Source organism: Chiloscyllium punctatum, chromosome 5 (assembly GCF_047496795.1).
Source record: "Chiloscyllium punctatum isolate Juve2018m chromosome 5, sChiPun1.3, whole genome shotgun sequence".
Classification (NCBI taxonomy): domain Eukaryota; kingdom Metazoa; phylum Chordata; class Chondrichthyes; order Orectolobiformes; family Hemiscylliidae; genus Chiloscyllium; species Chiloscyllium punctatum.
In genome coordinates, this window is record NC_092743.1 from 143,674,744 (window position 1) to 143,818,922 (window position 144,179).

At 42.8% G+C, this 144,179-nt stretch overlaps 1 protein-coding gene across 1 annotated transcript; it reads right to left on the reverse strand.

Moving 5' to 3' along the window:
* Positions 1 to 15,126: 15,126 nt before the first annotated feature.
* On the reverse strand, positions 15,127 to 92,745 carry rab2a (RAB2A, member RAS oncogene family). The gene is made up of 8 exons (XM_072571579.1): positions 92,582 to 92,745; positions 66,772 to 66,843; positions 64,391 to 64,458; positions 57,001 to 57,083; positions 51,433 to 51,525; positions 50,197 to 50,308; positions 23,556 to 23,624; positions 15,127 to 16,277 (listed from the first exon to the last, which is right to left on the reverse strand). The coding sequence occupies exons 1-8, from the start codon at positions 92,625 to 92,627 to the stop codon at positions 16,182 to 16,184; spliced, it is 639 nt and encodes a 212-aa protein (XP_072427680.1). The 5' UTR covers positions 92,628 to 92,745; the 3' UTR covers positions 15,127 to 16,181.
* Between the last annotated feature and the right edge of the window lie 51,434 nt (positions 92,746 to 144,179).

The window sequence follows — 144,179 nt, forward strand, 5'->3', positions numbered from 1 at the left end:
TTATCAGGATGCGATGAGTCTTTGATGATGTTGGCAGCCTTACTGTGGCGGTGAACTGTGTAAACGGAGTCCATGGTTGGAAAATCAGCTTTCGTGACGGTCTGGGCTGTGCACACCACCTTCTGTAGTTTCTTACAGTCCTGGGCAGAGCAGTTGTCATACCAGGTCATTATGCACCTGGACAGCATGCTCTCAATGGTGTATCTTTAGAAGCTGGTGAGAGTCCTTATGGACCACCCACATTTCCTGAGCCACCTGAGGAAGAGGAGGTGCTGCTGTGCCTGCTTGACTGTTGCATCTACGTGGGAAATCCAGGACAAGCTGGACTCTGAGGAAGTTGACGCTTTCCACCTTCTCAAGCTCAGTCCTGTTGACGTAGATGGGGGAAGTGTTCTCCTCCTTTCTTTCTGAAGGCAATGATCAGTTCTTTAGTTTTGCTGACGTTGCGGGAAATGTTGTTCTCACTGCACCATGTCACCAAGCCCTCGATCTCCTTTCTGTATTTTGACTCGTCGTTGTTAGGTATCCGTTCCACTGCAGTGTCGTCAGCAAACTTTTCGATGGTGTTCATTTAGAATTTGGCAACAGTCGTGGGTATAGAGAGTACAGTATGGGGATGAGGATACATCTTTGGGGAGCTCCAGAGTTGAATGTTATTGGGGAGGAGGTGCAGTTGTACATCTTCACTGATGGCCGTCTGTGGGTAGAAAGCGGAGGATCCAGTTGCAGAGGATGGAGCTGAGACCAAGGTCAGAGTTTTAAGGTCAGTCTGGAGGGATCATGGTGTAGAGGTAGAGCTGTAGTCAATGAGTAGACGTCTGACGTGGGTGTCCTTGCTGTCCAGATGTTCCAGGCACGAGTGCAGGGCTACAGATATGGCATCTGCTGTGGACCTTTTATGTCAGTCGGCACACTAAGGGATCAAGGCAGGCTGGGAGACTGGAGTTGATGTGGACCATGACCAACCTCTTGTACACTTCATGATCGAGGTCAGAGCCATTGGACGGTGGGTATTAAGGCACATTTCATGTGCTTTCTTAGATACAGGAATGATGGGCACCTTGAAGCAGGTGGGGACTTTGGTTTGTAGGAGAGAGAGGTTGAAGATTTCGGTGAATACCACTGCCAGTTGGCCCGCACAGGAGCTGAGAATACCATCCAGGCCCTGTTTCCTTGGGTCAACTCCCAGGAAGACCAATCTGCAGCAGTGACCAAGGGAACAGGTGTCAACAAGTCACTGGCATTCTGCTCAAACTGAGCATAGAAAGCATTGAGTGCATCAGGGAGGGATGTGTCTGCTTCATTTTGTATCCCATATTGAAGAAATGTAAGGCAAAGCTGTGTATTGTTACCTCATACACACATACTAACTCTGCTAGTACACCTACCTTCCGCCAAGGCTCATGGTCTACAAGTCTGGCGCATGCAGGATCATTCCCCAATGGCTCCCCTCCTCCAGTACTAATTCTTCCTGCAGTCTGCACTTCCTACTCACTCAGGCCATACCACCTTTCTTATCTGAAAACTCCATGACAGACTATAATCCCTCATTACTGGACTAAGGCCTGCTTCCCTTAAACGTTCAGGCACATTCATTTAGTTGAAGTATGTTTTCCAGGAAAGTTGCTGTCCTGTCATAGATGTAACGCTACAGCAATATCCCCATTCCTTGATTGTTTTGTACTAGCAAAAATCACAAGCTGCCCAGCTTCTTTCCTGAACTGAAAGGTGATGGAAGCATTTAAAAGGTAAAGGTAGAAATCCAGTGAGCATCCAAGTAAATACAAAGAAAATCAGCAGTTATACATTGTCATTTCACTCATTGTAAATAATTTGGAAAGTACAGAGCATAGCAATATTTACTGAGCAGTCAGTAGATGCAAAACTGAGGCATTATGATACACTCAGATGGAAGGGTATAAGTGGTTTTGCAACAATTTGATATGAAAATAATTTAATTACCAATGTGGACATTATAGAATTCTATAATGGGATAAAAGTGAACAAAAAAAGGGCATGACAAAGACATTCCAAAGAATGATTAGCAATATTGGAGAGAAGATGGCTGAGTGGTATTATCACTGGACTTTTAATCCAGAGACAGGTCATGTCCCAGGCACTCATGCAAATCCTGCCACTTCTGATGGTGGAATTTGAATTCCGGAGAAAAAAAAAACAGTGACTACAGAATTCCATGACGACCATCGTCACTTGTCAGAAAAGCCCATCTGCTTTACTAATATCCTTTAGGTTCAGAAACTGCCATCTTTCCAGGTGATAGAGGGCAGAGGTTCAGAAAGTGTATCAAAGGAATGAGAGGCGTTGCTGCACTGCAGCTTATGAGGGCATATACTGTTGCCACCACATGCTGATGCCAGAGGAAATCAGTACTGAAAGTAATGGATGAGGAGCCAGTCAAGTCTGTACCCAAGTCCTGGATGCTGGAGCTGCAGCTATAAGAGAAATCTTAACGACTAGATACCTTTTTTAAGTGAGGATCAATTTAATTCAATGATCTATTATTTTAACAATTAACAATATGGACCTTGTATTCCAGTTACCTGGTGTATCCTCTTACGTTTTAAAAAGAGGAGCATTACCTTAGTAAATTTTCAGTCCTTTTCAAAACTTTCAGATCCAAAGATGATATGAAGGTGCCAGTGTTGGACTGGGGTGGACAAAGTTAAAAACCACACAACACCAGATTATAGTCCAACAGGTTTATTTGGAAGTATAAGCTTTTGAGCACTTCTTCATCAGGTAACTGTGGAACAGGATCATAAGACAGAATTTATAGCAAAAAGATTAATGTCATTTAACTGAAGCAATATATTGAACAAACCTAGATTGCTGTTAAGTCTTTCATTTTTAGAATGGGTTGCAGGTTTCCCTCAATCCCATGCCTATTTTCTGCAATAGCCTACCATAGGGAACCTTATCAAATACCTTACTAAAATTCATATACACCACATGAACCACTTCACCCTCATCCACCTGTTTAGTTACCTTCTCAAAGAACTCAGTAAGTTTGAGGCACAACCCTCCCCTTCAAAACTTTTTTTTTCCCTTTTCTAGATGATTATAAATCTTGTCCCTTATAATCCTTTCCTAATGAAGGGCTTATGCCTGAAACATTGATTCTCCTGCCCCTCGGATACTGCCTTAGCTGCTGCTTTTCCAGCACAACACTCTCTACTCTAATTCTTTCCAAAGCTTTACCCACAACCAAAGTAAGGCTCACTGGTCTATAATTACCAGGGTTGTCTCTACTCCCCTTCTTGAGCAAGGGGACATTTGCTATCCGCCAGTCTTCTGGCGCTATTCCTGTCAACAGTGATGACAAACATTAAAGCCAAAGGTTCTGCAATCTCCTCCCTGGCTTCCCAGAGAATCCTAGGATAAATCCCATCCAGCCCAGGGGACCTATCTATTTTCACACCTCCTTGTGAACCTCAATCCTGTCTAGTTAATTGCCTGTATCTCAATATTGTCCTCGACAATGTTGTCTTTTTCCTAAACGAATACTGTTGAAAAATATTCATTTAGTGCCTCTCCTGTCTCTTTGGACTCCACACACACAACTTTGCACTACTGTCCTTTAATGGCCTTAAATCTTACCCTAGTTATTCTTCTATTCCTGACATACCTATAGAAAGCTTTAGGCTTTTCTTGATCCTACCTGCCAAAGACTTATGTCCCCTCCCGGCTCTTAGCTCCCTCTTTTGGTCTTTCCTGGCTAACTTTCAACTCTTAAATGCTGAATCATCTGAATCTCTTGTCAAGAGGAAGAAATTTCTTTAGTAAACCACAGCTCACTTGCTTGACCACTTCCTTCCTGCCTGACAGGTATATACTTATTCAAGGAATAGCTACTGCACGACCTTGATAAGAAAGCAAAAGTACAGCACAGAACAGGCCCTTTGGCTCACGATGTTGTGCCGATGTTTAATCCTAATGTAAAATATAGTAACTTAACCTATGCACCCCTCAACTCACTGCTATCCATGTGCATGTCCAGCAATCGCTTAAATGTCCCCAATGACTCTGCTTCCACCACCACAGCTGGCAACACATTCCATGCATTCACAACTCTCTGCGTAAAGAACCTACCTCTGACGTCTCCTTTATACCTTCCTCCTAATATCTTCAAACGATGACTCTTCGTACCAGTCAATCCTGCCCTGGGGAAAATTCTCTAGCTATTGACCATCTATTCCACTCATTATTTTGTACATCTCGATCAGGTCTCTCTTCCTTCTTCTCTCCAGAGAGAAAAGTCTGAGCTAATTCAACCTTTCGTCATAAGGCAAGAACTCCAGTCCAGGCAGCATCCTGATAAACCTTCTTTGCACCCTCTCCAAAGCCTCTATCTTTCCTACAGTAGGGCGACCAGAACTGGACACAATATTCCAAGTGTGGTCTCACCAGGGACTGGTAGAGCTGCAACAAAACCTCGCAGCTCTTAACTCGATCCCCCTGTTAATGAAAGCCAAAATACCATATGCCTTAACAACCCTATCCACTTTGGTGGCAACTTTGAGGGATGTACTTGCACGGCCAGATCCCTCTATTCTTCCAAACTGCCAAGAATCCTGTCTTTAATCCTAGATGCAGCATTTGAATCCAATCTTCCAAAATGCATCACTTCACTTTATCCAGTTGAATTCCATCTGCCATTTCTCAACCCAGCTCTGCATTCTAACAATGTTGTGCTGCAGCAGCCCTCTATTATTGACGGCACCTCCAACCTTTGTGTCATCTGCAAATTTACTAACTCACCCCTCAACCTCATCCAAGTCATTTATAAACACTAGAAAGAGCAGAGGCCCAAGAATAGAGCCCTGCGGGACCCCACTCAACACTGACCTCCAGGCAGAATACTTTCCATCTACAACCACTCTCTGCCTTCTGTCAGCCAGCCAATTCTGAATCCAGATAACCAAATCCCCCTGTATCCCATACTTCCTGACTTTATGAGCGAGCCTACCATGGGGAACCTTATCAAATGCCTTGCTGAAGTCCATATACACCACATCTACTGCTCGACCGTTGTCGACCTGTCTTGACACCTCTTCAAAGAACTCACTAAGGTTTGTGAGGCATGACCTGCCCCTCACAAAGCTATGCTGACTACCTTTTATTTGGCAAAGCATAGTGTAATAGTGTAAATCCGATCCCTCAACTCTTTCCAAAAAACTTTGCTGACCACAGACATTAGACTGACTGGTCTGTAATTGCCAGGGATTTCCCTATTACCCTTCTCGAAAAGAGGAACAACATTCGCCTCCTTCCAATCCTCAGGTACGACTCTCATGGAGAGGAAGGAGGCAAATATCCTCACCAGTGGCTTAGCAACCTCCTTTCTCGCTTCCCAGAGCAGCCTAGGATAAATCAGGTCTGGCCCTGGGGACTTAGCAATCTTAACGTTTTCCAAAATTTCCAGCACATCAACTTCATCAATCTTGATCTGGTCAAGACTGTATCGCAGCTTCTCTAAGTTTTCATTTACAGGTTCCCTTTCCTTGGTGAAAACCAAAGCCAAAAAAAACAACTCAGAGGGCTTCCCCTATCTGCTGAGACTCCACGCACAAGTTCCCTCCGCTATCCCTGATCGGCCCTACCTTCTCCCTGATCGTTCTTATTCCTCACGTATGTGTAAAATGCCGTTGGGTTCTCCCAAACCTTCTTGCTAAGTCTTTTTCATGCCAGCTCCTGGCTCTCCTCAGTCCATTTTCTGAGCTCCTTTCTAGCAAGCCTGTAATCTTATAAAGCTGTGCTAGATTCTTGCTTCCTCCACCATACGTAAGCTGTCTTCTTCATTTTGACAAGAAGTTCTTCTGTTCTGGTCATCCAAGGTTCCTTATTCTTACCCGTCTCGAGGAACAAATTCATGCATCACTCGCAACTGCTCCTTAAATAGTCTCCACATGTCTGCTGTGCTCTCTGTGGAACAATTGCTCCCAGTCCATACTTAGAGGAGAAAGTGAGGACTGCAGATGCTGGAGATCAGAGCTGAAAATGTGTTGCTGGAAAAGCGCAGCAGGTCAGGCAACATCCCAGGAGCAGGAGAATCGACGTTTCGGGCATAATTCCTGAAGAAAGGCTTAGGCCCGAAACGTCGATTCTCCTGTTCCTTGGATTGTGCCTGACATGCTGTGCTTTTCCAGCAACACATTTTCACCCCAGTCTGTACTTCCCAACTCCTGCCTGATAGCCTCATAATTTCCTTTTCTCAGCTTAAATATCTTCTCTTGGTAACTGCTCCTTTCCCACTCCAAGGCTATGCTAAATGTGAGGCAGTTGTGATCACTTTCACCAGAAAGTGTTCTCCCACCACGAGGTCTGACACCTGTCCTGGCTCATTGCCGAGCACCAAATCCAAATTGGCCTCTCCCCTCATCGGTCTGTCTACATACTGAGTAAGGAAACCCTCCTGATCACTTGACAAAAACAGCTCCATCCAAACCATCTGCACTAAGGAGGTTCCAGTCTATAATCAGGAAAGTTGAAATCACCCATAACAACAATCCTGCTACATCTGCATTTTTCCAGAATCTGCACGCCTATGGGATCTTCAATCTTTCTACTGCTATTAGGGGGTCTGTAGAAAACCCCCAATGCAGTGGCTGTTCCCAACTTCCACCCATACTTAGTAGACAAACCTTCCTCAACAACCTTCGTTTCTGTAGCTGTGATGCACTCTGATTAACAATGCTACACCCCTTCTTTTTCCACCCTTCCCTGCTCTTTTTAAATGTTCTAAACCCTGGAACATCAAGCAACCATTGCTCCCCGTGGAACCCACGTCTCCATTATGGCCAAACATCGTAGCCCCATGTACTGATCCATGCTCCAAGTTCATCACTCTTATTTCGGACACTCGTTGCGTTAAAGCAGACACACTTTAACCGATCCCTTTGCTACATCACATGAGAAACCTTCCTGAGATTCAATACATCCTGTCACTGTCCTGTCTGCAACTGACCCCCTCTCAGGCGTGTGGCTCTGATTCCCAACCCCTGCCAAACTATTTTAAACCCTCCCGAATCACACTTGCAAATCACCCACCCAGGACATTTGTACCCCTCCAGTTCAGGTGCAACCCGTCCTTAGTGTACAGGTCCCACCTTCCCCAGAAGGTATCCCAATGGGTCTAGGTATCTGAAGCCCTCCCTCCTGCACCAGCCTTACAGCCATGTGTTAAGCTGCATTTGCTGACTGTTCCTCACCTCACTGTCTCGTGGCACCGGTAGCAAACCTGAGATCACTACTCTACTCACCCTGCTCTTCAGCTTCCAACCTAACTCTCTGCAGTCACTTTTCAGATCCTCAATCCCTTTCCTGACTATATCATTGGTGCCAATATGTATTACTCTATTTTTGGCTGCTCACCTTCCTCCTTCAGAATCTTGTAAATGTGATCAGCGACATCCTGGAGCCTGGCATCGGGGAGGTAACATACCTTCTGGGAGTCCCATTCCTGACCACAAAATCTCCTGTCAATCAGTCTAACTATTCTCCCTCCTTTCCTTCTGAGGCACAGTATCAGGCTCAGTGCCAGAGACCCGACAACCATAACCTTCCCCTATTAGGCTGTCCCCACCAGCAGTATCCAAAACGGTATCCTTATTGCTGAGGGAAACGGCCACAGGGGATCTCTGCACTGACCATCTGTTCCCTTTCCTCCCCCTGACGGTAACCCAGCTGTCCTTTTCCTATGTCTGGGGAGTGACCACCTCCCTGTACATCCTCTCAATTTTCTCCTCAGCCTCCCGGATGACCTGTAGTTCATCCAGCTCCAGTTCCCTAACTGTTTGAGGAACTGGAGTTGGGTGCACTTCCTGCAGATGAAGTCGGCAGAGACATGTGAAGTGTCTCTCACCTGCCACGTTCTGCAGGAGGAACATGCAACTGCCCTAACATCCATATCCTGCTACTCTGAAAGCCCGCACAGAACAAAAGAGAAGAGAAACCTGAAAACTTACCTAGTTTACAGGCTTTTAGTAAAGTTAGAGGAAGTGGGAGGGAGGGCCTACAGTGTAGGGTCTCCGTTTAGCTGTCACAGACTTAAAACCTTCCTAGAAGTCCTTCGCTCGTCCCTCACCCCTCTCGGCAAATGGAGGCCCTGACGCTTGCAGTAAGTGTTTTAAATGGTTACGCTCACCTTCCCAGAGCCCTTCACTACTCCACCACACCTCTCAGCAAAATAAAGCTCTTTTCAATTGCGCCCATCCCTTCAGTTTCCTTCCCCAGCCTCCATCCTAAACCTTGCCTAATCGCATCACAATTGCCTTTCCCTCAGCTATACCGAATCCCTTTCTATCACTAAAGTAGACATAACCAAATTGTGGTCACTATCAACCAAGTACTCAGCTACCTCCAAATCTAATACCTGGCCTGGTTCATTACCCAGTACCAAATCCAGTATGGCATTGCACCTGTCCTTCGTGGAGAAGTTTATGAAGAAAAACACCTTTGACCACAAGTCCATCAGGAAGTGGTCAGCACGTTGTGTCCTTGAGACCCTTCGGGAAAAGGAGAGGGCGGATCCTATCGAGCGGTTCCCTGAACAGACTGTCAAAGCCATTTGGCAGAATGCCTCATCGCCAGAACTTTCCAACAAGCACCAAGACATGGCTTGGCTGGTGGTGAGAAGGGCTCTGCCTGCGAGATCCTTTATGCACGCCCAGACGCTCAGCTGCACTGCACGCTGTCGTTGAAGCAGCTACTGGGGGAGGAGACTGTCACACACCTCCTTCTGGAATGTGCCTACGCAGAAGTAGTCTGGAGAGGAATGCAGTGGTGTTTGTCGAGGTTCGTCCCGAGCAGCGTGACGCGGAACTGTGCTCTACGGCCTGTTCCCCGGGACGCACACAGAGACGAACATCAACTGTGTCTGGAGACTCATCAACTCGGTGAAGGACTCTCTCTGGGTGGTCCGAAACTTGTTGATCTTCCAGCTGCAGGAGTTGACCCCGACTGAGTGTTGCAGACTGGCACATTCTAAGGTCCAGGACTACGTGTTGAGGGACACGCTGAAGCTTGGGGCAGCTGCCGCCAAGGAGAGATGGGGAAAGACCACCATGTAACGTCTGCCTACCTAAAGAAGAACAGGGGGCCCATGCAGTCATGTGGGCTCTGCTGACGCCTCAGCTAAAAATGTAATCGTACAGACCTGGAAATAGGAATGATTACGGTTTTCAGTATGCAAACAAATGGAATGTTTACATATGTATGGCATGTCCAGTTGTACAGATCAAAAGTATATTTTTGAAATAAAAATGCCTCTTGTTGGCCTGTCTATATACTGCGTCAGGAAACCCTCCTGCACACAATGGACAAAAACAACCCATCTAAAGTACTTAATTATAGTGTCTCCAGTCAATATTTGCAAAGTTAAAATCCCCCATAACAACTACCCTGTTACACTCACTCCTATCCAAAATCACCTTTGCAATCCTTTCCTCTACATCTTAAACTATTCAGAGGCATACAGAAAACTTGGTGTCTTCTTTCCAGTTTCTAGCCTTAACCAATACAACCTCAGTAGATGAGTCCTCAAATGCCCTTTCCGCCACTGTAATACTGTCTGACTCTGGATGTAGGTTTGCTTGCTGAGCTGGAAGGTTTGTTTTCAGATGTTTTGGCACCGTACTAGGTAATGGCTTCGGTGAGCCTCCAGGTGAAGCTTCATCCAGAGGCTCACTGAAGATGTTATTTAGTAGGGTGATGAAACTCCTGAAAATGAACCTTCCAGCTCAGTGAGCAAACCTACATCCAGAACCCCAACCTGAGCTACAAATCTTCTCAAAACTCACTAACTGTCCTTGGCTAACAATGTCACATCTCCCCTCCTCTTTTACCACCTTCCCTGGTCTTACTGAAACATCTAAGTCCCTCAACAGCCACTCCTGTCCCTGCTCTATCCATGTCTCCAAAATGGCCACAAATTCAAAGTCCCAGGTATCAAATCATGCTGCAAGTTCACCCATCTTATTCCAGATACTCCTGGTGTTGAAGTAGACACTTCAAACTACCTTGTTGCCTGCCAGTACATTCCTGCACTCCTAAAACATTTATGACCTTCCTACACTCAACCTCCTGTACACTGGAGCTACAATTCAGGTTCCCATCCCCCTGCCAAATCAGTTAAATGCTTGAGAAATTTTATCAACCATAAAGGAATATTTTGAAGATACAAAGTGGATGAGGAACTTGTAAATGTAGCATACTTGGATTTCCAGAAGACATTTTGTATGATGCCATACTGAAAGTTACTAAGCAAATTAAGAGCTAATGGTATAGGGGCTACCATTTCAAACTGAGAATTAGTTAATGTAAAAGAAAGGCCAGGTTTTTAGGTTTGCAAGCTGAAACTAGGAGTGCCATAGGTATCAGTTTTGGGGTTGCAACTATTTACAAATATATCAATGACTTGGAAGAAGAGACCAAATAACGTTAGCCAAACGTGGTGATGAGAAAGCTAAAGGAGTAGAGTGAGCTGTCAAAAGACAGACAGACAGTCTATAAAAGGACTTGGTTGATAAAGTATGTGAGAAAATAGGAATATCCACTTTGGCAAGAAGATAGTAGTAATTTAAAATGGAGAAAGATGACATTCATTTAGAAATACTTTGCACCCAACTCCACTTTTTAGAATTTTGTTCCTTTTAGCACATAATTTAGGTCATCACTTCATTGCAGGACTGAGTGGATTACATAATTGAAAACATCATCTTTTAGATGACATGAAATAAATCCTGACCTGAAGAAAATTTTGATTCCTAGCCAATCCTCCAGTAACCAAGATACACAATGCAGATTATCTGACAATCTTCAATTTGTTCACGTGGCGCCTCACTGTCCACCTTGATTACTGCATTTAGCTACATAAGCAGTGATACCTGTTACAAGTGGGGATGGTGGCGTTTGGTGGAGGTTGGTAATTTCTGAAGGAAGCAGAGTGCCCAGTCATCTCAATGGCTTTAGCTAACATTCAGTGAGGAATGGGTCACTTAATGAATTTCACTGTCTGCTCCATTCCCAACTCCAACAAGAATTGTGAAGTCATAAACTGAACTACACAAGACTCAGTAACAAGTGAAGGCAGAGGCTCAGTATTTTTTTGATAAGTAGCTTCTCTTGTGATCCCATTAATCCACAAGTCAGGAGTATAATCCTGACCACTCACCTGGATAGGTTCAGCTGTAAAATACTACTTGGATAATGGTTAGTAGTTAACTTTATTGGTACATCTGTGACTAACTTAAAATATTCCTTCCATCACTTTGGCTGGAACAAGCAGAGTTTAAAGGATGCACTACAGATACTCCCCTGGTTGCTTTGACAACAGCTCCTACCTCTTCAATAGCAACCAGCAGAACAGAGACAGTAACTGCTACTCTGCCCTGACTTAGGGCATCCTTGTTGCAAAATCACCAAATATCAATATTCTTCCAATCCCATGTTAACGGTGTGGGAGGGAGCACAATCACACAGGGCTTGAAGTGGTTTAAGAATAGAGCTCATCACTAAATCAAAGACAAGTAGCAATGGCTTGATTGATAGCACTCTTGCTTCTGAAGCAGAAGATTCTGGGTTCACATCCCACTCCAGGATATCAGATCAGAAATCAAGGCCATCACTTTGTGGGAGGGCTGTCTTTCAGATCAGACATTAAACCTAAGCCTGGTCTTCTCTCTCTGGCAAGTCTAGAAGTTTCTGTGGCAATATTCTGAGTAAAAGGGGAATTATCCCAGGTACCTTCACAAATATTTATCCCCCAAAGTTACAAAAAACCTCAGGTTATTTGGTCATTGTCTCATTGCAAATTGTGCAAAATTGTTGAGATATCTCTGATCTTAGTTTAAGGGAGCTGACAGTTGGTTGAATGCCAACCCAGTAAACAAAACCTAGAATTGAAAGCTGGTTTTACTTAGTTATCATAAAACCATTTTGTAAAGCTCATTTGGTTCATGAATGTTTCCTTAGAGCAAGAAATCTGCCCCCATCCTTAGCTGATTTGGCACACATCTCCAGATCTATAGCAAAATGATTGACTAATAATTGCTCACTCCAATGGTTGAACAAAATACAGTTCAATGGAATTTGGGAAAAAAAAGAGACATCACTGGGGTATCTTGAAAGAATTATTTACAAAAATCATTGAGATATTTTCCCCACCTCCTGATTTGTTATTTCATGTTGGTTTACAAAAAAGTGCATAAGTATTTTAGGATCAACTTTATTTCACATGATTACACATATACAAATCCTTTACTTATTTCAAATGCACCAGCTGCGTAGTTTGTCTGACAGGTGAAAACCCATTATGGTCAAATCACTGAACTAAGCTATGGAAAAATACACATTGGTCATGTACGTGTGCCCAAAGTGAAGTATGCACACAAACACACATTTATGGAGGTTGAGGAAAAGGTTGACAGAAGTGTATGGTGCAACCGTAACATGAAAGCTTAGAAAAACTGCAAACAAGGATGGTCAAATTCACATAACTAATGAGTGAACACCCTCTAAATTTCAACATTTGAGTGTATCATTACAAGTAAAACTTGAGTCAATAACTAAAAAGTGTTGAAATAGTGCTGTAACAACCATTTTTGATCAGTGGAAAGTCAATAATATACCTTATGCAATTTTGAAAATACTTCCAAGTAAATTTGAAAGACTACTTGAAAGATAATTACTTATTTCTATTTAAAAATGGTGAGCCAAAGCTAGAATGTGTTGGCACGGAAATGGTTGAGACCAGGATCTTACTCATTTAATATACACAGTTACAATGGAAAGAGCATAGGGTAGTCTAGAATTGAGAAAATGGATCGAAAGACTGCTACATCTCAACAAAAATTAGACTGATTATAATTTCCTGGAATAAGAATTTTACAGAAGGAAACCTTCAGCCCACTGTCGTGCTCTGATTTTCAGAGAGCTATCCAATTACAGTAGTTCAGGGAAATATGGAAAGTAAGAGCCAGACCACGTCGTAAGACCATAAGATACATGAGCAGAATCAGCAATTTTCAATATTATTGAATGCCTTGCTGAAATTGCTAGATTTACAGTGTGCGAGGTTTGGACCACAGTTCTTCAGTAATATGACTGGCGCATGGTCAGAACTCAGCCTTTGTGCTATCCGGTGTTTAGTTGTTTTTTGATAGCAAGTGAAATAAATCAAACTGGCAAAGATTAGTATCCACGGTGGTGGAATGGTTTTGGTGCTGATTTGCGTGCCTCCTCCATCATAGAGGATGCTTTTTTTGGGTTAGTTATTTAATTGTCCACCACCATTCAAACTGCAAAGGTAACGTTTGAAGCCAGTTTACTACTGCAGACTTTCATACAATAAGGGCTTGGCATCACATGGAATTATTTCCCAAGACTGAACTTTATGTACAATTAACACAATCCACTAAACAGTGATAATTGAGCACTTTCAAAGATACACATGATCTTTAATTCAATAATATGACTAAAGACGACAGTGTGAGAAGTATGCAATGCATTACTTCCAAATCATTTCACCCTTAACCACATAGCCCAGTTTTCCAGGTATTACCCCAGGTGGTGATTTATATGAATTTAAGAAAACTACTGTTCAACACTTAAAAATCTACAATTTCGCACCTGACCTGAATCCTATATATATTGTATTTTATAACCCTCAGTTTACAAAGTTTAACTCAAAGCAGAACTACATTTGGCTTCCTGAGACACCAATGTCTCAATAACTATCAGATAGAAAACTCAAAATCCATAAATAGATTGCAAATTAGTTACAGCTTCTCTCAACATGAACTTTGGGTAATGGCAATTATGAATATGAACAGTTTTTAATAAGTTACAACAATGTGAACTCTTACTTGTACAGAATATTACAAGTGGTTAATGACAGCAAATGTTAACAAGATACTCCACCAAAAGTTCACGACACGGAACCCCAGCCTTCCTGTACCAGCAATAGATTACTAGACAACTGGAAATCTTTTAGGGGTTACTTTTCTACAGCTAGTCACACCACGAGGTGACATCACTTTGAAAACAAAACATTTCACAATTTGTAAAATGGAACAAAAATGGTACCTATTATAATAATTGGAGTGTGGGACAGAAAGAATTACTTTGCTTCCAGAAGGAAGCATTTCCACAAGGAGCAGACCAGAAATTAAATATGATTGGATTTGGCTGTACTATCCCTATCATTTCAATACTGGAACACTGAGGAAGTCACAATTAAAGTTTAGTGAATAATACTTTTTGAGAGCAAAGGATAGACACCTTGTATCTACTCAGCACACTCCCAAAATCAAGCAGAATTCAAGATTTCTTCTTTGCTTTTCTCCATGTTACAAAACAAAATTATTTCAGCATTAATTTACAGTTTAAAAACTTGCATGGTGAGAGGACATTGAAGCAGCTCTTATGGATGTAAGATTTTGCGAAGTCTCAGAAACATCTGAAATTCCATGATGTTTTAACAGAACAAAATGCATTAGATGCTAAAATATTTACCTTTTTATACTGATTTGTAGTGTGGTTAAAAAAAAACAAACCATCGCATAATATTTTAATGATCCTACTCGAAAATGTTAGCAGCCTTTGGCTACATTCACTTACCTGCATTTGAATAAGTGACAGATGTGAACACCATAGCAGGCAAAAGGCCTTAACTGAACAGCACCCTAGGGCAATATTACATGCCGACAATCTTAGTAAGGTTGTCAGCAGTTCTGGAACTGCTTTTCTTATTTCAAATTGAAAACAGAATCATGCAGATGCTGTTGTAAGGAGTGACATTCTAACTAGAGATCAGTGTCGTTGAATATGTTCTTATTGGCAACCATATCATTGTAATTTTACCTCATTCACTTCAATATACTGCTTCCTTTCTGCTTATTTATCTTAAACCAGCTTTGCTGATTAGCCAAGTACTTTCCAGTAGAATTAAAAAATTGTCCAAAATTAAAGCCATATTTGATTGTATGAAAAAAATGAGAAGCTCATTTAATGCTTAAGACCACCAATCAATTTAAATAGTCTTGGCTTATAAACAATACCTTATTGACTGTGTATAGATTTGGGTTCACAGAACTATAGCCTGTTCAGTTTGTCAGGTTGTTTCATTTTGGCAGGTTTATTAAGTTTATCACCCCTGTACAATAAACAAATCTTCACTGAAAACAGAATAGACTACAATGAAAGAAATGCTTTACACCACTTTTACATCTAATTTTAAAGCTAGTGTTTAAATTTACTAATCAAAGAAATACATGCAGATAAAAATGTATTGTGTAATGAGAAAAAAATCTACTTTTTTTAAATGCACCATCCCAAACATAAAACAAAAGAACTTTCTTTCAGCTGCCATTTGTTTTAATCTTAAGCTATTCTTTAAGGCAAACCACTGATCCATTTCTGTTGGGGTGCTCTAAAGAAGCAAAATAGACAATTTGGCATTAAAACAGATGATATGAAATTTCTAACAATGTACATTTACCAGGAGTTACATTTGCGTGTTACGGTGGTAGCATGGGAAGGGAAAGCATGTAGTATTGAGACCAAAAGTCAAACCATCTCAAACTCAGAATAGACAAAGCTTTAGTCTAGAACAATACTGGCATTTTAAGCTGAAGTAGTTTAGAAGACACTGATGGTCTGCTTAACTATAAAGGGCTTTCAGCTTGGCCAACATACGCCCCAAGCTTCTATTTGAACTATATATACACAAAGTGGATGATAAATACAGAATTAAAACAGTCCTCTAGCAATTCTCCACAGCATTTGAAATTTGACAGCTTTTACAGTTTGATGTTATGAAACAGTAACAGGAATAGGAATTTTAACCCACACAATTAAAATATTCAGATGTGATTTGTAGTGTTTAATACAATTCATTTTGTAGTCAAGGGCAAAGTAGGCAAAAGAACAACCAGAAAAAAAAACTGTAAATAGGTAAGAGTACAATTTTCAAATCCTGTCTAAGCAAATATTAGCTTTCTGCTGAGAACAGTATGTACGACAAGTTTTACAAGGTTTATGAAGGACTTCCCAGATATCTCCTATTATATAAACCATATATTAATGGCTTCATGTTTTGGACTGGTGTAGGAGAGGGTGAAAGGTAATAGGCCCAAATCAAGCAGATAGATAACTGAGCAATCTCAACAGCAACCTCCACCAGCCTGTTGCCCTCCATGGCTGCCTGAATGTGACGCATTGGTAGCAGCGTGCTGCGGCCCAATTTTGATTCCATTTGCCTTGAAGAGAGAGAAAATAAAGTTACAAAGTGGCATACATGGAATGGATTCAGCACATGGAAATTGTCAGTAGAATTTTGCAATCACCAAAGCATTTTCATCCTAGTAAATACCAAACTACTGCTGAACTTAAGCATATTTTAGAAGTCCATTAATTCTGCCTAAGAAAATGATCTAGATCACAACCAGGTCTTCAACATAACACTGAATGGATTCACCACAAAATGAATTCCTCAAGTTTACCACGGTTACTCATTTAGAATGAGTTCATTTCCCATTTGTCACTTGCAAAATAAGCTGGCATTATTTAATGAATTTGGTAGAGACAAACCAAGTCTTACATTTTCTTTGTTTCATCAAAAACTGGTTCAAAGCTCAATTTGTAGCTTGAGTATTTGCCTCCCCATGGTGACAGCATTAATTATGGGACATTGCAAGAAACAGATAATTAACCATTTGAAAAAGATAATTACATCTTAAAGTTTTGGACATACCCAATTTGATATGTTGGCTACCTGGGAAAGAACCTTAAGCAATCACCTGGCAAAGTAATTTAATTATATTCCACATTTCATATGGTCCATTCTAGTTTTGTTTACAGTAAAAAGGATCAATTAAGAGAGGGGTGTGGAAGGAAACTTTTAAAATACTGACATGCTAAAGATTAACCCCACAAGTCAATGACATGCATGAACAGAGTGCTCTTATTGTTAAAGTTCCAGACTACAGAAGACAATGTTAAGGTCAATAACAGTTAGGAAGAGAAAAGAAATTTATTCAGCATACAGCCTAAGTTTAGTCACTTACTCTAGGTTAGTTTTTCATCATGGGAGTTGTGTTCTCCAACTTTTCTACTTAATTCTAAACTTTAGTTTGACGGAACTAGGACAATTTACATAAATTTGACATTTTAGATGACTCAGACATCTGTGAGAACAAGCAGAATTTCCTTACATGTTTTTGCTAACTTGAATTTCAAAATAATCTTAACACTGCATTCATTCATGCAGCAGCAATAAATGCAACTGAACAAGTCATATAAACACAATGGCCACAACAGGTCAGAGGCTGGGAATGCTGCAATTAGTAACCCAACTCCTGGCTCCCTACAGCCTGCCCACCATCTACAAGGCACAAGTCAGGACAGTGATGGAATACTCCCCACTTGGCTGGACACGTGCAGCTTCAACACAAGCAGTTTGACACCAACCAGGGCAAAGGTGCCCACTTGATTAGTACCACATCCCTTTCACTCCCTCCACTACCAATTCCCAGCACTGTGTCCGACTATCCGAATTTCCAGTGCATCTTGCAAAGATCCTCAAACAGCACCTTCCAAACCTATGACCACTTCCACCCAGAAGGACAAGGGCAGCAAATATATGGGAATGCCACCACCTCTAAGTTCCCCTCAAAGCCACTCACCATCCAGACTTGGAAATACATTACCATCCCTTCACTTGTCGCTGGGTCAATATCCTGAAGTTCCTTCCTGAAAGGCATTGTGGATCTACCTATAGCACATTGACTGCTGTGATTCAAGAAGGCAGCTCACCACCACCTTAAGGGCAACTAGGAGATGGACAATAAATGTTGGCCCAGCCAGTTATGCTCATGTCCCACAAATGAAAAAAAAAACAATTTTAATCAAATTGTAATTAATATACAAATACTACTCCTGCTAGGGCCCAAAGCTCCACAGAAATATCACTTTGGTCTATGACCAACCCTTCTGCCAAATACAGCAACATTTAGATGGTAATGTGATGGTGTATGATGCATTTGGGCAAGTGATAGAAGCTCGTGCTCAACATAAATATCTTACAAAACCCCACTTCCAATTTTGCAAACAACCCCATTTCCAGTTTTACTACTTACAGGCTGCATGATTTTGCTCTTAATAGCTTCAACCTTCAAGATGACTTCAAACTAAAGGACTGTACAATGAGTAAATGGATATATAACTATACTATCCAGAGTGGAGCAAAATCTCAGATTTCTAAGGCTGCAAATGTGATTTGTCTTTACAACTCTTAGCAGAGGGGAAAAAATGGAGAGACAATACTGGCAGACAATGAGATCTGAAGTTGCCACTTGATATCTCCTGCTAATAAGGTGAATTAGTTCAGGTACTTCTTTGTTGTTTCCTGGTCAATTTGCCAAATGACAGTGTTCAGGTTCAAGTGTGGAATATGCCTACAGCAGAATTTTACATTGTCATGAGTATTTTTTTGGAGACACAGTTAGAAAACGAAAGTCATTTCAAAAATATACATATTAATTATGTACATGGATACAGCAAAAAACACATGAAATTATAAACCAATTTGCATATACAGAATGTAAAATTCAGCCTCTATGGTCATCTGAAAATAAATAATCCAGCTTCAGTTATCCACAAAATATAACTCTCAATCACATAATTGCATGAACAGTTTTATATCCCTAATAAATGACCAGACAGCTTTTGAAAAATGAAAAACAACCTACAATAGTCATTATATAACTCATGCTGAACAGGTGCTCCACATAAATAATTCCCTATTGTGTAAGTGAGCAGAATATAAAAAATGCTGATTCTCCAGGCACCAATTCTTTTGCCAGTTTGAATCAACTGTACATGCCAAGAGTACGAGTGTTCTATGTCATCAATAATCTCAACACTCCCCAAAGACATGGCAGTCTGCCAAGAACCCACACGCGTTGCACAGAGGACTTTCATTCATCAAACACAGACTTATCTCAACACTTACCAGTTTAAGTGGTTACACCTTAAACCTACTTTTTTTGTAGAAGTCATGGTTAACACTATAAAGTTTGCTTCGAAGAAAAGCACACTATGATAAATCTCAGGTTTTTCTAATGCTTGGCAGTCCGTCCATTTTTACATTAGCCTTGGGGTTTCTGGCAGCAGTTTTGTATTGACACCAGATGATGTGGTTTAAGTTCACTATAACTCCTTATTGAATACATGCCCCATGGCTCACTAGTTTCACCCATCTGAAGCAGAGTCTTGGCACTCAGCCAGGTAACAAATAATGAGGGCTAATGGCTACCAACAACAAATCCTGAAGCATCAGCAAGCAAAGATGGCAACTTATAAAATATCTCAAAACATGTTTTCTTTAAAATTGTACAGAATGTCACTGACATTGCATAATTATAATAAGATATTGTTAACAAAATAAACATCCTTTGTTAGGATCCAAAATAATGCACTTCCTTTGCAATCTATTATTTTAGAATTAATTTTATATAGTAAATCCCAAAAATGCAATTCTGCAAAAAATGTGCGCTTCACTCAATTTTGTTTGTCAGGGTCAGGGGGCACAAGCTCTGACCACCATGGAACTTGGACAGAGTTATGACAGCTGTATCCCTGCGAACAGAACCCTGCTCTCTCAATTCTCACTGAAGGGTTGCAACAATTTTCAAACCTTAATGAGGTCACAGTGAGAAAAGTTTGGAAATTCGATTTGAACTGTTTTAATCAAGTCAATAGAAGCAGCTTTCCAACTGAAGCTGTCACAATGTTATCTTGATTTTGTTCCAACAGAAAGGGCAAATGCAGAATGTCTTCAAGAATTACAACAAACTTACTAAAATCAAAGGATCATTCTACTTATTGAATAGAAACAGCCAACAAGGTAATAATAGGTAGAACAACTTTGTGATATAACCTCCCCATAGGTATGGAACCTATTTTACTTGAATTCTAGAGATCCATCCCTCTTGCAGTCACATTCCACACAAACTATAAATTCAGCTTCTGCTTTACAATAAGGGATACTGCATTCCTGTAACTAGAACTAACCAAGTGTAAAAGCAGCTTTATGGCTACTGAAGGGTTGATGCAGATATTACGATGGAATCCCCAACTTGAAGCTTAAATAACGTTCAGATTTAAAAACAGCAATGGACAAAATTTGTTCAAAACAGTTAAATGCTACTTCAAGTATAACAGATTTAATTACAACTTCCACTAAGAACTGAAAGAGCATCACCCATAAACATTAGAAATGGTGTGTATTTAGTTCTTGGCAATGACTGCATTCTATTACAACTACTGCTGTATATAGGAAATATATTTAACAATTCTTCAGAATGTGTATTTGAATCAAGTTTATAAAATATGACAGAATTAAGGCAAGGAAAAAGCATTGCTTTTTATTATTTGGAGAAATGAAATTCTCATCAAAAATTACCCATAATGATTTGTCACAGTTATTTGGAATGACTGATTAGGTCATTCTGTTCTGTTGGGGCAGCATGGTGCCTCAGTGGTTCTCACTGCTGCCACACAGCACCAGGGTCCCAGGTTCGATTCCAACCGCGGGCAACTGTGGTGTTTGCATACTCTCCCAGTGTCTGTGTGGGTTTCCTCCCACAATCCAAAGATGTGCAGGTTAGGTGAATTGGACATGCTAAATTGCCCATAATGTTCAGGGACGTGTAGGTTAGGTTCATTAGCCTGGGGTAAATATTGGGAGGGAGAACGGATCATGGTGGGTTACTCTTTGGAGGGTCAGTGTGGACTTGTTGGGCTGAAGGACCTGGCTCCACACTGTAGGGATTCTAGGTCAGATAATACATCTACTTCAAACTGAAGACAGAAGTGGTCATAGATCACAGACTTTAATTAGCCAGTATCAACTAAGAAAGGTGGAATACCAAACTAGCAAGAATCAAATTGTGTTGCATCCTGCTTGTGTTACCAGATTGATTTTAGAGTTGCAGAATATGTAAAATTCACATCTTTCTTCAAATCCAATATCAAAAAGGGGGAAAAAAAAAGTTATCCAGAGATAATCCCACCATCTATGTGCCTGCCCTTAACCAGACTCAAGCCTAAAGATAATTCAAAGCTCATGGCTGTAGCTTGCTCAGGGGAAGATCATGGCACCCACAATAACGGTCTAGACACTTTGCCCACACAAAAAAAAAGTTTATCTCAGGTAGGTGACAAGATGGCCTTCAGGAAAGAGGAATATAATCCTATTAATGATGCACTGACATTTCCCATCTTTTAGCATGCGCTTCAAGTGAAAGGCAACATTGTTTAAATTGCATTATTACTGTCCAATTAACATCCACTTTCCCATTTACACTGATAAATACTTAGGTCAACACACCCCTTCATGTGTCAGATCTTGCCTACTCAGTGCAGAAACTACTGAATGATTCGACCAGATTATACATCTGGATCTAATTGACAACTTAACTGTCAAAGAAACCAGACCATGGCTTTATGTCACCAACTCAAATTTATAGCATTATTAAATCAATAAATTTGTACAATGCTGCTGCTTTAGGAACAGTAGCCTGTTCTTCATGGCAAAACATTTAATCTTCAATATACAAAACACCTTATTCACCTGACACTAAAGCTAACTTGAACCAACCATTTTGATACGGCTCCAGCTTTAGCCTTGTGTTTGTTTGGTCAGATCACCCTCTAGTGTTGGATCAGGAGATTACTCCAAGCAGGATGCATTTCTAATGTAAAATTAAAACTTCAACTGGATAGTGCCCAACTGATGCCCTCTTTTTTAGAATGTTTGGGATAGCTGACAAGTATTCACATACACTGGTGTTCCCAAAATAGGGCATACCCCTAAGGCAGCAGTCATCTGGTAATTTTTTAAACCTCTGATCCAAATGGACTCAGGAGATTATCCATCAAATTTAACTACAAAAGCAATTTGAACATGAGAATTTACTAAATCAGAGAATAAAGGAAGAGCTAAAAACTTCTTGTGGTGCAACAGCAATGCCCCAACAGCTGAACGAGGAGACCTGAGTGCAAGTCCTGGTGCTCCAGACTTGTGTAATAACATCACTTATAGGTTGATTAGAAAGCATTTATGAGGAGATACCAGCAACTTCCAACTTACATACCCAAGAGAATGCAAAGGGATGCAAAGGAGTTCAGCTCAGATTTTAATCATATCCAGTTGGGCCATCCAATCATAACAGATCATCTGACTTGTACTGGTGTTAAAGAATGAATGGCGTAATGGGTATAAAGAGATGGACCAAAGGAAATTTTTTTTTTATTACTGGCCCTGTAGATATCATGTTGGAGGGAAGGTGACAAAGGTTTCTCCTAGAACCAAGAGCAGCAAAATTTTAAATGCAAAAGTACAGTGGCTCAGTGGTCAGCACTGCTGCCTCACAACACCAAGGACCCAGGTTCAATTCTAGCCGCGGGAGACAGTGTGTAGAGTTTGCACATTCTCCCCGAGTCTGCAAGGGTTTCCTCTGGGTGCTCGGTTTTCCTCCCTCAGGCCAAAGACAAGCAGGTTAGGTGGATTGGCCATGGGAAATGCAGGGATAGGGTGGGGTGACAGCCTGAGTAGAATGTTCTTTGGAGAGCCAGTGTGGACTTGTTGGGCTGAATCTAGGGATTCTATGAATTCTAATGATACCAAGACTTCTTAAAAATGAAACTTGCTGATGCAGATAATGCATTATAGCAGCTATTTGGAGAAAGGTGTCTCTGGGCAGGGAGCAAACAGAAAAAAAAAGTAGTGAAAACCAAATGCATCTTTGTAAATACTTGCATTTTCCCTTTCTCTTTCAAAAGAAAGAGCACCAAGCAAAATAAGTTTTAAAAAAAAAATCACAAGTTATCTTTACAGGATTTTGATCAACCAATTCCTGCTGGTTGTAATAATTTCACAAGAATGAACCAATGATATGCCAATGAAGCCAAGGTAGTTCTTTATATAAAGAAAGAGAGCAGAATCATTCCTTCTGGGTTTATTTTCAAGAATAGGAAGGGTTGGGAGGGATATGGGCCAGGTGCTGGCAGGTGGGACTAGATTGGGTTGGGATATCTGGTCGACATGGACAGGTTGGACCGAAGGGTCTTTTTCCATGCTGTACATCTATGACTCTAGTTATGGAAATTCAAAACCAAACAAGTCCAAACATAGACTACTGCACAGAGTTACTATTTCTTCCTGTTAATCCACAAAACGTCATCATTGGTTGCTTTTATTCCTTGGTTCCCCCCTCCCACCTCAACCTATGATGTTGAATTTCCTTTAAATGTGAGTAATACGTTTTGAGAAAGAATCAATTTTGACTTGAAGGAAAAATTGAGATTTCTACAATGAAGTTGTAAGATATTGAAATAGCTTTCCTCACTAATACAGATTTTCCTTTGACTGACATCAAGTCACCTACAGATTTGAGAATCATACATATTAAAACAACAATGTGGAGTGATGTCAGTTTGAAATTGATGACAAAATTAAGCAAAATCATTTTTACCTCATTATTTATGTCAAAGACTCCTTCCTGTATTTTCTCATATATCTCCCTCGCTGTGTTAATAAATGCCTGAAATTAAAAAAGTACAATTGTTAAAAAATTTCAACAATTCTTATTTCCATTAGTAACTTCATACATAATCAAAGCACTGAGAAACTATATACTGGGAAAGAGTGGTGCAGTAAATTGTTACACTATCATTTCACCTTTGGGAGCAGAATTTGAATCCAGCTTCAATGGTCTTTCCCCATACTATAAGTGACCATATCAAAATTAATTGGAATAATCCAGCTCCAGTGGGCATGATTCCAGGACAAAAAAAAATGCTCCTATTTCAGCCCAAGCTAGCAGCATAAATGTTGTTTCAGCAAAGCACAAGGATGGCTGGGGTTAGAGATCCCAACAATCTCAAATTAGATCTTAAAATTTAAGAATTGTATGCTCAAGTACCATATTACAGCAGAATCTACAGAAGCGTGACTATCCAACCTTTCAATCTGATTAATTTAACCAAAGTATAAGGACTAAAAAAAACCTGACAAGGCATTTCTCCTTGTGGTTAGGGTTAAATAAATCTCAGCATCACATGCACATAAGGTACATACCCATTTGTAGTTACACTTTAGAATGTGGAATAATATAAACACATCAGAACAGATTGGGTTTCAAACATAGGCTAAGGACTTGGGCCTATCGCAGCTGACTAACTCTGAACTAGCACTAATGGAGTTTTAATGTATAAATGGGTAGCTGGAAAGGGCAGGGTCGGAAATGGGAACACAGGCTAGCGTAAGAATAGGAAATTCATTCAAAGGAAAAGCTAGGCTACGAAAGAAAGCTTAAAAAACTAACATTAGAATGATTTGGAGATGCCAGGTGTTGGACTGGGGTGTACAAAGTTAAAAATCACAACACCAGGTTATAGTCCAACAGGTTTAATTGGAAGCACTAGCTTTCGGAGTGACACTCCATCAGGTGGTTGAAGCAGCCTGAAGGAGCAGTGCTCCGAAAGCTAGTGCTTCCAATTAAACCTGTTGGACTATAACCTGGTGTTGTGTGATTTTTTAACTTTAAACATTAGAATGAGAATTCTAAAATTAGTATGAACCAGACAGAGTCTAGGAGGTAAATTTCATGGAGATCAACTGTGAAAATGACAGGAGACATAAACTAGAGACACGGTAAAAACAATGACTGCAGATGCTGAAAATCAAATACTGGATTAGTGGTGCTGGAAGAGCACAGCAGTTCAGGCAGCATCCAACGAGCAGCGAAATCAACGTTTCGGGCAAAAGCCCTTCATCTTTATTCCTGATGAAGGGCTTTTGCCCGAAACGTTGATTTCGCTGCTCGTTGGATGCTGCCTGAACTGCTGTGCTCTTCCAGCACCACTAATCCAGTATAAACTAGAGACACACCTAGTCAAGTTCGGCAGAGTGACCTGGTGAAACAAAGGGAGGGTGAGAAGTAGCGAAGACAGTTAAATTGATGGTCCTGATCTATAGCCATTATAAAAAAACAGTAAGGGATATCCCTATTGTAAGATACTGGGAAAACGTGGGAATACAATTATTGAAAAATCCCTATAAAAATGCAGTTTAGAGAAGAGATAGATGAATCAGGTACAGACAGTGAACAAGACAGAAGGCAGAGATAATGAACATACTCGTTTAGGTTTGCAGCAGGTCAAGGAGAAAAAAAAATGGGGATGGCAGAGTGTGGGGGGGGTCATGTTACACAGCAATTGGAATTACAGCAGGAGTGTGTATATCGCTGATGGCAAATATCAACAAGCTCCACCATACAGGGTACAAAGATCCTGCTGCTGGGGAGCAATGGTTTTAAAAAAACTCAATCCTGTTCTCCTTCCTTAGAAAACAGGAAGAAAGGAAGTAAAGAAGAAAGACCATTTTTCAATAGGAGAAATAAAATTAAGGATAATTTGCAGAGTAAGAGAAACAGCAAAAGGAAGATACATCGTACAGTTCTGCTCCTCCATTGAGGAAACGGGATGAGAGAAAAGAGAGTTAAAATACAGAGATGAAGAACTGCAGTGGAACAAGTGCATTTGGAGTTGAAGGGAAGACAAATCCTGTTGTAAAAGAATGGAGATCAATTTATGGGAGGGGCTAAAAAAAAGTTTAAAGTTTTATTCTAATCATCTTGGTCAGTTGGCAAGAGAAGGGCAGAGCCAGAATATGCCATCAGGCAAAGTAGTCCTGTTCAATTTAAGATGTACATCCAGGAAGAAACTCAGGAGAAGTTGGCAGCACTCAGAGCAAGTGGCCCAGTACAGGCTAAGGCGGGGATAGGATAAATGGTCTGAATTACAAAACTGATAGGTGTTTGAACCTTGATTGGTAAGCCCATTATTCCACCTGCAGCAATGGCACCGGATATTACTGTGTTTATTTTCAAGACAACTTCCTATTGCAATAAAAAAGGGCCGAACAAAACAATTGCAATTTCTAATGAACAGAACGTATGCAATTTTATGCTTGCCTTTGCCTGCAGCAATAAAACTGTTTATTTGTTAGTGCATTATAGAGTTCAGCCATTACTGTTGGAACCTCAGGATATTAGTAAAGGCTATGTGAATAATCAAAAAAAGTGTATATTTAAAAATCTCAAGAATTTACCTCAAATCTCGTTTGTAGGGTACTCTGGGGAATGATATGCTTTCAAATGTGTTTGGGCTCTGAATAAGTGAATTTGGCTTCCAGCCAGTGCTAAACTTAATACTTCCATATTTCAACTAATGCTTCTCTGTAAAAGAGAACCTATGTTTTGAATAATATATACTTTACCCCAATGACTTTACAAATTACACTAATTGGAAATTACAGTTTCAAGTTCCATATTCTTCTACACAGATTGAGTTCCACGTAGGGGTCTGCAAGTCACTTATTCACATGGCAATTCAAACATTATGCTGAAAGTCCCCAGACTCCGTTTTGATAAGTTTATGTACACAACCACTTAACTACCAGTGTGTATGACAGAACCTGTGACATGAGTTCTTACATTATTATACATTTCAATTAGGCATATGCCTGACATGTTTAAGAAACTGCTCACTGCCAGAGGCAAAACAGGAGTTACTAGAGTCGGGTATAATATACAGATGTTCAGCCAAATTTGGATTAAAGGATCAAATTTATGGCATTAAAAACTTATGAATACATGCAGTCCTTTAATCATTTCCCAGTAGCTCCACAACTGCTTCAATTTAGTTTCATTAATTACTAGCAGACACTTTTGACACCTGATGGTCAACTTTTCATATTTAAAATCTAAAATAATCAGACTTATGTTATTCTCTCAAGTGAGCAAGCACGACCATAATGGCATAGGGATTATACTGTGTTCTGGCTCACATTTACTGGAATGAACGTTATGATTTAATTGGGTCACATAAGTTGAGAGCTCACTATGTATAGAGGCAGCTTTGTCCCCTAAATTATAAGGCTCATTAAATGTCCAACTTTGTTGGTTGCAAAGTACTTTGGCATATAGATTATGAACCATACTAGCTAAATGGGAATATGAATATGCCAGTAAACCCATACGGCCTGCCTTTCAATATGATCATGGGTGATCTAGCACCAATACAGTTTTCCTACTCACCCCATAAAAACCAGGAGGTCACTTAACCAGAAATCTGTCAATGTCTACCTTAATTATACTCAGACTGAACTTGAACATCACTCTGCAGTAGAGAATTCCAATGGTTCACAACACCCCAAATAAAAATGATTTCTCCTCAGAACACAAGTTGCATTCGCCTAAGCTTTAAATTGTGCATCCAGGTTCTAGATCACTCAACTGGGGAATTACTTTACTTGCAACTACCCTATCACAAAGTGGCCATCTTTCATTCTCCGAGACTCTACAGAATGTGGGCCATGTTTGCCCAATCTCTCCTCTCAGTCCCACCATCCCAGGAACAAGTCTGGTGAACTTCTGCTGCACTCCCTTCATTGAAGTCTCTTTATCTTATCAAATATTAAAATTGCAAACAGTACTCCAGTACCATCTAGCCAAACTTCTATACAGTTGAAGCAGAAACTTTACTATCCCGGTACTGAAACTCTGAAAACACACCCTAACAGAGTCTTCCTAATACCTTGCTGCATCTGCACATTAGCCTGGAGTGATTTATTGACAAGAAAATATATAATTCTTTGAAAGTTGCATTAGAGACACAGGCTGGTTAAGGTATTTTAGCATGCTTGCCTCCATTACTCAGACTGAATAAAGGACTTGGATGTAATGTTGCAGTTGTACAGGACGTTGGTGAAGCCACTTTTTGAATAGTGTGTATAGTTCTGGTCACCCTGCTAGAGGATGGATATAATTAAAATTGAAGAGGGTGCAGAAAAGATTTATCAGGATGTTGCTGGAGGGTTTGAGTTACAGGAGAGGCTGAATAGCAAAAAATCTTTTCCCTGGAGCAGAGGCTGAAGAGATGATCTTGTAGAGGTTTTAAATAAAAATCACAAGGGGTATAGATTAGGGAAAAGATTTTTTGCTATTCACTTGAGTAGGGCAGTTCAGAAGTGGAGGCGAGAGGAGAAAGTTCTAAGGGACCATATGGGCAACTTTTTGCAGTGGGTAATTTCTACGTGGAATGAACTGGCAGAGGAAGTGGTAGATAGAACATTTAAAAATGTTGAGGTGCCGGTGTTGGACTGGGATGGAAAAAAAGTTAAAAGTCACAACACCAGGTTCTAGTCCAACAGGTTTATTTGGAAGTGCTAGCTTTCAGAGCACTGCTTCTTCATCAGGTAGCTGTGGAGCAGGACCATAAGACAGAATTTATAGCAAAAGATTACATGCAACTCAAATGATATATTGAGCAAACCTAGAGTGAACAAAGAACAAAGAATAAATACAGCCCAGGAACAGGTCCTTCAGCCCTCCAAGCCTGTGCCAGTCCAAATCTACTGTCTAAACCTGCCGCCCAATTCTGAAGCATCTGTATCCCTGTGCTCCCTACCTACTCTTGCATCTGCCCAGATGCATCTTAAATTAATCTTCAGAAATAGAACCAGTCTGATTCAAGTTTGGAATACACCCAGATTGTAACCTCACACCTTTAAATATACTGTCTGAGCTAAAAGGAATCAGATGTATAGCACGGAAACAGACCCTTTGGCCCAACTTGTCCATGCCAACCAATTATCCTAACCTAATCTAGTCCCATTTGCCAGCATTTGGCCCATAACCCTTGGGCTACAAACCTCATTCCTGATGAAGGGTTTATGTCCAAAACATCGACACTCTTACTGCTTCAATGCTGCCCAACCGGCTGTGCTTTTCCAGCACCACATTCTTCGACTCTGCTTTCTTTACAGATGCTGCCAGAGCTGTATTCCTCCAGTAATTTCTGCTTTTGTTTCGGATTTCCAGCAGAGTCAGATGTATACTATGGAAACAGACCCTTCGGTCCAACTTGCCCATGCTGACCAGATATCCCAACCTATCTGCAGTTCAACCAGTTTGTCCAGTTTGATGACACACTGGGCCAGGTGCGACTTGAATCCAAACTCTTACAGGGCACAGACACTATCAGTATGCTACATGACCCTAAGCCAACATTTACTGTCCATCCCTAATTGCTTGAGGATCAATGAGCTGCTTCAGCCGCTACAGCCATGTGGCAAAATTACACTCAGTACTGTTCGGAAGGGAATTTCAGGATTTGACCCAGTGAGTGAAAGGACAGTTCTAACGGCATATGCATCTGGTGCCTTGATCTTCTGGTTTGTCAGCAAGGATTTAGAGGGAGCCTTGCTGCAGTATATCTTACAGATCGTACACATCATTCACTGGTGAAAATGTTTAAGCTGGTGTATTTTTTTGGACGGACTAAAGTTTGAGCATTGTTGAAACTATACTCAAAGCAAGTAGGAATGTTACATCACACTCCTGACTTGCACCTTGCAAATGGGATTTGCAGAGTCTGGCTGAGGTACTCACTGTAGAATTCCCAGTCTCTGACCAGCTCTGGTCACAGTGTAACATGCTGCCTGCCCAGGTATGTTTCTGCTCAACAGTAACCAAGATGATGATGAGGGTGGGACATAACAATGGTAATGCCAGTGAACATCAAGAAGAGATGGTCAGATTGTCTTGTTGGAGGCAGTTATTGCCTGGTACCCATGCAGCACAAAATGCAAACATTGTTCATTAGCCCACGTTTGAACATTTGTCCAGTTCTTGCTAATTACAGACAAAGACTGTTTCAGTATTTGCAAAGTTGTGAATGGAACTGAATGGCACTACAACCACTGAATATTCCAACTTCAAGGTGGTCACTGAAAGCAGCTGAAGATTAGATTAGATTAGATTAGATTACTTACAGTGTGGAAACAGGCCCTTCAGCCCAACAAGTCCACACCGCCCCGCCGAAGCGCAACCCACCCATACCCCTACATCTACATCTACCCCTTACCTAACACTACGGGCAATTTAGCATGGCCAATTCACCTGACCTGCACATCTTTGGACTGTGGGAGGAAACCGGAGCACCCGGAGGAAACCCACGCAGACACGGGGAGAATGTGCAAACTCCACACAGAGAGTCGCCTGAGGCGGGAATTGAACCCGGGTCTCTGGCGCTGTGAGGCAGCAGTGCTAACCACTGTGCCACCGTGCCGCCCAAGATGGTTAGCTCCAGGACACTAACTTGACAAACTTCTACAAAATGTGCTGTGGCTGAGATGATCAGCTATGAGAAACCTTCACTATCTTTGTGCTAGGTATGATTCCAACCAGTAAAGGATTCTACTTCCACCTAGCCATGGTTGCAAGATCTCCTGGCTGTCTATAGGACACCACTTCTGCCTTTTAACATGTAAATCTTGTGTTGTAGCTTCAGCAGGTAGCCAACTCATTGTAGGTATATAAATATCACCATTCTAAAATATATTTGGTGTTGCACCTACCATTCTTTCCCATACTGACTTTGACAGTAATGGATGAGGGAGGAATATGGAGCATGCCATTACAGATTATGGCTGAATGCAGTTCTATTGCTCGTGTCCACAATACCTCACTGATGAACTGTTACATGCATTCTGAATCTAACCTATTTATCATGGTGGTAATTAACACAATGGAGAGCATCTTCAGTGCAAAAATGGGACTGTGTCTCCACAAGGGCATATACAACTTACAAACGATGGATTTGATGAGCATGACTATGCCAAGCTGCTGCATGAAAAACTGTCAAGAAATTTAATGGATCACTTTGCTGGTGCCTTAGAGGTGCCTTTGCTGTTTCCTGGACCAAGTAGTTAATTTGGTTTTATTAGTCATAGAGATGTACAGCATGTAAACAGACCCTTCAGTCCAACCCGTCCATGCCAACCAGATATCCCAACTCAATCTAGTCCCACCTGCCAGCACCCGGCCCATATCCCTCCAAACCGTTCCTAGTCATATACCCATCTAAATGCCTCTTAAACATTGCAATTGTACCAGCCTCCACCACATCCTCTGGCAGCTCATTCCATACACATACCACCCTCTGTGAAAACATTGCCCCTTAGGTCTCTTTTGTATCTTTCCCCTCTCACCCTAAATCTATGCCCTCTAGTTCTGGACTCCCCCACCCCAGGGAAAAGACTGTATTTATCCTATCCATGCTCCTCAATTTTGTAAACATCTATAAGGTCACCCCTCAGCCTCTGATGCTCCAGGGAAAACAGCCCCAGCCTGTTCAGCCCCTCCCTGTAGCTCAGATCCTCCAACCCTGGCAACATCTTTGTAAATCTTTTCTGAACCCTTTCAAGTTTCACAACATCTTTCCGATAGGAAGGAGACCAGAATTGCACGCAATATTCCAACAGTGGCCTAACCAATGTCCTGTACAGCCGCAACATGACCTCCCTACTGCTGTACTCAATACTCTGACCAATAAAGGAAAGCATACCAAACGCCTTCTTCACTATCCTATCTACCTGCGACTCCACTTTCAAGGAGCTATGAACCTGCACTCCAAGGTCCCTTTGTTCAGCAACACTCCCTAGGACCTAGATGATAAGTTGTTTCTGTTATCCAACCAAAGTGGATAACTTCTCCACATTAAACTCCATCTACCACATTCCTGCCCATTCATCCGACCTATCCACATCCACTTGTAAATTTATTTCTTCATCACAACTTACTTTCCCACCTATTTAATGTCATCTGCAAATTTGACAGTAGTATGTTTTAACCCCACATCCAAGTCATTAACAAGATAGTAAATGTGGGGCCCGATGACCAAACCCTATGGCATTCCACGAGTTACACTTTGCCAACCAGAAACCCATTTATCCTGATATTTCTACTTGGTCCTTTAGCCAATCCATTATCTACGCTAATACATTTCCCCATACACCATGTGCTCTTACGTTATGTAAGAATCTTATATGTGACACCCTAACAGCTGCCTTCTGCATACTACATCTACAGGATCCTCAACAGCTATTGTACTTGTTACATCTTCCGAAAACTCTCGCAAGTTAGTCAAACATGATTTACTATTCATAAACCATGCTGACTGATGGACTGTATTTTGACTTTCCAAATGTCCTGTTATTACTTCCTTAACAGAGTCTAACAATTTGCAACTAAGCATATTAAACTGATTGGTCTGTCATTTCCTACTCTTTATTCCCTGCTCTTTTTCAATAAGGGCATCATATTAACATTTTTCCAATCCACTGGAACCTTTTCTACATCCAGAGAATTTTGGAATATACTTGTGCCAATAGTCGGTACTTTTTTTCTTAGTGGCTATGAGTTTTAAGTTCCCCTTTCTATTACTCTGTTACCTGTTACTATGGGGATTGTACTGGTCTCCACCATGAAAACTGAAGTAAAACTAGTTTACTGACTCTGCCATCTGTGTTCCACACTAAATCCACAGTCTCATTGTCCAAGCGAACAACATTCACTTCAGTTACTCTTCCCTTTTTATATACTTGCAGAAGCTTTGCTGTTTATATATTTTGCACTGTTTTTAGTAATTTACCATTGCTTTTCTAGGACTTTAGTAACCTTTTGATCTTCAGAAATTTCCCAATATGCCAGTCTGTTACTTACTTTATTTGTTAATTTGGTCTTTGCAATATATCAACATCCTTGCTTAGCCATGGATGAGCGTTTCCCCCTTTTGCTGAATGGAATATATTTTAGCTGGCAGCAATTCCGTACCTCAGCAAACAGGTACCACTGCTCATCAACTGTCCTAGTCTTCAGTTTTCTCACCCAGTCCATTAAGGAAAGATCTATCCTCATACTTATGTAATTACCTTTAACTCCAGACTCCCACTAATGTGGGACTCCAGTTTCTTGCCTTCAAACTTAAATTGAAATTCTCTCATACGATGATCACTCTCCCCCACAGGATCTTTTACTATGCACTCATTAATTAATTCCTTTAAAGAAAGACTGTAATGCTAAACTTTGAACTTTATTTTCTAAGAAGATTTTAGATCTTGATACTTTTGTACTGAAGATGTGCCAGAAAATGTTGACTTTGTACACTCCATTGTACACTCACACCCCTGTACTTGAGTACTTGACAATAAATCTAATTCTCATTACATAATATCAAATCAGAATAGCGTGCTCTTGATTTGTTCCACAATGTGGAACAAATGGAATATTCAGTATGTTTGAACTAGACATCTCCTCCAGTAGTTATTAGGAGTTCAGACTGAGAAAACTTTCCAGCTTATTACAGGATATACAAGATGGAGATGGTCACTTCAGTGACTTTATCACTGAAATTTTATTGCTATAAGCCGGAATAGATTTTGAGAGCAAAGCTTTTGGAACCAGAGACCAAAATATGGTTGGTAACTTGGGACAGAAACCATAAACACAAAACATAGATCTAGAACAGATGCTAAGAAACATTCTTCAAGGTAAAAGCTAGATAAAACACAAAAATTAAAATTGCGAAAGCACAGCAAGAGGAAGTACCACAAGTTATAATAATGAAACAGAGGATCTAAAGGTCCTTGGTATTGCTTTGTTTCAGGATCTACTTTCTAAAATATCAACCTGGCTGGCCCATACAGAAAAATTGCTGTTCTTCAGCAATGCAAGACTCAATTACAAGACATTTGAACATTCAATTCATTTATTTTTAAACAGCTCATTTTGGACTGAATTTTAAATATCTCAAAAAAAGTAGTTGCAAAGTAATGCAAAACTGCATTTTATTTAACATTACAAAGTTTTGCCACAAGAACAATCATTTTCAATATAAGAGTAAACAAAATCTTGCCTCATTAGGATCAAACACTGGTAGGAACACATCTGGATTATTGTGTGCAGTCCTGGCCTTCACCACTAACAAGTATATACTTCCTTAGTGTGGGGAGTGCAGTAGAGACTCACCAGATTGATTCTTGGGATGGGAGGACCATTCTCAGATTGGAGATTGAGGAGAACGGGCCTACATTCAAGTTTGGACGAATGAGGGGCAATCTTAGAAAGCTATAAAATTCTCAGAGTTAATCCATAAACGATCTCTTCCCAAGCTGCAGCTGTTTAGACACGACCCTCTCTCCCTCGTAGCCCTACACACTGATGAAAAGAAAAACACCAATTCGACTGGGACAACACATCTATCCTGGGACAGGCTAAGCAAAGACATGCCAGAGAATTCAGAGAGGCCTGGCACTCCAACCACAACGCCATAAACAAACATAGATCTAGAAAACGAACAGGAAATGACATCACCACAAAGCCCAGGAACCCCATCCAGGAGAAAGATGTAAATAGAAAGCAGAAGACAACAGCTTCGCTTCACCTGGAGGTCGCCACTGATGATTTACCGAGCCAGGTAATGAAATGTCTGGATATCAAATCTACAGCTCAGCGAGCAAACCTACACCCTAAACCTCAAACTGAGCTACAAACCTTCACAAACCTTGCAGAGGTTTCGAACTAGAGAAGACAATTTCACAAACGTCAAGCCATTATTAGGGGCGGCATGGTGGGTCAGTGGTTACCACTGTTGCCTCTCAGCACCAGGGTCCCAGGTTAGATTCCAGCCTCAGGCAACTATCTGTGTGGAGTTTGCACATTCTGTATCTGCGTTGGTTTCCTCTGGGTGCTCCGGTATCCTCGCTCAGTCCAAAGATATGCAGGTCAGGTGAATTGACCATTCTAAATTGCCCATAGATTAGGTGTGTTAGTTAGGGAAAGGACCCTGGGTGGGTTACTCTTCGGAGGATCGGTGTGGACTTGTTGTGCCAAAGGGCCTGTTTCCACACTGTAGGGAATCTAATCTAATCTAAAAAATTATTAGGACAGAGATGTGGAGGAGCTTCTTCAGAGTCTGGCAAATCTTTCGAACTCTCTAGCCCAGAGGGCTGCCATTACACTCAGTCCAAGACAGACTAATGGATCTCGAGTTACAAATTCCATCAAGGTCTATGGAGAAAGAGCAGGAGATGGCATTGAAATCAATGCTCGGCCAAGATTAGAATGAAGCAGGCTTGGGTGACTAAATAGTATTCTCCTACTTCCTGTTACAGGAGCATTTCTAACAGATTCAAGGGAAGATGTTTAGTCGGCTTTGGTACAATAGTCTATAGGGACAAAGCTAGACACACCCTAGATTTGTATAATGGGATCTTATCTGCACCCTTCAGCTTCAGTTATATTCCAAATTATTGATAATTATGCTGCAACTCATCAGGGCACCTGGGACCTTTGTGAGCAACGGAACCAACACTTGAGCCCTTTACTGAAGGGCAAGGATAGAAACAAACACAGGCAGAGAAGAAAATAGAATTAATTTGGCTAAATTAGAATAGAGAAATCATAAAAGACTGGATTAAAAAGGTAATTAGCAAAGACAAAAGAACACAATTTGCACATACCACATAAAACAATTAAGTATCTGCAGAGTGTGACCTCAATTCAAACTATTGCCTTTCAAGATGACAACTCATTACCACCTTACAAGGCAATAAGAATAGATGATAAATGCTGGCCTAGCCAATAACACACGTGAAAGAATAAATAAAAATGTCTAGTCGTCATTAAAAAGGACCTTGTGCATGACATACCAATGCTAAGTTTGTGGTAATTTCATTTTACATGCACTCTGCAATGCAGGAATCTCTTCGAAACACTTGGACAAACTGAAGATGCCATTTTTGCATGGTTCATAGAAAATCAACAGCTGTGTGCTGACTATTTATGACAAAAATTGCTAATAGGATACATGTTTGATTGCTAATTGCACCAGAAAATTCTGACTCATATGGTGGTGCCCTAGTTTAAATAAACTTTTGTTTTACAGGTAGTGAAAAATACTGCCCTCCGCTGGCAAGATGAAAACATTCAAATGGTATACACAATTAAACAGTCTAATAATGAGTTCAGAGTCCATTTAGAAATGGAGGCTGTAGAGCTTTAAACTTAACAAATGGCTATTTTAATTCATAAATACCATGTCATTTTTTAAAACAGAATATAACATTCCTAAAGTGTATTAAAATTTTGATCATTTGTTTTCAGCTATAACTTGCCAGAGAGGTCAAGTAACTTCTAAACACTGATACTCAAATTTCAATTACAAGTTCTATAATAAGGGGGAGGCAGGTGTTGCAAGATAATCAACCTTTCAAGGCAGAAACAATGGAATCTATGCTTTCATATTATACGGATCTTAAGTGGGTTTAGCTAATGTCAATCATTTTCCTCCAACCACTCATCTTAACTCAGTGACCTACTCTCTTCCCACCACATTGGAATTAGAATCAAAGCTATTCAGTGGCAGTAGTCAAAGGAAGGGAAAAGGAAAAGGAGTGAGAGGAAGAAAGTAAAAGAAAATGTGAGCTTAAAAGAATGGAATAAAATTGTCTAAGAAAGGAAAAAAAAACAAACTAAAAGCTAGTTTTTTTTCAATCCTTTACATATGGGAAGTGGAGGGAAAATACAAAGTGACCTTTGAGTTGCATTAGATTATTGTAATGTACAAAATAAGGTTGTAAAGAGATGACAGTGGCGTGCTGCACCTGTAGTATTTTGTCCCATAAGGCAGTCATGTCCCCTACGGTAGGTAATGATGCAAAGATGACTCAGGCAGGTGAAAATGGCATCAAGGTCTATGGAGAAAGTGCAGGAGATGGCATTGAAAGCAATGCTCGGCCAAGATTAGAATGAAGCAGGCTTGGGTGACTAAATAGTATTCTCCTACTTCCTGTTACAGGAGCATTCCTAACAGATTCAAGGGAAGATATTTAGTCGGCTTTGGTACAATAGTCTATAGGGACAAAGCTAGACACACCCTGGATTTGTGTAATGGGATCTGATCTGCACCCTTCAGCTTCAGTTGTATTCCAAATTATTGATAATTATGCTGCAACTTATCAGGGCACCTGCTGCTATCCAACAGAATGAAGGGAAGTCTATGAATGCATGATATAGGAGGCACTGAGGTAGGGGAGCAAAGATGGCAGAGATAGGAGGAGAGAACTATAAATAAATCTGTTAAGGGAGAAATAAATACTGTCTTTTCAAGCTGGGAACTCTGAAAGCTGTATTACCTCCTAGTAGTAGGGAAGCAATAGAATTTTGCCTGGCAAGGAGTGACATCGCATTCTGGAAACGTTAAGATTGAGGGGGCAAGTATCCATTTACAACAGGGTAAACCTGCTTAATTTAAAACCAGCAACACAAAAGATTTATCCCCTGCAGTAGTAAACTATAAATAGTTCCTGGCCATTTGACTCTAAGTAAAAAAAATTAACAAATTTCTTAAAGTATAACAGAATTAACTAAGCACTTCATACAATATTTTGCTTTAACCTATCTTTTAGCTTTCCTTCTACATTACTGGCCCGATAAAACCCCCAATTAAACTTTACAAAACAACACATTTCAAAAACCAGGCAGCTTTAGATGCTAAGTCTTCAGATCTTCCAGTCTCTTTTCTCCCTGGTTAGGGATATCTGCATTACAGGTTACTGATTGAAAAAGGACATTCAGAGAAATATTTTTTCAAGCAGTCTCTTACATGCTAGGACATGGCAGATCTCCTCTAAACTGTTCAATTTTCCCCAGTCTTATACTCCAGAGCATTAGATTGTATCATTGGCTTTTAAGATTGACAACATACTCGATTCAATCTTGATTGGGATTTGATATGTTGCTTTGGGTATAATTTAAACTGATTGGCCAAATTTGAATTTATTTTCATCTCCAAGCAATGAACTAATAAAGTGGTTTGACCAAGTGTTACACTTACCATTTTTGAGTACACTGTGCTGAGTCCGGTAGTTCTGCTGCTTTTAACTCAAAGGTATACCCACATCTTCATAACAGTCCACACAGAACTAGAAATGAGGACCTACTGACAGAGTTCGAGGAGCTAGGATTCCAAATTAAGCAATTCCTGTTTCATAATCTGATCAATTTATAAATTTGCATAGGATCAACACGGTTGAATGAATAGCTGAAAAGATACTGCACTGGTACTGAAGAAACACTAGCTGATAAGACCATAAGACATAGGAGTGGAAGGAAGGCCATTCGGCCCATCGAGTCCACTCCGCCATTCGATCATGGCTGCTGGGCACTTCAACTCTACTTACCCGCATTCTCCCCGTAGCCCTTAATTCCCCGAGAATTAACCTAGCTGGGATTGGTGTCCTGGTGAACAAGCAACTAGATGTGGAAGGAGGTAGGTGAAAGGTTCAGGTGGAAAGTTGGGTCAGTACAACTTGGGTGGTACAGATGAGCAGTTTAACAACAGCAAGATTTTACATTTCATCCTGAACATTAAAAACCCCTGAACGTCCTTCTCTAAATCATCAAATCAAAAATTTTACACCAAGTTACAAATGGTGGTATGACAGCAAATGACCAAAACAGTCGAAGTAATGTGCATATTCAAGCAAGAGGAGCAGGGGAGTTTAGGAAGAGAATGCCAAAGCTTAAGGCTTATCAATTGAAAAGGTGGTCAACAATGGTGCAGCAACAAATTAGATACATTCATCACATCACATTAAGTATAAACAGATGGTTGAGGCTCTCAAATTATAGCAATGTGAAAGAAACTGCAAACAGTCCAATTCAATTTCGGACATAGGCTGGGGAGAGGAATGGATCTGATGACTGAAGAGCTGAAGACAAGGGCTCGGAAGTCTTTTTAATATTTAATTTGAGAAAACCACTGCCCATCCAAGATGGGATATTCAGGAAGGCACAAAGGCTGTAACATCAATACAATAATGAATAAAGTTACATCAATGAAGAATAAATAGAAGATGCACCCTTAATCCCAGTTCTGTCTTCTATAACTCAACCAATCCTCTAGCCATGTGAGCACTAAATGGCACAAATATATCATAATGAGGTTGATCGACAGGTATTTGACATGATTGCTTGGTGACCAGTGTTAGGAATAAACATTCCCAGGGTTTTTATCATTTTAAAATAACACACAAAATGGAACACAAGGTCAGAAATCAGGACTTCTGGCTGCAAATAATACACTTTCGAGATCACATGTGGATTACTGCTTGTGTCACAATCAACCTAGTGAACCTTCTCTGGATTGCCTCCATCATTACATCTTTCCTTAGACAAGGAGACCAAAATGTTCAGTCTTCCAAATCTGGTCCGACTGCTACCTTGTATAGTTTTAGCAAGGCTTCCATAATCTAAATACTCCATTCCTTTTGGAATGGAAACCAACATTCTACATGCCTTCCCTATAACCTGCTGAACTTGGATGCTAGCCTTTTGTGATTCATGCACAAGAATCCCCAAGTGCTTCTGCGCTGCTGGTTGCTGCAGTTTTTCTCCATTTAACTAATATTCAGATTATGTATTCTTTCTGCCAAAGCACATAACTTCATGTTTTCTCAAAATTTTCCATCTGGGAAGATTTTGCCCACACATGTAACTTGCCTGCATCCCTCTGTAGAGCGTCATGCTCAGGACCTGCCTCCCCACGTAGATTTGTGTCACCCAAAAACTTGGCCATTGTATGTCCACTTTTCTCAAAGTTATTAACGTATATTACAAGTGTGACTCAACCCTGATCCCTGTGGCACGCTAATTTCAGGATGCCATCTTGAAAATGTACCATTTATCATAGTTGTGCCTTCCATCAATCAGCCAATCCTCTGGCCATGCTACCCCAACACCATGGACGCTTAAGTAGCCCAACCTGTGGTATCTTATCAAAAGCCTTCCAAAAATCGAAACATATTACACAGATTGCTGCTTCTCCTTTATCTACTTGCTATTACCTCAAAAAGCCACAAATTTATCAGCCATGATTTTTCCTTCATGAAGGTGGTAAAAACAATGACTGCAGATGCTGGAAACCAGATTCTGGATTAGTGGTGCTGGAAGAGCACAAAAGTTCAGGCAACATGCAAGGAGTAGTGAGCCAGTCTTACTCGGCTTGATTATAATGCTCTGGTATTAAACCCTTTCAAACAGACTAACATTGCAGATGTTAACTGGCCTAAAATCGGTCTCCATTTTTGAATGATGCCAAAATATTCAATTTTTCCACTTACATGTGAAGCTCAGTTTATTTTAATACATGCACAGGATGAAAGTGCCACTTGCTAGGCCAGCCTTTACTATCCAAAGGACATCAGGGAACCAGACGGGTATTTCCAATAATCGGTAGTAGTTTGATGGTCATGCGTGTCTTTGGGGGTGGCATGGTGGCTCAGTGGTTAGCACAGCTGCCTCACAGCAATTTTGTTGAAAAATTAAATTCAAACTCCACTATCTGTCATGGCTGGATTTTAGATTACCTTCCATCCAATGTGAAAACAGGCCCTTCAGCCCAACAAGTCCACAATGACCCTCCAAAGATTAACCCACCTAGACCTATTTCCCTGTGACTAACACACCTAACTACGGGCAATTTAGCATGGCCAATTCACCTGATCTGCACATCTTTGGACTGTGGGAGGAAACCCACGCAGACATGGAGAGAATGTGCAAACTCCACAGTCACCAGAGGCTGGTATCGAACCAGGGTCTCTGGTGCTGTGAGGCAGCAGTCCTAACCAGAGCCACTATGCCACCTCAGTTCCCAGAACATTGTGGTTCTCTGGATTAATAGGCCAGCAAGAACACCACTAGGTTATCCTCTCCCCAAACTCATCTTTACTGGATACAGCTTGGAGCAGCTGCAGCAGCAGGCAGGGACAAAGGAACCAGGAAAGAAGCTGCAGGAACACAATCTTCCGTGTAGCTCCTGTTGATGGCACAACTTCAAAAGGTGAGGGGGGGGGGCCCTCCAGATTAGTGAGTACTGGGCACCAAGCAATTACTGGTTAACACTTGCTTATTCTACAGATTTAAAGCAACGGTAACTGTCAGAGGGTTAGATAGGGTGGACAGGGAGAGCTTTTTCCAAGTATGGTGATGGCGAGCACAAGGGGCATAGCTTTAAATTGAGGGGTGATAGATATAGGACAGATGTCAGAGGGAGTTTCTTTACTCAGTAGTATGGGCATGGAATGCCTTGCCTGCAACGGTAGTAGATTCGCCAACTTTAAGTACATTGAAGTAATCATTAGACAAGCATATGGACTTACATGAAATAGTGTAGGTTAGATGGACTTCAGGTTGGTATGACAGGTCGGCACAACAATCGAGAGCCAAAGGGCCTGTACTGCGCTGTAATGTTCTATGTTCCAGTTAATTTTTTCATAACCTTAGTGACAAAGTAGGAAGTCTAACAAAATAATTCTAGTCGAAGGCTTTAATAGTAAGTTTGGGAGATGTCAGGAGAGGCCAGTGAAATGGAATGTGCAGCTGGTCACACGTAGGGAGTCCTGGATGCTGCCAGTGTCCCAGATGACCACTCATGCAGGAAGTGCTTCCAGCTGCAGAAGCAGTGGTTAGAGACACTGTGGCACAATCACAAAAGCTAGGAGTGGAGGGTGGATCCACGTCCCCAACAGTACCCTTCCACCGACACGCTTATTCATTTGACCAAACTGGTCCTCACCCTTAATTTCTCCTTTGAATCCTCCCACTTCCTCCAGACCAAAGGGGTAGCCAAGGGCACACGTATGTGCCCCAGGTATGCCTGTCTCTTTGTTGGTGACGTAGAACAGACCATCTTCTGCAATTACACAGGCACCACTCCCCACCTCTTCCTCCGCTACATTGGCACCACCTCATGCTCCCATGAGGTTGAGCAATTCATTAACTTCAACACATTCCACCCTGACCTTACATTTACCTGGACCATCTCTAACACCTCCCTCCCCTTCCTGGACCCCTCCATCTCCATTAATGACAACCGACTTGACACTGACATTTTTTACAAACCTGACTCCCACAGCTACCTGGATTACACCTCTTCCCACCCTACCTCTTGCAAAAATGCCATCCTGTATTCCCAAATTCTCCACCTCCGCCGTACCTGCTCCCAGGAGGACCAATTCCACCATAGGACACACCAGATGGCCTCCTTCTTTAGAGACCGCAATTTCCCTTCCCACATGGTTAAAGATGCCTTCCAATGCATCGCGTCCACATCCCGCACCTCTGCCCTCAGACCCCACCCCCTCCAACCGTAACAAGGACAGAACGCCCCAGGTGCTCACCTTCCACCCTACCAACCTTCGCATAAACCAAATTATCCGCCGACATTTCTGCCACCTCCAAAAAGACCCCACCACCCGGGATATATTTCCCTCCCCACCCCTTTCCGCCTTCCGCAAAGACAGTTCTCTTCGTGACTACGTGGTCAGGTCCAAGCCCCCTACAACCCACCCTCCCATCCTGGCACCTTCCCCTGCCACCGCAGGAACTGCAAAACCTGCGCCCACACCTCCTTCCACATCCAAAGTTTTACCTGCACATCCACTACTATCATTTATTGCATCCGTTGCTCCCGATGCGGTCTCCTCTACATTGGGGAGATTGGACGCCTCCTAGCAGAGCGCTTCAGGGAACATCTCTGGGACACCCACACCAATCAACCACACTGCCCTGTGGCCCAATATTTCAACTCCCCCTCCCACTCTGCCGAGGACATGGAGGCCCTGGGCCTCCTTCACCGCCGCTCCCTCACCACCAGACGCCTGGAGGAAGAACGCCTCATCTTCCGCCTCGGAACACTTCAACCCCAGAGCATCAATGTGGACTTCACTGGTTTCCTCAATTCCCCTACCCCCACCTCACCCTAGTTCCAAACTTCCAGCTCAGCACTGTCCCCATGACTTGTCCTACCTGCCCATCCTCTTTTCCACCTATCCACTCCACCCTCCTCCCTGACCTATCACCTTCATCCCCTCTCTTCCCCCCACCCCCCCCCCCCCACTCACCTATTGTACTCCATGCTACTTTCTCCCCACCCCCCACTAGCTTATCTCTCCACGCTTCAGGCTCTCTGCCTTTATTCCTGATGAAGGGCTTTTGCCCAAAACGCCGATTTTGCTGCTCCTCGGATGCTGCCTGAACTGCTGTGCTCTTCCAGCACCACTAATCCAAAATTTGGTATCCAGCATCTGCAGTCATTGTTTTTACCTTGAGAGGGGTGGTCACATCACAGCTGAAGGGACTAAAGGACAGATGAGAATGGGTGACCACCAGACAGTCCAGAAAGAGCAGGCAGGTAGCGCAGGAGTACCAAGGTCCCACTCACTAAATGACATGCCATTTTGGAAACTGAGGAGGGTACTGGTACCTCAGAACACAGTCAGAGCCAAGGTTCTGACAAGTGGCTTGACTGTAGGGGATATGGGAGGAAAAAGGAACAGCAAAGTGAGGAATGAGGTCTCCCATTAATAAATTAGGGAGCTAGTCAGTAGATTAAGAAACAGGACCTCAGTGGTCATAACACTGGGAGTAATCCAGAGGTTATGATAGAGTGTTTAGAAATAGGAAAGTAGGACAGATGAACATGTGGCTAAAAAGTTGGTACAACATGTCGAAATGGGAAGGTCTGCACCTGGGTCATACTGGGACCAACATTCTGCAGGTCGGATTTGCTGGTGCGGTTGGGAGAAGTTTAAACTTGTCTGGCAGAGGAGGAAGACAGAATAAATCAATGAAACAGGGACAGCAAAGGAAGCAAGTCACTGCGTGTTCAGCAATGTTGCACATCAAGAGAGTAGGACAAGGCTGGATGGTTTTTACTTTAATGCTACGAGTGTAGTAGGGAAGACTAAACAGTTAATGGCATGGATTAACTTGTGGAACTATGATATCATTGCCAACACAAACATGGTCAAAGGGCTGACTGGATTGGAAATTCAATATTTCACACCAAAAGATCTTTAGCAAGACAGAGGAGTGTGTAAAAAAAAAAGTGGTGTAGCACTATTAAAATAGTCAGTTACTGTGATAAGGAGAGATGATATCACAGAATGGTCCTCAAATGAGGCTTTGTGGGTAGAACCCAAGAATGGTAAGGGGGCAGGAGTACATTATACGCCTCCCAAAGAGTCAGCAGCAATTACAGACAGTTCACAGAAGTGTTTAGGAGTAATTATCAGGTAATTACAAGAGGAGATTTCAGCTCCAAAAGAAATTGGGATACTCCATGTTAAGGGTTTAGATGGGACAGATTTCTTCAACTGTATCTAGGGAAGTTTTTTTTAAAAATCTATTGATACACAAAAGGCCCAAGAAGGGATAGTGCAATTCTGGAGAAAGCAGCTAGAAAGGGCAGCAGTGGTTAGCACTGCTGCCTCAGCACCAGGGTCCCAGGTTCGATTCCAGCCTCGGGTGACTGTGTGGAGTTTGTACACTCTCCCGGTGTCTGCGTGGGTTTCCTCTGGGTGCTCCGGTTTCCTCCCACAATCCAAAGATGTGCAGGTCAGGTGAATTGGCCACGCTAAATTGTCCACAGTGCTAGGTGCATTAGACAGTGTGAAATGGGTCTGGGTGGGTTACTCTTCATAGGGTCAATGTAGACTGGTTGGGCCAAAAGGGCCTGTTTGTTTAAGGAGGAAATTGGAGGGAAAGCTAGAACACGGGAAGTCAAGAACAACAACTGTATCAATGAGGCAGAAAACTCAAAGGGATCATGCTGTAAGGTTGAGTGAAAAAGGAGTTGATGGGAAGGGTGAGGGCAGTAACAAATTAAAAATACTATACATGAATGCACAAAGCATTAGAAATAAGATGGATGAGCTTGAGGGTCTTTTGGAAATTGGCAGATACAATATTGTGGGGATAACTGAGACATGGCTTCAAGTGGACAGGGCCTGGGAAATGAATATTCAAGGCTATTGTAAGGACAGATTGACGGGCAGAGGGGATGGGGTGGCCATGTTGGTAAGGGATGATATTCAGTCCCTTGCGCAGGGGGGATGTGGAATCAGGGAATGTAGAATCAGTATGGATAGAGCTGAGAAATACTAAGGGTAAAAAGACCCTCTTGGGAGTTATCTACAGGCCCCAAACAGTAGTCTGGATGTCAGATTTAAGTTAAATCACGAGCTGAAATTGGCCTGTCACAAAGATGTTACTACAGTTGTTATGGGGGATTTCAACGTGCAGGTAGACTGGGAGAATCAGGATGGTATTGGACCTCAAGAAAGAGACTTTGTGGAGTGCCTCAGAGATAGATTCTTAGAACAGCTGGTGCTGGAGCCGACCAGGGAGAAGGCAATTCTGGATCTGGTATTGTGCAATGAACCTGAATTGGTCAGGGACCTCGAAGTGAAGCAGCCAATGGGAAGTAGTGACCATAATACAATAAGCTTCAATTTGCAATTTGAGAAGGGAGAGGGTACAATCAGAAGTGACAATATTTCTGTTGAATAAAGGGAACTATGGAGCTATGATGGAGGAGCTGGCCAAAGTTCAATGCTGCAATACCTTAGCAGGGATGACAGCGGAGGAACAATGGTGGATATTTCTGTGTATAATGCAGAAGTTGCAGGATCAGTTCATTCCAAAAAGGAAGAAAGATCCCAGGAGGAAGCATGGGTGGCCTTGGCTGATGAGAGAAGTTAAGAAACATAAAAAAGTTGAGAAAAAGTATAACATAGCAAAGATAAGTGGGAAAACAGAGGACTGGGAAGCTTTTAAAGAACAGAGGATTACTAGGAAGGAAATACACAAAAAATGAGTTACGAAGGTAAACTGGCCAATAATATAAAGGAGGATAGTAAAAGCTTTTTTAGGTATGTAAAAGGCAAAAAAAATGGTTAAGACTAAAATTGGACCCTTGAAGACAGAAACAGGGGAGAACAAAGAAATGGCAGAAGAATTGAATTGGTACTTCAGATCTGTGTTCACTGGGGAAGACACAAGCAATCTCCCCGAGGTAACAATGGCTGAAGGACCTGAACTGAAGGGAATTTATATTTGCCAGGAATTGATGTTAGAGAGACTGTTAGGTCTGAAGGTGGATAAGTCCCCAGGGCTTGATGGTCTACACCCCAGGGTACTGAAGGAGGCGGCTAGAGAAATCGTGGATGCGTTGGTGATTATTTTCCAGAGTTCGATAGATTCGGGATCAGTTCCCGCAGATTGGAGGGTGGCTAATATTGTACCACTTTTTAAGAAAGATGGGAGAGAGAAAACAGGAAATTATAGACCAGTTAGTCTGACCTCACTGGTGGGAAAGATGCTGGAGTCTATTATAAAGGATGAAATTACAACACATCTGGATAGTAGTAACAGGATAGGTCAGAGTCAGCATGGATTTATGAAGGGGAAATCATGCTTGACTAACCTTCTGGAATTTTGAAGATGGACGAGGGAGATCCAGTAGATGTAGTGTATCTGGGCTTTCAGAAAGCTTTTGATAAAGTCCCACATAGGACGTTAGTGAGCAAAATTATGGCGCAGGGTATTGGGGGAAAAGTACTAACTTGGATTGAAAGTTGGTTGGCTGATAGGAAACAAAGTAGTGATAAACAACTCCATTTCGGAATGGCAGGCAGTGACCAGCGGGGTACCGCAGGGATCAGTGCTGGGACAGCAGCTTTTTATAATATATGTTAATGATATAGAAGATGGTATTAGTAATAACATTAGCAAATTTGCTGATGACACTAAGCTGGGTGGCAGGGTGAAATGTGAGGAGGATGTTAGGAGATTACAGGGTGATCTGGACAAGTTAGGCAAGTGGTCAGATGCATGGCAGATGCTTAATGTGGATAAATATATGGTTATGCACTTGGGTGGCAAGAACAGGAAGGCAGATTACTACCTAAATGGAATCAATTTAGGTAAAGGGGCAGTACAGAGAGATCTGGGTGTTCTTGTACACCAGTCAATGAAGGTAAGCATGCAGGTACAGCAGGTAGTTCATACCAAGAGGGATTGAGTATAGAAGCAAAGAGGTTCTTCTGCAGCTGTACAGGGCCCTGGTGAGACCACACCTGGAGTACCGAGTGCAGATCTGGTAATCTCACTACACGAAGAATGTGATAGCCCTGGAAGAGGTACAGGAGGTGGTTCACCAGGATGTTGTCTGGAATGGAGCAATCGAGCGATAAGGAGACACTGGACAGGCTGGTTTCCTTTAGAGTAGAGAAAACTGAGAGGGTGACAAGATAGAGGCACAAGATTGAGGGATATAGACAGGGTGAAGAGAGACCAGCTGTTCCCCTTTGTTGAGAGGTCAATCATGAGAGGGCATAGAACAAACAGCAGTGAAAATAACAGCACAGGAACAGGCTCTTCAGCCTTCTACACCTGCACCAAACCAGATCCTCAGTCTTAACCTGTCGCCTATTTCTAAGGAACTGTATCCCTCTGCTCCCTGCCCATCTAAATTGTATGTAGACAGATACATAAATGATGCATAGTTTTGCGGTAAGGGGCAGGCGATTCAGAGGGGATATGGGGAAAGAGCTGTTTCCCCTCAGCAGGAGATGGGAATTTGGAATGCACGACAGGCCAGAAAATTTACAATTGTAAAAAAACAAACTGGATTAGCACTTGAAGTATCAACATTCAATGATATGGGAGAAGAGCAGGAAATTGGGATTAGTACACTTTTAGTGGTAGTTATTGTTGCTGCAGATGTGATGGGCAAAATGGCCTTTTCTGTGCTGTATGACTCCTCTATGACTACAAATCTTACACAGTGCTCAGATGGTACACTTCTGGGGCAATAACTCAGCACTTCATAGCCTTGAATCAGCAGAGCTCAAGATTTAATGGATATTTACACAAACCTTTATATATGTTCAGAATTCTTGTGAACACTCGGATGAATTAAACTGCCAAAAGCATGATTGGGTTGAACAGATTTCACTAGTCTACTTATTTCTCTCCGCAGGTGCTGCCAGGCCTGAGCTTTTCCAGCAATTTCTGTTTGTCACTTACCTGCTTGTTAGTGTAAGTGCCACTACATAAATGTCAGAAAGGATCACATACAATCACATTTAAATCTTCAACCCTTCCCTTGTTTCCAATTTAAGAATCTAAATTTTAGATTTGCACTCATGCTGAAATAGTGACAAATTAATAAAAATGCTAGATCCTCCTATCTAATTATTGGATATATCAATCCTTTTCAGAGAGTTTTTAAAATAATTGAGACAAATATTATTGTTCAGCCAACTTGTGTTATCAGGGTCACTACCACCAAGTGTAAGGAGGCAGTCCCATTTTGTAGAATATTTTTATTTCTGAATTTTCAATCAATTTTCCTTGGGTTGCCTCCAAAATAATGAAAGAATTAAGGGGGGGGGGCCAGGCTCTGCTGTAAATTCTCAACACTTGACTTCACTGATCCTTCAACTACCTGTCACTGAAATCTTGAAGATTTATTTCAATATTTCCAATTTTTTATATCTCCAATTCTTTTCTGACCTCTCAACTTGCCATTCTTTGCTTTATAATTAGTAAATCAGTGCCTCATTCTTGTTTTAGCTCTCAAACAAACACTGGCCACACATCCTTTTGTAACATTACAAGCTAACTTGCTATTTAGTGGAATACCTAACTTAGAGTTCGTTACAATTTGTGTACTGACGGCACGGTGGCACAGTGGTTAACACTGCTGCCTCACAGCACCAGAGATCCGGGTTCAATTCCCGCCTCAGGCGACTAACTGTGTGGAGTTTGCACGTTCTCCCCGTGTCTGCGTGGGTTTCCTCCGGGAGCTCCGGTTTCCTCCCACAGTCCAAAGATGTGCAGGTCAGGTGAATTGGCCATGCTAAATTACCCGTAGTGTTAGGTAGGGGTATGGGTGGGTTGCGCTTTGGCGGGGCGGGGTGAACTTGTTGGGCCGAAGGGCCTGTTTCCACACTAAGTAATCTAATCTAATCTGACAGTTCTGCTTAAGAGGATATAACTAGAGGGTAGGTGGAAAATCATATATATGGCTCAGATGTTGCCTCTTAATTGCTTCCTAAGTCTAATTGCTATTCTGGTATGAAGCAACAAAATTTATTTTTCTTTTCTCAGTGTAAAGTTTTAACCTTTGTACCATAATGCCATTGCACTTTAAATTTAATCCCATACCAAGTAATGGGTGTTCATTGCAGTACCCTTAATCTGCCCCAACATTTTCTATGAGGTTTACACCTTTCCCTGTGGTCAGTTAGCTCAGTTGGTTGGATGGCTGGCTTGTGGTGCCAAATGCCTGGGTTCAATTCCCACACTGACCGAAGTTACCATGAAGGACTCTATTTCTCAATCGCTTGCCCTGCCTGAAGCATGGTGGCTTTCAGGTTAAACCACCAGATGTCTCTCTATAATGTGTGCGCAGTCTTATGGCTCTCTAGGACGATAGCAACTTTCCACCTTGCCCCACAGAATGAAGTCTGAACAGCTGTCATTGCAGAAACATAAATGCCTCAACAGAAGACAGATGGTATTAAGAAATTTGATATCTGTATTCCCCAATACATGCATTTTAATTATCAATATTTACATACCTGAATGAGAGAAATTTAACACATTCTGAAACAGCATATTTATTGCACATCCCTTCATATGCACCCCTCTTCCCAGTGTTAAGATCAAATTGCATTGGAAAAATAATTGATATACTGTACTGGACATGAGCTAAAATCACAACCTCACTGCTGGCACAGGTAAGGGCATAAGGATACAAAGTAAAGCAATCCATACTCGAAAGGCCAGAGAAGTCTTGATATTTTCAAACTCAAAACCTTGCACTGTGTTGTATTCAGTTTTCCACAACAATTTGAATTATTTTCTTCTTTGTAAACATTGGCAATGATAACAGCCTAGCAGCCACTGATAATACATAATGTTCATCATACATTGCAATTAATCTGACATTCAATACAAGAGTAATTATAGTTGACTGAAGACTTTGCAGACATTATGGATGTATTCTTCGTCTGACCTTCAAAGTTAGTGGATGAATAATGTTCAAAATTTTTCATAAAAATGAAAAGTCAACTCAAGTTGACTAGATGAGCACTTTTGCATTAGCTTACTCTTCATCCAAAAGTGCCCTTCCTAGGGTAAGAGGATTGAAACTAAGTATTTTGATGATTAAACAGTTCAAACCAAAAATCACATGAAAACCAAGCCACTGGATAAGGTCCTTTCTCCAAGAGAGCAGTTAAAAGAAACCAGCCCATAAGTTAAATGGGCTCTGAGAGCACATTAAAAAACAATACTTCAGTGGACTAGAGATGACTGCCAAAATGAACTATGTAAAATTCCAAAATCATATTACCTCTTCAACATTAGAAGCAGTCTTTGCAGAAGTCTCCATAAAAATGAGGCCATGCTCCCTTGCAAAAGCTTCCCCTTCATCTTTCTTCACTTCACGTCTTGATTCTAAGTCACTGTAAGAAAGAGTGTTCATCAACATTTAAAACCTTAAGTGTTCATTTTTCTTCATTTACTTCTCCTGAAGAAGCCATTTGCACATTCAGCCTAGATTAAAAAAACATTTGATGCCATTATTCCAAACATTTCACAAAACACTTGTACTTGAATACAAATCCATTAGAAAATGAGTTTGATGATTTATTAACTCCTTTATCTCAGACCAACAACTGCATACTATCACCTCTTCCAAGATCATACAGTAACAACCAAAGTTGAGGTCAGAACAATCTCCGGAAATATCGAATGATTCAAAGGATGGTAACCATTCTTTAAATTAAACAAAAATTGCAAAATTCAAGGAGTCACTAAACTGAGAAAACTTTACCTCCCTCAAATGTAATGTAGATCAAAAGATGGGAAATTGTTGCATTTTCATGATATCCTTCCAATTATCAATTTGGACGAGCTCATACTGCAGTTAGTATATTTTGCCAAGTTGTTTTGTAAAGAGTTCCAAGATATCTTTACATTGTCAATTTCTCGTCACATTCTTAATTTCCACAATCAAAATTAGTTTCATTTTGTTGTAATTCTCTTCCACAACTACCAAACTCAAGGATACATTTGCAAAGCTATTGTGCAATCATCAAAAAGGCAATAAGAACAGCACTAGAACTGAATTATTTTTAAAGACAAAAACAAAACTTGCTAGAAAAGCTCAGTATCTGTGGAGAGAAATCAGAGTTAATGTTCTGTGTGGAGTGACCCTTGCTCAGAACTAGGTGATCCAAGGACTGAAACGTTAACTCCAATTTCTCTCCAGACGCTGCCAGACCCACTGACATTTTTCAGCCGTTTCTCTTTTTGTTTCTGACTTACAGCATCCGCAGTTCCCTCAGGTTTTTACTATTATTAAAAAAAAGTTCACAGCCACAGAATACAGTATGGAGGTAAATTCCATTCAAAACAGAATTGGATAGGAAACCTGAATGGAAAAAAACTAACTCGAGGGAAAGACATAACAGGCCTAAACAGTCTACAGTACTGAAAACATTTGAGGATATTACCCTCATTCTAAGCTTGTCATCATAGACCCATAGTCAAAAACAGTGTCAACTTTTGCTAGCTAAAATGTTACCTCTTATTTCCAATGAGCATAATGACCATGTTGGAGTTGGAATGCTGGCGAGCATCTTCTAACCAAGTTGTCAAATGATTGAAAGTATCCCGTCTGTGAAAAAAATAGGGAAAACAAGTTTTCAGCCTCTTTGTTAATTAGTATGCTTTCACATTTAGCATTAACTAAGCCAACTTGCAAATTCATAACTCTTATCCACCTTTTTCTGAGCTCCCTTTCAGACACTTTGATGCCAAGCTACAATCCTATTTCTCCAACCATTTGTTTGGATTGCTTCACTGGCTTTCATCCCAACCACAACTGACAACCTACTTGGTCAAAGACAGTGGACACCATTCCTCCTTGGTTATTCTACTATAACCTTAATCATTGCCCATTTCCTCCCTTTTGTGTTCCACTCCACACCTCAATATATTGTGGTTCTACAATTATCTACTCCAAAGATAAGACTTCTCCCACAAAATCAGAATGGTCATCTTTAAGATATCGTAAGGTTCAATCTTCAGCCCCATCTATGGTGCCTACAGATGTCACATGATCAGTGGAAAGCTGGTCATAAGCATAAGGTTAGCTTCTACATTTTGCACCCAAACATACCCTTCTGCCACCATCTTCAATTCCAGACATGCCACATGTCTGGTTACCTTGTTATCAGCAGGTAAGTCAACAAGGACCAAATGTGCCCAGTTTACCTCCCACCAGAAATTAACTCAATGAATGGCTGTCTGGAGAAGTTCAACCTAACAAGTCTGCATCGTAAAATTAACTTTAGATAAGACATTCCACCACCATATTACCCAGCTGCATCGGTATATCACAGTGCCCTATTTCTAGGCTTAAAAACCTCGGTTGCTTCCTACATCTCTAGTTGAAAACTCCAACACTTACAACTCGCAACTGACAAATTAATCTAACTTTATTGGTGTCCCACACTATCCCATCCTCAACCATGGTGGCTCAGCGATTAGCCCTGCTACTTCATAGCAGCAGGGACCCGGGTTAGATTCCAGCCTCAGGCAACAGTCTTTGCGGAGTTTGCATGTTCTCCCCGTGTCTGCGTGGGTTTCCTTACGCCTATAAATTGCCCAGTGTTCAGGGATGTGTAGTCAGGGGTGAAAGTAATAGGGGAATGGAAATGGATCTGGGTGGATACTCTATGGAGGATCGGTGTGGACTTTTTGGGCTCAAGAGCCTGTTTCCACATTGTGGGGATTAGATTAGATTAGATTCCCTACAGTATGGAAACAAGCCTGTCAAAGTCCACACTGACTCTCCATAGAGAAACCCACCCAGATAAAATTTCCCTACCCTATATTTATCCCTAACTATTGCACCTAACACAATGGGCAACTGAGCATGGCCAGTTCACCTGACCTGCACATCTTTGGACTGTGGGAGGAAACCCACACAGACACGGGGAGAATGTGCAAACTCCACACAGACAGACAGTCACCCAAGGTGGGAATCTAATCCCGGTCCCTGGTGCTGAGGGGCAGCAGTGCTAACCGAGCCACCGTGCCGCCTCTAACTTCATCCACTGGTTCCCCACTCAGATACACTGGTCCACTATTAAAAGCCACTCTTCCAACATTATAAGCAACTGAGCCACTGACTGGTGAACTGAATATTTTTTCCCTACAACCTGCACACTACTGCCCCAACCAATTACTGGGCAATTTTCAGTCATAGTCATCTGCCTCTCTTCCAAAAGTATCTTCAAAGCCCACTTTGCTCAATATATCTTTGGATACCTGTTTTCCCAGGTCCTTCAGACAAGCCTAACATTCTTGTATCATACTATTATGCAAGAATAATTGCCGCACCATACGGCATAGCATAAAGGAAATTAAGCCCCGCTATTCCTGCAGTCAGCACAGATGTTAAAGACTTGGTTTTAAAACAGTAAACTCCCCAGATTAGACCCAGGTTCTTTTTAAAAAAAACATTATTCATCACAGGAAGGGAGCATCTTTGGCTAGGCCAGGATTTACTGCCAATCCCAGGAGGCAGTCAAGAGTCAACTACATTGCTTTGGATCTGGAGTCACATGGAGGCCAGATCAGGTAAAGATGGCAGTTTCCTTCCCCAAGAGTGAACCAGATGGCTTTTCCTATGATTACCAATAGATTTGTGGTCACCATTCAACTCTCAATTCCAGATTTTTTAAATCAAATTCAAATTCCACCATTTGCCATGGCAGGAATTGAATCTGGGTACCCAGAAGAACCTTACGTGGATCTCTGGATTAACAGTCCAATGATAATACCACTAAGCCACTCCCCTAGAGAGAACTAACTTTATTTATAATAAGTTGTAAATTCTAACAGGTAAACAATTATGAACTTTTGACATAACTAGTTAAAACTAACTCCTTTATAAAACTCCCCCACACAGGCAAAAGTGTTATGGGGTGGAGAGAATCACTGGGAAGTCAGTTCAATGGCGATTGTCCAGAGTTTGTGGAGATGACCCTTTGACTTTCAGGACATCTTCCTTTTCCAGATAATTTTGCTTGCAGTAGGCACACAGTAGCTGTTTGATATTCATAAATGTCCGACTTATTGATTAAAAGCCACAGCTTACAGCAACTGATTGGGGAAAAACAAACTGGCTTCCTTTGGACTTGAGCTAATTTTTGCTAGAGAAAAAAAATAGTACTCCTGATGGTTGGAGTTCTGGTGGTTTTTGGCCAAATATTCATACCCAGAAACTGTGCAGCTATTTGGGAGCCAATCTCCATTGTTAGCGGGCAGAAAACCTGTCAGTCAACAGCTTATGGAATGGTGACCAGTTGGCAGCTACTTGTCTCCGGCCAAACTCACCTTGGGCACACCCCCCCAATTACAGCCCTTTTGCAGACTTTCCTACATTGCTTGGGCAAACAGTACAAAACATCACTTACAATGAATGTCAGGTAACTTGCTTTTTAAAAGCATAGCAATCCTCTTCACAATCTTTGGTTTTTAAAACAGTCCTTTTTCCATTTCAGTCCACAATAAAAAAAATAAAAAAGGTACAATCATTACATACTGTATCTTCCTTGCCTCATCTCTCTGCTCCTACATCCCCTGCCAGCACAATGAAAAAACGAAACACAAAAAAACTTCCAATCCAAACAAAACCCCAGGTCCAACGAACCAGCTAAAACATTGACAATCTCTGGGGTCAGCAGTACGTTATCACCAGTACCGAGTCACCTCATTCAACTCCCATGGTTTGGTTGAGATTCACAGAGCTGGTCCTTTTTTGCCTACATTTTTACACCCATGAAATTTAATGGAGATTTGTAAAATTATACACGTGTTATTAAGTTTGCCATTGTTTATTGAAGCTTGGTGAGTTTCTTTGACCACTATTTAAGATAAAAGTCACACAAATTAACCAGCTTGGTAATTAAATTTATAATACATAGTTCATGGAAAGGGGAGGCTCAATTTTCAGTGCACATCTCCCATGTCAGGTGACAGTAACTTTCTTTAAAGTCAGGGCAGCATTTCACTAAGTATAGCATCAAAGCACCTACAGCCAATGGGAATTGGCAGGGAGGCTCTCTGCTGGTTTAAGGTATACCTATCAAAGGATGATGTTGCAATTGGTGGAAGTCAAAAATCTCAATAGGAGTTCTTTAGAGTAGTCTTTTAAGACCAATCATCTTCAGCTAGTTCATCAATAACCCCCACCATCACAGGATCAGACGTGGGGTTATTTGCTAACGACCGCATTAAATACAGCACCATTCACAACGCATAGATATGGATGCATATGCAGCAAGACCCAAACAATGTCCATGCTGAAACAGACAGTGACCATCTCCAACAAGAGACAGTCTATCGCCACAGCTAAATCCTAAGGTTATCACTGACTAGAAACTGAATAGTCATACTAAGACTGAGATTACAAAAACAGAATAGACACTAGGAATCGTGCAGCTGATTAACTCACTTTCCAACTCCCCAAAGCCTATTCACCATTTACAAGGTAGAAGTCAGAAGTGTGATCGAATACTCCCACTTTCCTAGATGGGTGCAGCTCCAACAACTCTCCAGAAGCTTGACACCATCCAAGACAAAGCAGCTCTCTTTGGTACCCAACCCATCAGTATGAATATTCACTCAATAGCATGGAAACTTACTATGGTTCCTTCAATGGCTATAACTGTGACCTCTCCAACCTGGAAGGGCAGAGCAGATGGAGTATGGCAATACCACTATATGCAAGCTCTCCTCCAAGAGGCACACCATTCTGACTTGGAAAGGAACTTGCATATGGTTCTTTCACCGTTAGTGTCAAAATTCTGGAACTTCTTTCCTAACAGCACTCAATGTCCCAGACCTAAGGGACTAGTGATTCAAAACAGGCAATTAGGCAATCAATACCAGGCCAGCCCTAGACTTCCACATTTCCTTTAAATGAATATTAAAAAAAAACTGATGAATTTACAGATGAGTTCACACAAGAGCTTCACCTAGGAATCAGATCAGGAAGACTAAACAAAAAATTCAGTCCTCACTGAAACAGCTTTACAAAAGTACCTTTATCCACAAAAGGAGTTGCATGTCATGTCAACTATTAAAATAGTTACCTACAGTAACTGGAACACTGGAAATATCAGTGAGAAATTTTCCTGAAAAACTTGCATGTATTTCTTCGTACAAAGTGGGGCTTAAAACGCAGGTCAAAGTCAGAGTTAGCAAAAGCAAAATAAAAGCTGTCCGAGAGCACACCTAAAATCTGATGCTTCATCATGAACTGCTACAATTGATGAAAATTATGCAACACATGCCCTCTTCTGCTGGTACCCCATACTGCCTCCAGCACTGCCACATATGGCAAGCTGGGCAATATTTAAAATCATTTTGGAATGCACTGGGCGGGTAGCTGAGGCATAAACCCTCTCTGTTTGAGAAGGTATTTGGATGAACACATGAAGTGCCCTAACATTCAAAATTATGGGCCAAATGCTGGAAAGTGGGGCTAGTATAGATTTAAAACAAAGAAACCCTGCTTTCTTCCCAATAGATGCTGCTAGACCTGCTGAATTGCTTCAACAATTTCTGTTTTTGTTTTCGATCTCCAGTCTCCACAGATTGTTGTTTTATTCTAGTTTATACCAGCAAGGTAGTGTGTGTAAGAGCTTAAGCAAGTCCCAAATACAATGATCTTTCTGAATAATGGGAACTTAAAATGGTATTGTCATGCATTAACAGTGAAATGACTGAAATAACACTGAAGTGAAATGCTCTAGCTGACATCACTAACACCAATTTCACCACATTCAAGTGGCTCACTATTTGAAGCATTTGTTCAACCAACAAATAGGTTGGTTAGGAAACGATTTAGATAGAGTTACCAAAATTATTGTAATTACACTAAAAATGCAGAATAGTTTTACTTCAGTAAAGTTAAGTTACTTTGATTTCACTGAATATTTAACTACACTGTACAGTATACTGATACTTAGCTAGAACCCATTTTGTTTATGGGATGCAGGCTTTTTAAGAGTGACTAATTTTTTCAAAAAAGCAAGTTTAAAGCCGCCATTGAAAACCAACTGCAGTTATAAGTTACCTTGTAATGTCGTAAACTAGCAAGGCACCAGCAGCTCCTCTGTAGTAAGATCTTGTGATGGAACGGAAAGACTCTTGCCCAGCCTGTTGAAACAAACAAAACACCCACTCTTGTTACATATCCAAGGAACATATGATCAATAGATTACAAAGCATGCACTTGTTCACAGGTGAATTTATTAAGTGCAAAGTTCACAACACATTAATCCTTTTTGACCCTCTGACAACATTTAATTTACCTAGTTGATTTTAACATTTAGTTGTTGCTTAGACAAAATGCATCGCGCAGCTTAAAGCTCGGAACTGGCAATATGCTTTTTCAAGCACTTGCACATTAAAAAGGGGGAGAAAACGATGGGTGGACAAGCAGACAAAATGGAACGAAAGCAGCAGGGAGGCCAAACAGGCATGGGAAGAGTACTTATAGCAGTTACTATCTGGGAACCAAAACCTTTACAGTAGCAAAAACCATCAACCAGTCCTAAAAAAGCAAATGCAGAGAGTTTATAGAATGATGCAGAAACCATGATTATGCTACTTCAATTATCCTAAGATAAATTAGAAAGAAGAGGATAAAGTGTGGAAGAGATTCTGTAGCATAGTCAGGATAAATGCTGATTACAGAAAAACTTTCAAATTCAAGGAGCAGCAATGTCATTCTGCTGCAACCGAGTCAGCCCTTGGTTAAAACAAAACATCTACAGATGCTGGAGACTAGACATCTGCCTCAGCTGGAAACACAAAAATACTGCAAAGGAGCAGCACAGTGTCTCTGTGCTGCCTCAAAACGTCAGGGATCCTGGTTCAATGCCACCCTCTGGCGACTATCTGTGTGGCGTTTGCACATTCTCCCCGTGTCTACGTGGGTTTCCTCCAGGTGCTCAGATTTCCTCCTACAGTCCAAAGATGTGGGGGTTATGTAGATTGGCCATGCAAAGTTATCCAGTTTCCAGAGATGTGCAGGGTAGGTGGATTAGCCATGGGAAAACGCAGGCTTACAGTAGGGAGGGTTGGTTCTGGTCAGAATGCTCTTGGAGAGTTCATGTGAACACGATACACCAAATAGCGTGCTTCCACACGGTAGTGATTCTATACTTTAGGAAGTGGTTCATAGTCAGGCTACACTCCCACATGGGGAATGACAGGGCAAACCAAAATTAGAGCTAGCGAGATAAAAGGAGGGGAGAGAAGGCAGCATGTATTCAAGAGATAATACACGCGAGAACAAGGTAGAAGACAAATAGGAGATTTTTAAAGGGAACAAGACAAACAGAAATTAAGAAAACATACAAACATACGAAATGAGAAGTACAGGCAGACCAACGAAGCTGTTGATAAATCATAACTGATCGGACGGAGGCTTCAGATTCTGGTCTAGACTCCTGTCCACACACATACCATTTGGACCCTCATGTCATTCTGACCCTCTGACAGATTTACCTGTACTTCCACACATGCCATCTACTGTGTCCATTGCTGTGTGTGGTCTCCTCTACATTGAGGAGGCAGGACACCAACTTGCAGCACATTTCAGAGAACATCTCTGGGACACTCACTACACCACACTACCCTGCGGCCAAACACTTCAACTCCCACTCCACCAAGGACATGCAAGCCCTGGGCCTTCTCAATCGCCAAATTCTAGCCACCTGATGCCTAGATGAACACCACCTTATCTTCCACCTCAGGACCCTTCAATCACATGGGATCAATGTTGATTTCACCAGTTTCCTCATTCTCCCAGGAGCAGGAAAACCAACGTTTCAGGCAAAAGCCTTTCATCAGGAATACAGGCAGAGTGCCTGAAGGGTCGAGAGATAAATGAGAGGAGGGTGGGGAGAAAGTAGCATAGAGTACAATAGGTGAATGGGGGTGGGGATGGGAATGGAGGTGATAGGTCAGAGAGGAGGGTGGAGTGGATTAATGGAAAGGAAGATAGGCAGGATGGTACTGAGGGATAGGTCATGGGGATGGTACTGAGCTGGAAGTTTGGAACTGGGGCGAGGGGAAATGAGGAAACTGGTGAAGTCCACATTGATGCCCTGGGGTTGAAGTGTTCCGAGACGGAAGATGAGGCGTTCTTCCTCCAGGCGTCAGGTAGTGAGGGAGCGGTGGTGAAGGAGGACATTTCCTCCGTGACTACCTGGTCAGGTTCACGCCCCCCAACCCACCCTCCCATCCACGCACCTTCCCCTGCCACCTCAGGAATTGCAAAACCTGTGCTCACACCTCCATCCAAGGCTCTAAAGGAGCCTTCCACATCCAAAGTTTTACCTGCACATGCACCAATATCATTTATTGTATCGGTTGCTCCAGATGTGGTCGCCTCTACATTGGGGAGACTGGACACCTCCTAGCAGAGCGCTTTAGGGAACATCTCCGGGACACCTGCACCAATCAACCACACTGTGGCCCAATATTTCAACTCCCCCTCCCACTCTGCCGAGGACATGGAGGTCCTGGGCCTCCTTCACCGCTGCTCCGTCCCCACCAGCCACCTGGAGGAAGAACGCCTCATCTTCCGCCTCAGAACACTTCAACCCCAGGGCATCAATGTGGACTTCACTGGTTTCCTCATTTCCCCTCCCCCCCACCTCAGCCCAGCTCCAAACTTCCAGCTCAGCACCATCCCCACGACTGGTCCTACCTGCCTATCTTCTTTTCCACCCTCCCCAACCTATCACCTTCTTCCCCTCCCCCATTGTACTCTGTGCTATTTTCTCCCCACCCCTACCCTCCTCTCATTCATCTCTCCACCCTTCAGGCACTGTGCCTGTATTTCTGATGAAGGGCTTTCGCCCAAAATGTCAATTTTCCTGCTCCTTGGATACGGTCTGAACTGCTGTGCTTTTCCAGCACCACTCTAACCCACATTCTCCCGTGTGCACAGGTTTCTGCCAGGTGCTTTGGATTCCTCCCACAGTCCAAAGATATGCAGGCCAGTGGATTGGTCATGCTAAGTTACCCAGGTGGCTCATCCATGGGTAATGTAGGATTGCAGAGATAGGTATGGAGGTAGGTCTGGGTGGAGTTGATGGGCCTAATAGAATCCTTAGCGTGAAAGCATACTATGAAGCACAGACTAGGCTTCACAACACCTATGTGCTGCCTGTAGGAAAAAAAAACCCAAGCTTCTAGTTGCCTGCCATTTGAACACCCCACACTGTTCCCTGACCAACATCTGTCTCAGGCTTGCTGCCGTGTTCCAGCTGAAAGAACAGCACCTTATTTTCTACCTGGGAACCCCGCAGCCTTCTGGACTTAATGTCAAGTTCAACAATTTTAGGGTTTGAGTACCCTTCATTTTATGCCACCCCCCCATACACCAGGCTGGTCACCAGCTGGGCTACCACTTAACCCATTGTCAGCCACTCCGTCCCTGTTAACAGCTATTAATTCCTCCAACTAATATTTAACCACTCCTTTGTCTGTCCAACTGTTTTTCTCTCTTTGGGCTCTACCTCATTTACTCCTCACTCACTGCCCCCCCCCTCTGAATTAAAAAAAAACCCTTTGAGCAAGTTCTGAAGGGTCATTGGACCAAAACCATTAACTGATTTCTTTTCATAGATACTGCCAGACCTGCTGAGCGTTCCCAGTGGTTTCTGTCTTTGTCTCCAATCTTTTTTTTTGCTTTTGAAGACTCTGGTAAAAGCTCCTTGAGAACTACTTTAATACTTTCAGCAGTTATGTTTTTGGATTTCAGATGCTCCTTTTTCCATTCTTACCAGCTCCTAATGACAGTCACATTACTGCCTATATTTGGGTTGATTTTTTTTTAAGAACTGTTAAATAGGAAAACCCTCTTACCAAAGGGATTATATACATACATATTAAATCTTAACAGAATCAATAAAGATGTTTGTTCTATTTCTGGAAATTGTAAATATTCAGTACAAGGTAAATTATTGGAATGAAAATCAAAATTCTAATCAGAATTCTAAAATTATAGCTGAAAAGGAAGGCGGGAGATTTGTAACTGACAAACAGGTTGACGACTTAAGGAATGTTTGTGGAACAGGAGAGTCATGGGAAGGGGCAAACTGGCAGCATGATCAATAAGTGCACTAAATCAAAAACTGAAGTTTTGCTATGCAGAGAATGCCCGACGTTTACCAAGCATACTAAAATTAAAGTGTACAATTAGAATATATTTAAATTGGGATAACTGTAATGCAGTCTAGGCAGAAGAGCAAGACACACCTGGAAATAGACAGGCAATTAGGACCATAAGACATTGGAACTGAAGTAGGCCATTCAGTCCATCAATTCTGCTCTGCCATTTATGAGACTCTAGCTGGTCTGCTGATCCCAAATTCCACTTTCTCCATAACCCAAGCACAAACATGATTGGTAGATCAGGTAATTGGTGAAAGCAACATATGGAGCTCCTGTCTTTATAAGGAACAAAAGGATGAAATTATGAAGCACCTTCAAGCGTTCAATTCTGTGCATCATTGCAAGAACAAAAATGAAGGCTTGCAAGGGTGCAGAAAATAATTAAGGATGAAATTCTCTTGAAATCAGTTACATGAACAGGTTAAGGTAAGCAACCACTGTTTTGCCAAAGTGAAGACTGAAAGAAAATTTGGAAGTGGGCAAAATCAAAGAGGTTTAAGTGGAAAGAAAGAAACTGGTCCCACTGAGGGCAGGGTTGACAACATGACAACAGATGAAAAGGGATTGGTTAAAAAGGTGACAAGGAAGGGTTTCTTCAAAGAAAAAAAAAACTTCGCAAGGAATGATGATCTGGACCGCAACACAAACGGTTGGTGAGGTAGATTCAATTGTGGCCGTGAAAAGGGAATTGGATAAGTTGAAGGAAAGTTTAGTGCTACTGAAAGAGCACAGGGTAATAAGGACTTAGTAAATTACCTTTACAATGAGCAAACAGAGGCTCAAATGATGCTGTAACCTTCGTATGATAACACAAAGGGAATTAATGAAGGAGAAACCATTCCACGAGCAGAAGGCTGACCAAGGATAAATATCAAAGACAAATGGCATAAGAACCTCAAAAGAGAACCTCTTCTGTACAGCATGATTTGGAATGCAATGTGAAAGGTGGCGGAAGCAAACTGAACAGGAATTTGCAGATTGGAATTAGCTAGAGTCATCGAGATGTACAGCATGGAAACAGACCCTTCAGTCCAACCTATCTATGCTGACCAGATATCCCCAACCCAATCTAGCCCCACCTGCCAACAACCAGCCCATATCCCTCCAAACCCTTCCTATTCATATACCCATCCAAATGCCTCTTCAATGTTGCAATTGTACCAGCCTCCACCACATCCTCTAGCACCTCATTCCATACACGTATCACCCTCTGCGTGGAAAAAGTTGCCCCTTAGGTCTCTCTGATATCGTTCCCCTCTCACCCTAAACCTACGCCCTCTAGTTCTGGACTCCCCCCAGGGAAAAGACTATTTACCCTATCCATGCCCCTCAATTTTGTAAACCTCTATACAGGTCACTCCTCAGCCTCTGACACTTCAATGAAAAACAGCCTCAGTCTGTTCAGCATCTCCCTATAGCTCAAATCCTCCAACCATGGCAATATCCTTGTGAAACTTGAAAGTGTTCAGAAAAGATTTACAACATCTTTCCGACAGGAAATATTCCAACAGTGGCCTTACTAATGTCCTGTCCAGCCGCGACATGACGTCCCTACCTTGTACTCAATACTCTGACCAATAACAAAGCATATCAAACGCCTTTTCACTATCCCATTTAAGTGCGACTCCACTTTCAAGGAGCTATGAACCTGCACTCCAAGGTCTCTTTGTTCAGCAACACTCCCTAGGACCAACCCATTAAAATGGGTAAGTCGTGCAAAGATTTGCTTTCCCAAAATGCAGCAGCTTGCATTTATCTGAATTAAACTCCATCTGCCACTTCTCAGCCCATCTGGTCCAGATCCTGTTGTAATCTGAGGTAACCTTCTTCACAGTCCACTACACCTCCAATTTTGGTATCATCGGCAAACTTGCTAACTCTACCTCTTATGCTCACATCATTTATATAAATGACAAAACGTAGTGGACCCAGCATCAGTCCCTGTGGCACTCCACTGGTCACAGGCCTCCAGTCTGAAAAACAACCCTCCACCACCACCTTCTACCTTTGAGCCAGTTCTATATCCAAATGGCTAGCTCTCCATGTGTTTCGTGAGATCTAACCTTGCTCACAACTCTCCCATGGGGAACCCTGTCAAACGCCTTACTGAAGTCCATATAGATCACATCTACTGCTCTGCCATCAATCTTCTTTGATACTTCAAAAAAACTCAAAATCAAGTTTGAGAGACATGATTTTCCACGCACAAAGCCATGTTGACTATCCCTAATCAGTCCTTGCCTATCCAAATACATGTACATCCTATCCCTCAGGATTCCCTCCAATAACTTGCCCACCACTGAGGTCAGGCTCACTGATCTACAATTCCCTGGCTTGTCCTTACTATCCTTCTTAAACAGTGGCACCACGTTTGCCAACCTCCAGTCTTCCGGCACCTCACTTGTGACGATCAATGATACAAATATCTCAGCAAGAGACCCAGCAATCACTTCTCTACTTTCCCAGAGTTCTAGGGGTACACCTGATCAGGTCCTGGGGATTTATCCACCTTTATGCATTTCAAGACATCCAGCACTTACTCCTCTGTAATCTGGACATTTTTCAAGATGTCACCATCTATTTTCCGACAGTCTCTCTCTTCCATATCCTTTTCCACTGTCAATACTGATGCAAAATACTCATTTAGTATCTCCCCATTTTCTGCAGCTCCACACAAAGACCACCTTGCTGATCTTTGAGGGGCCCTATTCTCTCTAGTTACTCTGAATTGATTAATCAGAAGGGTCTTTCACAGGAATGAGACAAATGGTTTCTGCTTGCACTACATAACTCAATACATCAAATAAAAGACCCTGTGCATGGAGACAGGGGCAGCCAGCAAATGCAACAATGATTGGAAGATACAACCAGAATTCTAACTGTCCCACCCCATAAAGTGAAACAGACCAGCAGCCCAAGGCAGATCCTCATTCGTCTGCCCTATAACCACAATGCAACTATTCTAACTGAATCCCTACACCACAATTTTATGAAATAATTAACCACAACTTGAGTTTTTTTCTACAACTGAGCTTTTAGAAACATTTTAAATAGAAGAGTCCTCTCACAAATAGTCATTAAAGTAAAAAGACAAGAATTTAACTATATGTAGGAAACATTTTCAGAAAGCAGCATAAAGGTCAAACCTAATTCAACTGATTTAATGATTTATGTCTACCATATATTTAAGCTCCAGTCATATGAACTAGTAATGTGAACCAGTTTAGCAATTGGATACATTATAAATAATTTGAAATTTAGAAAAGACTTACAGTATCCCAAATCTGAAGTTTTATTTGTTTTCCATCGATGGTTATCATTCGAGCACCAAATTCTACACCTGAATTCAAAGTGAAAAAATAACATTAATGGCTAAAGCCTAAGACAATTTTGTAACAGCAAACTATGTATTAGAGCTATAGAGTGAAAAGAAATACAAATTTCTAAATTTAAACACAAAGCTTCTTTCCAAATTAGTGACATTTAGCATTCTACACAGAACCCAATACAAAATACAACTGAATGCAATTCAAGATAATTAATTTCAAAAGGTGACAATTTAATATTGGATATATGAAGTTTAAACTGCTCATTTCATCCATTTCTGATTTCAAAATTTTATTAATCTCCATAAATAAGCTGCTCTGTTGTACGAATTTCATGTGCAACACCATTCCATAAATGCTTAAAGCCGCCAAAACTTCAATTATTGGAAAGTTTACCAAATTATTATACAGCAGCTGAGAGAAAGTGAGGACTGCAGATGTTGGAGAGTCAGAGTCGAAGGTAACCTACTCACTATCTCACATCCCAAGAGCAGATGGGACTTCAATCTTGGCCATCTGGTTGAAGAAAGGTGGGAGAGGAGGTTGAGGATTAACCATAATAGTGTTAAGTGACCAAGCAGACATGACCTTATGACCTACTGTTATTTCTTAAACCTATATGTTTATATTTGTCGAAACGTGTGGCACTGGAGAGGCGCAGGTCAGGCAGCATCCAAGCAGCAGGATAGTCAATGAAGGACGATGCCCTAAACGTCAACTCTCCTGCTCTTGCCTTGGTCACTTAACACTATTATGGTTAATCCTCAACCTCCTCTCCCCACCTTTCTTTCTTCAACCAGATGGCCAAGATTGAAGTCCCATCTGCTCTTGGGATGTGAGATAGTGAGTAGGTTGGTTTCGACTCTGACTCTCCAACATCTGCAGTCCTCACTTTCTCTCAGTGGCTGTATAATTAATGTACAAGGAGCCATAAATTCTCTAAATACCAATAGCTACCAGGATTTTTAAAATTGTTATTCAATTCTAACTAAAGTGGATGGATTTCCCACATTTTACTCCATCTCCTCGCATCCTGAACAATTTGCATCCCTTTAGCTTTTCATTTGGTCTTCACAGCTTACTTCTTGCTTTGTAAAATTAAAATTAAACTTAATATTACTTTATTTGTTCATCCAAGTCATTAATAAGAATAGCAAAGAGATGATCTACCAGTTACATCCACCCACCCTCAAAATGGCTGGCTTGCATCTAGTTGATTTGTTAGTTAATAATCCTCAATCCATGCCATCCTCCCAACTGACTGAGCCCTACCTAATCTGTCCATTTTAATTGTGGACTCCAGTCAGACCTCAAACAAAGGGCAAAGAACTTAAGGAACACTTTAAACGTTTGACAATGCACAATACACAACCATCTCTCTCCACCCTGGAGGCTTCCTGCCTTCAATCCTGATGAAGGGCTTTTGCCCGAAACATTGATTTTCCTGCTCCTCGGATGCTGCCTGACCGGCTAGGCTTTTCCAGCATCTGCTGCCCTCACTTTTGCCACAATACACAACCCTCCAGACAACTGAATTCAATAATTTCCAATCATAATTCATATTGGTTTCTTCCAAACGGTGGTGCTTGCAGTGGTTTCTCCATAACATTTAAAAGCTTCCTCTAGCCTCATTTTATGTTTCCTTAGTCTATCCACTTTTGCCTTGCAAAAGACATTGTCATTTAATATTTCCGGCCTTTCACAAAATCACTGACCTTCCCCTTTGTCCTGCCCCCTGCCATTCAACATTGGTTGGGTCTGGTGTAAATGGTGATGAGCCAGTAGAGGGGAAATGGTGACAAGCATCACAGACGAGCTGGCTCAGGTCTAATGGACTCATTACGCTATATCTCTATTTTTCTTATTCTTAAAATTATTCAAAATGGCAATGCATTGTGGCGACAGGGGAAAAAATTTCACTACTTTACTGTGTTTTTAACTGTAAAATACTCCTGACAAAACCATACATTCTATTGTTCCTTCCTAGTCCCTTTACCTGCATCAAATCTGTTACACCTCTAACTTAAAACATTACCCATTCCTCCACTGACAGATGCTACCTGACCACAAGCATTTCCCATTTCTAATTTAAATTTTCTGAATCCAGTATTTTGCTTGAGCAGAATATAGGTGTGTACACTGGGGGTGCAATAAATTACCGCAGAGACACCAAGGGTATTCTCACAACCTAGCAGGATGTCATTTAACAGTAACAGCGAAAGAGGGGTTTGGTCTTTCTGATGTATATAGTAAACTATTTTTAAATGAAATTTCTATTGGGAGGGGCAAGACGACAGCCAAAGAGATAGAGTATACTATGTACTCACCAATGGTAAGATCATGTACAGGTTGAAATCGCTTGTCTGTAAACTGTAGTAATAAACATGACTTGCCCACACCTGCAAACAAAAATTCCTATTAGTGTTAAATTCTGTACACTCTGATAAAGAAATGCAAGGGCAAACAGTACCACAGTAACACTATTTCACAGAAAATAAACACAATAGATGACATATCCAAAGCAGATCAGACAAACCCAGCCACAAACTATACATTTACAAATATTACTAGTTGGTAAGGTCTAGCCAAGTTCTCAACATTGGCTGTGGACCCCAGTTAGCTTTATGGCATCAGGTCAAACATGGGCAACGAGACTCTGTTGTTACCAAGTACTTAGCTGACAAATAAATTCTCCTCCATATTGAGCAGCACCTTTGAGAAAGGAAGGCAGGCGGTGATGGCACAAAACATACTTGAAATCCCCATCCAAAGTCCATCATTAAGAATGGCTTGATAGAACCACTCAGGTAGGTAAAAACAATAACTGCAGATGCTGGAAACCAAATACTGGATTAGTGGTGCTGGAAGAGCACAGCAGTTCAGGCAGCATCCAACGAGCAGCGAAATCGGCGTTTTGGGCAAAAGCCCTTCATCAGGAATAAAGGCAGTGAGCCTGAAGCGTGGAGAGATAAAAGCTAGAGGAGAGTGGGGTGGGGAGAGAGTAGCATAGAATACAATGGGTGAGTGGGGAAGGAGATGAAAGTGATAGGTCAGGGAGGGGAGGGTGGAGTGGATAGGTGGAAAAGGAGCTAGGCAGGTCGGACAAGTCAAGGAGACAGTGCTGAACTGGAAGTTTGAAACTAGGATGAGGTGGGGAAGGGGAAATGATGAAGTCCACATTGATGCCCTGGGGTTGAAGTGTTCCGAGGCGGAAGATGAGGCATTCTTCCTCCAGGCGTCTGGTGGTGAGGGAGCGGCGGTGAAGGAGGCCCAGGACCTCCATGTTCTCGGCAGAGTGGGAGGGGGAGTTGAAATGTTGGGCCACGGGGTGATTTGGTTGATTGGTGCGGGTGTCTCGGAGATGTTCCCTAAAGCGCTCTGCTAGGAGGCGCCCAGTCTCCCCAATGTAGAGGAGACCACATCGGGAGCAACGGATACAATAAATGATATTAGTGGATGTGCAGGTGAAACTTTGATGGATGTGGAAGGCTCCTTTAGGGTAGAACCACTCCTCAAGTGACTGAGCTCTAAAAGGTTGCTAGACACTGTGGCTGGGGTTTAAGAAACCAGCAATTAGGAAAAACACATTTGGCCTCATCTTCACCAATCTGACTGCAGCAATTCCAATTTCAAATGCTTTCTAATTTGTACTTTGTATTTTCTCTACTCCATCCCCCTTCCCCAAGTTCCAATATTCCGTATTTCACGAGTAATTGGTCTCAGCACAAAGCCGGAATGTTGACATGCCTCCTCAGAATATCTCGACTGAACATTATTGATCTTTTCATAAATTGCTGTTGGAATGCTGGATTTAGCTGTGTGGATATCACTTGCTCACAGGCTCTCACTTTGGGATTTTACAAAGCAAGCTAGCATGAATAAGACATCCAAATGGTGGTAAGCTCTCTACAGCTTCCCTCCATGGAGGGCACACATGCTTCAACTTGGAACAAATCAGATTGAAGAATGGGCTGGCACGTTGAACCAGGAAGTTAAATTTTAAAAACACTGAAATACACGTTAAAAATGGAGGCCGAAAGCAAAAGCGAAAGAACGAGAAAGTCAGAACAACTTGGAGATTCATAATTTATGAAGCATGCATTCCTCAAGCTTTTTTGCTAACCCACCACTAAATCATCTGTTTGACTATTTTGATTACTCCCACAAGGTAGGTAATTTGCATGACACTCATAAGTCCCCTCAAATTCTAACCTATGATTTTATTTGGCTTAAAAATTTAAATTATGGAAAAGGATAGGTCTGGTTGACAGGTTCCTTAGGGTGGGAGTTTGAAACTAAGGGGCACAGTTTTAAGGTGGGAGGAGAAGTTTTAAAAAAAGGACAAAGGCCAACTTGTGTTTTTTTAAATACTGAGAGGGTAGTGTGTGAAATGAACTGCCAGAGATGGTGTTGATTGCAGGTACAGCTTCAACATTTAAGACATTTGGATAAGTACTTAAAAAGGAAAAGGTTTGGAGGGATATGGGGCAAACACAGGCAAGTGGAATAGCTTACAGAACTAATTTACTTTGGGATGGACGAGTTGGACTCAAGGGTCTGATTCCATTCTGTATGACTATTCTAAATTGGGGCAAGACTAACGGACGGTATTAGGAACTTTCAAAAGTTGGTTGTGGGAGGCTGTTCTCAGGTAAAGGGACATTTGACAAATGGGAGGCTTTTTAAAAAAAGGTAACGAGAGTTCAGGGCCAGCATGTCCTGGTTAGTGAGAAAAGGCATGGCTGGCCAGAGTAGGGAACATTGGAAGACTAGAGATATTGAGGCTCTGCTCAACAAAAAGGAACCATGTGTCAGGTATAGACAGCTTGGATCAGAACATTGGGAGTTTACTTAAAAGGGAAATTTGGAGTGCAAAAAAGGGGACATGAGATAGCTTTGGCAAATAAAGTTCAGAAAAATCCTAACAGATTCTATAAGTACATCAAGGACAAGAGAGTAACGTAAGCAACCTATTTCCAGCATAAATGCAACATTGTTGCTGTATAACTACTGAGCCAAAGATAAGGACGCTAGGTATTATAAAGATTGTGATGTAGCTGATTCATGATTGATGCTCTGCATTTGGTCCAACTAGTTCATTATGATGAGAGGATTCCTTTAAGCAATGATGCTTTCATAGTGGAAATTCTTTCAGGGAAGAATACATCTAATTTTACCAAGATAAAACCTGAAACTGAAGCAACTTTGTATCTGAATTGGTCATGACCATACTTCTTTGACATTACAAGTAATTCAGTAATAGGTTATCATTTACATTTCTCGCACAAGGTGCTCTAGATATTTCTTTCTTGCTAACTCTCCAACCTCTCACTTTCAACCTTTATGAAACCTATGATATAGTGTTACTTTGATCTGACTATTATGAATATGAGGGTGTGTAGTATCGAACAAATTTCAAAGTTATGAATTATTGCAGATTATGGTGGCACGGTGGCTAGCACTGCTGCCTCACAGCAGAGACCTGGGTTCAATTCCCACTTCAGGCAACTGTGTGTGGAGTTTGCACATTCTCCCCGTGTCTGCGTGGGTTTCCTCCAGGTGCTCCGGTTTCCTCCTACAGTCCAAAAATGTGCAGGTCAGGTGAACTGGCTTTGCTAAATTGCCTGTAGAGTTGGGTGAAGGGGTAAATGTAGGGGAACGGTTCTGGGTGGGTTCTCTTCGGAGGGTTAGTGTGGACTTGTTGGGCTGACGGGCCTGTTTCCACACCGTAAGTAATCTAATCTAAAACAGGGCTCCTTAAAAGTTCAGGAAAGTCATCTATGCATGGAGCCATATGAGACAGATGAAATCCTAAACATTTGTCAGTATTTGCTCTGAAGAAAGAAATGAAAGATAGGCAACTCTTGGAAAAAAAGGTCTTCATGTCTTGAAAACAGTCCATTTGACAGAAGTAGTACTGGAGGTCTTAAAATGCATAAAAGATTGATAAATGCCCAAAGACATTATGGAAAACGAGGGAAGAAATTGCAAGGTCCATAATCATCAACAACCACCACAGGTGAGGAGCTGGAAAACTGGTTGGGGACTAATGCTGTGCCATTATTTAAGGTAGGCTGCAAGAACCCTGGAAACTGTAGACCAGTGAGCCTTACATCAGTGATGGAGGAAATTGAGACAATCTACGTGCATTCAGAAAGGCAAGGACTGATTAAGGCTTCTGCATGTGAAACTGTTCCGCACAAACTTGATTCAGTTTTTATTTGAAAGGGTGACCAAGATGATGGATGAAGGCAGAGCGGTAGACCTTGCCCGCATGGCCTTCAGTGAGGCTTTTGACAAGGTTCCACATGGTAGATTCATTACTAAGGTTAGATCATATGGGATCCATGAGGGTCAGTGTGGATTCAGTGGGTCAAATAGCCTGCTTCTGTACTGTGGGCATTCTATGATAACGCAAGTGCAAAAAGCCATGAAGATGGATTCAAATACAGCAGAGATGTCTTGCTGCAATTGTACAGGGTCTGTACACAGCTTTGGTCTCCCTATTGGACGAGGGAGTATAATGAAAGCTTACTAGTCTGTCTCCTGGATGACATGGAGAGCCTGGTCAATTAGGTCTATATTCACTTGAGTTTAGAAGAATGAGGAATGACCTCATAGCAACCTATACAATTCTAACAGGACTAGATAGAATAAACACAGGAAGGATGTTCCTGATGACTGGGGAGACCAGAATCAGGGTCAGAGTTTAAGACTATTTGGTGAGCCATTTAGAACAGATGAAAAAACAACTTTCAGAGAACGGTGAGATCAAATTCTCTGCCTTGGGAAGTAATTGAGGCCAAAGCGTTAGATGCTTTCAAGGAGTTAGATTAGATCTTAAGAGCTGAAGAAATCAAGTTTGGAGGAGAAAGGAGTATCAGTGATTTAAGTTTGATGATTAGCCATGGCATATTGAATAGTAAAGCAAGCTCAAAGGCCTGAATGGTGCTTCTTGTTTCAATGCATAAAAAGGTTTAAAAGGATGTTGCCAGGTTTGGAGGATGCTATAGGGAGAGGCTAAATAGGCTGGGGCTGTTTTCCCTGGAGTGTCACGGGCGGAGGGGTGCTCTTATAGGGGTTTATAAAATCTGAGGGACATAGATAGGGTAAATGGACAAGGCCTTTTCCCTGGGGTGGGGAGTCCAGAACTAGTGGACATAGATTTAGGGTGGGGAGATTTAAAAAGGGACCCAAGGGGCAACTTTTTCACGCAGAGGGTGGTGCGTATATGGAATGAACTGCCAGAGGAAGCTCAGCTGTTCCCTCTACCTCAAACCCTCCAACCCTGGCATCATCCTTGTAAATCTTTTCTGAACCCTCCAGAAGATGCACTGCAGAAATTCAAAGAACCTCAGGCAACACTTTACAAATCCATGACCATTTCCATCTGGAAGGGCAAGGATTGAGATACATGGGAATAACACCCTATGCAAGTTCCCCTCACTATCTTGGCTTGGAAATATACTGTCAGCTGTTTCCATGACTTGAATGCTTGTGATGTAGTCCTACCAAATCTTGAGAATGCTGCAAGGGTAGTGCTATTGGAAGCACTCTAGAAGACATCTGTGGCAGCTCTACAGAATCCATGATTCTGTGCAGGACAGAAAATAGTCGTGTGAACTATAGGTTTGCCCTGAGACTGATGTGCACTGCAAGGCTCAGGTTACTCCACACAGTCTGCCAAATTGGCTGCTTGCTTTCAAACGTTTGTCTACTTTTTGTCGATGGCAGCAAAGAAATGACACACCAAATAGGTCAACTGTTGGACAACGTTCAGCACAGTACTAATGGCATTATTTTGTGGTCTATATTCATTTTGGAGTGCAGGTTTTGATTCAAAAAAATGTATTTAATAAAAAGACCTGTGCCTCAAAAAGGTTTTTGGACTGTGAGCTAGCAGTGCATAACTCAGGTGAAATGCTCACTGATTAGTTTTTCCGTGTGAAAAAGTCTGAAGATACTAAAAGATGAAAAAACCTCCAGTCTAGAAGCATTTGTAAATTCCCTCTGAGATCATACTGATGACCATTAAAGGGCATCATTACTTCACACCATTGGAGAATCAGAAACTCAACTGGCCAATGTTGCGGTTGACTTGTCCCTCCTGATGTTCAGAAAACTTCAGGTCACAAACCTAGTGGCCAAATATTATGCGAGACTTCTCCCAAGTTCATCTTTGCTCAGTGTCAAATGTTATGGTAATGGCTACAACAATGAGGTAAAGATCTATGACAAATCAGTGAAAAACATGGAGGGTTAAAGAGTGTCCAAGCACTAGGTCTGTGATGTGCCTTTACTCAAAATAAATTCTCACTTCCCAGGGAGCCAAATGGTCTCCACAAGCCAGTTCAGACATACTGTAGTCAATATCTTTCCATAAATATAAAAGGAGGGTGATACCAAGGTCATTGCAGCAATCCAACTTGTGTCCAAGGTGATGCTAATGGCAGAGATCATGTGGAATCCTTCCCTACTCCTAGCAAGTTGTTACAAAAATCATGGAGCTGGCCTGTAGGGTAGGGTCACCATACTTCAAGACTTTAGAGATGGCATTCCATCATCTTTGGGGCTCTTGTTACTCTTCACCTGACTGATGTGGATCCAGGTTCTTCCAGAGTGGCTGTCAGCTTTCTTGGCATATAGTTATTATTAGATGCAGTGGATAGCATTTCCATACATTTTTCAGTAATAAAGTACACAGGGCTTCAAAATACTCTGACCTGCACTCCAAGATTGACTTATCAGTGTATAATGCTTAGCTAATGGAACTCTTCAGGTTGGTTTCAACTGAACATGCTGGCCTACACAGATTTGAAAACTTGAGGTTTTTTGCCAGCATCCTAACAGTCAAGATTTTGCTCCAGCTGTGATTCACAATCATTTTGGACATTCCTCAGTTTACTTGGAAGGGTGTTGCAGATTTGACAGTAGACTGCATTTTTCTCTTGGTTGGCTGACTGAATCAGATGAGCTGACCTTTATATTGGGAGCAAATCTGGGATTTCTGACATTTCAATCATTGGGAATAGCTAGTACTGCAGCTTTGTGCGCCCAGCACAAAATACAACCACCTGCTTTTCAGGTGAATTAGTGAACTGCAGTAGGATTCTGATTAGAGAGAGAGGTAGTTACTATCATGACCACACACCAGGGTTATCTTCAGTGTGTTCTCGGAACCAAGAATTTGTATATACTTGTTTGCTACCCTCTTATCTTCTGAATGATTTCAGTTCAAAAAATATCCAAGTACCAGATCAAAAGGTTTGTTTTTATTTTTAAAATCACTCCCAACATATGGGAGTCATAAATGCTGTGCCAACATTTATTGCCTGTCCCTAATTGTCCTTAAGGTGGTGGGAATGAGCTGCTTCCTTGAACTGTTACATTCCATGTGCTGTTGGTATGCCATTTATGGACAAGTTTCCTAATTTAACAATAGTTGTGCAGATAGAAAAATCATGAAGCTAACGCTAAAACAGATTTAAGCAAAGGATATGAATTATGTATAAACCAAAAATTAGCTGAACCTCTATTGCTGCAGGCTTAGTTTGCTTGAAGGTTCTTTTTCCTAAGTGATAGGGTTGATAACAGTCCGATTCAGCAAGTGCATTGCAGTTGAGAGTTGCTCCTACAAATGGGCTCGGTAGGATAGCTCCTTAGAGAGCAAGGCACTCTGTTGCACTTTGATGGCACTGCAAGGGTGTCTCTTGGTACCCTCATTCAGCACAATTGTTCTGGATACCCTCACGTCTCCCTGCTGAGAAGTAATGGCTGCTTCAAGAAGTCACCTGAATTTCAGACTTCTATACAGTTCAAAACTTCATGATGGTAATTCCAAATTATTGAATCATGCTTCCATACTAGATATGGGTCTAAAATGAGGTGGAAGACCAATGCATCTACTGCATTTTAGTGAGATAACTTTAGAAAATTAATTGTCCCCAATTTCAGCTTCACTGGCTCTCATTTGGCCAGGTATTTTAAAGATTGGAAGGGTAAATCACACATCCACTTTAAGCCACTGTCAATTAGTACTGCTTACTACTGGAAATATTAACTTAATTTCTCAAGGACTACTGAATTTCTTCTTGCTGTAAGTAGCCTCATTCCAAACCAGCTGAATCTATAAGTGTAATTATCTGACTTCTGGCAGAAAGACAGGATCACTTTATGAAATATGGTTAACACCACATTTAAATGCTAAACAAGATGGCAAGAAACTACATGTTACATAACTTCATATTAGTGTTTAATTTTATTCATGGCCAACTTTAAGTTTAGAAGAGATGATGATATGGGACACTGCATTCTGAACAATGAGAACAGATTTAAATGTTTTGCACACCTTGGTTATGACAAGGGAAACACCAATCCTCAGAGAAATAGGATAAGCAACAAACTGAAAAAATCTTCAGTTACTGACTTAAGAATCAAATTTCATAACGGTTAGGTTTAGAGGTACAATGTCTGCAGTATTCCCAAGTTAATAGAAAAATAGATTTGTTTACAATCGTACATAGCAATAAATGTGGTACAGTGTGCTGTACATTAACTTTCATTTCCTAGCTCTGCACATTAAAAGTAACATTTTACACAAGCTCTGGTGATACTGATACAGTCCTGCATTGAACATAGTGACTTCACCTTCACATACCCTGAACATACCTAAGTGGCAAAGGTAGTCTTGAGGAAGAGCTCAGAATACATTAAGGAAACAACAATCCTTCAAACAGTAAATTTTGCGAACAACCAGTGAATAGCCAATTTTAAACCTGGTGGTGCATAGTGAAATAGGATTAATGATCTCAGTGCACTCTGCTTTAACCAAAAGGGATCACAGCACGAACTTTGTGCTAGATTTAAGGATGTGAAATGTGGATCTGAAAAGTGTCTAAAAAATGTAAAGCATAATGTCATTGCAAAAGGTAAAAACAACAGTTGGTTAATTTAACTGAATGGGATTAAAATGTACTTAAAAATTGTGCCAAACAAGATATTTAAAAATATTTTTCATATAGAAACACGCTTTAAGAGAGAGATAAACCATTGGTGACAAAGGACTATGATGATACACAAGCTTGAACTGGCAATAAACATAAAGACAGTAAAAGCTTCTGCAAATAAAGCAGTACAACTGAAGTTAACATGAGTTCCTTCGAAGCAGAGATGGGAAGAAAGGAAATAACAATGAACCTTGCTCCTCTGTCAAAACAAATCACCCCAAGAACAGAAAATTAAGGACAAGTGGGAGAAAAAGTACTCAGCAGACTATAGCAGCGAAAGGCTGACAGTGCTTAAACGCATTAAAAAGGTGGTCTCAGAAATATGGATGCATTTGGTTGCAACCTTCAAATGTCCAGTGATGAAATAATCCCTGTGATTAAAAACTGAAAATATAGCAAGGGAGAGTGACTCAACGGAATACATTTCATCAGGAAAGTACTGGAACAGATTTGAAAAGCAGTAGATTTTTCCAAAATCTTAAGACATTTAGAAAATTACAAAATAAACAGACAGAATTATATGGTGTTGAGAAAGGGAAACAATGTTAAAGCAATTTTGATATAACGAGCAGAGTAAACAGAAAACACGAATTGTAGACCTGGATGTCCAACAGGCATTCAATAGTCTCCTGCATAAAAGAAAAACAATTGAGGTAGATTTTGGGTATATTAACATGGCTTGAGGACTATAATTTGTAAAGGGCTATAGTGATCAGTGTTGGGGCTTCAACCACAATTTATATTGATGACCTGAATGAAGGGTCTGAGTGCATCGATGCCAAATTTGCCATCATAGAAAATCAGGTGCAAGACCAACCAGAGAACATAGAACATCACAGCACAGTGCACGCTCTTCAGCCCTCAATGTTGTGCTGATTTGTGAAACTAATGTAATGCCCATCTAACCTACATCGTTCCATTACTATCCATATGTCCAATGCCCTTAACGTCAGAAAGTCTACTACGGTTGGAGGCAGGCTGTTCCACACCCCTATTACTGAGTAAACAAACTACCCCTAATATCTGTCCTATATCTATCACCCCTTAATTTAAAGCTATGTTCCCTCGTGCTAGCCATCACCATCTGAGGAAAAAGGCTCTCCCTGTCCACCCTATCTAACCCTCTGAATATCTTATACATTTCAATTAAGTCACCTCTCAACCTTCTTCTCTATAACAAAAACAGCCTCAGTTCCCTCAGCCTTTCCTTCCATACGAGGCAACATCCGAGTAAATCTCCTCTGAACCCTTTCCAAAGGATCCACATCCTTCCTATAATGCGGTGACCAGAACTGTACATAATACTCCAGGTGCAGTTCCAGTCTTCTGGCCTTGTACAGCTGAAGCATGACCACATGGCTCCAAAACTCAATCCCCCTACCAATAACCACCAACACACCATATGCCTTCTGAACAACCCTATCAACCTGGGTGGTAACTTTCAGGGATTTATGCACCTGGATACAAATCTGTTCATCTACATTGCCAAGAATTTTACCATGAGCCCGGTACTGTGCATTTCTGTTATTTCTTCTGAAGTGAACTACCGCACACTTTTCCACATTAAACTGCATTTGCCACCTCCTCGTCCAGCTCTGCATCTTCTCTATGTCCCTCTGTAACCCGCAACATCCTTCGGCACTATCCACAGCTCTGCCTTACCTTAGCGTTATCCAAAAATTTACTAACCCATCCTTCTAAGCCCACATCCAGATCATTTATAAAAATGATAAACAGCAGTGGCCCCAAAACAGATCCTTGCAGCACACCATTGGTAACCGAGCTCCAGGATGAACATTTCCCATCAACCACCACCCTCCGTCTTTTTTCAGCCACCCAATTTCTGATCCAAACAGTTAAATCACCTTCTATCCCAAAACTCCAATTTTGTGCAATAGCCTACCATGGGGAACCTTATCAAGCACCTTCGTGAAATCCATATACACCACATCAACCACTTTCCCTTATCTACCTGTTTGGTCACCTTCTCGAAGAACTCAGTAAGTTAGTCAAGCATGACCTACCCTTCACAAAACCATGTTCATTGCCCCTAATCAAATTATTCTTTTCCAGATGATTATAAATCCTCTCTTATAACCTTTTCCAACACGTTACCCACAATCAAATTAAGGCTCACTGGCCTATAATTACCAGGGTTATCCAGACTCCTTCAACAAGGGAACAACATTTGCTCTCCTCCAGTCTTCTGGCACTATGTTGTCATTGTCTGCAGGAATAAAGATCAAAGCCAAAGGCTCTGCAATCTCCTCCCTGGCTTCCCGGGAATCAAAGGATAAATCCCATCCGGCCCAGGGGTCTTAGCAATTTTGGAAGATCTGAAAATAGATAAAAACTCCTCTGTCAACCTCCCTCTCATGTAATCTTGTAGCCAGTGTCTCTGTATTACCACTAACATTTCCTTTTCCCAATGTGAATCCTGATGAAAAGTATTCATTAAGTGCTTCCCCATGTCCTCAGATTCTACCCACAACTTTCCACTATCTTTGATTGGCCCAAATCTTACTCTAGTCATTCTTTTATTTCTGACATACCTATAGAAAGCCTTCGGGTTTTCCTTGACCCTATCAACAACTTCTCATGTCCCCTCCAGACTCCTCTTCGCCCTCTCTGGATCTTTTGTGGCTGAAATAACTCTCAAGTCCCCTAACTGAGCCTCCACACCTTATCCTCACATAAGCCTTCCTCTTGAGAAGCGCTTCAACTTCTTTAGTAAACCATGGCTCCCTCTCTTGACAACTCCCTGCCTGATAGCCATATACTTATCAAGGATCGGTCGCAGCTGTTGAAGTGGGAGATGGCACAGGGCAGGCTAACACTAGGTACATAGACACACAAGATGGCTGAGTCATAAGTTGGTCATTTGACACACAAGATGGCCACCAGATCACAATACAGAGAGACAGCGGAGCAAACAGACACTGCCTGGGACCACCAGATTGCCAGCACAATGCACTCTCAGCCTAGTTGATTAGTTTAAGGCGGGTGGGGGAAATAATACGAGTAGCGTACACTGCTCGAAGTATCTGAGTCCAGCCAACACCTTTAATAAAAATGCTAACAGTTTGATATGGACTAAATACAAAGTGATAATACCCAGGGCTGCAGTAATCATCCCTCTCAGGAAGAGCGAATAGCGCCCATTACTACAGCAATGGACTTCCACACATATTGAAACTGAGTGTCTGCGCTGAAACTTAATTCCAGTGCAGTCATTGTCAAAGACTGCACCGGAATTGACAATGACTGCATCAAAACTATCAACGATTCTGCAATGTTTACAACAGACAATAACCTCATCACTGACCTATTATATCACAAAATGTATAAAAGTATCTTGACATGTGCTCCGGGTTGAGAAAGAAAAATCACACCTGACCACACTGCTGTCAGTGTCTCTCTCCCTAGAACTCTGGTATTTCTTGTACAATAAACTATCATTGAATCCTGACTCTGATTCAGAGGTTGATGATTTTTTCCCCATAACACTGTTCTTTGAATAAGCTCCACATTTTTGAAGAGTGATCATCCCCTGTAGTTTCCTTCCCCATTCTATGCATCCTAAACCTTGCCTAATCACATCATAATTGCCTTCCCCCAGTTATACCTCTTTCCGTGCAGTATATACCTATCCCTGCCTGTTGCAATTATAAACATAACCAAATTATGGTCACAATCACCAAATCTAACACCTGGCCAGGTTCAATCCCCAGAACCAAATCCAATATGGTATCACCCCTTGATGGCCTGTCTACACACTGTCAGAAAATCCTCCTGCACACATTGAACAAAAACTGACCCATCTAACCTACTTTAACGTTGACTGGAATACAATAGTTCAAGTCTCCCAAAGCAACTACCCTGTTACTCTTGCTTCCATCGACAATCACCTTTGCTATCCTTTCCTCTACATCTCTGGAACTATTCGGAGGCCTATAGAAAGCTCCCAACTGCATGACCTCTCCTTTCCTGCTTCAACCTCAGCGGATGAGTCTTCAAACACAGTATAGTTAATAAGTTTGCAGATGACACCAAAATTGGAATTGTAGTGGACAGTGAAGAGGGTTACCTCCTGAGTACAATGGGATCTTGATCAGACCGGCCCACGAGCCGAGGGAGGTGTTTGGAAAGAGTATAGAGGACAGGAGTTGGGAGGTCATGTAGCTCCTGTACAGACATTGGTTAGGCCACTTTTGGAATATTGCGTGCAATTCTGGACTCCCTATCGGAAGGACGTTGTGAAACTTGAAAGGGTTCAGAAAAGATGGACAAGGAAGTTGCCAGGGTTGGAAGATTCAAGCTATAGGGAGGGGCTAAATAGGCTGGGGCTGTTTTCCCTTTAGTGTCAGAGGCTAAGGGGTGACCTTAATAAAAAGGTTTATAAAATCATGTGGGGCATGGATAAAATAAATAGATGAGGTCTTTACCCTGGGTTTGGAGAGTACAAACCTAAAAGGCATAGGTTTAGGGTGAGAGGGGAAGATATAAAAGGAACCTTAGGGACAACATTTTCACACAAAGGATTGTGCACATATGGAATGAGCTGTCAGAGGAAGTGATAGAGGCTAATACAATTACATCATTTAAAAAGCATTTGGATGAGTATGTGAATAGGACGGGTTTAGAGGGATATGGGCCAAGTGCAGGCAAACTGGACTTGATTAATTCAGGATATGTGGTCAACATGGATGAGTTGGACTGAAGGGTCTGTTTCTGTGCTATACATCTCTCTCTCTCTCTCATGCAGAGAAAGCGAGGATGGAATTAATTAGGAATGCAAATGGAATGTCAGCCTGACAGTAGTACAGAGTGAATTTTTGCCACAACTGCAGTGTCAGTAAGGTGGCATCAACAGCATTTTGTAGTCTTGGTCACCTTATTTAAAGGAGGAATATACTTACGTTGAAGTCCATTTGAAGAAAGTTCACAAAAGGAGAGATGAGGAGGTTATTCTATGAGGAATGGTTGAGTCTGCAAACATTTCAGTCTAGAAGAACAAGTGTATCAGAGAACATTAGTGGTTTCGCTAGAGGGCAGTGGAGGTTATTCTTTTGAATCTTTTAAGCCGGAGAGTGATTCTTGACTGAGAGGAGGGAGAAAGTGAGGATTGCAGATGCTGGAGATAAGAGTCGACGAGCGTGGTGCTGGAAATGCACAGCAAGTCAGACCAAGGAACAGGAAAATCGAAGTTGAGCATAAGCCAGTCACCAGGAATAAGGCTTGTGACCCTAGGGGGCTGAGAGATAAATGGGAGGGAGTGGGGCTTGGGAGGGGAAAGTAGCTGGAAATGCAATAGGTAGATGAAAGTGGGATTGAAGGTGATAGGTTCAAAAGGGAAGGTGGAGGGGATAGATGGACAGGTAGAACAGTGCCGAGTTATACAGTCTTAGATGTACAGCTTGGAAACAGATCCTTCGGCCCAACCCGTCCATGCCGACCAGATATCCCAACCCAATCTAATCCCACCTGCCAGCACCCGGCCCATAACTCTCCAAACCCTTCCTACTCATATACCCGTCCAAATGACTTTTAAATGTTACAATTATACCAGCCTCCACCACATCCTCTGGCAGCTCATTCCATACACGTACCACCCTCTGCGTGAAAAGTTTGCCCCTTGGGTCTCTTTTATATCTTTCCCCTCTCACCCTAAACCTATGCCCTCTAGTTCTGGACTCCCCAACCCCAGGGAAAAGACTTTGTCTATTTATCCTATCCATTCCCCTCATGATTTTATAAACCTCTAAGGTCACCCCTCAGCCCCCAGCACTCCAAGGAAAACAGCCCCAGCCTGTTCAGCCTCTCCCTGTATCAAATCCTCCAACCCTGGCAACATCCTTGTAAATCTTTTCTGAACCCTTTCAAGTTTCACAACATCTTTCCAATAGGAAGGAGACCAGAATTGCATGAAGTATTCCAATAGTGGCCCAACAAATGTCCTAGGGTTAGACTGGGTGGGTGGGGTAAGAGAATGAGGAAACTGGTGAAATCCACATTGACCCCGTGTGGTTGGAAGGTCCGAAGGAGGAAGAGGAGGTGTGCTTCCGCCAAGAGTCTTGTGGTTGGGGTTTGCCAGTCGAGGAGCCCCAGGACTCGCATGTCCCTGTTGGCGGTGGGTGGGGTGGGCCCTTGTTGTGTGTGGAAGGGTGGGGTTGAAGGACAGAGGTGTGGGAAGTGAAGGAAATGCGCTGGACGGATCATTGGCCACTTGGAAGGGAAACTTGTCGTCTTTGAGGGAGACAGCCATCTGGGATGTTCTATGATGTAACTGGTCCTCTAATTCCAGGATTAGTGGTTTGTCAAGGTAGATATTGAAAGTTTGAGGAAGGCACTGAATAAATGCTGGAACTGTACAAGATATTAGTTAGATTGCAGATGGAGGTTCAGGTTAAGTTCTGATCACTAGAAAGGACACTTGCTTCACAGAGCGTAGAGGAGATCAACAAGAATTTCATCAGGATTTGAAAAGTGTAGGTGTAAGGAAAGATCTCACAAGCTAGGGTTGATTCCCTTAGAATGGAGGAGGCTGAACTTAAATCCAGGTGTGTAAAATAATGAGGGCTTGGATAGAATAGACAGATTTCCTCTTGCAATTCCTGAGGGCCACAGATTGAAGTTTTGTTGAAGAATTAGAGGAACATAAGGAAAAGCTTTTGCACTCAGAATGGTGGGGTCTGTAATTTGCTATCCAGTTTGCAGAGGGGAAGAAATCTTCAGCTTAAAAATGAGCCTGAATCTTCACCTGAAGGAGCGTAACCTGCAAGGCTACAGACCAGGTGCTGGGAAGTGAAATTCGAATGGTGGTTAAGGCAGTCAGCTGACACAGGGTCAGCACATTGGCCTATTTGAGTTTGTGTGTGTTTCCTCCACAGTAGGAATCAAGCATTGGAGGGCACACTCTTGCAAGAAGAAAATCCCCTTTTTAAGACTGATTAATAGACAGATTCTTGCCCATCATGGAGTAAAGATTTATATAAAATAGTCAGGTAAGTGGAACAGAGGCTAAGATCTGACAGAATGAATGCCAAAGCAGGCTCAAAGGGCTGGACGGTTTACTACTTCTGTTTACATTTTGTTCTTGTAGGTCTTTGAGCTTTCAGTGAGCACATTTGCAAAACGCCACTTCTCTAAGTTAGCTGTTGCAGTCCCCTCCATGTAGCTGCAGTGATAAAATAAACAGTGACTCAACAGTACATCATCTCCCCTTTGAGCAGATGGAGTCCTGCTGCATAAATGAGAATACAGGTACAGTTGATACAGCCTGGCCGAGGAGCATCCTCCAGGCATCAGGCCCACCCTTCTGATTATTTAAGATTCTAACCCATACTGCACACTAAATTAGAAATGTTACTTTGAAATCAGTTGGTATTAAACGCTCCAATAAAATGTCTGAATTAAAAATTAAGCATCTTATTAGTATAATCCAAATTTCATTATTGTATTCTAATTGCACTGTAAGTAGGAATTCAGTACAGTAATAATCATTGGCTACACTTTAGTAAATTTTGGGTAATGGAATTTTAAATGCTGTAACTTTTACCATGTGTCATGACTACATATGTTGAATGGATTCATCACACTTTCACAGGGAAAATGCATATCCCCAATGGCAAGGCAGTTCCTTGGGTTACTAACAACCATTCAAGCCAATTGATAATGGGGCAAATTAAATCAATGTAATCTAATATGCAGAGAGGGGCAGAAATCCAGTAGATTTTTATTGAGCATAATTGGCACAGGGATATTTCTGTGCTAAAATGTCCAAGTCCCAGACAGATCAAATATTTCAAACAAAATTTGATGGTGGGTATGTGCAATTTTCATGCCATGCACATTTCGACATCCAGTTTAAAAACATATCCTTTCAAATTTAGGATTAAAGCTGACATTTTAATGACAGATCACTAAGAATGCTTACCACAAATCAGTTACAGCCTGTTGCTGCTTAACAAGTGCACAAATCAGAGAACAAACTCATTAGTGCTCTTCCCTTTCCAGCCATATCCAGTCCTCCAAAAGACTGAACTTCAGAAAAAGTCTCTAATGCTAGGTCCACACTGCTTTAAAAGAGATGTAGGCAAATCTCAAATGTAAAAATAATAATTGATCATGGTAGGGTTTTTTAAAAAAAAACTTTTTCACTTTTAAATGGGACAAAGCATGAAAGGCTTAGAGAGGGTAGAATTCTTTCTCTCTCCAGGAGGGTTTTTTAAGCCAGTACAAAATGTCAGGAGACAGAGCTCATTTTCAGAGATGAAGCTGGGCAATTAGTAGGTGCAGCTGTAGGGGCAGTATTTCAGTGACACTGACCATAATTCAGCAAGATTTAAGATAGTTGTAGATAAGGACAATAGCATAGCAGATTAAAAGAAAAAGTTCTGAATTGAGGGAAGGCGGATTTCAATAAGACAGGACCTGACCAAAACAGACCAGGAGCAAATCCCTACAAGAAAATCCATATCAAAGCAGTGGGAAATATTTAAAGGGTCAACAGTGAGAATGCAGGACCAACGTGCTCCCATAAAGATGAAGGTGAGACTAAGTGCAGAGAACCATGGATGGTTAAGGATTGGATAAGGAAAAAAGGAAAGCTTATGGGAGATATGGTACAGGAAGAGAGTGCAGGTGGTCACTTAAGAGATAAAGTGTAACAAGTAAAATCCAAAGGCACTTATTTGCATTTTAAGGGTAAGAGAATAATTAAGGAAAGAGTACGACCCATCGTACTATAGCTGAGGCTTTAAATGAGTACTTTACATCTGCATTCACAAATAGGACCATATATGCCCAGGAATCAAAGGAGGGAATTGTGATACACTTGAACAAACTAGCATGAGAGGGAGGATATATTAATGGTTTTAGTAAGCTTTGAAGTGGTGAGAAGTATCCAAGGGCTGCATTAAATACAAGAGCTTGGAGGTTGTGGAGCTATATATAAATGTTCATTAGGGCACAGCTGGAGTACTGCAGCAGTTCTGGTTTCTAACTATCGAAGGATGTGATTGCACGAGAGCCAAGGTTGGAGTGATTCAGCTATGAAGAGGGATTAGATGTATGGGGTTGTTTTTCTTAGAACAGGCTAAGGGGTGACCTGAAATGAGATATACAAAGTTCTGAGAAGCATAGACAGTGTAGACAGGAAAAAAAAACAAGCCCTTTAGTGGAGGGACAAATAACTCAATGGCACAGTTTTAAAGATAAGCAGCAGACGGTTGACAGGGAATCAGGGAAAGAAAATTCATTCAGAAGGTTGTGTATCTGAAACTGTCTGAGAGGGGGCAGAGGCAGGGGCAGGAACCCTCAAGAACTATTTAAGTGAACACTTAAAAAACCATGGTATACAGAAGACTATTATTGCTGGAAAATGAGATTGCGACAGATAGAAATTTGACAAACTGGCACAGGTACAATGAGCTGTAGAGTCTTGCTCCATGTTGTAAAAACTATAATACGCTAAACTTCAGGCAGCACAAAAATGAATTAATGATGAATATTTGTCTTAGAGATTAAAAGAACCCACATGGTTGATGCCATATCAAAACCACCTCTCTCTCTCAACTGATATACAACAATAAAAGTGAAATAGCCAACTATTACCCAACTCTTCCACTTGAGTCTATGGTTACCTAGTTGTATTCTTCCTCAGTTGGGCCACACAGACAAAGATGACGCTGTAGAAGTCAATAAATAAGGTGTCCAGTTAATTGTTGCTGAGTATACATTAGCCTTTCTTTAAAGTGAGCTCGCTTGAAGTATTCAATTATTTAAACAATCACTAAGATTCACCATTTCTCCTAGAAACTGAAAAACTGCAGTATCATATTACATAATGGTTCAAACTTTGATTATTTTCAGCTTTAGTTTTGTCTTACTAAAATTTAATTCTTTCACATGACAAATTAAACAAATTCCCCTCCCCTTTCTGGACCACTCCATCACCAGTGACTGACTAACCACGAATATCTACTACAAGCTCACCAACTATCTCAGCTACCCAGACTACACCTCCTACCACCCTAGCTCCTGTAAAAACACCATCCATTTTTCATAATTCCTCTGCCTCATCTGTTCCAAGGCTGACTAACTCCATTAGAGAAAATACCAGATGGCCTCCTTCTTCCAAGTTCGCAATTTCTCTTCCCACACAGTTGAGTGCCCTCTAGCATATTTCTTCCACTTCTCACAGCCCTTGAACCCCACCCAATACAACAAAGAGACCCCCCCACACCTTCCATCCTACCAACCTTCGCAACATCACATCATCCTCCGCAACCTAAAAACAGAAGTATATTTCCCTCCCTACTTCTATCAGCCTTCCTGAGACACCATTCCCTCTGCGACTCCCTTGTCAAGTCCACACCCTCCACCAGCCCGCACTACACTCCCAGCATCTTCCTCTGACACCCACAGAAAGTGCAAAACTTGTGCCCACACCACTCCCCTCCCCTCACCTCCATCCAAGGTCCCAAAAGGATCCTTACACATCCAACAGAAATTTACCTGTACCTGCAATGTCATCTACAGCATCCATTGCACCTGATGTGGTTTCCTCTACATTGGGGAGACAGGACGCCTACTTGCGATCGTTTCAGAGAATATCTCTGGGACACCTGCACCAACCAACCCCACCGCCCCGTGGCTGAACACTTCAACTCCCCCCTCCACCAAGGACATGAAGGTCCTGGTCCTCCTCCATTGCCAAACTGTTATCACCCAGTGCCGGGATGAAGAACACCTCATACTCTGCCTTGGGACCCACAAACACACTGGATCAATGTGGATTTCAACAGTTTCCTCATTTACCCCTCCTTCACCTTATCCCAGTCCCAAGCCTCCAACATGGCACCGCCAACCTTTCCTAAGACTACATTCACCCCACCTGACCTACTACCTGCATCTATGTATTGCATTCTCAGCTACCCCCCCCAACCTTTTCAAAGAACTGTAATAAATACTACACAAAAGAAAATTCCCAAACCCTTCATGAAGTCATGTGTTTTATAGTACTTTGAATATTCAAGTGTAGTCACTGTTCTAACAGGGAAAGGCAGTCATCAATTTACACAGAAAGGCTGCACAATCTATTGTGAAAGTTACTCGACAATCTGCTTTCGCGATGCTCAAGAGGAGAAACCATCAAGGCAGAAAAACAATTGAAGGTATTCCCATGACAGAAGATGGATGGACAATTTTAGTCTGAAATTGTTTAGAATATATAGTAATAAATGTCATTTTGGATTATTGTTGAATTCTTTGAAGTAGAGCTTGGACCCACAATATTCAGCTTTTCAGTCTGCCACAAACTCAGTTGAAAATTCCCTCTAAGCTGGTTAGGATTTCTATATTATAGAAAGGCAAATAGCAGTTATTCAAATAGCCAGGAACTGGTGAAATTGTCAGCCACTTGACTGACAGAAGGAATCAAATACCAGAAGGCCCACAAGCTGAAGCTTCTGACTCGCAATTTGGGATTAGCTGAACTTGTGGATGCTCGTCATGTGACTGTGCCAACAAGAGTAGCGTTAGACAGCGCTAGAGCACAAGATGACAGACAGGGCTGTAGCAATGGTAGCTATATCTACATCTTTAATGAGTATGCACGAGCTACATATTTAATGTGGATGACACCAGAAAGTGGTCACCTTTTCTCATATCATTCCTTTCCTTCATTAAATGAATCAAGATGCAAAGAATATTTCACGACAATGGTCTGAGACATGGACAGTACCAAAGTTGACACTTGTTGTGATAGGCAAGTGACATTATGTTGCATGTCAAGATACTAGCCATGCAATACAAAGCAAACAAAACCATCTTGTTGAGCTGAAGCATTTAAGGTTTATATCAATAAAGTGGACAAAAATGTACCAACAGAAAAGGGAAATAATCACTGATGCCTGCTGAGTCCTATCAATGCCCACTCCTCAGGCAGATTTCTTTAGCTGAGTGCACAAAACTGTAGAGATGCACTGGAATTTTGTATGGCAGCATAAAAACATGTCAGCAATGTTGTCAAACACAGTAGACATGTCCAAAAAGACAAGGCAAAGCAGAAAACAACCATTTTGTTTCTCCAGAGCTGCTTTGTGCAATCTTTCCCCAACGCTTCTCATTGCTTGTTATCATACAAGGTCAGACCATGAACAAGTTGAAAAATTAAATTTTCACTTGCTCACCTTTTTTTTTGACATTTTATAAAGCAAACGTGGCAATCTCAAAGCTCCACTTATCACAAATGTTTGGGAAAACTTTGATTTTAATTAATTGAAGGAACGCATTCTTGAATCCCACACAAATTAATTATTATACTCTGCACATCTAAGCATTTTAACATTATTACAATTTCTTATTCTCAAGATTGTTTCACAAATTGCACCAGCACATTATAATATCAAACCAATAGAAAGCAGCCAATACAAAGCAATAGAACCTCACTTGATATGGGCTGCTGAGTCAGACACTAATTAGAAGAGGAAAGAACAAAAAGGTTTTAATTCTTCAAGTGATTAACAAGATTTCCTTGTTGCTCTCGGCAATGTAAACACAATAATTCACACCTACCATTTTTATTCTTGACCAAGAGCTCTAAACAAAGTTTTAAATTCAGCCCTACTTATTTCCATGTTAAGCCAAGTGTCACAAATTAAGAGTCAAAGCAAAGGAGGCCATCTGGAAGATATCCCAAAGGAATGTGCTTTTAAAAATGCTGAGATTGCTGTAATGTTGGAAGATACAACAACCAACTTGTGCACATACAGGACCCAACAGCAGTGAGAATGTCAAGAGCAGGCCTGTTTTAATGGTGTTGGCTAACAGAAAGACATTACCCAAGGACAATAGAAAACTGCCAAAAACCTCAAAATAGCCCTGAGGGGGCAGAAAGGGCCTGGGTTTAATATCACAACTGAAAGATTGCATTCCCTCAGTACCACACTGAAGAATCAAGTTTGATAATATGCTCAAGTCTCTAGGATGGGTTTGAGTATTTGAGCTTCCAAGTTGGGTGAAGACTCTGACCCACAAGGCAAAACGGACACCAAAAATACCAAACAATTGCCAAGATTTACTTCTAAAGCTTGTAACTTTTTGTGAAATCATAGAACAGGTGTAGTGATTTGTAAACAGTCTATGCTTTCGCAGTAAAATATAATTCAACAATGGCAAACACAATCAACTCCCATTAAAACCTTGTTGAGGCAGTCCTGTTGCCAATTATCAAATTTGGTGTATTTTCAGTAACTATACCACTGACAGAAGCAGGTTGCTTATGCAGATTTATGATTCTTCAAATGTGTAATTTGCCCATACAACTTCATGAGCATCACAGTAGTGGTACAATTGTCAGCAGTTGTCATTTGCTGGAAATGATTTTCAAATAAAGACAAATATTTGGATTGGCTAAGGAATCATTATCCACAAATCACCATCTATTTCGCCACAAGAGAGACAATTGATGCATAACAAAAGGATTAATGACGCTACAGAATAGGTTAAAGGTAAAAGACAGACCTCCATGATCACCACAGCAGGTACAATATTGAGCCTGTGCTTGACTTTATTCCATACCATACTCTTATCAATCTAGACACTTGAGCTGGCTCCTCTGGCATTACATGAACAAGTGTCTCATTAAATAGTGCCCAATTTCTGGCCAAACCTGCTTGAAGTGAATATTCAAGATATGTTGCACTCAAAATTACGAGACTGAGGTCTGCAGACGCTGGAGATCCGAGTTCAGAGTGCGTTGCTGGAAAAGCACAGCAGGTCACAAGCATCTGAGCAGAAAAATCAGATTTTCTTGCTCTTCAGATGCTGCCTGACGTGCTGTGCTTTTCCAGCAACATACAACTCTAACAGGGCATTTCAGTAGGACACAGACAGTAGTAACTACTGAATTAACACCCAAAAGAGTGATAGCCAAGTGCATGAATAATAACCACTCCAATGATTAGAAATACATTAACTCAGAATCACTGCTCCTGGAAAAATAATTTCTGAACAAAACTGACAGGATAAGAAAGTGTGAACTGAAACATTGAATTGATGCTATGGAATTTGATATTTCGTGTTCCAGAGTCAAAATCTTTTGAATTACATTTCTGAAGTCACTTGCCAGATCAAATAATTAAAGCTACTTCAACTGCCCAAAGTACTTGAAAATGAAATATTTGGTTCCTACTTCACATTCTCCACATTAACATGCTAGGAAGGAGAAACCCTTTCTTCAGCACTGCAATAGCCTCAACACTTGTTCAAGTCTAATTCCACCCCACCTTGCCTAGCTTAACTTTTCACAGGCATTTTCAGTTTTGTTGACTGGTCCTTGACAACACTTATTAGAAGGATTAAGAGCACTCAATTTGTAATTTGGCATGTCATTCCCTGATTTGTTTGCCAATCAAAACCAATTGATTTATAGTTCTTGTTGTAGAGACTTAGCACAACATTTCTTCAATCCTTTCAGCTAAACAGGTGACTGAGCACAGATTGTTAAACCCATGCCACACACAATTACATCAGAGCTCTTGGCTACTCCACCTGCCATTTTGGATTTGTTAAATCTGTTATTAGCTCACAGGACATGGGTGTCACTGGCTAAACTAACATTTATTGTCCATCCACAATTGCCCTGGTGAAGGGGATGGTGAGCTGACATTTCAAACCATTGCAGCCCTTGACACGGAAGGACACATACAATGCTAAAATGGGAGTTCCAAGATTGTCTTCATGGCACTGAAAGAACAATATAGTTTCAAGTTAGGATGGAGGCTGCTTTAGATAGCAACTGCCATGGGTAGTATTCCCATATATCTACTCATTTTCTTCTTCATGGCTGAAGCTGTGGACTTGAAGTGAGTTTGGGGGACTTGACAAAGATTTAAAGTTTCTTAAAATAAAGAAGCCCAGATTACATAATTTATTCAGAAGCAGTCTACATCCAAATGGAGCAAGACCTAGACATTATACAGAATTAGGTTGATAAGTGGCAAACAAAATTTGCACCACATAAATGCAAGGCAATGGCCATCTTCAATACAGAAGAGTCTAACCATCATTTCTTGACTTTGAATGTCATCACCAGTGAATTGCCCACTTAACCTGGGGTTACCACTGACCAGAAACTGAACTAGACGAGCCACAAGCACTAGTTCCAAGCTAGAAATCTTGCAGTGAGTAAGTCAGCTTCTGACAACCACACTGCCCAGCCCCCAGTGTCAGTATGGCAAGAATCAAGAGTATGATAGGAAAGTGGAGTATTTAGAGTGCAGTTCCATTAACATCCAAAGCTTGACAACATTCAGGACAAAGCAACCCACTTAATTGATACCCCATCCACCACAATGCTCTTTAACAGCAGTTTGCACCATATATGAAATACACTGGTATTTCACTCAGGGCCCTTAGACACTACCTTTGAAACTCATTATCATCTGGAAGGACAAGGGCAGCCCACCACCTGCAAGTTCCTCCCTAGGCACTCACTACCCTGACAATATATCACCATTCGTTCATTATTACTGGGTCAAACTCCTGGAATTTCCTCCCCTTGTCACTGCAATTTACTTACAGAAAGTAGACTGCAGCAGTTCAAGTCAGCAACTGACCACCTTCTCAAGAACAACCAGAGATAGACAAATACTGGTCCTGCCAGTGGCACCCACATCCTATGAATGATTACAATCAATGTAACTCAACTGACATACAATTCTATAGAACTACCTGTTTATTTTTACAACAACATGGTCAGCATGATACTTCAGTTACCTTTAATTTGTATTTTTTTTACTTAAGTATTGAAAATTTTTTATGTAATTACTCTTCCACGGAAAACAAAGCTTTCTGAACTGTTGCCATGAACAGCAGCAAAACATTACTCTTTTGAGAACAGTCCTTACAATAGAAATTGTCAATTTTACAACTGTGCAGCACTAATTCAGAAGGAGCACTAACATGGTTGGTGTCAGACTCCTGACATCAGGTCATTAGGAAATCTAAACATTTTTCAGAGGACCATTACATTTTGATGCCCAGTGTAGGTACACGTGCACTAATAAGCAACAAGCAGGGACAGTGATTTGTGAAAGGTAAAATCCAAATAGATCACAGGACTGATCCACAAGTTTTTTAAAACAAAATAAAATCAACCATTGTTGAGACACCACCTTATATGTGGGTGCTGTGCAGAAAGCAGTTTTATTGTTACTAAATGTTACTTTTAAAAAAGGTGGTAATGAGATGTACATAAAATGAAGCAAACTATATTGACAAAGGGTGGTACACCCAGACCACTGAACTGTCACTTACTGTGTGCTGTGCATATTACATGCTACCAGCATTTTATTTTTTGCCATCTCACCAATTCTTCCAGAATTGTCAGACAGCCTCACATTTAATTTTCGTTCCTCCCACGGAGATCCCACAACGCCCCAAAACCATACCCAAAGAGCCGGTTCTGCAAAAATCAGCAAAAGCATCACCCAATGGGCGCGACGGGATTATTCTTCCGAACAGCCACAGACAATCCAAGGGAACCTCTTTCTCCGCCTAGTGCCAGCTCACTCCCCATTATGGAAGTCCCATTGATTCTGGCTTCAGTCGTAATGAAACTATTTAAAAACGACTGTAACGGGGTCAAAGCCTTATTCATCCCGAAGTCCTGGGGAAGCCGGTTGTTGACAGCGGAGACCCCCATCCGGAACAGAGGGAGGGAGGGCCTGGAGCCAGGCAGGGGACTAACATTAAACAGAGAGCCCGGCGGCACACAGTGAGGCATCGGCCTCAAGTGAAGGCCACAACTCGGCTGTGCCCCACAGAGAGCACCCCGGGACCTTGGGCCTGGTCCCCTCACGGCCTGGACCCAGCGCTCTCCACCCCCGGGGCTATGGGGAGAGTGGGGGCGGGGGTATGGGGAGAGTGGGGGCGGGGGTATGGGGAGAGTGGGGGCGGGGGTATGGGGAGAGTGGGGGCGGGGGTAACTGCTACCCCCCCCCCCCCGTCCCGGAGGCTGCTGGAGGCGCTGGGCCGGACCAGGGTGAGGTGGCAGCCGCTGGGCCCGCGGGAGGAGGGAACCTCCCGGTGCCGCTTTCCCCACAGCCCGGCACTCGGAGCTCACCTGTGTCCCCAATAATGATGTACTTGAAGAGGTAAGCGTACGCCATCCTGAGCCGGTGCCCGTTGCGCACTCGAACCACCGCCGCCGCCGCCTCAGCAATAACAGGCTCCTGCCGACGTCAGCACCGGAACTAGACGAGCTGCACCCTCCACAGACAGCGCCAGTCCACTCACCAGCGGCACCTAATGGAACTACCTCCTCAGACAGCGCCAGTCCACTCAACAGCGGCACCTAATGGAACTACCTCCACAGACAGCGCCAGTCCACTCACCAGCGGCACCTAATGGAACTACCTCCATAGACAGCGCCAGTCCACTCACCAGCGGCACCGAATGGAACTACCTCCACAGACAGCGCCAGTCCACTCACCAGCGGCACCGAATGGAACAACCTCCATAGACAGCGCCAGTCCACTCACCAGCGGCACCGAATGGAACTACCTCCATAGACAGCGCCAGTCCACTTGCTAGCGGCATCTGTTGGAACTACCTCCACAGACAGTTAAAAATCACACAACACCAGGTTATAGTCCAACAGGTTTATTTGAAAGCACTTGATCTCGGAGCGACGCTCCTTCATCAGGTGGTTGTGAATTACTGAAGTTGAGTGTCAAGGAGTGTTCGCTCCCAGTTGGGGAACACTTCAGCGGTCCAGGACGTTCGACCTCTGACCTTCGGGTGACCATCCTCCAAGGTGGACGTCGGGACAGGCAGCAGCGAAAAGTGGCCAAGCAGAGGCTGATAGCTATGTTCTGTACCCATAGGGAGGGCCTCAACCAGGACCTTGGGTTCATGTCACACCACAGGTGACCACTATAAACAAACAAACACACACTCAGAGACACTATTACACACACACACATACAGACACTCACAGACAATCAGAGAGAGACACTCACAGACACTCCTACAAACACACAGACACTCACAGACACTCCTACACACACACACAGACACTCCTACACACACACAGACACTCACAGACACTCCTACACACACACCGACACTCACAGACACTCCTACACACACACAGACACTCCTACAAACACAGAGACACTCACAGACACTCCTACACACACACACAGACACTCCTACACACACACAGACACTCACAGACACTCCTACACACACACACAGACACTCCTACACACTCACAGACACTCCTACACACACACAGACACTCCTACAAACACACAGACACTCCTACAAACACACAGACACTCACAGACACTCCTACACACACACACAGACACTCCTACACACACACAGACACTCACAGACACTCCTACACACACACGCAGACACTCCTACACACACACAGACACTCACAGACACTCCTACACACACACAGACACTCCTACAAACACAGAGACACACAGAGACACTCCTACACATACACACAGACACTCCTACACACACAGAGACACTCACAGACACTCCTACACACACAGAGAGATACTCCTACACACACAGAGACACTCACAGACACTCCTACACACACACAGACACTCACAGACACTCTTACACACACACAGACACTCCTACACACACAGACACTCCTACAAACACAGAGACACTCCTACACACACTCACAGACACTCCTACACACTCACAGACACACCTACACACACACACAGACACTCCTACACACACAGACACTCCTACAAACACAGAGACACTCCTACACACACTCACAGACACTCCTACACACACTCACAAAGACACTCACAGACACTCCTACACACACACACTCCTACACACACACAGACACTCACAGACACTCCTGCAGACACTCACACAGATACTCACAGACACTCCTACACACAGATAGACACTCACAGACACTCTAACACACAGAGCTACACACACAGACACTCCTACACACACACACAGACACTCCTAAACACACACAGACACACACAGACACTCCTACACACACACAGACACTCCTGCACACACACAGACACTCCTACACACACACAGACACTCCTACACACATACATAGACACTCACAGACATCCTACACAGACACTCACAGATACTCTTGCACACACACACAGACACTCCTACACACACACAGACACTCCTACACACATACATAGACACTCACAGACATCCTACACAGACACTCACAGACACTCCTGCACACACACATAGACACTCCTACACACACACACACACACAGACACTCACAGACATTCCTACACACACGGACACTCCTACACACTCACAGAGACATTCCTACACACTCACAGAGACACACACAGACACTTCTATCCACACAGACACTCCTACACACACAGAGACACTCACAGACACTCTTACACACAGAGCTACACACACAGACACTCCTACACACACACAGAGACACTCACATACACTCCTAAACACACACACACACACACGCTCCTACACACACAGACACACACTGACACTCCTACACACACACAGAGACACACACAGACACTCCTACACACACACACTCACAGATACTCCTACACACACAGACACTCCTACACACACACACAGACACTCACAGACACTCCTACACACACACAGACACTCCTACACATACAGAGATGCTCCTACACACACACAGAGACACTCACAGACACTCCTACACACACACACTCACAGATACTCCTACACACACACAGACACTCCTACACACACACAGTGACACACACAGACACTCCTACACACACACAGACACACACAGACACTCCTACACACACACAGATACTCCTTCACACTCACAGAGACACACAGACACTCCTACACACACAGGCACTCCTACACACACACATAGACACTCACAGACACTCCTACACACTCACAGACACTCCTACACAGACACTCACAGACACTCCTGCACACACACACAAACACACACAGACACTCCTACACACACACTCACAGACACTCCTGCACACACACACAAACACACACAGACACTCCTACACACACACAGACACTCCTACACACATACACAGACACTCACAGACACTCCTGCACACACACACACAGACACTCCTACATACGCACAGACACTCCTACACACGCACAGAGACACTCACAGACATTCCTACACACACGGACACTCCTACACACTCACAGAGACATTCCTACACACTCACAGAGACACACACAGACACTTCTACACACACAGACACTCCTACACATTCACAGAGACACTCCTACACAAACACACACACACACTCACAGACACTCCTACACACACTCACAAAGACACTCACAGACACTCCTACACACACACACTCCTACACACACACAGACACTCACAGACACTCCTGCAGACACACACACAGATATTCACAGACACTCCTACACACAGATAGACACTCACAGACACTCTTACACACAGAGCTACACACACAGACACTCCTACACACACACACAGACACTCCTACACACACACAGAGACACACACAGACACTCCTACACACACATACACACGCGCTCCTACACACACACAGAGACACACACAGACACTCCTACACACACAGACACTCCTACACACACAGAGATGCTCCTACACACACACAGACACTCCTACACGCACACACACACTCACAGACACTCCTAAACACACACGGACACTCCTACACACACACAGAGACACACAGAGACACTCCTACACACACAGACACTCTTACACACACACAGAGACACACACAGACACTCCTACACACACACAGACACTCCTACACACACACAGACACTCCTACACACACATAGACACTCCTACACACATACATAGACACTCACAGACATCCTACACAGACACTCACAGATACTCTTGCACACACACACAGACACTCCTACACACTCACAGACACTCCTACACACATACATAGACACTCACAGACATCCTACACAGACACTCACAGACACTCCTGCACACACACATAGACACTCCTACACACAGACACTCACAGACATTCCTACACAAACGGACACTCCTACACACTCACAGAGACATTCCTACACACTCACAGAGACACACACAGACACTTCTATCCACACAGACACTCCTACACACACAGAGACACTCATACACATTTACAGAGACACTCCTACACAAACACACACACACACTCACAGACACTCCTACACACACTCACAGACACTCCGACACACACACACTCCTACACACACACACACACACACACTCACCGACACTCCTACACACACACAGAGACACTCCTACACACTCACAGAGACACACACAGACACTCCTACACACACACAGACATTCCTACACACTCACAGACACTCCTACACACATACATAGACACTCACAGACATCCTACACAGACACTCACAGACACTCCTGCACACACACATAGACACTCCTACACACAGACACTCACAGACATTCCTACACAAACGGACACTCCTACACACTCACAGAGACATTCCTACACACTCACAGAGACACACACAGACACTTCTATCCACACAGACACTCCTACACACACAGAGACACTCATACACATTTACAGAGACACTCCTACACAAACACACACACACACACACTCACAGACACTCCTACACACACTCACAGACACTCCGACACACACACACTCCTACACACACACACACACACTCACTGACACTCCTACACACACACAGAGACACTCCTACACACTCACAGAGACACACACAGACACTCCTACACACACACAGACATTCCTACACACTCACAGAGACACACACAGACATTCCTACACACACAGAGACACTCCTACACACTCACAAAGACACACACAGACACTCCTACACACACAGATACACACAGACTCTACTACACACACACACAGACACTCCTACACACACAGAGAGATACTCCTACACACAGAGAGACACTCACAGACAATCCTACACACACACAGACCCTCACAGACACTCCTACACACACTCACAGACACTCCTATATACACAGAGACACACACACACTCCTACACACACACACACACACACAGATATTCATAGACACTCCTACACACTCACAGACACTCCTATATACACACAGAGACACACACACACTCCTACACACACACACACACAGATATTCACAGACACTCCTACACACACACAGACACTCCTACACACAGAGAGACACTCACAGACACTCCTACACACACAGAGAGACACTCACAGACATTCCTACACACACACTGAGACACACACAGACACTCCTACACACACACACGCTCCTACACACACACAGAGACACACACAGACACTCCTACACACACACGCTCCTACACACACACACAGACACTCACAGACACTCCTACACACACAGAGACACTCACAGACACTTACACACACACACTCACAGACACTCCGACACACACACACAGACACTCCTACACACACAGAGAGACACACACAGACACTACTACACACACACAGACACTCCTGCAGACACACAGACACTCACAGATACTCCTACACACTCACAGAGACACACAGACACTCCTACACACACAGAGACACTCACAGATACTCCTACACACTCACAGAGACACACAGACACTCCTACACACACACAGACACTCCTATACACACACACATAGACACTCACAGACACTTCTATACACTCACAGACACTCCTACACAGACACTCCTACACACACTCACAGACACTCTTACACACAGAGAGAAACACTCCTACACACTCACAGACACTCCTACACACAGAGACACACACAGACACTCCTACACACACAGATACACACAGACTCTACTACACACACACACAGACACTCCTACACACTCACAGACACTCCTACAGCCACACAGCAACACACATAGACACTCCTACACACAAAGAGAGATACTCCTACACACAAAAAGACACTCACACACACTCCTACACACACACACTCACAGACAATCCTACACACACAAAGACGCTCCTACACACACAGACCCTCACAGACACTCCTACACACACTCACAGACACTCCTATATACACACAGACACACACACACACTCCTATACACACAGTGAGACATTCACAGACACTACTACACACAGAGACACTCCTACACACACAGAGACACTCACAGACACCCCTACACACACACAGACACACATAGACACTCCTACACACACACACAGGCACTCCTACACACACAGAAAGACACACACAGACACTCCTAGACACACTCACAGACACTCCTGCATATACAGAGAGACACTCACAGACACTCCTACACAGAGACACTCACATACACTCCTTTACACACACAGACACAACACACTCACAGACACTCCTACACACACAGACACTCCTACACACAGACACTCCTACAGACACACACACTCATAGACAGTCCTACACACAGACATAGGCACACACACTCACAGACACTCCAACACAGACACACACACACGCACACACTCCTACACTGATGCAGACGCTCTCTCATACACAAGCTCTCTCTCTCATACGCTCGCACATACACTCCCACACTCACACACTTACTCTCTCATAGACTTATACCCCTTTACACACACACTCATGCATTGATGAGTTGGACTAAAGGGTCTGTTTCCCTTTGTCTCTGTTTCTCTATGACCCTATATCTGAATGAATAATAATCTGAAAGATTTCACATTTTCAACAAGAAATAGTTAGTGAATTAAGCAAAACAAGTAATCAAAAATTAATACAACTTTTACAGCCAATAATTACTTAGTCATATGGAACTTAAACTTTGCTAAAATGGGACATCAACCTGAAACTTTTCGTCTTTCTCTCATCAGGACTGGAGTGCAAGAAGCCAAAGTGGAAAACGAATACCAATGCATACTCAATGAGAAGCAGATACTGATTTTTTTGGGCCATGATTGGCATGATGATGCAACTTATTAAACTCAGACCAGGCAAGTAGACTCGAAATGCTCAGGAGATTGCTATGGATTTCACAATCTGCATAACCCTATCTCAATGAAAAAGTTATAACAAACTATTTTTGGCTACACAGAACAATGTAAGCACACATTGTTTCCATCTGATATAAATGAAAAGCACTGAAAGCTAAACCGATATTCCTAAATCAATGTCAATTATAAATCCTGGTAGTCGGGACTATTTAATAACTGCTACCCAATAGCAGAATGTTTCTAATGCTGGAAACAAGACAGTGAGTTTGTAAGCATGAGCTAGTTCAATAAAGCACTGTACCCTGCATACAGTCAAATGTGTTATTTGATGCAGTCCACCACATGATATGTAATTTACATACCCAGCATCACATCAGCACTAACACTGAAATGACAGAAATCCTTATAAGTTATGTTCAAAAATGTCTAACAATCCAACACAGGGTAGGTTGTACCTCACAAACCTTAGTGAGTTCTTTAAGAAGGTGACCAAACAGGTGGATGAGGGTAAAGCGGTTGATGTGGTGTATATGGATTTCAGTAAGACATTTGATAAGGTTTCCTACAGTAGGCTATTGCACACAATACAGAGGAATGGAATAGAAGGTGATTTAGTGTTTTGGATCAGAAATTGACTAATTGAAAGAAGACAGAGGGTGGTGGTTGATGGGAAATGCTCATTCTGGAGTTCAGTTACTAGTGGTGTACCACAAGGATCTGTTTTGGGTCCACTGCTGTTTGTAATTTTTATAAATGACTTGGATGAGGGTGTTGAAGGATAGGTTAGTAAATTTGCAGATGACACTAAGATGGGTGGAGTTGTGGATTGTGCTGAAGGATGTTGTAGGTCACAGAGGGACATAGATAAGCTGCAGAGCTGGGCTGAGAATTTAATGTGGAAAAGTGTGAGGTGATTCACTTTGGAAGGAGTAACAGGAACGCAGAGTACTGGATTAATGGTAAGATTCTTGGTAGTGTAGATGAACACAGAGATCTTGGTGTCCATGTATGTAGATCCCTGAAAGTTACCACCCAGGTTGATAGGGTTGTTAAGAAGTTATACAGTGTGTTAGTTTTTATTGGTAGAGGGATTGAGTTTCAGAACCATGAGATCATGCTGCAGCTGTACAAAACTCTGGTATGGCCACATTTGGAGTATTACATACAGTTCTGGTCACCGCATTATAGGAAGCTTTGGAAAGGGTTCAGAGGAGATTTACTAGAATGGTGCCTGGTCTGGAGGGAAGGTCTTATGAAGGAACGGCTGAAGGACTTGAGGCTGTTTCTGTTAGAGAGAAGAAGGTTGAGAGGTGACTTAATTGAGACATATAAGATAATCAGAGGGTTAGATAGGGTGGACAGGGAGAGCCTTTTTCCTCAGATGGTGATGGCTAGCATGAGGGGACATAGCTTTAAATTGAGGGGTGGTAGATATAGGACAGATGTCAGAGGTGGGTTCTTTACTTTGAGTGTAGTAGGAACGCCCTGCCTGCAACAGTAGAAGACTCGCCAACTTTAAGGGCATTTAAATGGTCATTGGATAAACACATTGGAATAGTGTAGGTTAGATGGACTTCCAAGCCGGAACAACATTGAGGACCGAAGGGCCTGTACTGTGCTGTACTGTTCTATGTTCTATGTACACTATTTTGTTTTATGTCCATCTAAGAACTCCCTTGTACATTACAGGATTTTGAGGATTCCTTCACTTTTACTGGCACCAAGCCAAGGTGTGTCACAGGGGCTTCACTTTGTCACTCCTCATCTTCCTATTGCAGCACTCAGTCTTCCAAAGATGTCTCCTCTGTGGGGATTCCGCTGGCGATAGATTTATAAGAAATCTGCAGCTCCCCCTGCACCCACCCCCAGTCCTGAAGAAGGGTCACATCTGAAACATCGACTTCTCCACCTCCTGATGCTGCCTGGCTTGCTGTGTTCTTCCAACTTCCTAACTGTCTGTAATAGATTTATAAAGCAGACCTGGCATTTTTATTTCCCCACACATTTAAACTTACCAGTCTGAGCACAGGCCACAGTTATAATCAAACAAAAACCTGTTCTGTCATAGCACCACTGTCAATTACTGGCACCTGACCAAATTACTTTAACATCTTCAACCTTTACTGAAAGTGGTAAAACATCTATTCTGCAGCATCTCTGTTATTCTCTGACAATGATTATAGAGGACACTGAATCGAAATGAGTCAAGAGGGGAATGTGATATGAATAACCGTTATTAAACATCTCCCATGGCAGATGAAAGAGAAAGACTGTCATTTTCTTGATTTGACTCGATCTGCTTCGTGAGATTAGAATGTTTACAGCAATTTACTTTGTTGGATTGCAAAGATTTTAAGGACAATCAACAAGGCAACGTTCACCATAAACTGATCAGTTCCTGCATCTCCGTCAATCACTACTGAAACAAAATACAAAGCTAAATTAACTGATCTGCAATATACTTTAAAAGTACATTGGCCAATAATATAAAGAAGGATAGTAAAAGTTTTTTTTAGGTATGTGAAAGGCAAAAAAATGGTTAAGACTAAAATTGGGCCTTTGAGGACAGAAACAGGGGAATGTATTACGGGGAACAAAGAAATGGCAGAAGAATTTAATTGGTACTTCAGATCTGTGTTCACTGGGGAAGACACAAGCAATCTCCCTGAGGTAACAGTGGATGAAGGACCTGAACTAAAGGGAATTTATTTTTGCCAGGGATTGGTGTTGGAGAGACTGTTAGGTCTGAAGGTTGATAAGTCCCCAGGGCCTGATGGTCTACATCCCAGGGTACTGAAGGAGGTGGCTCGAGAGATCGTGGATGCGTTGGTGATTATTTTCCAGAGTTCGATAGATTCGGGATCAGTTCCCACAGATTGGAGGGTGGCTAATGTTGTACCACTTTTTAAGAAAGGTGGGAGAGAGGAAACGAAATTATAGACCAGTTAGTCTGACCTCAGTGGTGGGAAAGATGCTGGAGTCTATTATAAAGGATGAAATTATGACACATCTGGATAGTAGTAACAGGATAGGTCAGAGTCAGCATGGATTTATGAAGGGGAAATCATGCTTGACTAATCTTCTGGAATTTTTTGAGGATGTAACTCTGAAGATGGACGAGGGAGATCCAGTAGATGTAGTGTACCTGGACTTTCAGAAAGCTTTTGATAAAGTCCCACATAGGAGGTTAGTGAGCAAAATTAGGGCGCATGGTATTGGAGGCAAAGTACTAACTTGGATTGAAAGTTGGTTGGCTGATAGGAAACAAAAACTAGTGATAAACGTCTCCATTTTGGAATGGCAGGCAGTGACCAGTGGGGTACCGCAGGGATCCGTGCTGGGACAGCAGCTTTTTACAATATATGTTAATGATATAGAAGATGGTATTAGCAATAACATTAGCAAATTTGCTGATGATACTAAGCTGGGTGGCAGGATGAAATGTGATGAGGATGTTAGGAGATTACAGGGTGATCTGGACAAGTTAGGTGAATGGTCAGATGCATGGCAGATGCAGTTTAATGTAGATAAATGTATGGTTATCCACTTGGGTGGCAAGAACAGGAAGGCAGATTACTACCTAAATGGAATCAATTTAGGTAAAGTGGTAGTACAGAGAGATCTGCGTGTTCTTGTACACCAGTCAATGAAGGTAAGCATGCAGGTACAGCAGGTAGTGAAGAAGGCTAATAGCATGCTGGCCTTCATAACAAGAGGGATTGAGTATCGAAGCAAAGAGATTCTTCTGCAGCTGTACAGGTACCTGGTGAGACCACACCTGGAGTACTGTGTGCAGTTCTGGTCTCCAAATTTGAGGAAAGACATTCTGGCTATTGAGGGAGTGCAGAGTAGGTTCACGAGGTCAATTCCTGGAATGGCAGGACTACCTTACACTGAAAGACTGGAGCGACTGGGCTTGTGTAGCCTTGAGTTTAGAAGACTGAGAGGGGATTTGATTGAGACATATAAGATTATTAAAGGACTGGACACTTTGGAGGCAGGAAACATGTTTCGGCTGATGGGTGAGTGCCGAACCAGAGGACACAGCTTAAAAATATGGTGTAGACCATTTAGGACAGAGATGAGGAGAAACTTCTTCACCCAGAGAGTGGTGGCTGTGTGGAATGCTCTGCCCCAGAGGGCAGTAGAGGCCCAGTCTCTGGATTCATTTAAGAAAGAGTTGGATAGAGCTCTCAAGGATAGTGGAATCAAGGGTTATGGAGATAAGGCAGGAACAGGATACTGATTAAGGATGATCAGCCATGATCATATTGAATGGTGGTGCAGGCTCGAAGGGCAGAATGGCCTACTCCTGCATCTATTGTCTATTGTCTAAAAGTCAGTAAAGTATACTTTTGGTTGCAGCTTTTTAGTATAGTCTTGCAGTGACTATAACATATAGGAGCAAACTCAGGTTATTCAGTCTATTGACTCTGCTTCAATCATGGCTGATATATGTTTCACAACCCCATTCTCCTGCCTTCTCTCAATAACCTTTGATCCCCCTTACTAATCCCCTATCCATCTCTTGTTTTAAATATAGTCAATGACTTGGCCTCCACAGCCCTCTGTGGTAGTGAGTTCCACAGATTCACCACCCTCTGACTGAAGAAATTCCTCCTCATCTCAGTTCTAAAGGACCATCCCTTCACCCTGAGGCTGTGCCCTCTGGTCGTATTGTATCCTACTCATAGAAACAGCTTCTCTACAGGCCTCTCGGTATTCTGTAAGTTTCAATCAGATCCCCCGCTCATCCTTCTAAATCCCATCAAGTACAGACCCAGAGTCCTCAAATGCTCCTCCTTCACCCTGGAGTCATTCTTATAGACCTCCTCTGGACCCTCTCCAACACCAACAGCTCCAACCTTAGATACAGGGCCCAAAACTGCTCACAATATTCCAAATATGATCTGACCAGAGCCTTTTACAGCATCACCTCTTGTACTCTGGCCCTTTTGAAATGAATGCTAACATTGCATTTGCCTTCCTAACTGCCAACTGAACCTTGAGAGAGTCCTGAACCAGGAGTCCCAAGTCCCTTTGCGCTTCACATTTCCGAAGTCTTTCCCCATTTTGAAAATAGTCTACAACTCTATTTTTCCGACCAAAGTGCATAACCTCACACTTTCCCATGTTGTGTTCCATCTGCCACTTCTTTACCCACTCTCCTGTCCAAGTCCTTCTGCAGACACCCCTCTTCCTCAACACTACCTGTCCATTGCCCTATCTTTGTGTCATTTTTTTTAGATTAGATTACTTACAGCGTGGAAACAGGCCTTTCGGCCCAACAAGTCCACACCGACCTGCCAAAGCGCAACCCACCCAGACCTATTCCCCTACATTTACCCCTTCACCTAACACTATGGGCAATTTAGCATGGCCAGCTCACCTAACCTGCACATTTTTGGATTGTGGGAGGAAACCGGAGCACCCGGAAGAAACCCACGCAGACACAGGGAGAATGGAATTCAACGTGAACAAATGCGAGGTCTTGCACTTTGGCAAAAAGAATAAAAGCACAGACTACTTTCTAAACGGTGAAAAAATTCATAAAGCCAAAGTACAAAGGGATCTGGGAGTGCTAGTCGAGGATTCTCTAAAGGTCAACATGCAGGTTGAGTCTGTGATTAAGAAAGCGAATGCAATGTTGTCACTTATCTCAAGAGGGTTGGAATATAAAAGCACCGTTGTGCTACTGAGACTTTATAAAGCTCTGGTTAGGCCCCATTTGGAGTACTGTGTCCAGTTTTGGTCCCCACACCTCAGGAAGGACATATTGGCACTGGAACGTGTCCAGCGGAGATTCACACGGATGATCCCTGGAATGGTAGGTCTAACATATGAGGAACGGCTGAGGATCCTGGGATTGTATTCATTGGAGTTTAGAAGATTAAGGGGAGACTTAATAGAGACGTGCAAGATAATACATGGCTTGGAAAGGGTGGATGCTAGGAAATTGTTTCTGTTAGGTGAGGAGACTAGGACCCGTGGACACAGCCTTAGAATTAGAGGGGATAAATTCAGAACAGAAATGCAGAGACATTTCTTCAGCCAGAGAGTGGTGGGCCTGTGGAATTCATTGCCTCAGAGTGCAATGGAGGCCGGGACGCTAAATGTCTTCAAGGCAGAGATTGATAGATTCTTGCTGTCTCGGGGAATTAAGGGCTATGGGGAGAATGCGGGTAAGTGGAGTTGAAGTGCCCATCAGCCATGATTGAATGGCGGAGTGGACTCGATGGGCCGAATGGCCTTACTTCCACTCCTACATCTTATGGTCTTATAATGTGCAAACTCCACACAGAGAGTCGCCTGAGGTGGGAATTGAACCCAAGTCTCTGGCGCTGTGAGGCAACAGTGCTAACCACTGTGCCACCGTGCCACCTGCAAACTTTAGTAACAATGTCCTCATTCCTTTGCCCAGATCATTAATGTACGACATGAATAGTTGTGGTTCCAACACTAACCCTATTCCAGTTGTGCCATCCTGAAAAGATCTCCTTATTCCCGCTCTCTACCTTCTGCCAGTCAGCCAATGCCAGTGTCTTGCCCATAACACCAGGTGCTTTTATTTTATTTCGCAGCCTCCTGTACGACACCTTGTAAAAGACCATCTGGAAATCAAAGATCATCACATCCATTTGCTCTCCTTTGTCTAATTTGCATGTTACCATCTCAAAGAATTCTCACAGATTTGTCAGGCAAGATCTCCCCTTGACAAAGCCGTGCTGACTCAGCCCTATTTTGCCATGCACTTCCAAATATTCTGCAATCTCATCCAAAATAATGGACTCTTAAAAAAGATCAGGCTAGCCTATAATTTCCTGCCTTCTGCCTCCCCTGCTTCATAAACAGGACCCTCCCTGACTCCAGTGATTCCTGAAAGACCACCACTAATGCCCCTACAATCTCCTCAGGTTTCTCCTTCAGAACTCTTGCGTGTAGTCCATCTAGTCTAAGTGATTTGATTAGAGTGGTGCTGGAAAAGCACAGCAGGTCAGGCAGTATCTGAGGAGCAGGAAAACTGATGTTTCGGGCAAAAGCCCTTCATCAGAAAGCCATTCCTCATGAAGGGCTTTTGCTCAAAACGTCGATTTTCCAGCTCCTCGGATGCTGTCTGTCCTGCTGTGCTTTTCCAGCACCACTCTAATCTTGACTCTAATCTTCAGCATCTGCAGTCATCACTTTCACCTAGTCTAAGTGATTTATCCACCAACACACCTTTCAGCTTCTCCAGCACCTTCTCCTTAATGGTGGTCACTGCACTCACCTCTGCCCTCTGACTCTCTTGAAGTTCTGGTATGTTACTGGTGTTTTTAACCATGAAGACTGATGTAAAATACCTATTTAGTTCTTCCACTATTCCTTTGGTCCCCATTACTACTTCTTGAGCCTCATTTTCCAGTGGTCCAGTGTCCACTATTGCCTCTCTCTTACCTTATATGTATCTAAAAAAGCTCTTGCAATCTTCTTTTGTATTACTAGCTAGCCTCCCCTCATATTTCATCTTCTCCCCCTATTGCTTTTTTAGTTATCCTCTGCTGGGTTTTAAAAGCTTCCCAATCCTCCGTCTTCCCACTAACCTTCCCCACATTATATGCTTCCTCTTTTGCTCTTATTCTGTCCCTGACTTCCTTTGTCAGCCATGGGTTACCACGTCCTCCCCTTAGTATGCTTCTTCTTCCTCAGGATGAATTTCTGCTCTTCCTGAATTATCCTCAGAACCTCCTGCCATCGCTGCTCCATCATCTTCCCTGCTGGGCTCCCCCTCCAATCAACTCTCCCAGCTCCTCCCTCATGTCTTTGTCATTACCTTTACTCCATTGTAATACTGTTGTATCTGATTCTGGTTTCTTCCTCTCAAACTGAAGTCGATCGTGTCATGGTCACTGCTCCTGAGGCATTCCTTCACTTCAGCTCCTGAATCAAGTCACCATTACACATCACCAAATCCAGAATTGTCTGTTCCCTAGTGGGCTCGACCACAAGCTGCTCCAAAATGAAACCATCTTGTAGGCATTCCACAATATCCTTTTCCTGGGATCTGCTACCAACCTGACTTTCCCAGTCTGTCTGTATATTGAAATCCCCCCATGGTTATTGTAATAATGTTTTTCTTCCATCCCTTTGCTTTCTTTTGATTTATTTTCTGCCCCACGCCCTGACTACTGCTGGCAGGCCTGTATATAACTCCCATCTGGCTCTTTTCTCAGTTGCAGTTCCTCAGCTGTACCCACAGACTTTACGGCTTTCAACTCTACATCTCTTCTTGCTGTGGATTTATTTTCATTTCTTACTAACAGGTCAAGCCTGCCCATCGGCTCGTCCTTTTGACAGGATGTATATCTTTTCAATCCATCCCTTACCTTTACTGCTTGCCAATAGTTTGTCAGCATCCTCTCTCTTTGTGAATACTGACACATATTGCCCATCAAATATTGGCCTTGCACTACATCTCCATGCATGTGTCACCCTCTTTGCCCATTCTAACTTGCACCCTTTTACAGCCTCTTCCTGTTGACAGACCAGGGAAAGATCTTTCGCTTTTCTTCACTTAAATTGCCATTCTGTTCTCATATTGCCTTGTTGCTGGTCTTACTTTTCTCTCGATCTTCTCTCTCAGCTTCTTGTATTCAGCCTGGTTCCCATTTGCAAAATGTAACTGACCTGCATCAAATACCATCCTTCCCTGTTTCATCATATTCCCCAAACCACACACCATCCAAGAAGACCTGACTCAGTCTCCCTTACCTTTGCAGCCTTAATTGAAAGTACTTTGTCAGTCCCTGAAGTATCTCCTCCTTGAACACGACCAGTTATTCTGTTCTCTGTTGATCTTTTGATTCATTTCATTCTAACAGATCTCCTCTCAGGTAAAAACAATAACTGCAGATACTGGAAACCAAAATCTGGATTAGTGGTGCTGGAAGAGCACAGCAGTTCAGGCAGCATCCAATGAGCAGCGAAATCGACGTTTCGGGCAAGAGCCTTCCATCAGGAATAAAAAGATGAAGGGCTCTTGCCCGAAATGTCGATTTCGCTGCTCGTTGGATGCTGCCTGAACTGCTGTGCTCTTCCAGCACCACTAATCCAGATCTCATCTCATCCTATTGAATTCAGGCCTCCAGAAGGTTTACTGTAGTTTGTTCCTTGTTCTTCATCATTACCAGCCTGAATGTCATGTTAAGATGTTCAGTTTTACACAAGTGTATCCTCATGGATTCCTGTCCACATCATTCTAAGTGAAGAATCACCATTTGACTTGGACTGAGAACATATGATTTGAGAAAACTCTGCTGAGCACGATCTGGAAATTTCTCCCTGTCCTTATTCTTTATTCCAACTTTTTCTCAGTTGCTTTTTGGAGTAATTAAGCTCCCTTGCATGCCAATGACAGGTAACAGAAACTGAATCTAAACGTCTTCAGTAGGCCTTTAAAAACAAAATGGTATTAAAAAGAGGGACAAAGTCCGAAGTCTCACAACACCAGGTTATAAACCAACAAATAATTTGAAATCACAAACATCAAAGCACTGCCCCTTTGTCAGGTGAAGTGGAGGGAAGTGCAAAGGCACAGAATTTATACACAGAGAGATATAATGGTAAAATTATAGGTGATGAAGAGTGCCTAAGGATAAACACAAATGGTGTGATTGGAGTGCCGACAGGCTGAATAATAAGTCACTGCAGGTGATCAAAAGTGTCAGATGATGTGAGTAAAGCTGAATAGCAAGTGAAGGGATGACCCATAATCTGATTAATGGTTACAATAAACCAAAAATAAGGTGGTGCTAGAGTCAAACCAACTGGCTGGAATAATATGATATGTAAAAGAATCACATGCTGGGTGTCTAACCAAAGTAACAACTAATCTAAAACTGTACAAACTAATTCAGGTAGAGGGATAACAACAAGTTATCAAGGTGATGGTGTCCAAACAAGACAGTTAGGACGATTGTACAGATACTGAACCGTATGGTGGGGTTACGTATAGCACAAACAGTTGAGGCCGTCTTCATGGATAAAGGACTTGGCCATCAGTTTCTGCTTGGTGATTCTGTGTCATTGTGTATCTCTCTGCATTTAAACTCTGTGCCTGTGTGCTCTACACCACTCCACCTGACGAAGGGACTACACTCCGAAGCTTGTGATTTCAAATAAACCTGTTGGACTTTAACCTGATTTCTGACTTTGTCCACCTCAGTCCAACACTGGCACCTCCACATCAAAAACAGGGATGTGTCAAATTAGGGATCAGGAATATACACATGGAGGCAGGGTTAAATGATGAAACAAAAACCAAGAAACAAATTCACTTAGAAAGAAGCGTAGGTTTCCTTTGAGTGCTCCAGTGTCCTCCCACAGTTCACAGATGAACAGGTTAGGTGGATTGGCCTTGGGAAATATAGGGTTACAGGTCAGATTGGGATGTTCTTTGGAGGGTCAGTGTGGACTTGATGGGCCAAATGGCCTCCTTCCCTACTGTAGGCATTCGATGTTTCTATGATTCTATGAAGGGAGAATTCAGATAGTGGATGGGTTATAAACTGATAGGAGATATTTGGAAGGTTAGTTGTACTTAACGTTGGTATTTCAATAGAAGTGAATGAGCTGCATCTGAGAACGCTGAGAGAAAATGCTAATGCACTGCCTATGATTGTCCAATGACCTTCAAATACAGAGTGGTGCCTGAGAACTAGAGAATTGTGAATATTACACCTTGTCCAAAAAAGGGTGAAAGAATAAACGCAGCAACTAGAACCCAGTCCATTTAACATCATGGTTGGGGCTAGTTGGAACACACAAACACGAGGCAGATGAAATTTAATGAAATGTGGAGTAATCCAGGAATTTCATGAATAATAAGGAAGGCAATATGAGCTGAAGACCTCAGGATATATCGGCATAAATCATTGAATTTGGCAGAGCAAATTGAAAAAGTGGGTGAAAAGAAGTATGGGATCCCGACATAATCAGTGCAAGCACAGAGTGCAGAAGCAAGGAGATTAAAATGAATGTCCCAAATAGCAGTCATTGAACTTGAAGTGTTAACTCTCTCTTGCCACAGATGCTAATAATAATGCTAAATGAATACTTTTTATTAGTACTCACACTGGAAAAAGACAATGTGGTCAAGGAGAATACTGAGAAAAAGGCTACTGGACTGGATGGGATTGAGGAGCATAAGGAGGAGGTGTTAGCAATTCTGGCAAGTGTGAAAATAGATAAGTCCCCTGGGCTGGATGGGATTTATTTTAGGATTGTCTGGGAAGCCAAGGAGGAGATTGCTGAGCCTTCGGCTTTGATCTTTATGTCGTCATTGTCTACAGGAATAGTACCAGAAGACTGGAGGATAGCAAATGTTGTTCCCTTGTTCAAGAAGGGGACTAGAGACAACCCTGGTAATTTCAGACCTGTGAGCCTTACTTCAGTTGTGGGTGAAGTGTTAGAAAGGGTTATAAAAGATAGAACAATCTAAAAAGGAATAAGTTGATTTGGGATAGTAACACGGTTTTGTGAAGGGTAGGTCATGCCTCACAAAACCTTATTGAGTTCTTTGAGAAGGTAACCAAACAGGTGGATGAGGGTAAAGTGGTTGATGTAGTGTATATGGATTTCAGTAAGGTGCTTGATAAGGTTCCCCACAGTAGGCTATTGCACAAAATACAGAGGCATGGGATTGAAGGTGATTTAGCAGTTTGGATCAGTAATTGGCTAGCTGAAAGAAGACAGAGGGTGGTGGTTGATGGGAAATATGCATCCTGAAGTTCAGTTACTAGTGGTGTACTGCAAGGATCTGTTTTGGGGCCACTGCTGTTTGTCATTTTTATAAATGACCTGGATGAGGGCGTGGACAGATTGGCTAGTAAATATGCAGATGACACTAAGGTTAGTAGTGTTGTGGATAGTACCGAAGGAAGTTGTAGGTCACAGAGAGAGACATAGATAAGCTGCAGAGCTGGGTTGAGAGGTGGCAAATGGAGTTTAATGTGGAAAAGTGTGGGGTGATTCACTTTAGAAGGAGTAACAGGAATGCAAAGTACTGGGCTAATGGTAAGAATCTTGGTAGTGTAGATGAACAGAGAGATCTCAGTGTCCAGGTACATAGATCCTTGAAAGTTGCCACCTAGATTAATAGGGTTGTTAAGAAGGCATACGGTGTGTTAGCTTTTATTGGTGGAGGGATTGAGTTTCGGAACCATGAGATCATGCTGCAGCTGTACAAAACTCTGGTGTGGCCACATTTGGAGTATTGTGTACAGTTCTGGTCACCAGATTATAGGAAGGATGTGGAAGCTTTGGAAAGGGTTCAGTAGAGCTTTACTAGGACGTTGGCTGGTTTGGAGGGAAGGTCTTATGAGGAAAGTCTGAGGGATTTGAAACTGTTTTCGTTAGAGAGAAGAAGGTTGAGAGGTGAATTAATAGAGACATATAAGATAATCAGAGAGTTAGATAGAGTGGACAGTGAGAGCCTTTTTCCTCGGATGGTGATGGCTAGCACGAGGGGACATAGCTTTAAATTGAGGGGTGATGGATATAGGACAGATGTCAGAGGTAGTTTCTTTACTCAGAGAGTAGTAGGGGTGTGGAATGCACTGCTTGCAACAGTAGTAGACTCACCAATTTTATGGGCATTTAAATGGTCACTGGATGGGCATATGGACGAGAATAGAATAGTGTAGGATAGATGGGCTTCAGATTGATTCCACACGTTGTTGCAACATTTGAGGGCTGAAGGGCCTGTACTGTGCTGTAATGTTCTATGATCAATGTCCTATGCTGTCAGACCTGCTGAGTTTCTCCAGCAGTTTCAATTTATTCCAGATCCCCAGCATCTGCAAGTATTTTGCTTTTATTTGGTGTTTTGAGTTCAGTTTTGTAAGCCACACTTTAGAAAGGACATTAGACAAGGTTCCCCCCCCCAAAAAAAAACCTTATGAGAATGGTTTCAGGAATTGAGGGAGTTTAGTCCTATTGGCATTGACTGGTTTGAGCAATAGGCAGAGGCTGAATAGACTGGGGCTGTTTTCCCTGGAGTGTCAGAGGCTGAGGGGTGACCTTTATAGAGGTTTATAAAATCATGAGGGGCATGGATAGGGTGAAAAGCCAAGGTCTTTTCCCTGGTGTGGTGGAGTCCAGAACTAGAGGGCATAGGTTTAGGGTGAGAGGGGAAAGATATAAAAGAGACCTGAGGAGCAACTTTTTCACACAGAGGGTGGTACGTGTATGGAATGAGCTGGCAGAGGAAGTGGTGGAGGTGGGTACAATTAACAACATTTAAAAGGCATCTGGATGGGTATGTGAATAGGAAGGGTTTAGAGGGATATGGGCCAAATGCTGGCAAGTGGGACTGGATTAATTTCGAATGTCTGGTTGGCATGGATGAGTTAGACCAAAGGGTCTGTTTCCATGCTGTACATCTGTCTGACTCTATGAATGGAGACACTGATGTTGTTCTCCTGAAAATAAGAGAGAAATGGTTGAGAGGAGATTTGGGAAGGCTGTTCACATCCATAGCCAGCCAAGCCAGTGTAGATAGCGAGAATCTGCTCCATTGGTGGGAAGCTGGAGAATGAAAGGATATGAATAAGATGATTGACAGAAGATCCAAAGGCAACATGATGAAAAGCCTTTCAATGCAGTGACAGCCTGCACTGACTTAGACAATGGGGGAGGAAGACTGTCCTGCTCCTTTCAAAAGGGACTCAGACAAGCACATGAATAGAAAGAAGTATTGGCTGACAGGGAAAGAGAAGCAGAATGGGACAGTCTGACTTGCACAATCTCAATGGGCCAAATGGCCTCCTTCTGTGCTGTTATCATTCTATAGGTGGACACTGTGAACATTTCGTTACTGGTCAACATGAAAATGAAACGCTCCATGAAGAATAAGTTTTTTTGATTTGAAACATTAACTCTATTTCTCTCTCCACAAATGCTGCCAGACCTGTTATGTATTTTCAATACTTTCTATCTTAATGACATAAGCTGACAGTGAACTGATAAACTTCAAATCTTTACGTTGCATTTGAAAGCAACATTTGTTGAAGCATATTGTGTGTGTATGTGCGCATGCGGTTCCAGAACACAGCTGTCGAGTCAACCTATTAAAAATAAATTGTAAATTTGTAAAGAAGCATTTTCTGGCAATATGTTCATATAACTGTACAAAATGAAAGAGATTTGATTTTTTGTTTTGTGATTTTCTGTTAATTACTGAAATATAATTTACTTGTGATTTCACAGTTGCTACAGTAACTGTAGAAGAAAGCCAAGAGTAATTCTAAGGAGCGAAAGACACAATTACAAATCCTGACAAGAACTTTATGAAAACACTATTAGAAAAGTTCAGACTTTCATGCAAAGACAGAGCTGCTGGGTCCACCTGCTGAGCAATCATCTCCGATAGATGGTGAGTCATGTGCACAACTTGGCTCCCAAATTGGAATAGTGCAGAACCATGTAAATTATCGACTCACCTCTGTTCACTGGCTCCCCATTGCTGCCATCTCCAGGAAAGTGCAGGGAGACTGTCAGGCAGGTGGAAACTTGTGTTTTACATTCATCTTTCCAGCATCTCACTCCCCCACTCCAAACTGCTGGGAACTTCCAAGCTTTACAAAAACAATATTAGGAAAGTTAGCACAACTGTCTGTTCTGTCATAGGATGACTATCAATTACAGGCAAGTGATCAAATTACTTTAACATTTTCAACCTTCACTGAAAATGGGAAAACATGTATTCTGCAGCATTTCTATTATTTTCTGACAATGATTATAGAGTATGCTGAATCGAAATGAGTCAAGAGGCTAATGTGATATGAATAACCGTTATTAAACACCTCCTATGGCAGATGAAAGAAGAAGACTGTCATTTTCTTGATTTGACTTGATCTGCTTCATGAGATTAGAATGTTTACAGCAATCTACTTTGTTGAATTGCAAAGATTTTAAGGACAATTAAGGCAATGCTTATCACCGACAACATGAACTGCAACAGTTGAAACACAGTGAATTACAATTGAAACAAAACTGCAAAAAAACAACCAAAATGAAACCACTTGCAGGGCCGGATCTTCAACTATTTTGGCAAAGTGTCATTTTTGTTGAGGTTCTGGAACGACTCTTTGCACGAGGCCCAGTGAGTTTTCTCAAACTCACCTCATAAACCAAGTACCTCGTGCCTATAGTGTCCCTCTTAGTTGATGTCAGCCTGATTCCTCCACTCACCTTCTGCTAAATTTATTAGAATCCTTTGAGGAGGTAACAGGCAGGATAGATACAGTGGAAATGGTGGATGTAATATTTCACTGTTCAGAGGATATTTGATTAAGTATCACACATCAGGCTACTTAATAAGCTATAGCTATTCTGTGATAGCTTTCTGCAGTCTTGTTTCATTTAAATAATATTCAGCTCCTCTGTTCTTCCTGCCAAGGTGCCTAACCTCACACATTATATTTGCTAAATGTTGAAAGCCATATATCAGCATGGATAAAAGACTGGCTAATGAAGAGAAGACTGAATTGGGATAAGGGCGACATTTTCAGAATTGCAATTTATAACCAGTGGAGTGCCACAGGGAGAGAGGCTGGGAACCACAAATATTTACAGAATATATGAAAGACTTAGATGAAGAGCATGAATGTATTGTAGCCGGGTTAGTCAAGGACACAAAAATATTGGAAAGGCAAATGCTGAGGAAGATACAAAGAGTCTGCAGAGGGATACAAATAGGGTTATCAATGGGCACTCATGTGACAATTGGAATTAGAAATGTTCTGTGTCAGTTACCCTGGAGGTAAGCTGATTTTGTGGGGAAGTGGAACAGGCAGCTTTCAGTATCCTGGGACAATGCCCGCTGCCTTCTGCACATACTAGGAGCTGTTGTTTGAACCTGCAAAGAATGTAGTTTTCCATAGAAGTAAGGGACATAGTCTGAGAATTAGGGCCAGACCATTCAGGGCAGACATTAGGCAGTACGTCCAAACACAAAGGATTTTTAGATTAAATTCCCTACAGTATGGACACAGGCCCTTTGGCCCAACAAGTCCACACCAACCCTCTGAAGAGTAACCCAGCCAGACCCATTCCCCTACCCTTGTATTTACCCCTGGCTAACATTATGGGCAATTTAGCATGGCCAGTTCACCTCACCTGCACATCTTTGGACTGTGGGAGGAAACCCACGCAGACACGGGGAGAATGTACAAACTTCACACAAATAGTCACCCGAGGCTGGAATTGAACATAGGTCCCTGGCGCTGTGATGCAGCAGTGCTAACCACTGAGCCACCGTGCCACCCATAGTTGCAAGAGATGTTCGGAACTCTCTTCCACAAACTGCACTGGATGCAGGATCAGTTGTTTGTTTTAAATCTTAGATCAATAACTGTTTGTTAAGCAAAGAGATTAAGGGAAATGAAGCAAAAGCAGGCAGATAGGTAGAGCTAAGTCACAGATGAGCCATAATCTCACTGAATAGTGGAACAGGCTGGAGGGGCTGAGTGGCCTCCTCCTATTCCTATGTTCCTGTAAAGATCAAACTCTCTCTGATGTTTGAGTACTGTAAAGTAAATATGGTGGGATACAGAGAATGGTATTTTGAAACCTTTAAAATTATGACAATAAATAGATCATAAAACAGAAAGAGGCCATTCAGCCCATTGAGTCTGCTGTGCCACTCAATGAGATCATGGCTGATTTGATCATCCTTAACTCCACCTTCCTGCTTTTTTTCCCATAACTCTTGATTCCTTTACTGCTTAAAAATCTGCCTGTCACTGCCTTGAATATACTACATGATGCAGCCTCAATAACCCTCCGTGGCAAAGAATTCCAGATTCACTGCTAAACAAAAACAAAGAACAGTATTGCACAGGAACAGACCCTTCAGCCCAACAAGACTGTGCCAACACATGATGCCTTTCTAAACTAAAACCCTCTACGCAGTCTATATCCCTCTGTTCCCTGCCTATTCATGTCTCTATCAAAATACCTTGTAAATGTTGCTATTGTATCCCCCTCCACTGCCTTCTCTGGCAGCGCATTCCAGGCACTTGCCACCTCTGCCTCTTGCATCTCCTTTAAACTTAACTCCTTTTACATTTAACCCCTGTCCCCAAGTAATTGACATTTCTACCCTGGGAAAAAGACTCCAACTCTCCTTTTGCTCCATGCCCCTCGTAATTTTGTAAACTTCTACCAGGTTACCCCTCAGCCTTCAATATTCAAAGGGAAACAAACCAAATTTGTCCAGTTTCTCCTCATAGTTAATACCCTCCAAACCAGGCAACATCTGGTAAACGATTTCTATAACCTCTCCAAAACCTTCAAATCCTCCTGACAGTGTGGCAAACAGAAGAGTACACATATTCCAAATGAGGCCAAACTACAGTTCTATACAGCTGCAACATAACTTGCCAATTTTTACACTTTCTGCTCTAACCAATAAAGTCACCATGTCGTATGTGTTCTGGACCACCTTATCCCCTTGTATTGTTGCTTTCAGAGAATTGTGGACCAGTACACCCAGATCCCTCTGTATGTTGATGCTTCCAAGGGTTCTGTCATTTACTGTACATCACTCTCCTGCATTAGATCTCCCAAAAAGCATCACCTTTTTGTCCTGATTAAACTCTGTCTGCCATTTCTCTGCCCAAGTCTCCAGCCTATCTATAACCTGCTGTATTCTCTAGGTATCCTCCTCACTATCCACAGCTCCTCCAATCTTTGTGTCATCCACAAACTTACTAATCAGTCCACTCACATTCTCCTCCAAACCATCTCTGTATATCACAAACAACAGGGGCCCCAGCACTGATCCCTGAGGAACACCCACTGGGCACAGAGCTCCAGTCAGAAATACACCCTTCCCCTGCTACTCTCTGTCTTCTATGACGAAGCCAGTTCTGTCTCCATCTTACCAGCTCACTGTGGATCCCATGTGACTTCACCTTTTGTATCAGCCTGCCAAGAGGGACCTTGTCAAAGGCCTTGCTAAAGCCTATATAGGCAACACCTACCACCCTGCCCTCATCAATCATCTTTGTCACTTCCTCAAAAATAACCATCAAGTCTGTGAGACACGATCTTCCTCACACAAAACCATGCTGCCCAAATCCATACCTTTCCAAATGTGAGTAAGAATCTTCTCCAATAATTTCCCTATCACTGACATAAGGCTCACCAACTTGTAATTTCCTGGATTATCCCTCTTGTCTTTCTTAAACAAAGGAATGATATTGGCTATTCTCCAATCCTCTGGGAGCTCCCCTGTAACTAAAGAGGATACAAAGATTTCGTACATGGCCCTAGCAATTCCCTCACCTGCCACCCTCAGCATTCTGGGATAGATCCCATCAGGTCCTAGGGATTTGTCCACCTTAAAGCTTTTCAAAACATCCAACACCACCTTTTTTATATTGACATGACCCAGAATTCAACATACCCCTCCTGAGACTCTCTATCCACCAGATCCTTCTCTTTTGTAAAAGTAAAGCATTTGTTGAAGATCTCATCCACTTTCTCTGGCTCCATACATAAATTCACTTCTTTGTCTTTGAGTAGGCCTACCCTTTCCCTCGCTACCCTTTGCTCCTTATGTGGGTAAAATGCTTTGGGATTTTCCTTAATCCTGTTTGCCAAGGATGTTTTCTGGCCCCTGTTAGCTCGAATTCCTTGTTTGAGTTCTTTCCCACTATCTTTGTATTCTTCTGCCTGTCTTCTGTTTCATAGAACATAGAACATAGAAAAATACAGCGCAGTACAGGCCCTTCGGCCCTCGATGTTGCGCCGACCGAAGCCGACCTAACCTACACTAGCCCACTATCCTCCATATGCCTATCCAATGCCCGTTTAAATGCCCATAAAGAGGGAGAATCCACCACTGATACTGGCAGGGCATTCCATGAACTCACAACCCGCTGAGTAAAGAACCTACTCCTAACATCAGTCCTATACCTACCACCCCTTAATTTAAAGCTATGCCCCCTCGTAATAGCTGACTCCATACGTGGAAAAAGGTTCTCATGGTCAACCCTATCTAAACCCCTAATCATCTTGTACACCTCTATCAAATCGCCCCTAAACCTTCTTTTCTCCAATGAAAACAGCCCCAAGTGCCTCAGCCTTTCCTCATACGATCTTCCTACCATACCAGGCAACATCCTGGTAAACCTCCTCTGCACTCGTTCCAGTGCCTCCACATCCTTCCTATAGTATGGCGACCAAAACTGTACACAATACTCCAGATGAGGCTGCACCAGAGTCTTATACAACTGCAACATGACCTCAGGACTCTGGAACTCAATTCCTCTACCAATAAAGCCCAGTACGCCATATGCCTTCTTCACAGCACTATTTACCTGGGTGGCAACTTTCAGAGATTTGTGTACATGGACACCAAGATCCCTCTGCTCATCCACACTAACAAGTAGTCTACCATTAGCCCAGTAATCCATCTTCTTGTTACTCCTACCAAAGTGAATGACTTCACACTTAGCTACATTGAACTCCATTTGCCACCTTTCTGCCCAGCTCTGCAACTTATCTATATCCCGCTGTAACCTGCCACATCCTTCTTCGCTGTCCACCACTCCCCCGACTTTCATATCATCCGCAAACTTGCTCACCCAGCCTTCAAGCCCCTCCTCCAGGTCATTTATAAAAATGACAAACAGCAATGGTCCCAAAACAGATCCTTGTGGAACACCGCTAGTAACTGCATTCCAAGATGAACCTTTACCATCAACTACTACCCTCTGTCTCCTTCCAGCCAGCCAATTCCTAATCCAAACCTCTAATGCACCCTCAATGCCATACCTCCGTAATTTTTGCAGTAACCATGGGATACCTTATCGAATGCCTTGCTAAAATCCATATACACCACATCTACTGCTTTACCCTCGTCCACTTCCTTAGTCACCTTCTCAAAGAACTCAGTAAGCTTTGTGAGGCACGACCTGCCCTTCACAAAACCATGCTGACTATCCTTGATCACATTATTCCTATCCAGATGTTCATAAATCCTATCCCTTACAATTCTCTCTAAGACTTTGCCCACAACAGAAGTGAGACTCACTGGCCTATAGTTAATAGAGCTGTCCCTACTCCCCTTCTTGAACAAGGGGACCACATTCGCTATCCTCCAGTCCTCTGGCACTATTCCTGTAGACAACGACGACATAAGAATCAAGGCCATTGGCTCCGCTATCTCCTCCCTAGCTTCCCAGAGGATCCTAGAATAAATGCCAGCAGGCCCAGGGGACTTATCTATTTTCATCCTTTCCAGTATTCCCCGGACCTCTTCCCTACATACCTCAAAGTCATCCATTCTAATCACTTGTGACTCAATATTCACATCAGCAACAGTGTCCTGTTCCTGAGTGAATACTGACAAAAAGTATTGATTTAGTGTCTCTCCAATCTCCTCTGCCTCCAAGCACAACTTCCCACAACTATCCTTGACTGGACCTATTCCTACCCTAGTCATCCTTTTATTCCTGACATACCTATAGAAAGCCTTTGGGTTTTCCCTAATCCTACCAACCAAGGACTTTTCATGTCCCCTTCTCGCTGCTCTTAGCTCTCTCTTCAGATCCTTCCTGGCTACCTTATAACTCAATCGCCCCAACTGAACCTTCACGCCTCATCTTTACATAGGCCGCCCTCTTCCCTTTTACAAGGGATTCCAATTCCTTATTAAACCACGGCTCCCTCACAAGACCCTTTCCTCCCTGCCTGACTGGTACATACTTATCAAGGACACCCAATAGCTGCTCCTTGAACAAGCTCCACATATCATTTGTGTCCTTCCCTTGAAGCCTATTTTTCCAATCCACACATCCTAAGTCATGCCTCACCACATCATAATTTCCCTGCCCCCAGCTATAACTCCTGCCCTGCAGTGCACACTTATCCCTCTCCATCACTAGAGTAAAAGTCACCGAATTGTGGTCACTGTCCCCAAAGTGCTCACCTCCCTCCAAGTCTAACACCTGGCCTGGTTCATTACCTAGAACCAAATCCAGTATGGCCTCACCTCTTGTTGGCCTGTCTACATATTGTGTCAGGAAACCCTTCTGCACACATTGGACAAACACCGACCCATCTAACGAACTTGAGCTGTAGCTTTCCCAGTCAATATCTGGGAAGTTAAAGTCCCCCATAACAACCACCCTATTACTTTCACTCTTCTCCTGAATCATCCTTGCAATACTTTCCTCTATGTCTCTCGGACTATTAGGAGGCCTGTAGAAAACTCCTAACAGGGTGACCTCACCTTTCCTGTTTCTAACCTCAGCCCAAACTACCTCAGATGGCAAGTCTTCCTCCATCGTCCTTTCCAACGCTGTAATACTATCCTTGACAAGCAGTGCCACACCTCCCCCTCTTTTACCCCCACCTCTGACCCTACTAAAACATTTAAACCCTGGAACCTGCAATAGCCATTCCTGTCCCTGTTCTACCCATGTCTCTGTAATGGCCACAACATCGAAGTCCCAGGTACCAACCCACGCTGCAAGTTCTCCACCTTATTTCTTATACTTCTGGCATTGAAGTATACACACTTCAAGCTACCTTCCTGTTTACCGGCACCCTCCTTCAAGATTGATGCCATGTTCCTAACCTCCCTACACTCCAGGTCCTGCACCCTAAAGCTACAGTCTATGTTCCCATGCCCCTGCAGAGTTAGTTTAAACCCCCTCCCAAGAGCACTAGCAAACCTCCCCCCAAGGATGCTGGTGCCCCTCAGGTTCAGGTGGAGACCATCCTGTTTATAGAGGTCCCACCTTCCCCAGAAAGAACCCCAGTTATCCAGATACTGGAATCCCTCCCTCCTGCACCATCCCTGTAGCCACGCATTTAACTCTTCTCTCTGTTTCCTAAACATTACATATGCCTCCTTTCCATTTTTGGCCAAGTTCTCAATTTCTCTTGTCATACCAAATTTTTCCATCCTTATCCTTCATTTTCACAGGAACACGCTGGTCTTGAATTCTAATCAACTACCTTTTAAAGATTCCTACAAAGCAGATGTGAATTTACCATGAAAGAGCTGCCCCTAATATACATGCCTCAGTTCCTGCCTAGTATTGCAACAACCTTCCCACGTGTATTAATTTCCCCCGAGGCCAACTCTTATCCTTATCCAGAAATAACTTAAAACTTACACAATTATGGTCACTGTTCCGAAATGCACCCCCATTGAGACTTTGATTAGTTGGTCCAGCTCATTCCCCGATACCAGGTCTAGTTCCACCCCTTCCCTAGTTGAATTATTTATATACTGCTTGAAAAAATCATTCTGGATGCACCTAAAAAAACTTACCCCCTGCATTCAAACCCCTGCCTCTGAACAACTTCCAGTCAGTATCGGGGAAGTTAAACACAACCAGACAACAACCTTGTTATTTTCATATTTTTCCATAACCTCAAATATTTGTTCTTCTATCTCCCAGTGGCTGTTGGGTGGCCTGTAGTACAGTCTCATCATAATGGTTGCACCTTTCCTATTCCTGAGCTCTGCCCATAAGGCTTTGCTGGATGATTCCTCCCTCAGTATAGCTGTGATATTCTCCCTCATCCCTTTTCCCTAACCCTTACCCTAACTCCACCTCTTTTACATCCCTCTCTATCTCACCTAAAACATATAAACCCCAGAATGTTAAGCTGCTGGTCCTGTCTCTCTCTCTGAATCAAGTTTCTATAATAGTTACAACATGATACATATAGGTACTAATCTAGCTCTCAGTTCATCCACCTCACCTCACATTAAAACAAATACACCTCAGACTGCCAGTCCTGCGGTGTTCAATAATCTCTTCTTCCTCTTAGTCTTATTGGCCTTAATATCCGACTCTTCCTCGATCATTTAACTTGTTGACCTACTGCTCTGGTTCCCACTCCCCTACCATTCTAGTTTAAACCCACAAGCAAACCTCCCTGCCAGAATATTGGGGCCTTAGAAGGAATTCCTTCTAAGAGAAAAAGTATAACATAGCAAAGATAAGCGGGAAAACTGAGGACTGGGAAGCTTTTAAAGAGCAACAGGGGATTACTAAGAAGGAAATACGCAGAGGGAAAATGAGGTATGAAGGTAAACTGGCCAATAATATAAAGGAGGATAGTAAAAGCTTTTTTAGGCATGTGCAAAGCAAAAAAATGGTTAGGACTAAAATTGGGCCCTTGAAGACAGAAACAGGGGAATATATTACGGGGAACAAAGAAATGGCAGAAGAATTAAATGGGTACTTCAGATCTGTGTTCACTGGGGAAGACACAAGCAATCTCTCTGAGGTAACAGTGGCTGAAGGACCTGAACTGAAGGGAATTTATATTTGCCAGGAATTGGTTTTGGAGAGACTGTTAGGTCTGAAGGTTGATAAGTCCCCGGGGCCTGATGGTCTACATCCCAGGGTACTGAAGGAGGTGGCTCGAGAAATCGTGGATGCGTTGGTGATTATTTTCCAGCATTCGATAGATTCGGGGTCGGTTCCTGAGGATTGGAGGGTGGCTAATGTTATACCACTTTTTAAGAAAGGTGGGAGAGAGAAAGCAGGAAATTATAGACCAGTTAGTCTGACCTCAGTGGTGGGAAAGATGCAGGAGTCTATTATAAAGGATGAAATTACGACACATCTGGATAGTAGTAACAGGATAGGTCAGAGTCAGCATGGATTTATGAAGGGGAAATCATGCTTTATTAATCTTCTGGAATTTTTTTAGGATGTAACTCTGAAGATGGACGAGGGAGATCCAGTAGATGTAGTGTACCTGGACTTTCAGAAAGCTTTTGATAAAGTCCCACACAGGAGGTTAGTGAGTAAAATTAGGGCGCATGGTATTGGGGGCAAAGTACTAACTTGGATTGAAAGTTGGTTGGCTGATAGGAAACAAAAGGTAGTGATAACCGTCTCCATTTCGGAATGACAGGCGGTGACCAGTGGGGTACCGCAGGGATCCGTGCTGGGACAGCAGCTTTTTACAATATATGTTAATGATATAGAAGATGGTATCAGCAATAACATTAGCAAATTTGCTGATGATACAAAGCTGGGTGGCAGGGTGAAATGTGATGAGGATATTAGGAGATTACAGGGTGACCTGGACAAATTAGGTGAGTGGGCAGATGCATGGCAGATGCAGTTTAATGTGGATAAATGTATGGTTATCCACTTTGGTGGCAAGAACAGGAAGGCAGATTACTACCTAAATGGAATCAATTTAGGTAAAGGGGCAGTACAGAGAGATCTGGGTGTTCTTGTACACCAGTCAATGAAGGCAAGCATGCAGGTACAGCAGGTAGTGAAGAAGGCTAATAGCATGCTGGCCTTCATAACAAGAGGAATTGTATATAGAAGCAAAGAGGTGCTTCTGCAGCTGTACAGGGCCCTGGTGAGACCACACCTGGTGTACTGTGTGCAGTTGTGGTCTCCAAATTTGAGGAAAGACATTCTGGCTATTGAGGGAGTGCAGCATAGGTTCACAAGGTCAATTCCTGGAATGGCGGGATTACCTTACACTGAAAGACTGGAGCGACTGTGCTTGTATACCCTTGAGTTTAGAAGACTGAGAGGGGATCTGATCGAGACATATAAGATTATGAAAGGATTAGACACTCTGGCAGCAGGAAACATGTTTCCGCTGATGGGTGAGTGCCAAACCAGAGGACACAACTTAAAAATATGGGGTAGACCATTTAGGACAGAGATGAGGAGAAACTTCTTCACCCAGAGAGTGGTGGCTGTGTGGAATGCTCTGCCCCAGAGGGCAGTGGAGGCCCAGTCTCTAGATTCATTTAAGAAAGAGTTGGATAGAGCTCTCAAGGATAGTGGAATCAAGGGTTATGGAGATAAGGCAGGAAGAGGATCCTGATTAGGAATGATCAGCCATGATCATATTGAATGGCGGTGCAGGTTCGAAGGGCTGAATGGCCTACTCCTGCATCTATTGTCCATTGTCTATTGTCTATCCCAATTTTCAAGAGCAAAGTCTTTGTAATCACTCAGGAAGCTCAGCTGTAAAGGCACACTATTTATTGTTGAACACCAGAATAGAGCCATTACTTGTGATGTACAGTTCTGCAGACCCATCACTGGGTGTACTTTGGAAAGGGCTCAGGTGATGAGTTCCAACTGGCAGGCCTTTGCTGTTACCCAGTAAACTCATACTGAACTGTTCCACTGTCTCACTTCTCCCTCTGTCAACAGCATCCCCTCAAACACCATTTTCCAGCATCTTTCAGTTCTGAAGGAGAGTCATATGGGACTTAAAGCATTAACTCTGTTTCTCTATCCAATGATGTGAAAGGTTCATATAAAAGCATCTCATTGACCTCCTTATCAGGAGCCTCTATGTTCCAATACTTGAAGGATGCTACTCAAATGTAGTTTGTGTGTGCTGCGATTGATGAATGATTGTAATACTGAGGCGCTGCCTTGTTTCTGAGATTACTCACACAGTATGGGTAATCGCATCAGGGCATTCAGGTCAGAGTTGATGTCGTAAGACTATAAGACATAGGAGCAGAAATTAGGCCATTCAGCCCATCGAGTCTGCTCCGCCATTCAATCATGGCTGATAAATTTTTCAACCTCATTCTGCCTGTAACACTTGATCCCCTTGATACTCAGGAATCTATCTATCTCAGTCTTAAATGTCAAGACTGCAGCTGCTACAATAAGAACATCTGAAGTAATGGATGGTGAAGGTGTGTATCTGTGAGAGTCCGAGACCAGCATCTAACTCCAGCAAGGGAGGTGCAACCTCATTATGTGAAGTTTCCAGCTGAAGGTGACTGCATGATACAGGAGACCGGCAGCCACTCACCTTCAATGTTCAGTGCATATTGTGAGGTGTGAAGCGTGCCTCGCCTCTCAAGCTTCATTAATGTAGCTGCAGCTAAAATTAAATTCATTTGGGGGACATGAGATGTCACTGGCTGGCCCAGCATTTAATATCCATCCCTAGTTACCCCTTGGGAAGGTGGGGATGAGCTGCCTTCTTAAACTGCTGCAGTCCATGTGCTATAGGTTGACCCACAATGCCCTTAGGGAGGGAATTCCAGGACTTTTACCCAGTTTCGCTGAAGGAACAGTAAGATATTTCCTCGTCAGGATGGTGGGTGGCTCAGAGGGGAACTTGCAGGGGGTGGTGTTCCCATGTATCTGCTGCTTTTGTCCTTCTAGGTGGAAATGGTCATGGATTTGGAAGGTGCTATCACAGGATCTTTGGTGAATTTCTGCAGTGCGTCTTGTAGATGGTACACACTGCTGCTACTGAGCATCAGTGTTGAAGAGAGTGGGTGTTTGTGAATGTGGAGCTAATCAAAGGGGGGGCTGCTTTGTCCTGAATGGTGTCGAACTTCTTGAGTGTTGTTGGAGCTGCACCCATCCAGGCAAGTGGGGAGTATTCCATCACACTCCTGACTTATGCCTTGTTGATGGTGGACAGACTTTGGGAGTCAGGAGGGGAGTTACTTGCCACATTATTCCTAGCCTCTGACCTGCTCTTGTAGCCACTGTGTTTATCAGGTGAGTCCAGTTGAGTTTCTGGTCAATGTAATCCCCAGGATGTTGACAGTGGGGGATTCAGTGATGGTAACACTGTGGAATGTCAAGGGGTGGTGGTTCAATTGTCTCTTATGGAAGTGATCCGCAAAAGGTTTCTTACTCCTTTCCCTTTCATCCTATCTTGTGTAGTGCCTTGGTCTGCAGTTGGGTGGAGGGAGCCTGAACAATGGTGGACCCTGATGGGGGAGGCAATAGCTTTGTGGTATAATCACTGCACAGTTAATCCAGAGACCCGGGAAATGTCCTGAATTCCACCATAGCAAGTGGTATAGTTTGAATTCAATACTAAAACCAAATCGAGAGTTAGGAGTCAGATTTACCTGACCATGAATCCATTGTCAAGTGTCAGAAAAATCCATCTGGTTCACTATTACCCTTGAGGGAAAGAAATTGTCATCCTTACCTCGTCTGGCCTACATGTGATTCCAGACCCACAGCAATGTGGTTCACCCTTAACTGCCCTCTGGGTAATTAGGGATGGGTAATAAATGCTGGGGCAAGGCAGCAACACCCTCATCTTGTGAATGAATATACAAAAGTTGCCAAATTGCTGAGTTTCTCCAGCATTCTCTGTGTTTGTTTCAGGGTTCCAATATCCGTGGGGTTTTGATTTTATTCTTAGGTCTTGCAGAACCTGCCAAAGGAAAATCGCCAAATCATAGTGAGACCCACAGTAAGACCCACAGTCAGACCCACAGTAAGACCCACAATAAGACCCGCAGTAAGACCCGCAGTAAGACCCACAGTGAGACCCACAGTAAGACACACAGTAAGACCCACAATAAGACCCGCAGTAAGACTCGCAGTAAGACCCACAGTGAGACCCACAGTAAGACACACAGTCAGACCCACAATAAGACCCACAGTAAGACCCACAGTAAGACCCACAATAAGACCCACAGTAAGACCCACAATAAGACCCACAGTAAGACCCACAGTAAGACCCACAGTAAGACACACAGTCAGACCCACAATAAGACCCACAGTAAGACCCACAGTAAGACCCACAATAAGACCCACAGTAAGACCCACAATAAGACCCACAGTAAGACCCACAGTAAGACCCACAGTAAGACCCACAGTAAGACCCGCAGTAAGACCCACAGTAAGACCCGCAGTAAGACCCACAGTAAGACCCGCAGTCAGACCCACAGTCAGATCCACAATAAGACCCGCAGTAAGACCCGCAGTAAGACCCACAGTAAGACCCGCAGTAAGACCCGCAGTAAGACCCGCAGTAAGACCCACAATAAGACCCACAGTAAGACCCACAGTCAGACCCACAGTAAGACCCACAATAAGACCCGCAATAAGACCAACAGTAAGACCCACAGTCAGACCCACAGTAAGACCCGCAGTGAGACCCACAGTAAGACCCGCAGTCAGACCCACAATAAGACCCGCAATAAGACCAACAGTAAGACCCACAGTAAGACCCACAGTAAGACCCACAATAAGACCCGCAGTAAGACTCGCAGTCAGACCCACAATAAGACCCACAGTAAGACCCACAGTAAGACCCACAATAAGACCCACAGTAAGACCCACAGTAAGACCCACAGTAAGACCCGCAGTAAGACCCACAGTAAGACCCGCAGTCAGACCCACAGTCAGACCCACAATAAGACCCGCAGTAAGACCCACAGTAAGACCCACAATAAGACCCACAGTAAGACCCGCAGTAAGACCCGCAGTAAGACCCACAATAAGACCCACAGTAAGACCCACAGTCAGACCCACAGTAAGACCCACAATAGGACCCGCAATAAGACCAACAGTAAGACCCACAGTCAGACCCACAGTAAGACCCGCAGTAAGACCCACAGTCAGACCCACAGTAAGACCCACAGTAAGACTCACAGTAAGACCCACAATAAGACCCACAATAAGACCCACAGTAAGACCCACAGTAAGACCCACAGTAAGACCCACAGTCAGACCCACAGTAAGACCCACAATAAGACCCACAGTAAGACCCACAGTCAGACCCACAGTAAGACCCACAGTCAGACCCACAGTCAGACCCACAGTCAGACCCACAGTAAGACCCACAATAAGACCCGCAGTAAGACCCGCAGTAAGACCCACAATAAGACCCACAGTAAGACCCACAGTCAGACCCACAGTCAGACCCGCAGTAAGACCCGCAGTAAGACTCACAGTCAGACCCGCAGTAAGACCCACAGTCAGACCCACAGTAAGACCCGCAGTAAGACTCACAGTCAGACCCGCAGTAAGACCCACAATAAGACCCACAGTAAGACCCGCAGTAAGACCCACAGTCAGACCCGCAGTAAGACCCACAATAAGACCCACAGTAAGACCCGCAGTAAGACTCACAGTCAGACCCGCAGTAAGACCCACAGTCAGACCCGCAGTAAGACCCACAGTAAGACCCGCAGTAAGACCCACAGTAAGACCCACAGTCAGACCCGCAGTAAGACCCACAGTAAGACCCGCAGTAAGACTCACAGTCAGACCCGCAGTAAGACCCACAGTCAGACCCACAGCAAGACCCACAGTAAGACCCACAGTCAGACCCACAGTAAGACCCGCAGTAAGACCCGCAGTAAGACTCACAGTCAGACCCGCAGTAAGACCCACAGTCAGACCCACAGTAAGACTCACGGTCAGACCCACAGTAAGACTCACAGTCAGACCCACAGTAAGACCCACAGTCAGACCCACAGTAAGACTCACGGTCAGACCCACAGTAAGACTCACAGTCAGACCCACAGTAAGACCCACAGTAAGACCCACAGTGAGACCCACAGTGAGACCCACAGTAAGACCCACAATAAGACCCACAATAAGACCCGCAGTCAGACCCACAGTCAGACCTGCAGTAAGACTCACAGTAAGACCCACAATAAGACCGCAATAAGACCCACAGTAAGACCCACAGTAAGACCCACAGTAAGACCCGCAGTAAGACCCACAGTAAGACCCGCAGTCAGACCCACAGTAAGACCTACAGTAAGACTCACAATAAGACCCACAGTCAGACCCACAGTAAGACCTACAGTAAGACTCACAATAAGACCCACAGTCAGACCCACAGTAAGACCCACAGTAAGACCCACAGTAAGCCATGCACTGATGCTTTCCGTGCTGAGCTAATAAACTGCAGGCATTGGACATTGGGTGGTTATGGGAGAATGGGGCAGGGCATTAATGAGGAGATTGGAGAAGCTTGGAGCGTGAACAACAGAGCTATCCTGAGCGACTTCCATCTGAGTAAACCAACTGAGCATTAAAGCTGTGGAGAAAATATAAATAATAAAGGAATATAAATTATCATAAATTATACAATGATATCAAACAAAATGTAATACCTCTGATTTGAATGTTTGTTTTGAAGTGGCTGCACACCAATCCAAGTTCAATACAAAGCCGAAAACAATGTTGTTTGTGTGGATGAAATTTATTCTGAATTAGAAATGAACAGCAATTTTTTTACTGGTTATATTGTAGAAAGAGTGGAAAAAATCTAATTAGTTGCAAAATATTGATACTGTAAATATAAAATTAATAGTTATTGTTGTAACGGCTGTTATAGTGTTAACTAGGTGCTTGTAGACATACTCTGCAGCCAATTCCCAATTCTCAGCCTCAAAATCGCTCCTCCGAATAATGCCCCATCTTCACAAAGCAAACTATTCAACAATGTTGTGACCATGCTGAAGAAACCATCATAAACAAAAGGTTCTGCATGTATCTTATCAGGTTGACGAAAAGTATACTGAAAAACATAATTATCTATAGCATTTACTAATTACACTGACAGTCATAGTTACACATGTATGAATATTCAAATAAAACATTGAAGTGATTTTATTATATTGAGGAATTATATTTTTGAATAGGAGTTGTAGCTGTGAATTTGTGATTGACACTGGAAAGAGATCTTCAAGAACGTGTTGCCCTTCTGACTCCAAATATGTTTCAGACCAATTTTGTGACCGTGTGCCTTCCAGCTGTGTGTCAGCATGATGATAAAACTGAAATATCTAGTAAAGTAGGTGAGACTGAGAGTCCATAGTATGGAAACAGACCATTTGGTCCAACCAGTCCGTGCTGACCAAGTTTCCCAAATAAACTAGTCCCACTTGCCTGTGTTTGGCCCATATCCTTCTGAACCTTTCTCTCCATGTACCTGTCCAAATATCTTTTAAATGTTGTTCTGGATCCACCACTTCCTCTGGCAGTTCATTCCACACACGCACCACCCTCTGTGTGAAAAAGTTGTCCCTCAGGTCCCTTTTAAATCTTTCTCCTCTCACCTTAAAAATATGCTCCCCCTAGTTTTGACTTACCCCACCCTAGGGAAAAGACCTTTCTATTCACATTGTCTGTCCCCCAGATGAATTTATAAACCTTTTTAAGGTTACCCTATGAGTTTAACGGTGCAGTTGGCTGGCTATGAGCTATGATCTGAAGATCCACCCACTGGCTTTAACAATCTGAGCTCACCGAATCACTTCCTAAACTACTGTCAGCTTCTCAGTGCCGAACCCAGTCACTGACGTCATTTGACACCTCCTCACCTTGTCCTTTTGGAGGGTCTGCTTTTAAAATCTTCTGGTCCATGACAGGATCATGACCTTCTCTCTTTCAGAGTCACTGGTGCCTCCTGCACTGCATCGGTGCACGCAGTCTATGGAACAAGGTAAGTGAGCTTGTGGTGCAGATTGAAAATGGCAGGGGTGATGTTGTGGGTATCACAGAGACGTGGCTGCAAGGGGATCAGGACTGGGAGCTAAATCTCCAAAGATGAAAGGCATGTAAGAAAGACACCATTACAATAATTATGGGGAGGGGGGACTTCAATATGTAGGAAGACTGGGAAAACCAGATGGTAACGGATCTCAAGAAAAGGAATTTGTAAAATGTTGATGAAATGGTTTTTTTGGAGCAGCTTGTGGTAGAGCCCATTAGGGAATGGGAAATTCTGGATTGGGTGATGTGTAATAGGGCAGACTTGATTATGGAACCAAAGTTGAAGGAACTAATAGGGGCAGTCACCATAACACGATAGAGTTCATTCTGCAGTTTGAGAGGGAGAAGCTGGAATCAGATATAACGGGATTACAATGGAGTAAAGGTCATGACAAAGACATGAGGGAGGAGCTGGGAGAGTTGATTGGAGGGGGAGCCCAGCAGGGAAGATGATGGAGCAGCGATGGCAGGAGGTTCTGAGGATAATTCAGGAAGAGCAGAAATTCATCCTGAGGAAGAAGAAGCATACTAAGGGGAGGACGCGGTAACCCATGGCTGACAAAGGAGGTTCAGGGGCAGAATAAGAGCAAAAGAAAAAGCATATAATGTGGGGAAGGTTAGTGGGAAGACGGAGGATTGGGAAGCTTTTAAAAACCAGCAGAGGATAACTAAAAAAGCAATAAGGGGGAAAAGATGAAATATGAAAGTAATCTTGCGAATAACATAAAAAGAGATTGCAATAATTTTTTAGTTAAAAATCACACAACACCAGGTTACGGTCCAAAAGGTTTAATTGGAAGCACTAGCTTTCGGAGCGCTGCTCCTTCATCAAGTGGTTGTCACTATAACCTGGTGTTGTGTGATGTTTAACTTTGTACACCCCAGTCCAACACCGGCATCTCCAAATCACAACAACTTTTTATACATATAAGAAGTAAGAATGGACATTTGAGTGGAGGGTCGAATAGTAAGTCTCCTCAGGTGACCAAGGGTGTTAGACAGTGTGAGTAAAGTGTCAACAGCTGAATAACTAGTTATTAACAACTGACTAATGCTCTGCCCATAAACTCTGTGTTCTGTGCGCTTCCCTCTCACTTTACCTGACAAAGGGGCAGCGCTCCAAACACTTGTGATTTCAAATAAACTTGTTGGACTATAACCTGGTGTTGTGTGATTTCTGACCTTGTCCACCCCAGTCCAACACTGGCCCCTCCATATCATGTATGGAGAGAATGATTGTGAATATTTGGCTGTCAATGAAGAGTTCTTGTATAATAAGATTATGGAGTTTAGAAACATCTTTTTGAGAGACAAATCAGTTCAAAACTCAACCAGACAACAAAATTCTAGTATCAAAATGTCGAAAGTATTGTTAGTTATTTTCCCCCATGAAGACATATTAAAAAAACAAATGTATGGGGAGTGGTCATGATGTCTTCCCAGTGCACTGTCAACCAGCCACATGATGTGAATTTGTAATCCTGCTATTACTGACAGGACGTTGTTCCCGCTCCAGTGTGGGTATTGCTTCTGAAGAGAGGGTTCCGCAATGCAAGGTGCATTTCTGAATGGTGTGCAGTTTGTCAACTTGCAGTTGATGGAGCCATCTTTTCATTTTCAATGGCACAACAACCATTACTTAAATGTTACATCGCATTTATATTACATTTAGCAACAACTGATGTCGATTCACTCTGCTTTTTAAAACAGTGATGTTAATGGTATTCTGCTGGCTTACACAGGGTTTAACTTTGTGCACTGCCACTCAATCCCACCTGAGTTTGGCATAGAACTTGGAAGCACAAATTTCAATTCCTTCTCCAGAAAATTATGGTCAAAAAAGCAGGTGTTTTGTAGGCTCTGGCCCTGTACTAGCCAATTCAAGTTGTGGAGGAGTTACAAGTCTATCAGTTATTCATTTGAATGAATAAAATTGCTTTTGGATTGAGAAGGCAGTGCCTCTTGCCTCTTGTGCCTTGAGGGGTATTTAGAACAATTTTTCTTTGCTAATTTATCACTGCTGCACTTCAGAGTGAAACAGAGCCACCCTGATGTACTCATCAGCGAGGGGGAGTGCAAGGCTGTCATTACTGAATACTCAAGTACATTACTCAACAGCGGGGGTCCTAAGAAGTCAACAGAAATCCTGGCCTCTGTCCTGAAGAGAGAGTGTGGGGTTTCTAGGCTCTGTTTCACAGTTCTGTTAAGAATATACATGCTGGCTGCAAGTCCTGGAGATTTTTAATCAACCTATTAGCCTCATTTAACAATCAGCAGAAGTGAGAAATAGTTTATTTAACAGATATGTGACTTTTTAAAAATAAATATCAAGATCCTGAAAACAGCAGCAAAGCCAGCTGCTCAGCAGTAGATGGCAGTGGTGCAGCACAGGATTCAGAAAATATTGTTAGCATTTGTCCCTTACAACCAGAAGCAACAACTATGGATTGTACAGCTGAAGAGGGATTGGTGAGCCTGTTGATTTGGTCCTTAAAATAAATAAATATATATTCTCAAACAGCTGTCACCCTTATGGTTCCTTCAAAAAAGCCTTAACCACAAAGTTTTGGCCAGTACGTCTGTGAAAAGAGAGAACAGTCGGTACCTGAACAATTATCTGTACCTGCTTTCAGAGCCAACAAAGCCACTAACTAGTTAGTTATAGTTCAGTGGCTCTGTGATACAGTGCAAGCTCTAAGGGAAGCTGTTCAGCCCCACCCCTTGGTTGAGGAGCCTGGGGATCAATGCAGCACGGGAACAAGCCTGCAAAAAAACAACTAAACAATCTGAACTGGGTTCACTCCTCCCCCACCCCCAACCTCACCCCCCACCCCCAACCTTGTACTGCAAGAACTGACCTATTTAGCTCAGCTTGAGCAATTCAAGGACAAAGAGGATGTGGGGTGGGGGTGGGGTGGAAACAGTTCAATTCCATCTGCATGTCAAACTGCTGATGTCTATTCAAATGAAACTTCAAGTAAAGGGTTGTGGAAAAAGCCAGTACTATTGATGGTATCAAGATTCGTGACGGAAGGCCAGGCACAGTGTTCATGTCTTCAATGGCTCTCAGCTGCCCTCTGTAACTTTGCAAAGACTAGGAGTCAAGAAGCCTCACTATGTTTAGTTAGTTCTACCTTTTGGCTGGTCTCATCAAATCTAGCAAGTCGTACTCTGGAATTGCTATAGCATTGTGCCAGGAACATTAACAGGACAGTTTAACATCATAACACAAATAACTACACACATCAGTTACCTTGGCTACCAGGAAGAGGGGCTTCTTTCCAACAGTCGGATGGAAGCTATTTGGGGTCAAAAAGTGTGGTGCTGGAAAAGCACAGCTGGTCTGGCAACATCCGAGGAGCAGGGCTTTTGCCTGAAACATCAACTCTCCTACAGCTCGGATGCTGCCTGAACTGTTGTGCTTTTCCAGCACCACACTCTCAACTCAGATCTCCAGCATCTGCAGTCCTCACTATCTCCCCGCAGAACCTATTTGTTTACAGTGAGATTCCCATTTCATTTCGATAGGATGACATTGCTGTGATTTGAAGAGTTCAGTTTCAGTAATATGTTGCCAGACAAATTTCTGTCAAAAGGCCCAGGAGGAATATGTGGGAAGTGGCAGTGAGAGGTTATGGGAAGCTGGTGAAAGCTGGATCGGGTCCATCCCTCGTGCCCATGGAGGTTGCAACTTGAGCAACTGTCCCAGTGCGGATGGATTGGAGTCTGGTCTTTTCCTCTGATGTTCCAGTGGAGTGAATGATCTCTCAAACTTCAGGAGTTAATTTGGATGGCCCGTCGGTTTTCAGAAGTTGAGATGGACCCCAGTCCTTGAGAACTGGGACGGTCTCCTGGCTGTGGCAGTGGCTGGAGTATTAGCGGCAATGAGGCGGCATTCTGGATCCACTCAGTGGCAGCGGCAGCTGCTTCCATGTGCTTCTGCCTTTCTCATGGCCTCAGGGACAGCTTTGGTGACGGCAGAGTGTGGCAATGTCCCACAGCCACTTAAAAAAATCAAGAAACCGTGGATGGAACTAAAACATTGTCCTGACTTGTGTAATTTATTTCTTTTAATTTATGTAATTAATCAGTGCTGGCCTGTGGCAGCTTGTACACATGTTACTATATGTTTATAAACACCAGTAGCAATAAATTACTACAACTGTTACTGTCTTGCAGGTTCTGGGAAGGTTGTCCATTCTGGAATGGAAGGACAAATTTGGTTAAAAATTCACCTTTAATAGTGCCCCAGCATGTTTCATTTTATATTCAGGAATAAAATTTGCCTTTAATACTGCCTCAAGTTGTATCGTTTTACATTCAGAAATAATGCAGGGACTGGTCTACTCCTGTCAGAGTACAGCCAGAATGTTAAAGATGCAGCAAAAATGTTCCTCAGCTGCAGAAATTGTGAAGAAAACTTGTCCGTTTCCTTAGAATAAACACCTTCGCTCTCCTTTGACCTAATTTTGTAAATGAATTTCTTTTGAGAGTTAAATTCCCAACTCTTTCCAGTTTCAGCAGATCCTGCAGCAGCTCAGAATTCTCAATCTGTATTATGGGCTAGAACAAGAGTAGGATATTTGGAGATAGGGAGCACAGATTCTCATTTGGGTGGTACGATGGCTCAGTGATTAGCACTGCTGCCTCACAGTGCCAGGGACCCAGGTTCGATTCCAGTCTCTGATGATTGTCTGTGTAGAGTTTGCACGTTCTCCTCGTGTCTGTGTGGGTTTCCTCCAGGTGCTCCGGTTTCCTCCCACAGTTCAAAGATGTGCAGGTCAGGTGAATTGGCCATGCTAAATGTTAGGTGCATTAGGGAGGGGTAAATATAGGGTAGGGGAATGGGTCTGGATGGGTTACCCTTCAGAGGGTCGGTGTGGACCTGTTGGGCTGAAGAGCCTGTTTCCATACTGTAGGGAATCTAATCAGTAATAAGTAATATACATAAATGAAAGGGAAGGTTGGCATAATCCCAGCTGGTCACCCATTAGAAAGAAACAACTGGTGGTGAGTTGAACCTGAGGGTCACTACTGCTCAGATACAGGGATAAGGTTGAGAAGAACTACTTGGCTTGATAATGAGGGCCTGTTGAATTCAATTCCAGATTGGAGAGGAACCTATCATGGAAATCAGAGAATCAGATTGTGTAGGTACCAACGATATGGACAGAACAAGGAATGAGGTTTTGTTTTGAGAGTATGAGGAGCTAGACACTAAATTAAAAGCAGAAGCTCAAAGGTTATATTCTCTGGATTCTAACTTGAGCTGTGTGCAAGTTAGCACAGGGTGCATGGGAGGAGAGAGATGAGTGTGTGGTTTAACGACAGGTGGTTAGGAGGTGGGTTGTAGTTCATGGGACACTGGCTCCAGGGAATCACTCCCCCATTGATTCCTTTGTGTCCATGTCGCTTACAACTGTAGCATGTTGTTTTCTTGATATCTAACTTCTCTCCTTTATTACTTTGGTGATTTTCTGTTTGCTTCCTGACACAATATTTTTTCCCTCCTCAGATTTTCTTTTCCTCCACTTTCCTCATGGCTTCCCAGATGACCATCTCCCAGGTGTATCTGTCTGTGTAAGGGATCATAGGGATCTACCAGATTTTCTGCTTCTTGAATCTTTGATACTTAACATAGTAAGCTTTTAGCTTTGAAGGAATGCTGTTTCCGGATTGTTCCATGATCATGCTTACATGACATCCTTATCTCTTTTTCCTTGAACTTCAGTGATTGAAACCATTGATCTCCACATGGCATTTCCTTTTCTCTTGCACATTGTACAAATTTCTGATTGGATTTCTTCTTTAAAATCCTAAGTTTTACTTGATTACCTTTAGAGAGAAACATCCAAGCATTGTGTATTTTTCGAACAGATGTTTTGTCTGCAGAATGCTCTTGGACAAATTGGCAATCACATTCCTAGCTGTGCTTGTTATAACACTCATTATGGTTAAGGACCAATCATCCTTTGGCCACTTTGAGACTTTCTTTTTCAATTATTCCTGTCTGAGTTTATTGAGACAGACCTGTCACAATTCTCATGGCTGAACCTATCTGACATAGAATTCGTACAGTGTGAAAGCAGGCCATTCAACCCATTGAGTCTGCACTGACCCTCTGAAGAGCTAGGCCCACACACCCCGACTACCATGTCCCCGTAACCCTGCATTTTCTATAGCGAATCCACTATCGGCAATTTAGCACAGCCAATCCACCCTAATCTGCACATCTTTTGAATGTGGGAGGAAACCCATGCAGACACAGGGAGAATGTGCAAACACCACACAAACAGTCACCTGAGGTTGGAATTGAATGCAGGTCCCTGGCACTGTGAGGCAGCAGTGCTAACCACTAAACCACAGTGCCAATCAATTTGAAGCAAGAACAGAGATTGCTGGAAAAACACATCTGGCAGTATCTGTGGATGGAGAAACAGAGTTAGTGTTTCAGGTCCAGTAACCCTTCTTCTTAAACGTGGAGACTTGTGTACAAGCTCCATGACTCGGGAGCATCATCTGGTGAGCTGACAGGTTCCCTGGAACTGACCTCATTCTTCCGCTCTGGAATTAAAAACTAAAATAATGCTCTGGTCTGTTTGCTGCGCCTGTCATTAACCCAACAGTATAAACATTTCATCCATTAATGATGGGGCCTGTTAGATAGTTGACTGATGTCACATGTCTTCTTAGAAATGATGCATTTAGGTAACTGTCCGAATGACATTCTGACCTTAAAGGGAAGGCTTTCGCAGGACTATCGCAAACTTTCACAACATCATGGGCTGAAGGGCCTGTTCTGTGCTGTACTGTTCTATGTTCCATCTGCCTCGATTGTTCAAAGAATGAGAATTTATTACTCAAGTTTATCACAGCCCTCCAGAATTCTAAAGTCACCTCCAACTGCCCCAACTCTCCCATCTCCCCCATACCAGATCAAAACTCTGATCTCAAGCAGAATTATTAAGGTTTGAACTTGGAAATCTGGGAACTCTCTTTTTTTCTGTGCATCTGATTCATGAACCAACATCCAGGATCTTACTCACAGCTTTAACTGAAAGTTCCAGATCAGCAAAGCTCCTCACCTGAAATCCATTTCTGTGGAGTCTTTAATGCAGAGTAATTTTGAGCTTCAGGTTTACTTGTCAAAGGCAAAGCAAGAATGTGAGAACATTTATGGAAGTTCACAAGAACATTAGAACTAGGCAGAGGAGTAGGCCAGGCAGCATCCAACTTTTGCCCGAAATGTTGATTTTGCTGCTCGTTGGATGCTGCCTGAACTGCTGTGCTCTTCCAGCACCACTAATCCAGTATTTGGTTTTCAGCATCTGCAGTTATTGTTTTTACCCAGAGGAGTAGGCCATCTTGCCCTTCGAGTCAAGAGTGTGGTGCTGGAAAAGCACAGCCGACCAGGACACATCCCAGGAGCAGGAGGGTCGATGTTTCGGTCATAAGCCCCTCTGATCTCTAACATGTGGAGTCCTCACTTTTTCCCATCTGGCCCCCTTAAGCCTGCTCCACTATTCAATAAGATCACGGCTGATCTTTTCATGACCTCAGCTCCACTTACCCACACTCTCACCACAACCCTTAAACAAAACAACTGCCTTTACAATTTTCCTGAAAGTGTGCTAAGATGTCGTTCTTTAAATATTCGCAGAGTTTTAGAGCTTTTTAACATTCTGTACATGTTACAAAGAGCTGTATAACTAAAAGATGCTGTTGTCATCATCCTATACAGCAGAGGGGGTTTACAAGAATGGAGTTTACAAACAGCCCCTCCAGTATGAGGTTAGGTTAGAGAGGCTGGGACTGTTTCTCTTGGGAAGGAGGTGGGATTTAGTTGAATTTTTCAAAAATTGTGAGAGGTCTAACAGAGTATATTAGGGAGAAATGGCACCTGTTTTCAACAGACCAAGAAACTGAGGGTGCACATATAAAGCGACTTGCAAAAGAAATAAACGTGATGTGAGTAGAAGCTTTCTCATGCAATGAGCAGTTCAGGTCTGCAGTGCACTGCCTGAAAATGTGGTTCAATTGAGGCATTAAAAGGATGAGATGATTATATGAAAAGGAACATTGTGCAGAGTTACAAGGTGAGGGGTGGGAGAATTGCATTAAGTCATGATGATCACCTAAAGGTTCTGTTCTGATATCAGCGACCAAATTGCTTTCTTCACTGCTACAATTCTGAGATTCTGTACTGGATTGTAGATCACTCGGAAACATTGATAAATTTGAATTTTCAAAACAGTGGACACTCCTGACTACACAACGCACATCAAGTTGGCATTATGTCTCACTGTCAGAATAGCCAGGTGCTGATATACCATCATTCTACTTGGTTTGTGACTGGAGGGTACATAGTTCTCAGACTGCATCTTATTCAGAGATCATTTGAAGCATGACATGCCACAGGAAGCACAATGCTCTTGGTAATCTCATCGCTTAATGTTAGCCAAGACACCTGTGTGCCTGAAGAATAAATTGCTTAGGCATAATAAGTATCTATTAGATTCTTCAATACCACAATACCTGTGTCCAGATTCTTGTCTGAGAGATAATGACATAACTTACCACATCCAACAAGACACCTTTTTAGAGGCAAAGACACATTGTGGTGTCACTGGTAACCATCAAGAAACTATCTTGATGGTAGATATCTGGGAAAATAATTGAAAACCAAACAAACAACAGCTTTAAACAAAGGAATGTTTCTCACCCATCAGCAGCGAGTATGGACAGCTTGGTAATTCTTGACAAATTACAATGATGACCAAGAAGACAGAGCTACTTTCATTTCTCATTGGAATATAAATTATTTCAAAAGTACAAGAAATTTCTAAGACTGTCTTATTTAAAAACAAAAGGTTGAAGTTACAAAAACAATCAAGACTAAAGTCTACAGACCCGCTGTAAATGAGTGAATACTCTTAACTCTTTCTCATTAAATCAACACAAACAGCCTAACAAGTCTAAATAATCTTGAAATCACAGCACCAATTCACTCCTGGAAGACATTACATGCTCAATACACTCAAAAACTAATTTTCTACATGGAAATTCCTTACCTGATTCTGATCCCAGTCAGTTCCATCATTTTATTCAAATTGGTGCACACATAATACCACCTTGAGGTAGCTAACTGCTACTGCAAACACAATGGCCCAAGGTCACAGGAAGCCTGGTTTTAATCTACATTAATCTACAAAGGACACTTTGTCAAAGAAAGTTAAAGAAATTGAAGTGGTCTAATCGTATGAATACTGTGGCTACAGGTCAGAGGTGAGGAATATTTTGGCAAGTAACTCACCCCTGACTCCCCAAAGCCCCTCCACCACCTGTAAGACACAATGTAGTTCCAACACCACCCAGGACAAAGCAGCCCATTTGATTGGCACCACATTAACAAACACCCACTCCTTCCCCCACTGACACCTGGTAGCAGCAGTGTATACCATCTACAAGATGCACTGCAGGAATTCACCCATTAGAAACACCTTCCAAACCCATAATCACTACAATCCAGAGGACAAGGGCAAAAAAAAACACCATCTGCAATTTCCCCTCCAAGCCACTCACCAACCGACTTAGAAATATATCACTATTCGTTCAGTGACACTGAAAATCTGGAAGTCTCTCCCTAGTGCTGTACTGTCGGAGGGTCAGTGCTGAGGGAGTGCCACACTGTCAGAGGGTCTGAGCTGAGGGAGTACAACAATATCAGTGGAGCAGGGCTGAGGGAGTGCTGTACTATCAAAGAGTCAGAGCTGTGGGAGTGCTGCACTGTCGTAAGGCGTAGGGTCAGAGCTGAGGGAGTGCTGCACTGTCAGAGGTTCAGTGCTGAGGGAGTGCCGCACTGTCAGAGGGTCAGTGCTGAGGGAGTGCCGCACTGTCGGTGGGTCAGTGCTGAGGGAGTGCTGCAATGTTGGAGGATCAGTGCTGAGGGAGTGCTGTACTATTGGAGGATCAGTCCTGATGGAGTGCCGCCCTGTCGGAGGATCAGTGATGAGGGAATGCCGCACTGTCAGTGGGCCAGAGCTGAGGGAGTGCTGCACTGTCAGAGGGTCAGTGCTGAGGGAGTGCCACATTGTCAGAGGGTCAGTACTGAGGCAGTGTCACACTGTCAGAGGGTCAGGCTGAGGGAGTGCCGCACTATCAGAGGGTCAGTACTGAGGGAGTGCCGCACTGTCAGAGGGTCAGGCTGGGGTAGTGTCGTACTGTCAGAGGGTCAGTGCTGAGGGAGTGTCGCACTCTCAGAGGGTCAATAGTGAGGGAGTGCCGCACTGTCAGAGAGTCAGTACTGAGGGAGTGTCACACTGTCAGAGGGTCAGGCTAGGGTAGTGTCACACTATCAGAGGGTCAGGCTGGGGTACTGTCACACTGTCAGAGGTCAGACTGGGGTAGTGTCGCACTGTCGGTGGGTCAGGCTGGGGTAGTGTCGCACTGTCAGAGGGTCAGGCTGCGGTAGTGTCGTGCTGTCAGAGGGTCAGGCTGAGGGAGTGCCGCACTGTCAGAGGGTCAGGACTGAGGGAGTGCCACACTGTCAGAGGGTCAGTACTGAGGGAGTGTCGCACTGTCAGAGGGTCAGGCTGGGGTAGTGTTGTATTGTCAGAGGGTCAGGCTAGGGTAGTGTTGTATTGTCAGAGTGTCGGGCTGGGGTGGTGACGTATGTCAGAGGGTCAGGCTGGGGTAGTGTTGCACTATCGGTGGGTCAGGCCGGGGTAGTGTCGCACTATCGGTGGGTCAGGCTGGGGTAGTGTCGCACTGTCAGAGGGTCAGTACTGAGGGAGTGCCACACTGTCAGAGTGTCGGGCTGGGGTAGTGTCGCACTGTCAGAGGGTCAGGCTGGGGTAGTGTCGCACTGTCAGAGGGTCAGTACTGAGGGAGTGCCACACTGTCAGAGTGTCGGGCTGGGGTAGTGTCGCACTGTCAGAGGGTCAGGCTGGGGTAGTGTCGCACTGTCGGTGGGTCAGGCTGGGGTAGTGTCGCACTGTCAGAGGGTCAGGCTGGGGTAGTGTCGCACTGTCGGAGGGTCAGGCTGGGGTAGTGTCGCACTGTCAGAGGGTCAGGCTGCGGTAGTGTCGCACTGTCAGAGGGTCAGGCTGCGGTAGTGTCGCACTGTCAGAGGGTCAGGCTGGGGTAGTGTTGCACTATCGGTGGGTCAGGCCGGGGTAGTGTTGCACTATCGGTGGGTCAGGCTGGGGTAGTGTCGCACTGTCAGAGGGTCAGTACTGAGGGAGTGCCACACTGTCAGAGTGTCGGGCTGGGGTAGTGTCGCACTGTCAGAGGGTCAGGCTGGGGTAGTGTCGCACTGTCGGTGGGTCAGGCTGGGGTAGTGTCGCACTGTCAGAGGGTCAGGCTGGGGTGGTGTTGTATTGTCAGAGTGTCGGGCTGGGGTAGTGTCGCACTGTCAGAGGGTCAGGCTGGGGTAGTGTCGCACTGTCGGTGGGTCAGGCTAGGGTAGTGTCACACTGTCAGATCTCTGTGACAGTCCGACTGTCACTGGTTTACTGTGAAGCCAGACCTCAGTCCTTAAATATGATGAAGCAATGTCTAACATGCAAAACAGCTGCACAAAGTGTGGTCAAGGTGAGTATCACATTTAAATCATTCCTCAGAAACGAAGCACCATCTGTCCAGGAGGACAAATGTCAGTCTGGCATCACTGGCCTCCATGTCAAAGTGTTGCTCTGACATGAAGCAGTCAGCGCTGTTTGAGCCTTGGAAAGGCTGTAGCACCCAGTGCGGTAATAGCAATGGGTTATCCACAATTGGGAGCCTGAGCAGTTATGTCTGTGCACACTGGGTGGGTCTGCATCTCTCGTTCTTGCTCATTGAAGAGCCTCACTCAGCTGAGTTTTGCAGCCCCCTCACCCCCTCTATCACAGGCTTTTACCACCACCTCCTCCTCTCCCCACCCAGGGTGCAGCTGGGGCATTTACCAGGATGATGGAAGGTGAAAGGGAGCTGTTTTCAGACAGTAATTCTCAGGATCTGCCATCACATCCTGAACATTCAAATCATTTTCCTGGGAGTCCCTCCCCAAACTGCATGAGCTTCCCATCTCTTCAGATCCCTAACCAACCCATTTATCGGAGTGTGCACCTGACCCACCCCATTCTCTGGGGATCACACACTGTTCCCCAAAAGTCCAGGATGACCACTCCATTATCTCCTCCACCCACGTTATCCTGTTCCAACGCTCCCAACTCCTGGAAACACCTGCCCAGTGTGCGGATGGGAGATATGGCTCTAGGATCAGGATCATTAGCCACATAAGGACCCACAGATCCCGGGAGCAGTGTCACAGAATTCCCGAGGTGGATAATCAGACTGGTTAGGGAGAGATTGATGATGATTAGCTGTCATTTCCAAGGCCATCCAGGTGTAATTCCTGAGCACTGGGATGTATGAGGTGGTTTACTCAGGTTTTAAAAAAATCACCTCCTGTTCTCCACATGGAAAATAGAGGTCTCTCACTTGCTTTGTCCAATGACAAGGGCCCTGGCTATCGACGCCCATGTCGGATTAGTCCCCTTGTATATAATTATAATATACTCAACAGGCAGGAGATCAGGAGCACCTTTGTCGGGGGTCAGCCAGTGGATCTGATTATACATGTGGTGTTTGGGCTGCATGTTCTAGATTTCATTTTACTAAAACTCCATTTATAGTCCAATGTGGAATTTTCCCTGCTCTTTCAGCCAAAGATCAGTTTCTGGCTTGCTTTATTATCCTGGGTTTGTGTGGTATGTTGGCTCTCCATGGACAGGTCACTGCCGAAACAGTCTCCCTGGTCCCAGCATTAATTCTGGGTACACCTTGTTTGACTTACATTGATGAGAAAATTGTTGGTGCTCAAAAGGCAAGCAGTCCCCATCTGGTCTGAGACTCAAATGAAGCCTTTGCTGATTTGATTTTTGTTCAGTTTTGCTGTTGATGAATAAAAAACTGACTGGTTCAAGGTGTTTGAAGGCTTTCTCATTACTGATGCTCCCGCATTGAGTAATGATAGCAGATATTTCAGCAGGTCTGCCAGCAGTTGTAGTGAAAGAAACAGAATAAATCTTTCAAGTCCATTCACCTTTGTCCAGATGTTCCTCAGGGTAGTGCCATGGGCCCAACCACATTCAGCTGCTTTATCAATGACCTTCCCTCCATCATAAGGTCAGAAATGGGAATGTTTGCTGATGATTATACAATGTTCAGCGTCATTTGCAACTCCTCAGACACTGAAGCAGTCCAAGATCAAACACAGTGAGAACTGGACAATATCCAGGCTTAGGCTGACAAGTGGCAAGTAACATTTGTACCACACCAATGCCAGCAATAACCATCTCCAATAAGAGACTATCTAACCACCACCCCTTAACATTCAATGG

Coding starts and splice junctions, on each gene's coding strand:
- rab2a (XM_072571579.1), bottom strand. CDS start 92,627: ATGGCGTACGCTTACCTCTTCAAGTACATCATTATTGGGGACACAG. Junction 64,459..66,771: donor TGTACATGATCTTACCATTG/GTGAGTACATAG, acceptor CTTTGAATTCAG/GTGTAGAATTTGGTGCTCGA. Junction 57,084..64,390: donor AACTTCAGATTTGGGATACT/GTAAGTCTTTTC, acceptor TTGTTTCAACAG/GCTGGGCAAGAGTCTTTCCG.